Here is a 144,179-nt window from a genome sequence, read left to right on the forward strand (position 1 = left end):
TCCCTCTTGCTTTGTGTTAGAGGAAGTTGAAGCTGCGCCACTCTTGAAGTTTCGAAAGGGCCAAAAACTAGACTGTTTGGTCCTTAATTTGTTGGACCTGTCTTGAGGAAGGGCGTGACTTTTTCCTCCAGTGATGTCAGAAATGATCTCCTTCAGTCCAGGCCCGAATAGGGTCTGTCCTTTGAAGAGAATGTTGAGAAGTTTAGACTTTGAAGTCACGTCAGCTGACCAGGATTTAAGCCATAGCGCCCTACGCGCCTGAATAGCAAAACCTGAATTTTTAGCCGTTAGTTTGGTTAAATGAACAACGGCGTCAGAAACAAATGAATTGGCTAGCTTAAGGGCCCTAAGCTTGTCAATAATATCTTCCAACGGGGTTTCAACCTGTAGAGCCTCCTCTAGAGACTCAAACCAGAAAGCCGCAGCAGCAGTGACTGGGGCAATGCATGCAAGAGGCTGGAGAATAAAACCTTGTTGAATAAAAATTTTCTTAAGGTAACCCTCTAATTTTTTATCCATTAGATCTAGAAAAGCACAACTGTCTTCGACAGGGATAGTGGTACGCTTAGCTAGAGTAGAAACTGCTCCCTCCACCTTAGGGACCGTCTGCCACAAGTCCCGTGTAGCGGTGTCTATAGGAAACATCTTTTTAAAAACAGGAGGGGGAGAGAACAGTACACCTGGTCTATCCCATTCCTTAGTAATAATTTCAGAAAACCTCTTAGGGATTGGAAAAACATCAGTGTAAGTAAGTACTGCCTATAACAACAATAGAAAATTATCCCAGGCGAAACAAACACACTCTAGTGGATATCTGAACTTCGGTTTAAAATGTCACTTTAAGGCAATGTTCCGTGAAAAACAGGCATATAGGCTTAACATACACACCCCCCAAGGAAGCTTCAACAACCTCAATCCTCCAAGGCATCCACTGATGCGGAATAGGGTGAAAGTAAAAGACTCACCCTTCTGCCATAGGAGGTTTCTTGTCGGCCCAAAAGAAACTTAGTGGCGAACTCCTCAGAGGTATAATCCTAAATGGGGACAATCTGCGGCTAAAGCCGCCGGTTCACCTATAGGAATTAGCTCCTCTCCGTACCGCTTCTAATTTCAAATGTCGGGCCTCCGCAGCTTGGCGTGTGACGTCATCGGGGTTGTGCATAGTTGGGGGTGTGCCGCCTTCAGCCTATCACCATCCAGGAGACACGGTGCTTGCACTGTATTGACTTCACAGTGGAAACCGAAGTTTGAGGATCTTCGAAGGGACAAACTGCCAAAGAACAGGGACTCCTTGTCATCCCAAAGTAAATAGATAGCAAAAGATGAGGCAGCAGTCGGTTCCTTGTATGCGTAAAAAACAATTCTTTATTCTTCTTGTTTAAAACATTACTTCACATCACAGCAAACAGGTAAAAGGAATGCAAGTGGTTGACTAGTTTCGGCAATGCCGTAATCATAAACCTGCAATCACTTAGAGAGTTCCATTATTACCTACACTGTTACCCTTTACATATTTATCCCATTGATTTGGACTGGTGCCCACTAGACCATGTTTGTAACAATCATAATAGTTGTAATATTTGTAATACTGCCAATCTTCCACCGTGACTGATCTGGCACTAGTTTCTTTTGAAAACAAAACACACACATATATTGTTGCAATATTGTGATTGACAAGCTGGTTTCTGCTCTATAGATTCAAACTCACGGACTGGCTATATATATAATATACATTACTATGGGCACTTCAATGTGTTTAAACATACTCAATAGTAACATACATGTGTTAGAAAATATTTAATGGCTACCATTATCAAATAGTTTTCCCATGTTTTTCCTAAATAATAGCTCTTATGGCAAATTAATTTGTTGGTGTTATCAATCACCACACATCTGTCAAAATATTTTAAGGTTTACAGCAATATTTGTTTATCATGAGAATGGTCCTATTATTATTGATGGCATCTACGTTTTCTAAACTAGGCGTAAAATTTAAGATGGCCCTTACTAGCTTAGTAACCATATATATATATATATTTTTGTATATCGTTGGAAATATATTCATTAACAGCCTATTGAGTGTTGAATAATTAACTATTGCTATTTCTGACATGATTTTGATACACCATAGCTCTAAATGAAAGGTTCTACATCTATTAGTAAAGGTTTTCTCCGCTCATTGCATAGGGCTCTAACCTGCAGGTCAGCTTTCAAGATAACTAGATCATTGCATTTTATAAATTTATAAATTGTATTTTGTATTAAACAAGCGATTTAATTGATGTTCTATAGCCATAGTTGGAATATTTTCATGTTAAATGCTGCATTTAGATGCAACAAGTAATTTACTAGTAAGAGGTTAATATGTAAGGGAGGGGTTGTAACCTCCCATTAACATTGACCAATCACTGTGTTAAGCAATCCCTTTAAATATGTTCACCTCTTAAGTGATTGCAGGTTTACGATTACGGCATTGCCGAAACTAGTCAACCACCTGCATTCCTTTTACCTGTTTGCTGTGATGTGAAGTAATGTTTTAAACAAGAAGAATAAAGAATTGTTTTTTACGCATACAAGGAACCGACTGCTGCCTCATCTTTTGCTATCTAGGTACTGCCTAGTATTTATCCAATCTACATAATTTCTCTGGGACTACAATAGTGTCACAGTCGTCCAGAGTTGCTAAGACCTCCCTGAGCAATATGCGTTGGTGCTCAAGCTTAAATTTAAATGTAGACATATCAGAATCAGGTTGAAGTATCTTCCCTGAATCAGAAAAATCACCCACAGATTGAAGCTCCCCTGCTTCAGCTTCAGTACATTGTGAGGGTGTATCAGAGATAGCCACTAAAGCGTCAGAGAGCTCTGTATTTATTCTAGTCCCAGAGCTGTCTCGCTTTCCTTGCAATTCTGGCAGTTTAGATAATACCTCTGTAAGGGTATGATTCATAACTGCCGCCATGTCTTGCAAGGTATACGCAATGGGCGCGCTAGATGTACTTGGCGTCCCCTGAGCGGGATTTATAGGTTCTGACACGTGGGGAGAGTTAGACGGCATAACTTCCTCCTTGTCAATTTCTTCTGGTGATACATTTTTTAAAGCCAGAATATGGTCTTTGTAATCTATAGTAAAATCAGTGCATTTGGTACACATTCTAAGAGGGGGTTCCACAATGGCTTCTAAACATAATGAACAATGAGTTTCCTCTATGTCAGACATGTTTAAACAGACTAGTAATGAGACCAGCAAGCTTGGAAAACACTTTAATAACTGTGAACAAGCAAAAAATAAAAACGGTACTGTGCCTTTAAGAGAAAAAAACAATCACGGAAACTGCAAAACAGTGAAAAAAGCAGTAAATTTTGCGAAATTTTTACAGTGTGCATAATAGACTGAAATAGCATTGCACCCACTTGCAAATGGATGATTAACCCCTTAGTTTCAAAACCGGATCAAAAAAACGATAAACGTTTTTAAACAGTCACAACCAACTGCCACAGCTCTACTGTGGCTCCTACCTGCCCATACGACGACTTTGGAAGGCACAAAAACCCTTTAGAGAGGTCCTATATGTTCAGGGGACTCCTTCAGGGAAGCTGGATGTCTCAAGCTGCAAAAACTACTGCGCAATTTAGGCGCGAAAATAGGCCCCTCCCAACCTGTACTCACAGTGAGAGGGCCTTAAAAGACTATACCTAGGCAAAATCTAGTCAGCCATGTGGAAAAACTGGGCCCCAGAATAAAGTTTTATCACCAATTTGTAATAAACGTTTATATACCTCATGCAAACGTTATATCTATTCAGTAATGAGAGTAAATAACAAAAATATTACCCTTTACAGCAAGCATGATACCAGTCGTTATTAAATCACTGTAATCAGGCTTACCTTAAATAAATCCGGTATTGTCAGCATTTTCTAGCTTATTATCTCTCTAGAAAAATTTAAAACTGCACATACCTCAGAGCAGGAGACCCTGCACGCTATTCCCCAAGCTGAAGTTACCCATCTCTTCAGTTATGTGTGAGAACAGCAGTGGATCTTAGTTACAAACCGCTAAGATCATCAAAAAACTTCAGGCAGACTCTTCTTCAACTTTCTGCCTGAGGCTAAAATAGTACAACTCCGGTACCATTTGAAAATAATAAACTTTTGATTGAAGATAAACTACACTAATTCACCACATCTCTCTAGCTACTTCCCTTGTCGAGAGCTGCAAGAGAATGACTGGGGGTGGCAGATAGGGGAGGAGCTATATAGACAGCTCTGCTGTGGGTGATCCTCTTGCAGCTTCATGTTGGGAAGGAGAATATCCCACAAGTAATGGATGAATCCGTGGACTGGATACACCTTACAAGAGAAACACACTGCTTTGTGCACTTTTTATTTTGAGATTTTTTTCTGGAAAGGCAATTTATTTGGGATGCAAGTGAGATTTGCAATAGGGAAATGGATAGGTAGGTGCACACACAACAATCTCTATCTACAAAGGAGGCCTCCAGTCTTGATTACTACATATTATTGGTACAATGTACATAGATCCCATTATCAACCTGCCCAGACGTGTCGTACTCCTCAGGGTCTGGTGCAGCAGGGTGTTGTGCATTGATTGCTGGACAATATTGGTTTATGGGTATCGCTTGTATGAATTCTCATTTTTTTTTCTATTATGCTCTGTTATGCTTATTTTATATTATGCTGAAGATGAAGAAAACGTATGTTTAGAATCCTCAATAAATCAATAAACTTATTAAAACATAACTATTTTTGTGTGAATAAAAACAAAGAGAAACATAAAAAAATATTTAATAAACAGAAATTTCTACACAGGGTAAGATTATAAATCGCTGTGACATTGCATTAGGAAGAAATCAAATAATTTAACTGACCCTCTTGCAAACATTCAAGTGATTACACCAAGCATTCAATTTAACAACTTCTTGGCATCGGGCTGCAGCTGATCGCTAACGCATTCTGACAGTGGCTACATCTAGTATCGAGAGGGATAAAAAAAACTATTTGTTTTGCTCTCGAAAAAGGTTTGATATGTATTCTTTAGAACTTGATTATATTTAGCATAAGTTTGTTATTTGATTCTAAATCAATTGCACAGATTTTGAAAATCCAGTTTTTAATAAGCGCGTGATTCCATGTCCCATGTGGGGCAGCAAATATAAATACTGAACCAGTTCTTTATCTTTTAAATCTCTTATGAAGTCACTTTGCTCGTACACTGTGGATCTGTGCTGCAGGATCGTCACACTGTGTTGAGAATATCAGACAAGATGGCTGTTGCCATGACAAACATGGCTGTCACTTTTAGTAGTCAGTTCCTTGGGGGCTTTTGAGTTATAACCCCATGTGCTTCTCTGGAGCTTGTTTGTGTGCGAGATACAAGAAGAGAATGCTCGATAGGGCACTGACCAAAAATATCACATCAAACCAGCGATGATAGAAGTTGAACTGGAGCTCACCTAACACCTCAGTAATAATTGTACGGTACTCCAGCGGCATGCTCATCCGAATAAGCAGTACAGAAGAAACAAAGTACATGCCCTGCAAGGAAAGTAAATGGGTATTTATATCCAATTATATAAGAAATTACATAAATATACCAAAGATTTCCCCAACTATCTGAAATATATCATTTATAAATAAAATAAAACAACATGTATGTACCATTGAAGAAATTCTTACAGTTCCTTAGTCAAACTGGTATTAAAAATCTCTTGCTGAGGGTTGACAAGTACAAGATGACAAAAGTGTATAGCAGTCTTGGCCTAAATTTATAAACTTTTAGATTGCAGGAAAGATTCATTAGAAAACCTCAAATCTATCATTGCTTAAATGTAAGATCAGATTTAAGTTGTAGCAATAATGGTTTAAAAGTCCCCCTCTGAATTTAAAACAAAGTAACCTCTGACTTGTCAGTCATCATTTACCGTACATTCAGTTTACATCTTTACAACTTTCTTTATGAAAGCGAATATAAAGAGTCTGGGGGATGTCACCACAAACCTTGTGAATTCTGCAAGATTTAATACATGACTTATGCAACCTATTACTTTATAGACTTCCCAATGACACCTGCACCTCTCCTGAGTATCAGGGAAACTTTACAGATCACTAGTAAGGCCTCATCTTGAGTATTGTGTGCAGTTATGCGGGCAATACCTCCAGAGGGATATAAATAAACGAGAATCTGTGAAAATGAACGCTACTAAATCAGTACAGGCTATCCTACATACTAACTAATGCCTAAGATAAGCATAAGGATATCCTACAAACTAACTAATGCCTGACATAAGCATAAGGCTATCCTACATACTAATTAATGCCTGGGATAAGCATAAGGCTATCCTACATACTAATGCCTGGGATATGCATAAGGCTACTCTACATACTAACTAATGCCTGGGATAAGTATAAGGCTATCCTACATACTAACTAATGCCTGGGATATGCATAAGGCTATCCTACATACTAACTAATGCATGGGATATGCATAAAGCTACTCTACATACTAACTAATGCCTGGGATAAGCATAAGGCTATCCTACATACTAACTAAAGCCCGGGATAAGCATAAGGCTATCCTACATACTAACTAATGCCTGGGATAAGTATAAAGCTATCCTACTTACTAACTAATGCCTGGAAGAAGCATAAAGCTATCCTACAACTAATGCCTGGTGTATGCATAAGGCTATCATACATACTAACTAATGCCTGGGATAAGCATAAGGCTATCCTACATACTAACTAATGCCTGGGATATGCATAAGGCTACTCTACATACTAACTAATGCCTGGGATAAGCATAAGGCTATCCTACATACTAACTAATGCCCGGGATAAGCATAAGGCTATTCTACATACTAACTAATGCCTGGTGTATGCATAAGGCTATCCTACAGACTAACTAATGCCTGGGATAAGCATAAGGCTATCCCTACAGACTAACTAATGCCCGGGATAAGCATAAGGCTATCCTACATACTAACTAATGCCCGGGATAAGCATAAGGCTATCCTACATACTAACTAATGCCTGGGATAAGCATAAGGCTACCCTACAAACTAAATAATGCCTGGGATAAGCATAAGGCTATCCTACATACTAACTAATGCCTGACATAAGCATAAGGCTATCCTACATACTAACTAATGCCTGACAAAAGCATAAGGCTATCCTACATACTAACTAATGCCTGACAAAAGCATAAGGCTATCCTACAGGCTAACTAATGCCTGGGATAAGCATAAGGCTATCCTACATACTAAAAGGCTATCCTACAGACTAAGTAATGCCTGGGATAAGCATAAGGCTATTCTACATACTAACTAATGCCTGGTATAAACATAGGCTATCCTACATACTAACTAATGCCTGGGATAAGAATAAGGCTATCCTACATACTAACTAATCCTTGAGATAAGCATAAGGCTATCCTACATACTAACTAATGCCTAGTGTAAGCATAAGGCTATCCTACATACTAACTAATGCCTGTAATAAGCATAAGGCTATCCTACATACTAACTAATGCCTGGGATAAGCATAAGGCTATCCTACATACTGACTAATGCCTGGGATAAACATAAGGCTATCCTACATACTAACTAATGCCTGGGATAAGCATAAGGCTATCCTACATGCTATAAATGTCTGGTATTAGCTTAAGGCTATCCTACATACTAATTAATGCCTGGGATAAGCATAAGGTTATCCTACATACTAACTAATGCCTGGGATAAGCATAAGGCTATCCTACATACTAATGTCTAGCATAAGCATACGGCTATCCTACATACTAACTAAAGACCGAGATAAGCATAAGGCTATCCTACTTACTAACTAATGCCTGGGATAAACATAATGCTATCCTACTTACTAACTACTGCCTGGGATAAGAACCAGACTATCCTACTTACTAACTACTGCCTGGGATAAGAACAAGACTATCCTACATACAAACTAATGCCTGAGATAAGCATAAGGTTATCCTACATACTAACTAATGCCTGGGATAACCATAAGGCTATCTTAGATACTAACTAAGGCCTGGGATAAGCATAAGGCTATCCTACATACTAACGAATGCCTGGGATAAGGATAAGGCTATCCTACATACTAACTAATGCCTGGGATAAGCATAAGGCTATCCTAGATACTAACTAATGCCTGGGATAAGCATAAGGCTATCCTACATACTAACTAATGCCTGGGATAAGCATAAGACTATCCTACATACTAACTAATTCCTGGGATAAGCATAAGGCTATCCTACATGCTATAAATGTCTGGTATTAGCTTAAGGCTATCCTACATACTAATTAATGCCTGGGATAAGCATAAGGTTATCCTACATACTAACTAATGCCTGGGATAAGCATAAGGCTATCCTACATACTAACCAATGCCTGGGATAAGTATAAAGATATCCTACTTACTAACTAATGCCTGGGATAAGCATAAGGCTATTCTACATACTAACTAATGCCTGGTGTATGCATAAGGCTATCCTACATACTAACTAATGCCTGGGATAAGCATAAGGCTATCCAACAAACTAACTAATGCCAGGGATAAGCATAAGGCTATCCTACATACTAACTAATGACTGGGATAAGCATAAGGCTACCCTATAAACTAAATAATGCCTGGGATAAGCATAAGGCTATCCTACATACTAACTAATGCCTGAGATAAGCATAAGGCTATCCTACATACTAACTAATGCCTGACATAAGCATAAGGCTATCCTACATACTAACTAATGCCTGACAAAAGCATAAGGCTATCCTACAGGCTAACTAATGCCTGGGATAAGCATAAGGCTATCCTACATACTAAAAGGCTATCCTACAGACTAACTAATGCCTGGTAGAAGCATAAGGCTATCCTACATACTAATTAATGCCTGGGATAAGCATAAGGCTATCCTACATACTAACTAATGCATGAGAAAAGTATAAGGCTATTCTACATACTAACTAATGCCAGGTATAACCATAGGCTATCCTACATACTAACTAATGTCTGGGATAAGCATAAGGCTATCCTACATTCTAACTAATGTCTGGGATAAGAATAAGGCTATCCTACATACTAACTAATGCCTGGGATAAGCATAAGGCTACCCTACATACTAACTAATCCTTGAGAAAAGCATAAGGCTATCCTACATACTAACTAATGCCTGGGATAAGCATAAGGCTATCCTACATACTGACTAATGCCTGGGATAAACATAAGGCTATTCTACATACTAACTAATGCCTGGGATAAGCATAAGGCTACCCTACATACTAACTAATCCTTGAGATAAGCATAAGGCTATCCTACATACTAACTAATGCCTAGTGTAATCATAAGGCTATTCTACATACTAACTAATGCCTGTAATAAGCATAAGGCTATCCTACATACTAACTAATGCCTGGGATAAGCATAAGGCTATCCTAAATACTGACTAATGCCTGGGATAAACATAAGGCTATCCTACATACTAACTAATGCCTGGGATAAGCATAAGGCTATCCTACATGCTAACTAATGTCTGGTATTAGCTTAAGGCTATCCTACATACTAATTAATGCCTGGGATAAGCATAAGGTTATCCTACATACTAACTAATGCCTGGGATAAGTATAAAGATATCCTACTTACTAACTAATGCCTGGGATAAGCATAAGGCTATCCTACATAATAACTAATGCCTGGGATAAGGATAAGGCTATCCTACATACTAACTAATGCCTGGGATAAGCATAAGGTTACCCTACATACTAACTAATGCCTGGGATAAGCATAAGGCTATCCTACATACTAACTAATGCCTGGGATAAGTATAAAGATATCCTACTTACTAACTAATGCCTGGGATAAGCATAAGGCTATCCTACATACTAACTAATGCCTGGGATAAGCATAAGGCTACCCTACATACTAACTAATGCCTGGGATAAGCATAAGGCTATCCTACATACTAACTAATGCCTGGGATAAGTATAAAGATATCCTACTTACTAACTAATGCCTGGGATAAGCATAAGGCTATCCTACATACTAACTAATGCCTGGGATAAGCATAAGGCTATCCTACATACCAACTAATGCCTGGGATAAACATAAGGCTATCCTACATACTAACTAATGCCTGGGATAAGAATAAGGCTATCCAACATACTAACTAATACCTGGGATAAGCATAAGGCTATCCTACATACTATCTAATGCCTGGAATAAGCATAAGGCTATCCTACATACTAACTAAAGCCCGGGATAAGCATAAGGCTATCCTACATACTAACTAATGCCTGGGATAAGTATAAAGCTATCCTACTTACTAACTAATGCCTGGAAGAAGCATAAAGCTATCCTACATACGAACTAATGCCAGCCAGGAATAGGCATACGGCTATTCTACATACTAATGCCAGCCAGGAATAGGCATAAGGCTATCCTACATACTAACTAATGTCTGGGATAAGCATAAGGCTATCCTACATGCTAACTAATGTCTGGTATTAGCTTAAGGCTATCCTACATACTAACTAATGCCTGGGATAAGTATAAAGATATCCTACTTACTAACTAATGCCTGGGATAAGCATAAGGCTATCCTACATACTAACTAATGCCTGGGATAAGCATAAGGCTATCCTACATACTAACTAATGCCTGGGATAAACATAAGGCTATCCTACATACTAACTAATGCCTGGGATAAGAATAAGGCTATCCAACATACTAACTAATACCTGGGATAAGCATAAGGCTATCCTACATACTAACTAATGCCTGGAATAAGCATAAGGCTATCCTACATACTAACTAAAGCCCGGGATAAGCATAAGGCTATCCTACATACTAACTAATGCCTGGGATAAGTATAAAGCTATCCTACTTACTAACTAATGCCTGGAAGAAGCATAAAGCTATCCTACATACAAACTAATGCCAGCCAGGAATAGGCATACGGCTATTCTACATACTAATGCCAGCCAGGAATAGGCATAAGGCTATCCTACATACTAACTAATGTCTGGGATAAGCATAAGGCTATCCTACATACTAACTAATGCCTGGGATAAGCATAAGGCTATGCTACATACTAACTAATGCCTGGGATAAGCATAAGGCTATCCTACAAACTAACTAATGCCTGGGATAAGCATTAAGGCTATCCTACATACTAACTAATGCCTGGGATAAGCATAAAGCTATCCTACATACTAACTAATGCCAGGAACAAGCATAAGGCTATCCTACTTACTAACTAATGCCTGGTATAAGCATAAGGATATCCTACATACTAACTAATGCCCAGGATAAGCATAAGGCTATCTACATACTAATGCCTGGGATAAGCATAAGGCTATCCTACATACTAACTAATGCCTGGGATAAGCATAAAGCTATCCTACATACTAACTAATGCCTGGAATAAGCATAAGACTATCTTACATACTAACTAATGCCTGGGATAAGCATAAGGCTATCCTACATACTAACGAATGCCTGGGATAAGCATAAGGCTATCCTACATACTAACTAATGCCTGGCATAAGCATAAGGCTATCCTACATACTAACTAAAGCCCGGGATAAGCATAAGGCTATCCTACTTACTAACTAATGCCTGGCATAAGCATAAGGCTATCCTACATACTAACTAAAGCCCGGGATAAGCATAAGGCTATCCTACAAAGGCAACCAGTATTTGGGGTCCCAGTCTAATTATAGAACAGCTAGTATAGCATTAGATCTGGAAAACATTTTTCCATTGGAACAGGTCTCAGAAGGAGTGGGCACGAAAACACCAAATATGTCAGTCACACAACCAGTTCAATCAACACAAGAGAGATACCAGCTCAGGGGCAGTCGCCTGATGAGCAAGTACAAATGAAAAATGTAATAAACTTGTCTAGTACAGATCTTACACTTGACCAAGAGCAATTGTTAAGTTTAGGATTAGGGTTTGCACCCACTACTGATTTTGATATATTTCAAACCTTACTTGACTTAAATCGCCTTGTTAGGAATTTAACTCTCAAAAAGCATTTTAATCATACAAAGTAGGGGAAATGTTTTGGAAACCTTCCATAGAAGGGTAGAAAGAGGGTAGAAATAGATCTTTTGTCATTGAAGGCTTCTAATAAACATACCAAAAACAACTTGTCCGTATTCAAAGAGAAGCTTCGAAATCCTTGGAAAGCAACAAAACTTTGGTTATACGCCAGGCAGACAAGGGCGGGTCTGTCGTGGTTATGGACAAGAGTCAATATATATCTGAAGCCCTTAGACAACTTTCGAATCCTGATGACTATGAGGTACTACCTAGGGATCCTACGTGTAAGTACAAAAGGGAACTTGTGGATATTTTGGATGATGGTGTTGAGCATGGTTTTTTGGATCAAAAAACAGCAGAATATTTGGATGTGAAATTCCCAATGATACCATGGTTCCACCATCTTCCAAAAATCCACAAGTCCCTTACTAATGTCCAAGGCAGACCAGTAGTTAGTGGAGTTTATTCACTACTTGAACATGCTTCACAGTGGTTAGATTCAATCCTACAGCCTCTGGTAAACTCCCTAGCTTCTTTTGTACAGGATACTAAACATATTTTGAATTTAATCAGTCAAGTTACATGGGATAGAGAGTATATTTGGTTGACCATTGATGCTGTTGCACTTTATTCCTCTATTCCACACTCTGAAGGTATAAAGGCAATTAAGTACTTTTTGCACAATAATACCAATTATACGGTTGATTTTCAAGCATATGTTGTCAGGATGGTTACATTTCTTCTTACCCACAATTTCTTCAGATTCGAGGACCGTTTCTATCTCCAGAGATGTGGCACAGCCATGGGGGCAAAATTTGCCCCCTCTTACACCAATTTGTTTTTGGGCTGGTGGGAGCTGGTGCACATCTTTGGAGATAGAAACCCGTACAAATCTAACATACATTTTTACAAACGGTTTATAGACGACCTGTTGCTGATTTGGACCGGGCCCCCGGATCTGATACCTGATTTTGTAGACTATCTAAATAATAATGAAATTGGTTTAAAATTTACCTATGAATTTAATCCAAACAAGATCAATTACCTAGATCTTGTACTCATAGGAGATTTGAATGGTAAAATTAACACTGGGGTCTATAGAAAGCCCATCTCTGGGAATATGTTGTTGCATGGTTCAAGTTGCCACCCTAGACATATATATTTTGCGGTGGCCAAGGGACAATATACTAGAATCAAGAGAAACTTTAGTGAGCAAACTGATTTTGAAGCGGAGGCCAACATCTTGGAGCGTAGACTTAAAGATAGGGCTATACGTCTAAAGATATCAAAAGGGCTAGAAAGTGTGTTCAGATCAAATCTAGAGAGTCCTGTCTGAAAGATATGAAAAATGGTAGACGGGATGGATTCGAGGGTACTAACTTTGTGACGACATATAGTGCTCAGTATTTTGACATCTGTAATATTGTAAAAAAACATTTTTCTATCTTAGCTGCAGATGATGCGTTGCAAACAACTTTCTCTAGGGGCATGAGGTGCTCTTATAGAAAATGTCGTACCCTGGCTTCCATACTTTCACCCACTCAATTGAGACAGACCACTGTAGCTTCGAGCTCGTGGCTACGTCACCTAGGCATGTTCAAATGTGGACATCGAAAGTGCAAACCCTGTGATTGTGTACAGGTAACCACTAGTTTCAAATCGGAAGTTACTGGTGATGTGTTTGACATTAAATCTTGTCTTAATTGTACAGCTACAAGTGTCATCTACCTTATCACGTGCATATCATGCAAGGTACAATATGTAGGTCTCACTAGTAGAGATATTAATTCCCGTATTAGGGAGCATTTCTCTACCATTTCAATTGACAAGTCCAGTACCCCACTTGTACAACACTTTGCTGTTTATCACAACAGTACACTTAATACTTTCAGATGGTGTGCTATTGAGAAAGTGAAGACTCCTATTAGAGGGGGTGATTTAGATAATTTACTAGCAAAAAGAGAAATGTATTGGATTTTTCGTTTGGGGACTAGGATACCCTCAGGTTTAAACTCTAGGTATGATCTCATAAACTTTTGGGAGTGATTCCCTATGTATTTATTGTGTATATATTGTGCATAATGTTCTTCCTTTCTACTTCATATATATTCTATGAGCTTTGTTTCCTAAATTCAATAGGAACTATCAGTGTATATCTATCTGTATTTAGAACTATTTGGGTTGTAATGTGTATTGTATTATTTACACCATTTCTCCAGCATGGCGGTTTCAATCATTATGTATATAATGTATTCTTACTCAATATATCTGGGTGAGCTATGTTAACATACAATAGTTCACTATGTTTCAATTGCACAGTATGATGTGTTAGAATTCATAGCTTTTAAATGCTATATCGAGGCTCTATATTTTCTATTGTCTAAGGGCACCCTGTGCTCGTTTAGCAGTGTCTATTTTCTTTTTTTCACCTATATCGCCAGATCACCTGAGTTTCTTATATTGCATTATATGTATTTTTTGAAATTGCAATTTAACAGTAATACTCTATCCTTGTACTTAAAGTGTGACATCTTGTTACCATAGCTATACCTGTGTAATGGGCTTATTTTCTTTGTTATGGTTTGTCTTTTAACCAATAGTAACTAGTCAATCACTTTTTAAGCTGTGTATTCAGTGTAGCACCTTATGGCTATGATTACGGCGTCCAGCCAAAACGCGTAAGCCTGTGGTGCTACACTCATTTCACTTTTCTTTCCTCCTGGAATATATTTTAATTTGCATGAATAAAGAACTTATACTTGGAGCGAACCGTCCTTTTTCATTCTTTCTACCGCCTATACCAGTATGCTTGCTCCCAGCACTTTGGATTACTGCTGCAGATTGTGTTACTGCATTAAGCTCCGTTGAGCGTGACAGTCCAGCCCCCAATCGGTGACGTCATCCGGATACACTTGTGAGGATTGCCTGCCATAGAGGGTGAGAGACGCCGACGGGCTTGGTGTGGAGATCCAAGGATCCTAAATAGAAGTCTCTGCACCCTGGTAAGGCTACTTGGATGTATCAATTGATGGCAATGAATACATAGCATTTTGTAAGGGACTGTGACTTTGAATGTTGTGCAACGTAGGAGCATTGCAACTTTGCAGCAGTTTGATACACAGCATTATTATTGACATATGCTTAACCAGGAACTCTAAGGCCCATTCTATTTTTACTTGTTTTCTATCCTACAAACTAGCTTAGATTTTTAGGACATTTGGGGCAGACTTGTTGAGCCTACGGTTCTCATCTGACCTCAAACTCTGTTTCTTTGATACCTCTGCTAGACTCATTCATCTAAATAAACGATCACCATCAGCACTGCCTCCCCATAGGCATACCATAACATAAAACACTCCATAAATATTTACACACTCATCCTTTGTCAACCGCCCTCCTTGGTCTAACAAGGGCACATATCCATCCTCTGTCATCATTACCTTCTCCCCATCCTTTACATAGAAACTTACCACCAACAGTTCCTCATCACCAAACTATACGAATATATCCTCACAGCTGCCGCTTTCTAGTTCACATGCATTATTCTATTCTGCATAGTACATCAGTAAGTCATTTTTTTCCACTCCCTCCTCACATCTTGTCTCTGATTGGCCTCAGTAAAGGAGACTAGGTAAATATATTCAAGAGGCATTCATTTGCAAACCCACTAAGCCTAACGTAATAACAATTTTAAATGTTTAAAGACATTTATTTTGTGTATTTGTGCAATGTCATGGTTATCTGTTGATACATTCTGTAGTATAAAAAAATACTTAATGCCCTTTAAAATTCAAACAAAAACATTAAAGGTTAGCAACGTGTGCATAGCACCACTAAGCAGCCACTAGAGAGAACTGTGTAGCAATACTCACCATGATCTGAGCCAACAGCAGAACAATTACATTGGAGGATTTGCTGCTAGAAATGGCATAAAAAAACTGAAAGGGAAGATATTAAGGCATTATTATTAGATTTTTTTCTAATTAACTGTGCACTGAAGTTTGAAAAGTAAATGATGAAGATAAGAACAATTACAAATTTAAATCAAGAGGTCATGCAGCAAGAGAAAGTAGTTAATATATGAAGGAAATCATGACCATGAACATGAGTTTGTATGTGCGGTACTTTTCGTAGAACTTTCATATGTATTTAGTGTTAATACTGATGACGACTATAGCTTCGCATTTTGTTTCATCAGTAGAGTATCAGAAATGAGAATTCTAGATATCATGGGATAGAGATATCATTGGTGGGATGTGGCATTTTATGGAACATATTATAATAAATAGCAGGTTAAATGAATGATCTTGTCTTTATTGTAAAATCCACTAACATTTCTAATACCAGTAAAAGCACATTCGCCAATATGTTTTACCGCCAGGTTTCATACCTTGGTGAGCGTGATAAGTAGGCCTCTGATGGATGTCACAATGATGATACCAACCAAGATGAAGGAGATGTGCTGGGACCAGAACTTGACCTGGGCAGAAAGTAAAACCCAGATATATATTAGTGAACTTTATGTCCGTCCCACACCTCATAGCAAGTACAAGATTCAAGCAGCTGATCAAACCAGGGTACAACTCTTAACTAATGATACAGAACAAGAATACAAATAATGCATGTACAACTTATACACATGAACACTAAGTGCACTTTATACAATCCAGCAGACAGGTATAGGGAATGGGTAGACCTTAATGTTTATGAAGGTTAATGTATTAATGGTAATATTGTTACCCATATACAGTATGCTGTGAATACTGCAATTATAAAAACGATACTGGAATTGGAACTTTAGATGCATATAATAGTCCAAAATAACAAACCTGGGTAGATAAAGATACTAGATTTATTATATGTTCAAGTCAGACGGTTTCTTAACTTGTATTTAGAACACTAAAAGAGTTACAAGTGAAAAAAACAATATTACAACTATATTTGTGTGTGTGATATATTTTTAACATCACACAAGTTAAGACTTGCTAACCTATGTGATGTTAATTATTATAAATAGCAGAAACCCTGGCAGTTGAGTTTGCATTGTGTGGCTGTAGGTTAGGGAACCAGTGAAGAAGAGACCTTGACGTGGTTCTGGGCATATCACCATTTAGCCATATGGTGTAACTAATTCTTCAATTTTGGTTTTAATCTAGCTGTGTGCTTGCAAGAGAGTGCCAGACTTTCTATGTGTTGTGTTAATAATTTTGTTTTGTCATTTTCAATATGGGTTTTGCACCCAGGCTTGTTTGGGGTTAACTGCCTGTGTCACTGAGAGCTGTGTGTCGGTGAGCATTTAGGGCTGTGAGTTTTAATGGGGAATGGGATGTGTAACCAGTCCGGTTTAAGAGTGCAGTCCATTTCCCTGTTTTATATGTGTCTAAGGAAATTAAAAATAGGGCCTGTGTCATCCTTGTTTGTATCTCAGTGTGTTTGTTTGAAAGCAGCATTGTATGGCTGTGAGTTGGGGACCAGTAAAGAAGAGGCTTTGACGTGGTCGTGGACACACATATATATATATATATATATATATATACATAAATAGAACTACACAATGTTATTCTATTTTAGAAACATTTCTAAATATGTTCACTTTACAAGTTGATACAATAAGGTATATTTGTTATTAAAAAATTAAAGTCCTTACATCAAACTGTATGCCCAGATAATTCACAGTAATCTCTATTCCTCTTGTGACTGGATCATTTTTGCCAACTCGGTCAAACACAATATTAATAGTTGCCTGCAAGAGAATGACAAGGGAGCAGGTGAACTCAGCTACATAGTGTACTGTCAGACAGCAGATCTCATGCAGGTGCCAGTGTAAATGTCTATTTAATTTCTCATGCAGGTGCCAGTGTAAATGTCTGTTTAATTCATTTACCATCCGTTAGTTGTCATTGGTTTTATGCAGAGTTTCAAGCTGTGATTATCTCTACTGGGAAGCTGTATAAACAATCTATCACTTTCCTTGCACAATGTTGTAATAGAATACTATCGCCTATTCTGCCCACTTTTCCCTATAATTTAAAAGTACATTAAAGAAAGGGACATGAAATCCATTTTTTTCTTTTATGATTCAGAAAGAAAATACAAATTTAAACAACTTTTTACTTCTATTATCAAATTTGTTATTCTCTTGGTATCCTTTGTTAAAGAAGCAGCAGTTTACTACTGGGGAGCTTGCTGAACTCATCTGGTGAGCCAATGGCAAGAGGCATATACGTTCAGCCACTAATCAAACAATTAGCTCCAGTAGTGCGCATTGCTGCTCCTGAGCCTACCTAGGTATGCTTTTCAACAAAGTATACAGAGAGAAGAAAGCAAATTAGATAATAGAAGTAAATTGGAACATTGTTTAAAATTATAAGCTCTATCTGAATCACAAGAGTTTAATTTTGACTTTACTGTCTCTTTAAACACAAAACACACCTTAATGCATAGTATTGATGTTATGCCCCGCCTCCCTCTAGTCATGGGTGCGCCATGTGTCACTGCACTCCAGCGCTGAAGGGTTTGCACATGCGCAGTAACTCTCCTTCAGATACCTGCAGTGCAACCTAGGTTCCAAAATAGCAGCACTCATAATTAGAGGGAGCTGCATGATTTGTATTTAGTGTTTAATATACAGTATTTAGGTCTCTTTATAACGGGCCCTACAACCTCCCCATGTGTAGCTTTAAACTGACATAAAACAGGCAAACCTATTCATATCACCCAGAGCTAGGGCTGTATCACTGAAAGACAAGCAGAAGGGCAACAACTCTCACCATGAAAATCTTCCAGACACAGTAGATGGAGAAGAAATAGCCTAAAAAGTTGAAGTATTTGCCTTGGAAAGTTTTTGAATATTCAATTCGCTCCTAAAAATAAAATAAATATAATTAATGCACAGGTCAAATGTCATTCAGAATTCTACATGTGATTATTTTACAGATTAAGCCACAAACTGTGTGAGATTTATTTCTGCAATTTATTATTATTATTATTTATTTTAGGAATTTCTGGTTTACTAGATGGTAACACTCCCCATACAAAAACCTTATCATCCTTGAAGGGACATGATAGGAAACAACCCTGTTTATAGAACTACAAAATTGTGTAGCCCAGTGATTTTGTGCATTGGAAAATAAAACACGCAGGGCTTACTCTTGCAAAAAAGAAAAATGTACACATTGTACAGAATTACTCATGGTCCTTTTATATATATCTCCTGACGCTCTGCATCTGCTGCACCTCTCTGCAAGTCCCTTTAACTGGCTCTCCATTCACAGCAGAATTAAATTCAAAATTCTCACCCTGACCTACAAAGACCCCACCCTACTTGTCCTCACTCATAAACAAATATACTCCAGCCCGCCCCCTAAGTTCCAACAATGACCTGCTCCTTGCATCCTCTACCATCACCTCCTCCGATGCTAGACTACAGGACTTCTCTCGTGCGGCACCAACCCTCTGGAACGCACTTACTCGAGCTGTCAGACTTTCCCCTAACCTCTCCTCCTTTAAACACTCCCTAAAGACCTTTTTGTTCAGGGAAGCTTATCACGTAACTCAGTAGCTAATGAATTTCACTAACTCCTCACTAATATCATTCTCACCTTTGCAGTGGCATTAGACGGTCTATTGGTCTTGCAATCCCTTATTACTAATCGTAATAAACGTAATGCACAGCACCAAAATTTCCAATGCGTCACATATCAGAGACTTACTTTCAACTTCTAACTTTCCGGCCTGTTCTGTGTACAAACAAAACCCTGGTCATGTTTTTATCTGTCACCTAAATATCATCCCTGGCTTTACAGAATTGTTTTGTAGAAGGAACAAGACAGACTTAGTTTTATCATAAAACATTCCCTTTACACTTATTTAGTTTCATCTTGAGAAAGACTAGGCTAGACCAGGGAGGCAAACACAGCATTTTTGTATTACAGACCCTAAATGGGTAAAGTCCTTCTTCAGTGCCACAAGCATTGCAGCTGGTGATAGACAGGTTGTGCCTGACTGGCTGACCAAAGACTGCAATGCTAGTGGCTCTCACGTGGGATTTTACCTATGCGTTTAGCCCCTTTGTGGGGATTAACAAAGTTATCTATGGTTAGTAATGTAAAAATGATTTTTGCTAAAGAATTAGAGCATGTAATGTTTATGTTAGAGTGTTTCTTTAAAGGTTACCATAGCTGAGAATAAAATGACACTGTCACTAAATAACCCACCTGTGTTCCAGAAGAGACGCATTTAAAGGGACATTAACTATTAAATACATTTTATAAGCATAGTATTGAGGTTATTCCCGCCTCTCTCTAGTCAATGGGTGACACCATGTTGAGATGTAGCTTTCCACAAGTGTAGCAACTCTCCTTCACATACCTGCAGTGTATTCTAGGTTCCAGTATAGTGGCACCCATAGTTAAAGGGAGGTGCATGAAATTAGTTAAGTGGTTAATGCCCCGTTAAATTGTAACAGGTTACTGACAATTGAATGCTCACATTTCTACCACTGTCTGGATTAAAAAACGATGGTCCTCTTTGGGTAGATGGTTAACACTCAGTTATCAAATAATCTTAAATCATCCTAGGATAAGTGTCTGCTATGGTAAAGGGACATTTGTCTTTAGTGATTCAGACAGAGCGTGCAATTTTAAACGACTTTCTAATTTACTTCCTGTATTGGGTGCAATCTTTTCAGTTAGTGTGAAAAGCTGCTGAAAGGATGAGAATGTGAAACCAATTAAATTCAGACTATTTATTAATAATTCAGAGCATTAAGTTTAAAGAAATATGAAACCCTACTTTTTTTTAGTGATTCAGACAGAGCATGTCATATTAAACAACTTTTTTAATTTACTTCTATTTTCAATTTCTTCATTCTCTTGGTATCTTTTGTTGAAAAGCATGGACATAAGCTCAGGAGTGTGCACGTGTCTGGAGCACTATATGACTGCCATTTTGCAAGGATGTTATCCATTTGCAAGAACACTAAATGGCAACATTATTTCCTGCAATGTGGAGCTCCAGACACCGACCTAGGTATTTCTTCAACATACAATAATATGAGAATGAAGCAAATTTGTTAATAGAAGTAAATTAGTAACTTTAAAAAAAACAAAAAAACAGAATTTATGTTTACCTGATAAATTTCTTTCTCCTACGGTGTGTCCGGTCCACGGCTTCATCCTTACTTGTGGGATATTCTCATTCCCTACAGGAAATGGCAAAGAGAGCACACAGCAAAGCTGTCCATATAGCCCTCCCCTCTGGCTCCGCCCCCCAGTCATTCGACCGATGGTTAGGAGAAAAAGGAGAAACCATAAGGTGCCGTGGTGACTGTAGTGTACAAAAAACTAAAATTTTAAACCTGACTAAAAGCCAGGGCGGGCCGTGGACCGGACACACCGTAGGAGAAAGAAATTTATCAGGTAAACATAAATTCTGTTTTCTCCTACATTGGTGTGTCCGGTCCACGGCTTCATCCTTACTTGTGGGAACCAATACCAAAGCTTTAGGACATGGATGAAGGGAGGGACCAAGTCAGGTAACCTAAACGGAAGGCACCACTGCTTGCAAAACCTTTCTCCCAAAAATAGCCTCCGAAGAAGCATAAGTATCGAATTTGTAAAATTTGGCAAATTTATGCAGAGAAGACCAAGTCGCTGCCTTACAGATCTGTTCAACAGAAGCCTCATTCTTGAAGGCCCATGTGGAAGCCACAGCCCTAGTAGAGTGAGCTGTAATTCGTTCAGGAGGCTGCCGTCCGGCAGTCTCATAAGCTAATTGGATGATGCTTTTTAGCCAAAAGGAAAGAAAGGTAGCAGTAGCTTTCTGACTTCTCCTCTTACCAGAATAGACAAAGAAGATGTCTGTCTGAAATCCTTTGTTGCTTCTAAATAGAATTTTAAAGCACGAACCACATCTAGGTTATGTAACAAACGTTCCTTCTTCGAAACTGGATTCGGACACAGAGAAGGAACAACTATTTCCTGGTTAATATTCCTATTGGAAACCACCTTTGGAAGAAAACCAGGCTTGGTACGTAAAACTACCTTATCTGTATGAAAAACCAGATAGGGTGAAGTACACTGCAAAGCAGACAATTCAGAAACTCTTCTAGCAGAAGAAATAGCAACCAAAAACAGAACTTTCCAAGATAGTAACTTAATATCTATGGAATGTAAAGGTTCAAACGGAACCCCTTGAAGAACTGAAAGAACTAAGTTTAGACTCCATGGAGGAGTCATAGGTCTGTAGACAGGCTTGATTCTGACTAACGCCTGTACAAACGCTTGTACATCTGGCACGGCTGCCAGACGTTTGTGCAACAAGACAGACAGAGCAGATATCTGTCCTTTTAGAGAACTAGCTGACAGACCTTTCTCCAAACCCTCTTGGAGAAAGGAAAGTATCCTTGGAATCCTAATTTTACTCCATGAGTAACCCTTGGATTCGCACCAACAGATATATTTTTGCCATATCTTATGGTAAACGTTCCTGGTCACAGGTTTTCTGGCCTGAACCAGAGTATCTATAACAGATTCCGAAAACCCACGCTTAGATAGAATCAAGCGTTCAATTTCCAAGCAGTCAGTTGCAGAGAAACTAGATTTGGATGTTCGAATGGACCTTGTACTAGAAGGTCCTGTCTCAAAGGTAGCTTCCATGGTGGAGCCGATGACATATTCACCAGGTCTGCATACCAAGTCCTGCGTGGCCATGCAGGAGCTATTAGAATCACCAAAGCCTTTGGGAAGGAGAGGAAACGGTGGAAACACATAAGCTAGATTGAACGACTAAGGCGCCACTAATGCATCTACTTGTGTCGCCTTGGGATCTCTGGATCTGGACCCGTAGCGTGGAACCTTGGAGTTCTGACGAGACGCCATCAGATCCATGTCTGGAATGCCCCATAGTTGAGTTAACTGGGCAAAAACCTCCGGGTGAAGTTCCCACTCCCCCGGATGGAAAGTCTGACGACTCAAATAATCCGCCTCCCAGTTGTCTACTCCTGGGATGTGAATTGCAGATAGATGGCAGGAGTGATCCTCCGCCCATTTGATGATCCTGGATACCTCTCTCATCGCCAGGGAACTCTTTGTCCCTCCCTGATGATTGATGTATGCTACAGTCGTCATGTTGTCCGATTGAAATCTTATGAATTTGGCCTTCGCTAGTTGAGGCCAAGCCAGGAGCGCATTGAATATCGCTCTCAGTTCCAAAATGTTTATCGGGAGGAGAGACTCTTCCCGAGACCATAGACCCTGAGCTTTCAGGGAGTCCCAGACCGCGCCCCAGCCTAAGAGACTGGCGTCGGTCGTGACAATGATCCACTCTGGCCTGCGGAAACTCATTCCCTGAGACAGGTGATCCTGAGACAACCACCAGAGGAGTGAGTCTCTGGTTTTCTTTTTAAACAAAACCGTTACTGTCTCTTTAAATAATAAAAAGGGCACACTTTATTTCTGAATGATAGAAAAACCTCAAAGAAATATCCGATCTTTATGACATTTATACCCCAGTGTCTTAATGCTTTGAAAGTATTGCACACCAATTTTCAAGCCACTTAACCCCTAAATGTCCAAACCGGAGCTAAAATAACAATTAACCGGTTTAAACACACTACAGTCCCTGCCACAGTCTTTGCTGCGGCGTTTACCTTCCTTAGGGGTTATTCACAACAGTAATAAGCCTCTCTGAAGTCCTTTTCTAAGCCTCTGGACCTTCCACATGAAGCTGCATGAACTGCCTAGTGAAAAGTAACTGTGCAACTGAGGCGCGAAAATGAGGCCTCCTCCCTCTGCATTCCAGAGTGAAGGGGCCTTTCTGACAAGATTAGGTGTCTAAACGGCTGCCAGGCACAAATAAAGTTCCCCAAAAGTGTTTCAAAGTTTGCAAAACACTCCAAATGTCACCTAAACATGATAAAAACCAAGCGACTTAGCCCATAATAGTGTCAACCAGCATAGAGCCCAAGTTATAAGCCTTAATTCTGTTACTGAGTCTAAGAAAATGGCTTACCTATCCCAGAAGGGAAAACTGACAGTCTTTACTAGGTCTTGTTAGAAAAGTGACTGATCATACCTGAAGCAGATAAGCCTGCAAACTGTTCCCCCCAACTGAAGTTCTCTGGTTTCAACAGTCCTGCATGGGAACAGCAATGGATTTTAGTTACTGGTGCTAAAATCATACTCCTCTTTTAACAGAAATCTTCATCACTTTCTGTTGTAGAGTAAATAGTACAAACTGGCACTATTTTAAAATAACAAACTCTTGATAGAAGAAATAAAACTACAACTAACACCACATACTCTTTACCATCCCCGTGGAGATGCTACTTGTACAGAGCGGCAAAGAGAATGACTGGGGGGGCGGAGCCAGAGGGGGGGCTATATGGACAGCTTTGCTGTGTGCTCTCTTTGCCATTTCCTGTAGGGAATGAGAATATCCCACAAGTAAGGATGAAGCCGTGGACCGGACACACCAATGTAGGAGAAAATATGTTCTGTCTGAATCCCAAAATAAATGATTGGGTTTCATATCCCTTTAAGAAAGGTTACATCATAGGGATTGTTACCTAGATTATGACCTTCTGTAATGATCTACATATCAAGCCTCTTCAGCACAGACCCCTCCCACTCCCTGCATCGTACCTTTGTTGCATGAAGATCGGCCGTCTCCAAGAAAAGCTGCCGGCTCAACTCTTCCAATGCATCCACCTCCTGCTGTATCTGGGATAGATCTGAGAGTGGGGTGAGACGTGAAGGAAGGTATTGCAGAAAGGATGCGGATGTATCTCCTTTCTAAAAGCTGCCCTGGTGCAATCTGTCACCACCTTAGTTTATGTGACAACACTTTATACATGAACTTTTATTGAGCTTGAATTTATAGCGCACAGAGGGAACAATTAACAAAAGATAATCTAAACATACGTAGACAACTAATATACTGCAGCTGCAAAAGTAAAACATAAGGAACTCAGGGTGGGGGAAAGCAGTAGGTGTGACCCAATAATGCTATAGAAGAGGAAAAGCTTTATCTTTCGTCCGCAAAATAATGTGCTGCGCTCAGCATTTGAGAAATGACTTATTTTATGTGATGTTCCTTATGACAATGTGACACTGGAGTGTGCAACAACAGTAAAATCTCTATGCTGTGCACTCACATAGGTAAAGGCTGTAATAGCACTAAGTATGGACAATATTGGGTGAAAGAAGAAACAAACACAGATAATTAAAAGTATATGAAAACAAAAAATGCATGCTCTATCATCTAATCATGAAATGTGAGTTTCATGTCCCTTTAAACACCCACAGTACCCAGCATCTAGAGAGCAGCAAGCAGCAAGCAAATAAACATGCTGTCTAAAAGTGAATGAAATAACCTGCTTGCTTGATAGTCAGTGATTTAAGAAAGAGGAAACGGTCACACACCAGAGCCTGGGAGTCCAAAAATATTTGTATTAGGAGGGAAGCCATAAATAACAATAAATCCTCCTAGTAAGTGGAATTCCAACAACAAAGTGAAAGAACAAAGAAATGTGTCAATGCTGCAGGAAGCAAGTGTGCTTTTTTTATAGTATTGTATTATAGGTTTACCCATATGTGAGTCAATCAATGGGGAGAGTCCTTCAGTCAAAAACAGCAGGAACTTAAAGGGACAGTCTACACCAGAATTGTTATTGTTTTAAAAGATAGATAATCCCTTTTTTACCCATTCCCCAGTTTTGCATAACCAACACAGTTATATTTATATATTTTTTACATCTGTGATTATCTTGTATCTAAGCCTCTGCAGACTGCCCCTTTATTACAGTTCTTTTGACAGACTTGCGGTTTAGCCAATCAGTGATGGCTCCCAGGTAACTTCACGTGCACAAGCACAGTGTTATCTATATGAAAAACATGAACTAACAACCTCTAGTGGTGAAAAATCTGTTAAAATGCATTCTTAAGAGGCAGCCTTCAAGGTCTAAGAAATTAGCATATGAACCTCCTAAGTTAAGCTTTCTACCAAGAGAACAAAGAAAATTTGGTGATAAAAGTAAATTGGAATATTTAAAATTACATGCCCTATCTGAATCATGAAGTTTTTTTTGGACTAGATAGACTGTCCCTTTAAAGGAATATAAAAGTGCAACAAAAAAAATGCTCTATGTTATATGCAAGAAATAGTGCAATAATAAAATGCTCTCTGTGTAAAACGCATACAAACTAATTAAACACACAGTTAAATTTAGCTCTAAGAGAATAAAGTCAACTTGATAATGGAAGTGCATTTTCCAGAGTCTATATCTGAAACATGCAACTTTGAGACTTTCCCATCCCTTTTATTTATAATTGCATGTTATAAGCAGCCAATTTGAATAATACCTGATACACTTAGCACTAGAAATACAGCAAATGTAGTTTTACTAATGATGTTGACCTACAAATAAATTAAATGTCACAATAGAGCTGGCTACTGAGAGAAATGCATTTAGTGCAATATATATTGATTGTGTTTGCCCTGAACACTGGAAGAGTTTCCTGGGTTGCACCTTTGCAGTTTGTCATCCACTAGAAGTTACAGTCCCCTCCATTTCTGGTACAAAGGAAAAAGGAGGTGATTTTAATATACACACACAAGAATATGCAAGGAAAAAAAGGAGGTGATTTTAATATACACACACAGGAATGTGCAAGGAAAAAAAGGAGGTGATTTTAATTACACACACAGGAATGTGCAAGGAAAAAAAGGAGGTGATTTTAATATACACACACAGGAATGTGCAAGGAAAAAAAGGAGGTGATTTTAATTACACACACAGGAATGTGCAAGGAAAAAAAGGAGGTGATTTTAATTACACACACAGGAATGTGCAAGGAAAAAAAGGAGGTGGTTTTAAAAAATACAGAGGAATGTGCAAGAGAAAAAGGAGGTGTTGTTGCCGAATCCCCCAAAAAACAGCCACGTGTGCATTTAACTCTGTACTTGCATACAATAAACAAAGCTAAAGGACTATTGCTGGATGGGCTGGGACCTCCATATTACCCCTATTCTGAGAGCTTTTTCACAGTACCCATAAACGAGTAAATTAAAAAAAGTGTTAAGTTGATCACTAACTTTGAAATAACATCGTTCACATTTAAAACCATTAAAACCCTCAGTTTGTTCTTGGAGCATAAAGGATACTTTCGCTGACAGGTGCTGATGAAGTTACGCTCTTTATCATGCCCCAGAATCCACTGGGCTTGCTGTGTACTTCTCCTCTCTGAAACATATTTCTCCTGACCATTGCTATCCTTTAAAAAGTAAAAAAAATAAAAAAAAATATATGTTAGAAGACAAAGAACAAATACAACTGTAACATTGTCTTTTGGAGCCGGCTAACATAGCTATTAACCTTTTAACGCTGTTACAACGTTGTATTCCGTCTGAATTTTGCTGGGCTTTAGTGCCGATGGACGGAATACAACATCCTAACAGCTTGGCTTTCCTGAAGCCACTGGCGCTTCCCTGATGGGATTGAGGTCTGGAGAGTGTGCCTAGCATCATAGGGACGCCCCCTGACGCGATCCCATCATTGAAATTTCGTGATCACGTGCACGATCGCGAGATTTCAAATTGTTGACATCTGAACAGTTGTTCCGATGTAGACATGTTAACCCCGGCATGAAAGGGTTAATATAGCTGCACTATAACTAGAGTTACTTGTGAAACAGAGAAGCTACATATACTCTAGGAGATGTATAGAGACAAACTCATGTTCTGATACTATGATGCGTGCAGGCCAGGTAAGAATGTGCTGACAGCTGTAAGTAGCACGAGGACACAGATAAGGAATGAGACAGACTTTAGCAAATTATTTAACTGATCTCTATGTATCAAAGTCTCTTGGCTGCAATGTTTTTTTCCTATTCTACCTCTTTTTTGTACTATGGACAGTGGTATAAAAACTGCTTTGTATTTCCAGTAGTAGAGCGATTACCTTTAGATTGTAAGGATGCATCAACTAATTACTGCTGTTCAAGGCCAGGCTCCTTTGCTCCTTTTGCTTAAAGGGACACTCAAGTCAAAATAAACTTTTATGATTCAGATAGAGCATGCGGTTTTAAGACACTTTCCAATTTATTTCAATTATCAAAGTTTGCACAGTCTTTTTATATTCACACTTTCTGGGGAACAAGATCCTACTGAGCATGTGCACAAGCTCACAGAGTATACATATATTAGTCTGTGATTGGCTGATGTCTGTCACATGATACAGGGGGCCGGAAAATGGGAGAAAAAATAAATGTCAGAAAAAAATCTACTGCTTATTTGAAATAGTCAGTGTTAATTCATTGTCTTTTTATTATGTACTTGAGTGGTCCTTTAAAAAGGGGTCATAAAACACCTTTTCTGTAGTCTTATAATAAATTAACATGCTAGTCAAGTGTAAAAAGTGTCTGAGCACATTAACACATTGCAACTACTTTTCAGGCTTGTTTACAGAACCTACTAAAGCAGACATAGCAACAGTTGCAATGCTTTGCAGCACCTTGTAAAAGTCTGTTATTCTGCAGATGCACATTAGGAGCAGCTATAGCTGAGTTTTTATAGTGATAAAACAATGAGTGGCACGTGAAGTCACATGAAAGGGGGAAAATGAAAAAATATGGAAGTGTGATTTTAAACATTTTAAAGAACAATGTCAGTGTTCCTCTTACCTTTACAGGGACAATAGATACATTATACATAGCATAAGTCAGTGATTTTTAACCTTTTTTTTGCCGTGGCACACTTTTTTACATTAAAAAATCCTGTGGCACACCACCATCCCAAAATTTTAAAAAAATCACACATTGTAGCCTAATACAGCATATATATATACACACAAGCACACAATGTATGTAATGTGCTGTTATGCCATACCTCCTACAAACTACCCCTGCACTGGGAGTAAAAAACAAGCAAAGTTTAAAAAATATGTCACACTGTTGTCAGTCTGCCGTGGCACACCTGAGGATCTCTCACGGCACACTAGTGTGCCACGGCACACTGGTTGAAAAACACTGGCATAAGTATAGTATTGAGGTTATTCCCCACATGTGCAACAACTCTCCTTCAGATACCTACAGTGTCCCAAAATAGTGGCATCCATAATCAGAGGGAGATGCATGAAATGTCCCTTTAAGTGCATTTGCATGTAATGTTCTAGTCCTGTATATATACTGTATCGTTATAGAGCTAAATAGTTCTACTTTATAAATACAAGATAATAATACAGGTATACCTCACTTTACAGCGCTTCACTTTACAGCGCTTCACTAATACAGCGCTTCACGAATACAGCGCTTTGTGGAGCTGAAGTTCAACCTCCGAGGATTTTAAAACAGTGCTGTACTCATTGTGAGATTGCGAGAAAAGTGACTGACACCATTTTGTTATGCTTAGTTCACTCTGTTTACAGCATTACAGTGCCATCTGTGTCTCAGTGCTATAGCCTGCAAATTGTACTACAGTAATTGTCACTATTTTACAGGTACAGTACAATCGGCTGCTAGCAGAGGGTGTCAATCAACCTGATTGTATGGGTTGATTTCCGGCGAGGTCTGCCCGCCGCCTCAGAGCAGGCAGACAGGTTATGGAGCAGCGGTCTTTAGACTCGCCAGAAACACGGGGCATCAAGCTCCGTACAGAGCTTGATAAATATGCCCCTCTGTCTTCTAGTGACAAAGATAGCTCAGAACATAAATATAGAAGGTTAAACGCTTATCACAAAGATAAATACAAGAGCTCGCTCTTCATTTACCTGCAGAACATTTTCTTTAAATGCCAAGAATGGCTATTCATAGGCGTATTAATTAAACCAATATGAAACCCAAACATTTTCTTTTGTGATCCAAACAGAGCATACACTTTTATAAGTTCACAATTACTTCTGTTATACAGTTAGCTTCATTCCCTGATACCTAGGTAGCTGTCTGGGGCACTACATGGTATGAAATAGCGCTGCCATCTAATGCTCTGGCAAATGGATAACTTTCTTGCAAAACTGCTGCCATATATTGCTCTAAACACGTGCACACTCCTGAGCTTACACGCCTGCCTCACCAAGAGAACAAGGAACATTTAAAAATAGAAGTAAATAAAAAAGTTGTCTAATATTGCACGTGCCATCTGAATCATGAAAGATTTTGTTTTCATATTTCTTTTAACCTAATGCTCTGAATGATAAATAAACAGTGTGGATTGAATCGCTTTAACATTCTCATCCTATTCTCACACTAACTAATACATGAAGCAGTTAAAAGGGACACTCAAGTCACAATTAAACTTGTATGATTCAGATAAAGCAGCAATTTTAAACAACTTTTCAATTTACTTCCACTAACAAAATGTGCACAGTATTTTTATATTTACACTTTTTGAGTCACAAGCTCCTACTGAGCATGTGCAAGAATTAACAGACTATACGTATATGCATTTGTGATTGGCTGATGGCTGTCACATGATACAGGAGGAGTGGAAATAGACAACTTATCTCTTTATCACACATCTGTTGATTATGCAAATGTACTGTATTTATTGGTCCTTTAAGTTAAAATTAAACTTTTGCAATACAAAAATAGAGCTTGCAATTCTAAACAACTATCCAATTTACCTCTACTCAAATGTGCTTAGGTGTGATGATATCCCTTGTTAAGGAGTAAACCTAGGTAGGCTCATAGGAGTGTGCACATGTTTTAGCACTCTACGACAGCAGTGTTTGTTATAAATGTATAACACTGCTACAAACATTTTTGCAAACACTGCTGCCATAGAGTGCCTACCGAAGGTATACTCTTCAACAAAAGGATACCAAGAAAATGAAGCCAACCTGAAAACAGAAAAATGGACGTTCTGTCTGAATCAGACTTTACTGTCTCATTAAACAATGTCCCCCACATCAGCAGGCCACTTATTTATATGGAATGAACTGCACAAAAAGTCCAACAAGAGGTTCCACTACAGATCAGTTGCATTAAAGGGAAATTAAGTCCAACATTTTTCTTTCATGATTCAGATAGAGCATGTGATTTTAAACAACTTTCTTATTTACATTTAGCCATCAATAAACAAGCGCTACCGAGGTGCTGAATAAAAAACAGAATTTATGCTTACCTGATAAATTACTTTCTCCAACGGTGTGTCCGGTCCACGGCGTCATCCTTACTTGTGGGATATCTCTTCCCCAACAGGAAATGGCAAAGAGTCCCAGCAAAGCTGGCCATATAGTCCCTCCTAGGCTCCGCCCACCCCAGTCATTCGACCAACGGACAGGAGGAAATATATATAGGAGAAACCATATGGTACCGTGTTGACTGTAGTTAGAGAAAATAATTCATCAGACCTGATTAAAAAACCAGGGCGGGCCGTGGACCGGACACACCGTTGGAGAAAGTAATTTATCAGGTAAGCATAAATTCTGTTTTCTCCAACATTGGTGTGTCCGGTCCACGGCGTCATCCTTACTTGTGGGAACCAATACCAAAGCTTTAGGACACGGATGAAGGGAGGGAGCAAATCAGGTTACCTAAACGGCAGGCACCACAGCTTGCAAAACCTTTCTCCCAAAAATAGCCTCCGAAGAAGCAAAAGTATAAAATTTGTAAAATTTGGCAAAAGTGTGCAGTGAAGACCAAGTCACTGCCTTACATATCTGGTCAACAGAAGCCTCGTTCTTGAAGGCCCATGTGGAAGCCACAGCCCTAGTGGAGTGAGCTGTGATTCTTTCAGGAGGCTGCCGTCCGGCAGTCTCATAAGCCAATCGGATGATGCTTTTAAGCCAAAAGGAAAGAGAGGTAGAAGTCGCTTTTTGACCTCTCCTTTTACCAGAATAAACAACAAACAAGGAAGATGTTTGTCTGAAATCTTTTGTAGCCTCTAAATAGAATTTTAGAGCACGGACTACGTCCAAATTGTGTAACAAACGTTCCTTCTTTGAAACTGGATTCGGACATAAAGAAGGTACAACTATCTCCTGGTTAATATTTTTGTTAGAAACAACCTTAGGAAGAAAACCAGGCTTAGTACGCAAAACCACCTTATCTGCATGGAACACCAGATAGGGCGGAGAACACTGCAGAGCAGATAACTCTGAAACTCTTCTTGCAGAAGAAATTGCAACCAAAAACAAAACTTTCCAAGATAGTAACTTAATATCTATGGAATGTAAAGGTTCAAACGGAACCCCTTGAAGAACTGAAAGAACTAGATTTAGACTCCATGGAGGAGTCAAAGGTCTGTAAACAGGCTTGATCCTAACCAGAGCCTGAACAAATGCTTGAACATCTGGCACAGCTGCCAGTCTTTTGTGTAGTAAGACAGATAAAGCAGAGATCTGTCCCTTTAGAGAACTTGCAGATAATCCTTTCTCCAAACCTTCTTGTAGAAAGGAGAGAATCTTAGGAATTTTTATCTTATTCCATGGGAATCCTTTGGATTCACACCAACAGATATATCTTTTCCATATTTTATGGTAAATCTTTCTAGTTACCGGTTTTCTGGCCTGAACCAGAGTATCTATCACAGAATCTGAAAACCCACGCTTCGATAAAATCAAGCGTTCAATCTCCAAGCCGTCAGCTGGAGGGAGACCAGATTTGGATGTTCGAATGGACCCTGAACAAGAAGGTCCTGTCTCAAAGGTAGCTTCCATGGTGGAACCGATGACATATTCACCAGGTCTGCATACCAAGTCCTGCGTGGCCACGCAGGAGCTATCAAGATCACCGAGGCCCTCTCCTGATTGATCCTGGCTACCAGCCTGGGAATGAGAGGAAACGGTGGAAATACATAAGCTAGGTTGAAGGTCCAAGGTGCTACTAGTGCATCTACTAGAGTCGCCTTGGGATCCCTGGATCTGGACCCGTAGCAAGGAACCTTGAAGTTCTGACGAGACGCCATCAGATCCATGTCTGGAATGCCCCATAATTGAGTTATTTGGGCAAAGATCTCCGGATGGAATTCCCACTCCCCCGGATGGAATGTCTGACGACTCAGAAAATCCGCCTCCCAGTTTTCCACACCTGGGATGTGGATCGCAGACAGGTGGCAGGAGTGATCCTCCGCCCATTGAATTATTTTGGTCACTTCTTTCATCGCCAGGGAACTCCTTGTTCCCCCCTGATGATTGATATACGCAACGGTCGTCATGTTGTCTGATTGGAACCTTATGAATCTGGCCTTTGCTAGTTGAGGCCAAGCCCTGAGAGCATTGAATATCGCTCTCAGTTCCAGAATGTTTATCGGGAGAAGAGACTCTTCCCGAGACCATAGACCCTGAGCTTTCAGGGATTCCCAGACCGCGCCCCAGCCCACTAGACTGGCGTCGGTCGTGACAATGACCCACTCTGGTCTGCGGAAGCTCATTCCCTGGGACAGATGGTCCAGTGTCAGACACCAACGGAGTGAATCTCTGGTCTTCTGATCTACTTGAATCATTGGAGACAAGTCTGTATAGTCCCCATTCCACTGTTTGAGCATGCACAGTTGTAATGGTCTTAGATGAATTTGTGCAAAAGGAACTATGTCCATTGCTGCAACCATCAACCCTACTACTTCCATGCACTGCGCTATGGAAGGACGAGGAACAGAATAAAGAACTTGACAAGTGCTTAGAAGTTTTGACTTTCTGACCTCTGTCAGAAAAATCCTCATTTCTAAGGAATCTATTATTGTTCCCAAGAAGGGAACTCTTGTCGACGGAGACAGAGAACTTTTTTCTATGTTCACCTTCCATCCGTGTGATCTGAGAAAGGCCAGAACGATGTCTGTATGAGCCTTTGCCTTTGACAGGGACGACGCTTGTATTAGAATGTCGTCCAAGTAAGGTACTACTGCAATGCCCCTCGGTCTTAAAACCGCTAGAAGGGACCCTAGTACCTTTGTGAAAATCCTTGGAGCAGTGGCTAACCCGAATGGGAGGGCCACAAACTGGTAATGCTTGTCCAGAAAAGCGAACCTTAGGAACTGATGATGTTCTTTGTGGATAGGAATATGTAGGTACGCATCCTTTAGATCCACGGTAGTCATAAATTGACTTTCCTGGATAGTGGGTAGAATCGTTCGAATGGTTTCCATCTTGAACGATGGTACCCTGAGAAATTTGTTTAGGATCTTCAAATCCAAAATTGGTCTGAAAGTTCCCTCTTTTTTGGGAACTACGAACAGATTGGAATAAAATCCCATTCCTTGTTCCTTTATTGGAACTGGGTGTATCACTCCCATCTTTAACAGGTCTTCTACACAATGTAAGAACGCCTGTCTCTTTATTTGGTTTGAGGATAAGTGAGACATGTGGAACCTTCCCCTTGGGGGTAGTTCCCTGAATTCCAGGAGATAACCCTGAGAAACTATTTCTAGCGCCCAGGGATCCTGAACATCTCTTGCCCAAGCCTGAGCAAAGAGAGAGAGTCTGCCCCCCACTAGATCCGGTCCCGGATCGGGGGCTACTCCTTCATGCTGTTTTGTTAGCAGCGGCAGGCTTCTTGGCCTGCTTACCCTTGTTCCAGCCTTGCATCGGTTTCCAGGCTGGTTTGGGTTGTGAGGCATTACCCTCTTGCTTAGAGGATGCAGAATTAGAGGCCGGTCCGTTCCTGAAATTGCGAAAGGAACGAAAATTAGACTTATTTTTGGCCTTGAAAGGCCTATCTTGTGGATGGGCGTGGCCCTTTCCCCCAGTGATGTCTGAGATAATCTCTTTCAATTCTGGTCCAAATAGAGTTTTACCTTTGAAAGGGATGTTAAGAAATTTTGTATTGGATGACACATCCGCTGACCAAGACTTTAGCCAAAGCGCTCTGCGCGCCACGATAGCAAACCCTGAATTTTTCGCCGCTAATCTAGCTAATTGCAAAGCGGCATCTAAAATAAAAGAGTTAGCCAACTTAAGTGCGTGAACTCTGTCCATAACCTCCTCATATGGAGTCTCTCTACTAAGCGAGTTTTCTAGTTCCTCGAACCAGAACCACGCTGCTGTAGTGACAGGAACAATGCACGAAATGGGTTGTAGAAGGTAACCTTGCTGTACAAAAATCTTTTTAAGCAAACCCTCCAATTTTTTATCCATAGGATCTTTGAAAGCACAACTATCCTCGATAGGAATAGTAGTGCGTTTGTTTAGAGTAGAAACTGCCCCCTCGACCTTAGGGACTGTCTGCCATAAGTCCTTTCTGGGGTCGACCATAGGAAATAATTTCTTAAATATAGGGGGGGGAACAAAAGGTATGCCGGGCTTTTCCCACTCCTTATTTACTATGTCCGCCACCCGCTTGGGTATAGGAAAAGCGTCGGGGTGCACCGGAACCTCTAGGAACTTGTCCATCTTGCATAATTTCTCTGGAATGACCAAGTTGTCACAATCATCCAGAGTAGATAACACCTCCTTAAGCAGTGCGCGGAGATGTTCTAATTTAAATTTAAATGTCACAACATCAGGTTTAGCTTGTTGAGAAATTTTTCCTGAATCTGAAATTTCCCCATCTGACAAAACCTCCCTCATGGCCCCTTCAGATTGGTGTGAGGGTATGACAGAACAATTATCATCAGCGCCCTCCTGCTCTTCAGTGTTTAAAACAGAGCAATCGCGCTTTCTCTGATAAGTAGGCATTTTGGATAAAATATTTGCTATGGAGTTATCCATTACAGCCGTTAATTGTTGCATGGTAATAAGCATTGGCGCACTAGATGTACTAGGGGCCTCCTGTGTGGGCAAAACTGGTGTAGACACAGTAGGAGATGATGTAGTATCATGTTTACTCCCCTCATCTGAGGAATCATCTTGGGCAATTTCATTATCTGTGGCAGTACTGTCCTTACTTTGTTTGGACGCTATGGCACAATTATCACATAAATTTAAATGGGGAGACACATTGGCTTTCATACATATAGAACATAGCTTATCCGAAGGCACAGACATGTTAAACAGGCTTAAACTTGTCAACAAAGCACAAAAAACGTTTTAAAACAAAACCGTTACTGTCTCTTTAAATTTTAAACAGAAAACACTTTATTACTGAATATGTGAAAAAGTATGAATGAATTGTTCAAAAATTACCAAAATTTCACCACAGTGTCTTAAAGCATTAAGAGTATTGCACAATTTCAGAGCTTTAACCCTTAAAATAACGGAACCGGAGCCGTTTACAAATTTAACCCCTATACAGTCCCAGCTATAGCCTTTGCTGAGACCTAACCAAGCCCAGAGGGGAATACGATACCAATTGACGCCTTCTAGAAGCTTTTCCAGCAAATTTCAGATCCTCACACATGCATCTGCATGCCCTGCTCTCAAAAAACAAACTGCGCAGTAATGGCGCGAAAATGAGGCTCAGTCTACAACTAGGAAGGCCCCTGACTGGAAAAGGTGTCTAACATAGTGCCTGCCGTTTAATAAACGTTCCCCAAGTTTATAAATGCTAATTGTCAGCATAAATATGAATAAAATGCCCCAATAAAGCAATCGATTTAGCCCATAAAAATGTCTACCAGTTTTTTAGCCCATATTAAGCCCTTTATTCTGTTTGTTTGACTAAGAAAATGGCTTACCGGTCCCCATGAGGGGAAATGACAGCCTTCCAGCATTACATGGTCTTGTTAGAAATATGGCTAGTCATACCTTAAGCAGAAAAGTCTGCTAACTGTTTCCCCCAACTGAAGTTACTTCATCTCAACAGTCCTATGTGGAAACAGCAATCGATTTTAGTTACTGTCTGCTAAAATCATCTTCCTCTCACAAACAGAAATCTTCATCCTTTTCTGTTTCAGAGTAAATAGTACATACCAGCACTATTTTAAAATAACAAACACTTGATAGAAGAATAAAAACTACATTTAAACACCAAAAAACTCTTAACCATCTCCGTGGAGATGTTGCCTGTGCAACGGCAAAGAGAATGACTGGGGTGGGCGGAGCCTAGGAGGGACTATATGGCCAGCTTTGCTGGGACTCTTTGCCATTTCCTGTTGGGGAAGAGATATCCCACAAGTAAGGATGACGCCGTGGACCGGACACACCAATGTTGGAGAAAATGGGCTTACATTCCTGATTTTCAAATAAAGATACCAAGAGAACAAAGGAACATTGATGATAGGAGTAAATTAGAAAGTTGCATGCTCTATCTTAATCATGAAAGAAAATAATTTGGGTTTCCTATCCCTTTAACATATGTATGTTAATGCACCCCCTGCAATCTGCTATACGCTGCTGGCATGAACTGTCCTCCTCACTCTCACCTCTTTTTCTTGCTGATGATCATATCCATTGTTTGAAGAAGCCTCCTCTCCAGAGCCACTATATCCGCTTCTGTAACATTCCTGATTAAAGAAACATTTTACTATATTTTTGCAGAAAGAATTTATAAAAAAATTGTACAAAGCCCCAAAAAAACAAACTGAGCCCTAAAAGGCAGAGTGTATATTAGGACAGTAGAAACGAGCTGGGGGTTAAACTGATATAAACTTTGGATCCAGCCGCACATTTCTAGCAGCCAGACAAGGATGTTTACACAATGGTTATGTACAGAAATACAACAACACAAAACAATGTGCGACAGTGTTGTCTAAAATGGACAGATGTACTATATAAAAAGTGGCATTTTAAGAATAGTGACATATATGATGGGGAATAAGGTAGAAAAAGAACAATAAATCATATTAGCGGGGAAGCAGGAGAAGGGCTGGATCGTCAGTGGGTGGATCGTACAAGTTCTCAGATGTGCTGCACAAACATATAGGCCTAGATTACAAGTGGAGCTGAGCACTTACTGCACTCAAGGTAAATCATTTGCACTTCTATGTTTGCGCTGGTATTGCAAGTTCAAAGTAAAAAATTGAAAGACTCAGGAGAGCTAACATCTGCCGGTCGGATACGACCGCGCTAACTTCCTTTCCCCATAGACATCTATAGGGAACGCTAAAAAGCCTTTTAATTTTTTCGCTCAATCGCTTGCCCGAAGGTGCGCCAGGCTAACTGCGCTAAAGCCAAAGGTGTGTTAGGAATACTTTAAATAAGAAGAATATTTTTTATACATATATTATAGCTATATATCTATATGATTATATATAGCTATTGAAATAAATATATATATATATATATATATATATATATATATATATATATATATATATATATAAAAAAGTAAAAAGAACATTTTCTTCTAAGTGAAGAACATAGGAATTGGAAATATTTCTAAAAACAAAAACATTAAAATTGTTTACAAATTATATTGCATATTTCAAGATATTTGGCTAAGAACGAAGGGCTCAAATGTGCTTTTAACCCACGTGTTATCAATATTAAACTTATATTTTTATAAAAAAATGTCTATATATGAGTGTAACACTTTATTTTAACATGTGTTTTGATAAACTATTATTCTAGCCCTAACACATGACTCCAGGTCTCAAGTCGTGCTAAGTTTTCTAGCGCTTACAACTTGTAACGTGAGCTATGTTAAGCGTGGTCGCGGTATCCACTGAAAGTATAGGTCCCACTAAACCTTCTTTGGTAAATCTGTTTTACCATGGACTTGTAATACCAATTTGCGCACTAATTTTAGCGCGGTACGGCGATATTGATATTGCACCCTGCGCTATCTTTAGAGCTTCACCTGGACCAGAGGTTGTATCGCGCCATAAAATTGTCATTTTGATTCAGACCAGAAGAGAACCGAACTTGACATTAAATTTAAGGTCTCTGATATCTCCATATTATTTTATTTTCTGAAATTCTCCTTAAAGGAACAATAAAGTCAAAATTACATTTTCATGATTCAGACAGAGCATGCAATTTTTAAGCAACTTTACTTCCATTATTTGCTTTGTTCACTAAGTATCCTTTGTTGAAGAGTATACCTAGGAAGGCTCAGGAGCAGCAATGCACTACTGATAGCTAGCTGCTGATTGGTGGCTGCACATATGTGTCTTGTCACTGGCTCACTCAATGTACTCAGCTAGCTACCAGTAGTGAATTAATTCTCACTCAACAAAGGATACCAAGAGAATAAAGCAATTTTGACAATAAAGTGAAAAGTTGGTTAAACTTTAATGCACTATCTTTAAAGGGACACTGAACCCAATTTTTTTCTTTTGTGATTCATATAGAGTATGAAATTTTAAGCAACTTTCTAACTTACTCCTATTATCAAATTTTCTTCATTCTCTTAATATCTTTATTTGAAATGCAAGAATGTCGGCCCATTTTTGGTGAACAACCTGGGTTGTCCTTGCTGATTGGTGGATAAATTCATCCACTAATAAAAAAGTGCAGTCAAGAGTTCTGAACCAAAAAAAACAAAAAACTTAGATGCCTTCTTTTTCAAATAAAGATAGCAAGAGAATGAAGAACATTGATAATAGGAGTAAATTAGAAAGTTGCTTAAAATTGCACGCTCTATCTGAATCACGAAATAAAGAAAATTGTGTTCAGTGTCCCTTTAAGTACTGCAATGTGTCTGCACGGCTGCAGTTTGTTTTACCAAGTTAAATGTATAGAATGGCAAATTAATGGTCATCATTTAACAAATACAATTACATACTGAATATTTTAAAGGGACATGAAACCAATTGCTAACTTGATTCAGACTAAACATATTATTTTTCTTTGTTGAAGAGATACCTAGGTAGGTAGCGTGCACTTGTCTGGAGTACTATATGGCAGGAAAAAGTGCTGCCATATAGTGCTCTTGCAAATGTTTAACAGTCTTGCAAATCTGCTGCCAGTTATTTCTGCAGACACGTGCACTCTTCAGCGCTTACCTTACTGCTTTTCAAAAAAGGATACCAAGTGAACCAATAAAATGTGTCTAATTGAATCATGAAAGAAACATTAAGTAGGTTTTGGGAAGAAAATTGTGAAGATATCTAAAGCTGGCATCTTTCTGGTCTAAATCAGCTCACACATAAATAATCTCCAGTTGCTCTGCTAAAAATACATAATAGACAACAAATATGATGTCACCTTAAACAATACCTAGTATAAGGATAGTGTCCCCCACAGATTATTTTGCCAGCTGGGCTGCCTTATGAAGTAGCCGGCTACGGGCTGTGTAATACTTTACAATATTATAACATGTTCTGTTATTTATAAATGTTACTTACAGTGAATGCAAAGCTTCTTTTTTATAAATCCCTTTCTTTATGGAAAACAGACCGGCGATCCTCCACCTGCAGCTCCTGCTGTAGTTAGCATATCGATGACGAATCCAGCTTCCTCCAATCGTTGTGTGCCTCACGAGCTGGACGCCAAAGGGGGCATGCAATGATTGGAGGAAGCCGAATTCATCATCAATCTGCTAACTACAGCAGGAGCTGCGGGTGGAGGAGCGCCGGTCTGCTTTCCATAAAACAAAGGTAAGTATTTTTAAACAGAAGCTTCATTGTAAAGTTTAATGAATGAAGGTGCCCTTGTTTTTAAAAAACTGGCACTTATTCATTAAACGTTACATTCACTTAAGTACATATTAATTGCATAATTTAACATAAATTGATGTGATGATATTTAACTTTAGGTTAAAGACACATTACAGCCAAAATTGGAATCCACGTGGATGCATTTCAGTTTTTAATAGAAGCAGTTTTGTAATATACATGTACTAGCAAAAATGCTTCTAATAAAAGCTATAGCTGTTTCAAAAGTGTATTTAAGTATGCACCGTGCACCAGCATTTTAAACACAGCAATTGCTAAGAGAGCCTATGGTGCTTGTACCATCTGGTAATGACTCAATTTGTTTATTGCTGACATAATACAAGCCCCACTGGTGCTATGAGCAGCTGCAGTATGTAAAATGCTGGTGCACTGACAATATCTAACTTTGCTTCACATGCACCTGCAGAGAGAAATGTTATCACTAAAATAGTGATAACTTTTACTAGAAGCATTTTAGCCAATACTTGTAAATTGCAAATATGTTTCTATCCAAAGATGTAATTCCTCTATGTGCATTTAAATGTTGACCGGAATGTCCCTTTAATGCTGGCTTACATTTTAGCCAAGTGGTCAGTAAAGTCAGCTGAGTGATGTGCCCATTCTATAGGTCCTGGGGAGAACACTGGAAGGAGACAGAACCGGCTATTATAAGGGAGCTTACCTTAAGAAGTATGACATGTAGGTGTAGGGACAATTCACAGCACCAAATCCAGACAGCAGGGCCATGAGAGTCACTCCAATTACACCCACCCTGCTGATCAGCTGCTCTATGGACAGTATGCCTGAAAGCAAACACCATGTCATGCTGCTTTGTAAGATACCAAATAGTGTGTGCAATTATTACATCAGATACAGTATAAGAGGTGTCAACGTGTCACAAAATATAAACAGATCTAGCACGTTACACACTGAACATCATGAACTGAAACACTGATGGTCTTCTAAAGCAGACTTTACCACTCTCTCATGTAAATGAGACACGTGAAGGATTATTTGTCAGTAATGTGCATCCCAGGTCCCTAGCTCAATAGAACAGATCCCCCTTACATCACTTCATACGGATCCAATATATATGATTATCCTAAAGCTCACTCGATTCCACCTTATTCTCCCTCACTTTTTCCAGGAAAAAACTGACCCTTCTGATAAAGACAAATTAAGATTTTTCTAACAAAGGGCCAGATTACGAGTGGAGCGCAAACAGTTACGCGCAACAATAAGGGGTTTATAAGTGGTATTTGTGCTCATCTGGTTTACCGCTGGTATTACAAGTTAAAAGAAAATGCAATCACATGAGCACAATCGCGATTTACGCTAGAATGATTACCGCATCTTGGTTATTTCTGCTTGCTATGTTTAGGCTCAGCTAGGTACCCTCATTCCAAGGAGCAATAAGGAATCTCATTGGGTGAAGCGCTGTGAGATATATTATTTTTATTAATGATTACCGCATCCTCAGAGCTCTGGTTAACTGTTTTGCAAAACAAAAAAGTGTCACAAATACAGCAAAAATGCAGTTACAGTTACACTCACAATAACACCATCTAATAAAAATTATTCCCATTTTAGGCAAAGGGCTTTAACATAGAGATACATACATATACCTGTCTAAAGATGTATATGTTTGTGTGTGTACATATGTATTTATGTATGTATTTACAGACATATATACACATATGAATACATATATAGACATATATAACTGCACTGGAGCCCTTTGCAGTTAAGTAGATGAAAACATGTAAAATGATATTTATTTTATTCATGTTTACTAAAGTGTTATAGTGTGTATTTACTACAAATATTTCATATTGCAATGTTCTGCACATAGCACAATATGTTCTAAGTATGTATAAATAGATATTCCTATATATATATATATATATATATATATATATATATATATATATATATATATATATATATATATATATATACACACACACACACACCTTTATATAAGCATATATATATAAATATATATATATATATATATATATACACGGTATATATAGGTACAGATATATAATTGTACCAAAATACTATCATATATATATAGAAATATGTATTTATGAATAAATAGAAGATATTTTCATGTCAAGTTAGCGCACATGAAAATATGCGATCTAGTTTTTTTTTGGGGGGGGGGGTTTACACTTTTTTGTTCCATTGACTTCTATGGGGGGAATACGTGAAGTCACACGCGATATTCTAAGTTCGTTGTTTGTATTTGCCTAGTTACCGCACAAGCGAAAACAGTTTACTTTCAATTCATAATACGAGCGCAAGCGCAAAAAGCTTAGTACAGTTAACGCTCAAGCGGGAGAGTTGCATAGAACTCCCCTTGTAATCTGGCCCAAAACAAGCTGCCCTGATACGATTCTTTAATTGCAACTGTATCCTGATTTTACATCCGGTTCTTCATCATTGTTCTAGGAAATAGCTCTGGACAGGTCTCCTGGAGCAGAGTTTCAGACTGATAACTAATGAGATGTAGCATAAAAACACTCACAACTATGCATTGAAATATCACTCAACAGAGCAAATTCAGTACCATAAATAGTTAATATTCTAACTCTGGACAGGACCTGCAATGACAACTCATTTATATAGTTTGGATAAGATGCTGAATCTGACATCTCCAGCACTAACATTACTACGATAAGGCAACCTTTGGGGTTTTACAAGAGCAGTGATGTACAATAGGTGGTCCCAAAGCTATGATTAGAGGCTTCTCCTGTAGTCTATGCCTTTAAAGCAGGAAAAAAAGAATCCTATTGTCTGTCTCAATAAAACACTTGCTCTATATTCATTCCTCAGCTAACCTACTCTATGTACAGTGTACAGTCATTTTAAAGTTACATGGAAGACAAAATGAAAGTGATACAGAAACAGTGTGCAATTAAAAAACAACATTCCAATACAATTTTATCAAATTTACATAATTCCCTAGGCCTCCTTTGCCGAAACTTCCTTTCCATGAGAGCATACCTAGGTAGGCTTATGAGTGAGCATGTACCTTGCGCACTATATGGCAGCAATATTATACATTGCTGCTAAAACTGCTACCATATAGTACTAAAACCACGTGCATGCTCCAAAGTCTCCCTAGGTATTCTGTAGTTAAAGAGACAGTCTAGAACCAATACATATTCTTAATTACTTATTGTTACAAATCAGACAAGCATCTTGCAGCGGGTTCCACATCTATAAGCTTGTAAGAAGCACATTAAATAATCATTGTTTGTTAGCAGCTGAAAATGGCCACCAAGTACTGCCCACAGCTTTCTTCTTGTCCAGTTAGCGGTTTTCGTGTTTGAAAGTTTAGCAGTGCACGTTTAATATTTTTCAATTAGCTATTTCAAATTGCACATGCACAAATCAGAATGTGCAAGTAGGAAAAATCATTTAAGAGTTACTTGTGATTGGAGAAACTTAACATATCAAAATATAAATGCAATAGGTGGGTGGTGCTTGGCGGCCATTTTCGGCTCCTAACAAATGATGAATATTTAAAGGTTTCATGTACTTCTTACAAGCTTATAGATGTGGGACCAGCTGCAGTATGCTTCTCTGGTGTGTAACAAAAAGTAATCAAAATTTTGTATTGGGTCTAGACTGTCCCTTTAAAAGAACCTGATTTTCAACAAAGATTACCAAGAGAAAGAAGTAAATTGGAAAGTTTTAAAGCATATCCCCTTAAAACAGTTAAATATTTGTCCAACACAGAAGGCCAAGAAGGGATGATTGCCTTTCAAAAGTACCTGCAAACATAGAATTGGTAACACATTTTAGCCAAGAAATAAAGAATGCTTAGAACGATAAAGCTCATTTTACCAACTCCAAAGCCTGATGTCATTTAATATGATAAAGACAAGGTGGCAGCGAGCCAGCCTCCAAATGTTATGCTCCAGTAGATGCAAAGAGGAAACAAGCACAGAACAAAAGCAATGTTACAAGAGCATCACATGAACTGGCCAGCAGAATGACATCTAATCCTATTGCATTTCCTATATATCTCACTGTAGCCGGATACACAAAAACACAGTATTCCCAGTGTATACAAACATACCATGCTTGGGACTCAGTATAGGAAACGGATCTCCAATTTTCCAAAAGAAATACATAAATGTCAGCCAGACGGCACAGGAGAAAATCACCCGTTGGCGATGCACTGGAAATAAACATACAGATAGTTATCAAATAGACAATTACATACAAATCAGAAACAAAACAGACTAACCACTACTTAAAAAGGAGTCCTGCATTTGTTTTCTTATACTACAGGATACAGGATATTCCTGGCTCACTGACAGAAACTTCATGAGTGAATCACAACTATAAAAAATGTAAGTGGGCAGCCAGGACAGATACAATAAAGAGACAATGCAGTCAGTAAAATGCTACCACCCTACATATGAGAGAACTGCATGTAAACACCTTCAAAATATCTGTTGTCCTAAAATTTGTAAGTAAATGTATACAGCAATAATAGCTATGTACTTCCTACGTATGGTCACTGGCTGATAAGGGCACCTCCCACAAATCTATTGGAGTGGGACATGCCTCTAAGTATGGCAAGAAACATTAGTTAATTCAGGAAAGGAATTTTTTCTTTCATGATTCAGATAGAGCATGCAATTTTAAGCAATTTTCTAGTTAACTCCTATTATGAATTTGTCTTTGATCTCTTGGTATCTTTATTTGAAAAAGCAGGAATGTAAGCTTATGAGCAGGCCCACTTTTGGTTTAGCACCTGGGTAGCTCGTGCTCATTGGTGGTTACATTTACCAATCAGCAAGCCCTACCCAGGTGCTGAACCAAAAATGGGCCGTCTCCTAAGCTTACATTCCTGCTTTTAAAATAAAAATACCAAGAAAACGAAGAAACATCGATAATAGGAGTAAATTAGAAAGTTACATAAAATTGCATGCTCTATCTGAATCACAACAATTTAAATGTATTTATTATTTTTGAAATCTCATAAACAATAGAACATAAAGGCAGGGTATTAAGGGAAGATTATTAACCATAAATGTTAAATTAGCAAGCACACATTAAAGGGACATGAAACCCATTTTTTTCCTTTCATGATTCATACAGAGCATACAATTTATCCAATGTACTTTTATTATCTAATTTGTTTTGTTCTCTTGGTATTCTTTGTTGAAAAGAATACATAGCTAGGCTCAGGAGCAACAATGTGCTACTGAGATCTAGCTGCCGATTGGCGGCTGCACATTTATACCTCTTGTCATTGGTTCATCCGGTGTGTTCAGCTAGCTCCCAGTAGTACATTTCTGCTTCTTAAAGGATATCAAGAGAATGAAGCAAGATTGCTTTATCTAAATCATAAAGAACATTTTAGGTTTCATGTCCCTTTAAGTTATACAAGGATGCTCATCTTGCTCACTGTATGTTGAAAAGGAATAAGAATCTTTCCGTGACTTAAGTGCAGGCTAAATTATACAGAAAGTACCACAAAATAAGTAATCACTGACTAATGTGACTAACGTGATACAATACAGCACAGTATGAAATATCCTGCATCTAGTTTCTTCCAGCACATATAGTTATTAAGTGTTAGACTTGCTTATTCCTATCCCCTTTGTACATGAATAAAGCTTTACCTTTATACAAGGTGACATCCTATATGTATCCGTGATGTTTAATAAATATCATTTTATTCACGTTACAAAATGGACATCAGTTAAAATGGACACTCAAAAATACCGTCCCCAAAAAAAGTTTACTTAGGAAGAATAAAATAGCATTGCAATATACACTAATTATATACAGTATTTTTCCTACATTAACTTTAAAATGCTTAAAGGGATGTGAAACCCAAAATGTTTATTTCATGATTCAGATAGTGAACAAAATTATTAACCACTTTCCTATTTACTTCTAATATCTAATTTGCTTTATTCTATTGGTATCCTTTGTTGAAGAACAAGCAATGCACTACAAGGAGCTAGCGGAATGCACTGTGAGCCAATAAGATAATGAATAAATGTGCAGCCACCAATCAGGAGTCTACCTAGGTATCTTTTTCAACAAAGGATATCAGGAGAACACAACTAATTAGATAATAGAAGTATATTGGAAAGTTGTTTAAATTGCATGGTCTCTATCTAAATTGTGAAAGAAAAAATGTGGGTTTCATGTCCCTTTAAAGAAACACTAAAGTCAAAACTAAACATTCGTGATTCTACAATTTTAAACTCTCCAATTTTCTTCCATTTTTAAACTGTCCTCAAGTCCTTTTAAATTCACAATTTGAGGCACCAGCACCTAATAAACATGTGCAAGAGTTCACATTTGTGTGATTGGCTGACTACTGTCACATGATACAGGAGGCAGGAAATGAAAGCACATTTTTAGATTTGTAAGGAAAAAAAAAATCTACTGCTGATTTGTCTTGTTCATATGCATTTGTTGATTATGAAATTCCCCCTGTATCATGTGACAGTGATCAGCCAATCACAGACTCATGTACATATACACTGAACTTTTGCACATGCCCCAGAAAGTGTGCATAAAAGTAAATTGGAAAGTCTCTTAAAACTGCTGCTCTATCTGAATCATGAAAGTTTCATTTTTACGTTAGTGTCCCTTTAATGCTTCTTTAAACCCTCATTGTGTGCAAATAAAGCCTCAAACTATGCCCTTTGGCAATGCACTTATCTGGTACATGGTCATAAAACAATATATATGAGCATGAGACAATGCAGAAGCTCATGTTGTATTCTGAAGGGTCTTGGAAAGTAAATGAAGGGATCAACATGCCATTAAATCATACTATCTAATCATGGTGGGGACACCAAACATCTCTGAATTGATTCAGTAACACACAGTGATGTAGCCATTATCTGAAACAGGCTTGTAGTTTTCTAAATATGCTACAAATTGCACGTGCACGCCATCTCAAGGCTGCCAGAAATAGGTTTGTACTCACACAGTCGGATATTGCTCACCACAAAGTAGCCAATGTAAAAAGGCACGACAAACACGAGGACCAGCAATATCACAAACAGATTCAGCTTCCAGTGAAAGTAGCGAGAGCTAGAAAACAAAATATATAAATTCAAGTAGATTAATATTAATATAAAGTAAATGTTCTGCTTTGTTCCCATGATAACAATGCATTAGCCTTAGAATGTGCTGTATATGCTTGTTACCATAGAAGAAGAGCATTCTCTGCCATAGGACTCTCAAAGACCTGATAACTTGTTGTATGGCTAATCCACACCCCAGAACCAGCATCTTTTAGGTAAAAATGTGCATTTCACAGTAAAACGTTCCTGCTATACATCAGCCTCTTTTTACCTAAAAAAAAGAGATACTCCAGACCCAAAATACCAGTCAGTCCCTCTAAAAATGACATGGTTATCCCAGATGTATATTTCAGCTTAAAGTGATGGTAAAGTTACCTTACCCTCTATTCAGTATAGCATCAATTGTGTAAAATCAATATAAGTTTCATTCATCAGTTCTTATATATGTGAGTAGAAATAAAGTTATCAGCCTTACAAGTGCAATTTATTAACAACCGATAATTCAACCTGTATAAAAAAAAAAAAAAAATCTCATATTGATCACGTTGTTAGGTGAACCAATTAAAATTCTGTCCGTTAGTCGGCTGTCCCTTAACGTCACCCGCCCCTCAAATCATCTGTGCATGCGCCATTTGTTTTACTTGTTCTAGAGAACAGCGCACGCTCCCGTTTCGCGCATGCGTCCTGATTACTTGGGGGAATCACCAGTTATGTCATAGGCTTCTTACTGACAACCGCATCATTATACGATTATCGCATGCGCTGTGGAAAGCAGCATAGGCAATTTGCGCATGCGTAGTAAGATTCGCAGTTACTTCAGAATCGGGAACAAGCTTTTGAGCAAGGTAGAGAGCAGAACACGGAAGTAGGGGTAGGGAGGAGTCGGGTGAGAAACGGTAGGGAATTTGAAATATATATATTTTTAAAACAAAAGCAGTAATATTAAAAAAACACTTAGTGACTACATAAATAAATAGATGATTTGGTGTCTTCAATACCGGTTACATTTACCTTCACTTTAAAGATCATTATTTAAATATATATGACAGAATTAATGCCCAACGGTGGCTAGTCTCCCTAAGGGTGATGCGGCAACCAGGCGTAGAGACCCTTGCCCTGTGTTATAAAAGAAAACCGCTACACCTCACTGACAAGTCCCAAAGAAAGCTGAAATGTATATAAAGTGGCTGCCATAGCTCTCATGTAAAGACACATTGCACCAAAAGTAAACAGTGATTGCCACACTCCATTAAAAACACAAAAATACATTATTCAATGCTGCATTAAAAACATACGGAGGACAGCAGCCATATCATATGCGTTTTACGCCCACATACTTTGCTTACTCATAAATAATACAATTGACTGCTGGCCTCTTTTTGAATACAGGAACTTATTTTAAAGACACATTGCCTAGTATTTTCAGTGATGGAATTTTTTTTCCCCAGTGTTACCAGACTGATATACTGCAGGAGATTTCTTCTATGTGAATGGTACATTTTGGGTTAAAGGGACACTCAATCAAAATTAAACTTTCATTATTCAGATAGAGCAGCCATTTTAAACAACTTTCCAATTTATTCCATTAACAAAATGTGCACAGCCTTTTTATATTTCAACTTTTTGAGTCACCAGCTCCTACTGAGCATGTGCAAGAATAAGTGTGTATGCATTTGTGAATGGCTGATGGCTGTCACATGGTACGTGTATGCACATACTTCTAATTCCATAATTAATGTAGCAAGCAGTTTCACTAAAGCATGCAGAAGCTCTCCAAATTTTAGTAAATATGTTGATAGAATAACAGTAACTTTTATGCCTAATGAAAACTCTTCCAAACTCTTATCAATGAAGGCAGCTGACAGACTGTTAATGAATGTTGTAGTGTATAATGACTGCAGTTTACATAATAAACAAACACAAATCATTCTATCAAATAAAGTTATGTTTAATAAATACAAATCGTACTCTCCTGGTCATATGCAAAGAATATAAACCAAAATCAGACCCTACAATTCACAGATCTCGCTACATTAGGCAACAAAGGTTAAAGGGATAGTAGAGTCCAAAATATACTTTCATGATTCAGATAGGGCATGCAATTTTAAATAACTTTCTAATTTACTTTTATCATCAAATTTGCTTTGTTCTCTTGTTATTCTTAGTTGAAAGCTAAACCTAGGTAGGCTATTATGCTAATTTCTATGCCCTTGAAGGCCGCCTCTCATCTGAATGCATTTGACAGTTTTTCACAACTAGAGGGCATAAGTTCATGTGTTTCATATAGATAACATTGAGCTCACACACGTGAAGTTACCTAGGAGTTAGCACTGATTGGCTAAAATGCAAGTCTGTCAAAAGGACTGAAATAAGGAGGCAGTCTGTAGAAGATTAGATACAAGGGAATCACAGAGGTAAAAAGTATATTTCTATAACAGTGTTGATTATGCAAAACTGGGGAATGGTTAATAAAGAGATTATTTATCTTTTTAAACAATAACATTTTTGGTGTTTACTGTCCCTTTAACATCACACAACCAACAGCAAAAACAAAAAGATCATAGAGATTCTCTACCTATGTCCATGACTATAATGCCACATACCTGCTGTTTAATAGTCCAAGAATCTCAAAGATGATTAGCTCAAACATGGTACAGGAGAAGGCAAACGTCACTGAAAAGACGACCTGCACAACGTATTGGCGGACCTGAGAGAGAAAGATACTAAAATGATATCAGTCCATTGGCTGAATATATGGTCGCCACAGTATGAACTGTTAATTACTTACCTCATAGTCCTTAAATAGCTGACGCATGAAAAACAGCCACCCAAATGCAAAAAACAGGAGCTGTGGAGGGAGTAAATATTGTGATAAATTATAGATGCAGATGTACAGAAATAGTGCTGGAATTTTACGTTAAATACACTCACTCAACAAACAAAACTACTTCAAAAGAGAATTCAAGGGCCATCATAGTCAAATAATGATATGCTCTAATCCGTTGGAGAATGCAATTTTAAGTCTATCGACCCTAGACTACTGTGTGCTTAACCCACAAAAAAGGGCTAAATACATATTAAAAATACCACTCGGGACCCGCAGAGCCCTGCTTGCCACGAGAGGAAAACACCACTGATCCAATCAGCAGCTTTAGCGGCACATCTGAGTTGTGCAACTTATGCTGCTGATTAGATAAGCTCTGTTTTCCGCTGAAAACCTGCAATGCACTGCATATCCCAAGCGGTATTTTTAATGTGTGTTTAACCCCTTTGCGTAAGTTAAACACACAGTAGTTTAGGGTTGATTTCTATGGTATGTTTAATCCCCCTGGGTTCAATTAGAGATGACAATTATTTTTTCCCTATTATGGCCCTTTAAAGTATGTATTGTACATAGCAGTAATAAAATATTGCATTGCATAAAGATATGCATGCAAAATACATGTTTTAAAAGCATATAGAACTGTCATTTTGTTATTCTACACTGTTTTGAAATCCTGGGGCATACCCATTGAAAAGCTTTCTGTCTTTTGTTTATCCTATCTCTTTTGCTATGAACAATTACATACAAATATAAGTAGTCCTGCAAAATCCACTCCAGCCTCATTTTCTTATTATTCTTTGTTATTTTACAAAATTACAGTTCTATATGCTTTTAAAACATGTATTTTGCATGCATATCTTTATGCAATGCAATATTTTTTTTAAAAATACTCTTGTTCATTAGAGCATGTAATTTTATCACTAGCAACCCTGCAACTCTCGGACCAAGAACACTGCTCTCGAGCGGAAACTGCTGATGATCCAATCAAAAGCACTAGTCACACAACCCAACTGTTTCCGCTCAGACCAGTAATGCTCTGGACTTCAAAACAATGCAATTTTATTTATTGTTTATTTGTATTGATGTTAGAACCATCACAGATAAATACAAATATAACATACAAAAATAATATATTTCCTTGAAGAAACAACATATTATAGAACACTTGTCATGGTATCACAAGAGGATCCTATTGCCCACATACTCCTGTAATGGTTCACATTCCCATTGATTCTCTCTGGGCCTGTCTTTAATTGCTGTCCAGGAGTTCCAACCCCTATCCTCATTCCCCATCCCAATAACCTATTTGATAACCTAGAAAAGGAAGCAAGACGGGGGGCTCCCAATGCTTTTTTGCAACTCAGCAGATGAAGGAGACCCAACCTCAACCCATAGAAGCAATTTTTTTTTTTTTTTTTTTACATAAAACATTTTTAAATGTCAGATTTTGCCAATGCCCTGCTTAAATGCTGATGAATAAAATGTATATATGAAAAAGGGAGTTTGGTGTCGTTAACAAATGTGTGCCATAAATGCACCTGTTATAGATTCCTTACCTGCGAGATGACCATAAATATTGAGTCGACAAGGAAGCTCATGATGGTTAATTTGATTCAGGTGAAGCACCAATGGAATGGAGTCTGCTCAGTGTTCTGCTTTTAGAAAGTTCTCATGAAATAAATATTTAAACTGAATTTATATCATTTGATAACACAATACACAGTGCTAGAGTCTCATAAGCTTTATGTATATTCAACACTGCACTACACGATGCTTTCTGTACAGATACATCCTACATATGTGACACATTTTGGGCTTTATTACTGAAGATAACTTTGGTATTTTATTATTTCCTCTAAGAGCCTAGATAGTCACTGTGCTTACTTGTCTGAAATCATTCAGGTGAACAGTTGTATATTTAACTCAAATAGCTATAAAACAAAGTAAAATGTTTTTTTTTAAGAATTCCTTACTCGTGTATTACCCCCCTTTCACAGCTTATTTGTGTTGTTTTACCCCCAACAGCCATTTGTTTACACAAAAATTGTAATACTGTCCTAAATGTTTTTTTCTTTATCCCTAGTAATAATTTAGTTATTTTCCCCTTCTGCCCCGTTACTACTACAGTAGTGCGTCTGCATGACAGCTTTCTACTGCCAACCTCATATAGCAGTCGCAGAATGGATACGTCATACCAAAGCGCTGAGCGTTGATTGGCTCTTTCCCGTGAAAGGGAGCCGGAGTGCAGATCTGGAACTATCCGACCAATCAGACTGAAAAGGGCTGTTCTTATTTCTAAAACGAGGCTTGGAACGCTGTGTGGTGTCCTGGTGTGTATAAAGTCAAGTAAATGGGTGTCTGGTTATAGTGAGGGTTACCGAGGTCTGGGGAAATTGTGGCTGTGGTAGTAAATAATTATTATTGTGATGACATTGTGTCTTAGATGACAGCTGGGTGCTTAATTCAATATTCAGTTGATAAAGAAATGATAGACATAGGCGATTAAACTGTAGCTCACAGAGAAGTGCTGACTATTATATATAGCTGAGAGACCCCCAGGCGGATCCCTTACCTCAGAATACATAAAGCATTAGTAGGAATATTGGATCCCGAACGATGTATATGTAATTATGTATAGTTATAATGTATTCTCTTTAATCTCATAAAGTTATTGATCTGTGTTGTTGTGTCCCAATAATTCTGTCAATGCTGTAAAGGGGGTACAATAAAAGACAAGATAAGGGAAAACAGACTAACAAAATATTTAGATACGTCCCAATAAACAGTACAAATATTGACTTTTTGGCATCACCTTCAACACATTCACATACTATTTTCAGAGGCAGGTCTCATTTTGTGACTGTGAATGGTGTCAAATGAGTAACTGAGGAAAGTATGGAAAATCAGGGTCACAAAGACTTTGTAATGCTTAATCGGTTTTTTTTGTGTTTAGTTTTTTTCTCCAAGGCTTTAGCTGCTAGAGAAGACTGAAAAGAATGCCAAAATTCTAGTTCTAGGTTCTAACTTTGATATTAGTCTCCACATGCATATATCAGTGAGTATTTTTTCACCTGGGCTGGCCCCTAAAATATGTGAAACTGGCCCATCCATATTCAGAGGCAGTTTTAATTAAATTATTATTTAATTAAATATTTTGGGAGGGTGTTTTATTTAAATTTGTCAACCCAGTAAAAAAGGTTCTTTGTAATACCGGGCAGCAGCCCAGATGCTTTAGCATTTGAACAGAATATATTTAATTGAAGCATGGTATTGTGTTATTCTGAGAATTGGGCATGCGAGGGACTTCACTGCAGCTTCTGCATACAGAGACATGCACTCTGCACATTTTTCATTGGGTATGGTCCAGCTATTTACCAATTCAAGTGTTCAGAAAACCCTACTAAATTGTGGAATTTGAAAACAATTTCTGGGACAAAATTGATGCTTATATTTTCTGATAGAAGAAAGGAAAAGCTAAAAAAAAATGTCAGTGGAGGTGGGGTTATACTAGATATGACCTTCAGCAGATGACAGCAAAACCTATAGTAATAATATATATGTGAAGTATACCAGTATTAATGCATATTAATTTGTTGATGCATGTCTGCAGCTAGATAGGAGTAATAAAGAAAAAGGGCTTTAATTTTCCAAGAGGAAAATGAAAATAAACCAATAACTATTAGTTTGTTATAAAAACTCAGGGACATATTTCCTTTAAATTTCACACTCAGTCATAAAACATGTTGGTATCTTTGTTGTGCAGCTATTGGTGCTCTTAAACTATATTGAAATAATGTTGCAAACAAACATATTGTAGTTCATTGTTTTAAATAAAAAGATATTCATGTGATAAATCAACTTCTTGTCTTATGGGAAATCTACCTGTCAGCCAGTGAACAATAGATACCTAAGTATCAGTTGCATGTTCTGTTAATTTTAGTTTAAACAGCAACAGCTGTTTAACTGCTACCCTTATACAGCTGTCATGTCTAATAAAGGCCAGGTCTGTGTTTTTCTGCTTCGTAGAAGGAACCTTACATGTGGAATTACAGCAGCCAATCAGATTGTTCCCATAGGCTGTTGACATCTGGGCAGCAGTGTGAATGCAGCTGTGTAAGACTTCAGTCTTATGCAATGCATCATGCAGATGCCATACATAATACTAATATGGGAATACTATAAGCAATATTAGGTCTTTATTTATATGATATAGCATATGAGGAGAAAATAAATTAGAACATTATGAAACAAGAATGCTTGTTCACAAACTGAACACATGAAAAATACATACTGTGTGTATGGCTTGCAGCACTGGTTTTCATGTAATCAGTTTATAATTTGGATATTTCTTTTTCTTTTTCAGGCTCAATAAACATGATCAGTGGCCAGTATCTGGGGACTGTGTTAAGGACTAGTCTTCTGTATAATGGTTACCTGCCAATATGTAAGGCATGCAGAAAAGCTGCCACCTACGCATCTTTCCAAAACGTTGCCAAACTCCAGGACAATAAGTTAAACAAACTTGTCTTTCCCTTAAAGGATCTGGAGAGGTTTCTGAGTCCCAGCATTGACAGAACCAACTTTAATCTTTTTGATCCCAGTCTGGAGCAGATTGCTAAATCAGAAGGACTTTTCAGGCCTTTTGGAAAACATGTGATAGATTATTTCACGTCAGCGGTTAGAATGGATCATGTTCCTCTGATTACGCAACCTGAGGTTGGGCTTTTTCCACTTGAGGTTATATCAATGATAAAAATACACGTGAAAGAGCACTATTTAAACATGTTAACAATATTGCATGGAAAAAAAAGATTAGAGCGATTATAAAAGTGTAAAAAAAATGTAAAAAACTAAATGCTGTAATGTTTTAGGACATTTTAGTATTCTACAAATTCCCCTGAAAATGGTTTAAACACATACAGTCTGGTTCCGAACAACAATGCTCTACTGGGATTTGTCTGATTATATCTGGTGAACCAATGACAAGAAGCATATGTGTGTAGCCACCAATAAGCAGATGGCTCCTATGAGTGAGTGCATTGCTGATCTGAACATATCTATACATTTTTCAACAAAGGATACCAAGATAAAAAAGTCAATTTAGAAATAGGTGAAAATTCAAGTCTAAAACTGCATGCTCTGAACAATGAAAGGTTAATTTTGACTTTCACGTCCCTTTAAATGAACAAGTCAAACATTGTTGTATTTACTAGTTTTGTTAAAGGGACAGTATACACCAATTTTCATTTAACTGCATAACTGCTGTAATAGACACTACTATAGAGAATAATATGCACAGATATCCAGTATAAAACCATTTAAAAACTTACTTAGGAGATCCCAGTTTAGCTCTGTTAAAAAGATTAGCTGGAACACCCACTAAAAGTGGTTCTATAGCAAAAAAGCCTACCCTCCCACTTCCTCTGCATATGAAAAGACCATTTACACAAACAGGAGCAAGCTGGAGTAGGTATACATCAGTATTCTCCTAAAACTTTGGGGCTTGGTTAGGAGTCTGAAAATCAGCGCAATGTTATTTAAAAATAAGCAAAGCTATACTTTTTTTTTTTTCTTCAAAAAAAGCTGTATAGGCTATATAAATGGATAATCTACAAAACATTTATGCAAAGAAAAATCTAGTGTATAATGTCCCTTTAATGAAGGAATAAAGGAAAAAATGCACATCTAGAGTTTACAGGACCAGTGGTACGGTATGGTTGTGGTATTGTACTGTCCACCTGCTCCTTTGTGATAATGAACAAAAAAAACAAAAAACTGCTGGATTTAAAGGGACAGTAAAGTCAAAATTAAACAAATAGATTGGATAGACCATGGCATCTTAAACAACTTTGAAATTTACTTCTATTATCAATTGAGCTCAGTAGCATGCACATGTCTTAAAGCAACAGTCTACTCCAGAATTTTTATTGTTTAAAAATATAGATAATTCCTTTATTACACATTCCCCCGTTTTGCATAACCAACACAGTTATATTAAAGGGACAGTCTACACCAGAATTGTTATTGTTTAAAAAGATAGATAATCCCTTTATTAACCATTCCCTAGTTTTGCATAACCAACACAGTTATATAAATACACTTTTTACCTCTGTGAATATCTTGTATCTAAGTCTCTGCAGACTGCCTCCTTAACTGAGTTCTTTTGACAGACTTGCATTTTAGCCAATCAGTTCTAACTCTTAAATAAATAGTGAGCACAATGTTATCTATATGACACACATGAACTAGTACTGTCTAACTGTCAAGATGCACTGAGATAAGAGGCAGTTAAACAGCTTAGAAATTAGCATATGCGTCTACCTAGGTTTAGCTTTCAACAAAGAATACCAAGAGAGAAAAGCAAATTTGATGATAAAAGTAAATTGGAAAGTTGTTTAAAATTGCATGTCCTATCTGAATCATAAAATTTTAATTTTGACTAGACTGTCCCTTTAAGCCATCTGGCAGCAATGTTATACATAGTTACATACACTGCTGCCATAGTCTGCTATAGACACATGCATGCCCATAAGCGCCTATCAGCCTACCTAGGTTTAGTCTTAAACCAAGGATACCAAGACAACAAAGCAAATTTGATAATAGAAGTAAATTGTAACGTTAAATATTTTTTTGCATAACTTGACATGTTCCAGGAGCTATGGCATCTAGAATTTTACTTTTGTCTTCTAACTTTTCCTCAAATTTGTCTACATTTATCTATTGACAAATACCCCTGTCTGGCTGAGTCCTCAATGCTGAAACAAGTTATTCATCCATTTCTATTGATTGTTTCAATGTTTGTATAAACAATTATATTTAAATTGTGTGATCTCAAAGTTACAACATTTCAGCACTAGTAATATTTATATGTGAACAGACTGCCCAGATTCTCACATGTCCCCTAAAAAGTGGGAGCTACAATATTTTGTTATCGTCACAATTGAATGTGTATTCCCCATATGGATTGTAGCTTTTGAAACCCATAAAAGACTTGTGCTGACTCTGGGTTTATAATGGTTTTTCCTTTTAGGTTTGTTTCATCGGAAGGAGCAATGTTGGCAAATCGTCATTAATAAAAGCAATTTTTTCTCTAGTCCCAGATATTGAAGTCAGAGTCTCAAAAAATCCTGTAAGTTGTTGTTCATTTTTTTTATATTGTTATGTAATTTTATTCATAAAGGAGTGAAAAGTATGAACCGCCATCTCACAGGGAAACCTAAATCTTTTTTACAGAAATTCACTAAAAACAGTTATTTATGACTGCACAACAAATCAACGTGGATCACAATATGCATTGCTTTTGCAAACGTAATACCGGAGGCAGCATCATTGTACATCTGCAGTAGCACTGACAGCATTATCATTCTATGCAAATAACAGTTCTAGAGTTAGCAATAAACCTGTGGATGACTAAGGGGGCTGTATTGCATTTCAAAGCATTAAAGGGACACTGTACTATAGATTTTGTTTTCTCTTAATGTGTTCCAAATGTCATGTTATACCTACAGCAGAGTCTTTATATATATATATATATATATATATATATATATATATTAGCCGGCAGCCGAGGTGTTGTAACCACCAGGGTGCTATCCTTTAATACGAATTTATCTAATTCTTCTCATGGGAGGGCACTCACAGGGTTTTAAATTCAATTTAAGTTTTTATTTCCAATACATAGAGTGAAAAGAACAATTGTCAACGTTACTGCCCTTCATTGGGCCTTTCTCAAGACAAAAATGTTAAGATGCCATCAAGGATTGAGGCTTCACAGCAGCATTTCAGTCGTTCTCCCGAAGAGCAGGCCTTGTCAGCCAGAGCTTTGAGAGAACGACTGAAATGCCACTGTGAAGCCTCAATCCTTGATGGCATCTTAACATTTTTGTCTTGAGAAAAGCCCAATGAGGGGCAGTAACGTTAACAATTGATCTTTTAACTATATGTATTGGAAATAAAGACTGCATTTTAAACCCTGTGAGTGCCCTCCCATAAGAAGGTTTTTATATAGATTCTCTGTGTAGCTTTGTGTCACTACCACACTCACCATATATATATTTTTTTTACCCAACTCCCCATAGACCCCTGGTTTTCAAACCTGTCCTCAGACCTCCCTAACAGGCCACATTTTGAGGTTATCTGAACTGGAGCACAGGTGAAATAATCAGCTGATTAGTAAACCTAGTTATTTTATCTGCTCTCATCCAAGGTAATCCAGAAAACCTGGACAATTGGGGAGGCTTGAGGACAGGTTTGAAAACCAGTGCCATAGACTGACCAAACAACCCATAGACTGTCTTTGTTTGTGTTGGAGATGGCCAAGAGTTACACAGCCACTGAGTTTATTGCATTAACTGAAATCTGTTATGGAATTTCCCAAAATAACTGAAGTAAGCAAATGCCGACCCAAGTGCTTCTGAACTTATCCTTCCATATGCCTTCAAAAAGATAAATGCTATGGTGGTGGGTATTATAAAGTATATTATTGTTGTCATTTATAAGCGATCATACATTGTGAGCCACAGAGTATTCATTCTAGCCCAATTTTGTGGGCCAAACATAGTCATTTTAAGCAGCAATCATTGAATGTCATCAGCCAACTCTCTGGAAACAAAACTTACGGCATCTTGATTAAATATAAAAATGCTCAGCTGCACTTTTTTTCTAAAAAAAAGAAGTAACACTAATAAAAATAATTTAGCAAATGGTCTTAGTGTGTCATTGTTTGGAGAGAATATGAAATATGCACGTTTGGCTGTATTATTGAGAGAGAAAGCTATTGTATTATTTACACCGTGATATGAATTTTTAAGAATGTTATTAGTGATTAGCTCTGTTGTTTTTTTAATCTGCTTTGTTTAAATTGATGGACAGTAACTGTACTGTTTGTTTTTTCTTGCAGGGTCACACCAGGAAACTGAATTTTTTCAAAGTAGGCAAAGCGTTTACCTTGGTGGATATGCCAGGCTACGGGTACAGAGCTCCAAAGGATTTCAGTGACATGGTGGAGACGTATCTTCAAGGTAGACAGAAGTAAGGAGAAATTAATGGTATATGTTTGTAATTATTGTCTCTAGCCACACACACGTGTAGACATATAATTCTGTTAAAGGAAAACTGATATAACAATTATAAGTGGGTAAAAAGTTATGATCAATAAAGTACATTTTCCCTAGCAAGAGAAATCGTTATGTTCCGTATGAAAGTAGTAATTAAAGGGAACATCTTTATAATTTGAGTATTAACAAAACATTATTGCTACAAAGACAGGTGCTTGCAGGCTGTGCCCACCTGCTGAAGAACATAACTTGTCTTATTTCACTCTTCCTTTTTGCAGTAGTATATATTTTTTTTATTTTTTTTTTATTGAGGTTGTGCGAAAACAATACAACTTATATGGAACACCATTCCATCAAAACAAACATAAATGGTACATTTCAATTCAATTCAACAATTTCTGTATAGATAGAAAGATAAAATTCTCCGCATGAATAATCTTATAGGAAAACTGGAACCTCTTTTTCTATTTTATTTTTGTTATGAACTGAGATTAGCAATGTGAGTGGTCTCTTCAGGACCTGTAAGTTTCGAGTAGTTTAGCAATTGGAATTGTTTATAATAGTAGGAGTGAAAATATAATTTCGCTGTGTATATAATATAGTAAGATATGTAGGTATAAATTGGTAGGTTACGGCATAGGCAAGATGAGCCGTGTATTTAACCCTCCTATATTAGGAGGTCTATTATGGGGGTGGGGGGAGGCGGTAGGTTGAATATGATGAGTAATACATGTAGCTTAGGAGGCTTTCCCCCCCCCCCCAGAAAGTAGAAGGAACATATTAGCACTTAAATGTTACAGCCATGATATGTGCATACTAAAAGGTACAGACCTTAAAACTTTCCATGACATGTTTAAAGCTATAATAAATGGAAGGGAGAGGAGCCCCAAGTGTAATGCGTATGCCAGGGCAATGGTGATATAGAAGATGCAAATAAGGTCATTCCTATAAATAAGTTCATGGGGGGAGAGATATATGTGAAGTGATGACTCCTGAAATGTGGACAACCTTACATGTAACAGTCAACTATAAAAGTTAGCTAGTGTTGAATAAGCTCACCCTATACAATCTCGGTCTATTAGAAACCTGGGTTATCAGAGAACATACAGGAATGAGCTAGGTGGGAGATGGGTCAATGCTATACCCTGCATGAGAGAGCTTAGATGTTTAAGGCATTAAACCTAGTGCTGGTTAATTGACTCGGTTATAATTGTATGATTTTATAAGTTTATGAAGAGAGAGACTATATAGAATAGCCCCAGTGTAGGTCCAGCCCCCACTAGGGCTAGTTTTTTTTTACAATCTGAATTAGAGAGTTTGGGAGATTAATGCCTGGTTACATAAGTGGGAATATAAGATATAGATCTGCCACAGGTCACGGGCCCTATGCCCTGCAGCCTCAAACAAAAAATTCCATTAGTCAGCACAGATGCAAAATCCCCATCATCTAGTGAAGTCATACCCAATTCAGTCTAAATTTGTCCTATCTTTTCTATTACTCGGCTATATTGTTTATATGGAGGACCCAGTACCAGCAGTTAAAGTCAGGGATAGGGATTCATCATCCACACACATACAATTGTCACTTACATAATGCATAAGATTTCAGCAGGGTAACGTTTTTGGCAATATTATGTCTGGGTCGTGAGTATTGTAAATGGTATGTGTACCGAGCCTAGGCCCATATTGAGTGTGATAGATACGTTCTAAGCATATATATCAGTTCCCCATGGAGGCACCACATCATGTAGTAGGAGTGAGTGTAAGATTCTAACTCTAAGGTCTTGGCAGGAATTAGGTCTCATGCAAGACGTTATAAAACAGGAAAATAATGCTTAAACATTTGCAAATTTTAAACTATACAAAGCACACAGCAACAAACAGAGATAACACAGAAAGCATAATTCTTTCATTGTCAGCATGAAGGTTGCGTCCATATTAGCCAATGCCTCCACGGAGGCCACAAGGAACATACTGCACTGTCCCTAGTTGACTATCCAGCGCACTGAATACCACACACTTATCAGTAATGTCCCAACGTGGCTGAAGGGACTCCAGGGAACGGTAAGTGCTGGGAGATAAATAAAATTTAGAAGCACATGTTGTTTGTGGCCTTGTTTCCTCTTGACTCACCGACTCCTCGGTATACATGGCACCCAGATCCGTATTGTCCCAGCCAAATTTATTGTGTATGGTTCCTGCCTGTAGCGCACTCCCTTTTGCATAGGTAATCGTAGCAACTCCTTTACCGTTGTACAGTGTGGGGCAGTGTGCCAATCCTACCGGCTCTTGAACCGGTTTTCTATTGGGGTGCACGACATGCAGGGACTGTCCAAACTCTATGATTCTGCTGGAGCTAGGCGATGGCGCACCACAGGCAGGGAAGGTCAAAGGCAGAATAGGTAAAAGAATGTCCATCTTCTCTAAAGCTGACCGCTGTGTTTTCCGTGGGAGTTCAAAGGTATAGTCCTCCCAACTGATGTCTAGGCATTGCGGTGGGGTTGAGAAGGGGGTGCGCACCTGTAGAGTTGAGGAACTAGCTATCGCTAGCGGGTCGGGTGCACAATGGCAATCAGGGTTCGGCATAGGGGACTGTTCTTTGTGCCACTCACGGGCAGTTGTAGAAGGCGTCGGGAGTAAGCGCAGCACAGACCTAAGGTCGCTTTCTAACAGGAGGAACTGCTGCGTAGTTAGCCGCAGAATAGCTGACTCCCATGCTGCGATCGCTTCCATGTTGTGTGGCTATGAAACACTGTTTTTCCAACAGTCTGGTTCCAAAATGTTCCTGTGTCAGCTGAGAAGGCAATATATCTCTGTACAGCACCCAGTCCTCACACTCAAGTCCCCTCCAGATAAGGTTGCTGCAGTAGGGTAGGTCTAAATTAAAAATTGGTCACTCTCGAGGAGACTAGATTGTAGGCCGTTTTTCAAGATGAATAGGATCCGTTTATCTTAAATATTTTCTGCTCCTCTACTCCAAGCATTGTGAACTCCAGAGTCTCTAGGTCACCAATATTATTAAAGTTTAGGGATCTGAACGGTCAAAAAAGGTATTTTCCAAAAGATATAGCCGGAGCTAATATGATATGCGACCATTCAGCTCTGTAGTTGGCTCCGCCCCCGCAGTAGTATATATTTTAAATAATACTGCATCTTTAAATGATGCTATTAGCCCTGCACTATTCTAGTGTAACTATAAAGTATCTAGAAAGGAACATGAAGACGCCACATTGTGCATTCAAGATAGACAGGAAACAATCCAATCCATAATAAACATATTTACAATTTGAGCAGCTGTTGTGCTATTAAATATGGTAATCAACTCACTGGGGCTGTGGTAGCAGGATCTGGAACCAACTCTCTCAAACTAAGCAAGCGAGATTTGTCTCTTTGGCAAGTACTCCCAGAATGTGCAAAATGTTTATATATGTACATGTAACATGAAATGCGCTCTAGAGAACAGTTTTCATTTCAAAGACCTAGGACCATCCTGAGCTGAGATATTGAGGTTTCCATAAACATCTGTATAACCGAAATGTGTTGTGCACCATGAAACAAAGATGGGCACTGTGGTTAAAAACCAAGTAAAATAAAAATTAAACACTGGTGGTTTTGTGATACCAATGCATAGAGGACCAATTGAGACGGATTATTAATCCTTTAAAAAAATAAATATATATATGATTTTTTTTTCCAAACAGTAAGTCACAATCTAGTCTATATTTATATAAAACAACAACTATTACCTGTCTGGTTACAGTACTGTACTATCGTTCTGAAGGTACTATCTATACAAAAGTTTTAAAAATGATATAAAACTATCTTTAGGAGCATGTGTAAGCTGTATTATGACATGAAGATATTGTCTACATGACATAAGATATTGTTGTATACACTTCCTTGGAGTTCCATCTCCTCTCAAAACCCATTCCAAAATCCAAACCTTTTCCCGTCTCTAGCAGTTTGGGTAAAGGGGGTTGTACCTGCATTTTAAAATTAATATAAGAAAATAATTGTTTTCTTGGTATTGTGTTAGCCAGTTAATTTAAAGTGAATGTAAATTTAACGTAATGCGGTAAAGTCAAGCAATAGAATTTACAAGAGAGTTTCATTCATGAAATCTTTACTATATACTTATCTTCAGAGATATTTTAATAGAAACGCTCTACGGATAAGAACTGAAGTTCCTGTCGCTATATTCAACAATTAATTAACAGATTACTCATCTGCAATCAGCTAATCGTTGTTTCCCCCTGGGCAGTGATGTTTGAGTAAAGGGGCTGAACGCCCCGGGGGGGGGGGGGGGAAACTATGATTAGTGGATTGCTGATGAGTAATCTGTAAATCAATTGCTGATTATGCTGGGTTGAGGATCGACTCTTATCCGTAGAGCATTTCTATTGAAATATCTCTGAAGATAAGTATATAGTAAAGATTTCATGAATTCAACTCTCATTCATTTTGAAACTTCTATCGTTTGACTTTACCGCTTTACGTTAACTTTACATTCACTTTAAATGAAAAATAAAATAACAAATTAGATAAGGGATACCGTTATTGGGTAACAATAAAGGATTTATTTTTTTACAAGCTTTCAGAGCACTACGACTCTCTCATCATGCCTGACTAAGAAGCTGTAGTGCTCTGAAAGCTTGTAAAAAAAAGTCATTTTTTGTTAGCCAATAAAGGTACAAATATAATTTGTTTATTTTAAATTAAAATCAAATTTTCACTACTACTTTCCACTAGATGCATTTCTGTACCTACCCTCCCTGAGTAGAATAAACAAGTATGTTGCATTTAAAGGGACATTAAACCTACACTTTTTCTTTCATTAATCAGATAGAGAATACAATTTTAAACACTTTTCCAATTTACTTCTATTAAATAATTTGGTATTCTTTATTTAAAAAAGCAGCAATGCATTACTGGGAGCTATTTAAAGTTATTGGGTGAGTCCATAACATGAGGCATATATGTGCAGCCACCAATCAGCAGCTTCTTAGCCTAACTATGTATCCTTTTCAACAAAGGATACCAAGAGAACAAAACAAATTAGATAATAGAAGTTCATTGGGAAGTTGTTTAAAATTACGTGCTCTATCTGAATTATGATAGAAAAAATGGTTTCATGTCCCTTTGAATTGGCTTACTAGACATATACTTCTCAAAAGAGCCAATACATTGCATGACTTTAACTCTTTGCAGGATTAAACATAGTGAAGAATTTAAAAAAAAAAAAAAAACATTTTTTAATTGCCTAGTGCAGCACAAACCTACATATGTCACTGTGTCGCACACACCTGTGCCTAGTGCAGCACAAACCTACATATGTCACTGTCTGACACACCTGTGCCTAGTGCAGCACAAACCTACATATGTCACTGTCTGACACACCTGTGCCTAGTGCAGCACAAACCTACATATGTCACTGTCACACACACCTGTGCCTAGTGCAGCACAAACCTACATATGTCACTGTCTGACACACACCTGTGCCTAGTGCAGCACAAACCTACATATGTCACTGTCTGACACACACCTGTGCCTAGTGCAGCACAAACCTACATATGTCACTGTCTGACACACCTGTGCCTAGTGCAGCACAAACCTACATATGTCACTGTGTCACACACCTGTGCCTAGCGCAGCACAAACCTACATATGTCACTGTGTCACACACACCTGTGCCTAGTGCAGCACAAACCTACATATGTCACTGTCTGACACACACCTGTGCCTAGTGCAGCACAAACCTACATATGTCACTGTCTGACACACCTGTGCCTAGTGCAGCACAAACCTACATATGTCACTGTGTCACACACACCTGTGCCTAATGCAGCACAAACCTACATATGTCACTGTGTCACACACCTGTGCCTAGCGCAGCACAAACCTACATATGTCACTGTGTCACACACACCTGTGCCTAGTGCAGCACAAACCTACATATGTCACTGTCTGACACACACCTGTGCCTAGTGCAGCACAAACCTACATATGTCACTGTCTGACACACCTGTGCCTAGTGCAGCACAAACCTACATATGTCACTGTGTCACACACACCTGTGCCTAGTGCAGCACAAACCTACATATGTCACTGTGTCACACACCTGTGCCTAGTGCAGCAGAAACCTACATATGTCACTGTGTCGCACACCTGTGCCTAGTGCAGCACAAACCTACATATGTCACTGTCTGACACACCTGTGCCTAGTGCAGCACAAACCTACATATGTCACTGTCTGACACACATGTGCCTAGTGCAGCACAAACCTACATATGTCACTGTGTCACACACCTGTGCCTAGTGCAGCACAAACCTACATATGTCACTGTGTCACACACCTGTGCCTAGTGCAGCACAAACCTACATATGTCACTGTGTCACACACCTGTGCCTAGTGCAGCACAAACCTACATATGTCACTGTCTGACACACCTGTGCCTAGTGCAGCACAAACCTACATATGTCACTGTGTCACACACCTGTGCCTAGCGCAGCACAAACCTACATATGTCACTGTGTCACACACACCTGTGCCTAGTGCAGCACAAACCTACATATGTCACTGTCTGACACACACCTGTGCCTAGTGCAGCACAAACCTACATATGTCACTGTCTGACACACACCTGTGCCTAGTGCAGCACAAACCTACATATGTCACTGACACACCTGTGCCTAGTGCAGCACAAACCTACATATGTCACTGTGTCACACACCTGTGCCTAGCGCAGCACAAACCTACATATGTCACTGTGTCACACACACCTGTGCCTAGCGCAGCACAAACCTACATATGTCACTGTCTGACACACACCTGTGCCTAGTGCAGCACAAACCTACATATGTCACTGTCTGACACACACCTGTGCCTAGTGCAGCACAAACCTACATATGTCACTGTCTGACACACACCTGTGCCTAGTGCAGCACAAACCTACATATGTCACTGTCTGACACACACCTGTGCCTAGTGCAGCACAAACCTACATATGTTACTGTCTGACACACACCTGTGCCTAGTGCAGCACAAACCTACATATGTCACTGTGTCACACACACCTGTGCCTAGTGCAGCACAAACCTACATATGTCACTGTCTGACACACCTGTGCCTAGTGCAGCACAAACCTACATATGTCACTGTCACACACACCTGTGCCTAGTGCAGCACAAACCTACATATGTCACTGTCTGACACACACCTGTGCCTAGTGCAGCACAAACCTACATATGTCACTGTCTGACACACACCTGTGCCTAGTGCAGCACAAACCTACATATGTCACTGTCTGACACACCTGTGCCTAGTGCAGCACAAACCTACATATGTCACTGTGTCACACACCTGTGCCTAGCGCAGCACAAACCTACATATGTCACTGTGTCACACACACCTGTGCCTAGTGCAGCACAAACCTACATATGTCACTGTCTGACACACACCTGTGCCTAGTGCAGCACAAACCTACATATGTCACTGTCTGACACACCTGTGCCTAGTGCAGCACAAACCTACATATGTCACTGTGTCACACACACCTGTGCCTAATGCAGCACAAACCTACATATGTCACTGTGTCACACACCTGTGCCTAGCGCAGCACAAACCTACATATGTCACTGTGTCACACACACCTGTGCCTAGTGCAGCACAAACCTACATATGTCACTGTCTGACACACACCTGTGCCTAGTGCAGCACAAACCTACATATGTCACTGTCTGACACACCTGTGCCTAGTGCAGCACAAACCTACATATGTCACTGTGTCACACACACCTGTGCCTAGTGCAGCACAAACCTACATATGTCACTGTGTCACACACCTGTGCCTAGTGCAGCAGAAACCTACATATGTCACTGTGTCGCACACCTGTGCCTAGTGCAGCACAAACCTACATATGTCACTGTCTGACACACCTGTGCCTAGTGCAGCACAAACCTACATATGTCACTGTCTGACACACATGTGCCTAGTGCAGCACAAACCTACATATGTCACTGTGTCACACACCTGTGCCTAGTGCAGCAGAAACCTACATATGTCACTGTGTCACACACCTGTGCCTAGTGCAGCACAAACCTACATATGTCACTGTGTCACACACCTGTGCCTAGTGCAGCACAAACCTACATATGTCACTGTCTGACACACCTGTGCCTAGTGCAGCACAAACCTACATATGTCACTGTGTCACACACCTGTGCCTAGCGCAGCACAAACCTACATATGTCACTGTGTCACACACACCTGTGCCTAGTGCAGCACAAACCTACATATGTCACTGTCTGACACACACCTGTGCCTAGTGCAGCACAAACCTACATATGTCACTGTCTGACACACACCTGTGCCTAGTGCAGCACAAACCTACATATGTCACTGACACACCTGTGCCTAGTGCAGCACAAACCTACATATGTCACTGTGTCACACACCTGTGCCTAGCGCAGCACAAACCTACATATGTCACTGTGTCACACACACCTGTGCCTAGCGCAGCACAAACCTACATATGTCACTGTCTGACACACACCTGTGCCTAGTGCAGCACAAACCTACATATGTCACTGTCTGACACACACCTGTGCCTAGTGCAGCACAAACCTACATATGTCACTGTCTGACACACACCTGTGCCTAGTGCAGCACAAACCTACATATGTCACTGTCTGACACACACCTGTGCCTAGTGCAGCACAAACCTACATATGTCACTGTCTGACACACACCTGTGCCTAGTGCAGCACAAACCTACATATGTCACTGTGTCACACACACCTGTGCCTAGTGCAGCACAAACCTACATATGTCACTGTCTGACACACCTGTGCCTAGTGCAGCACAAACCTACATATGTCACTGTCACACACACCTGTGCCTAGTGCAGCACAAACCTACATATGTCACTGTCTGACACACACCTGTGCCTAGTGCAGCACAAACCTACATATGTCACTGTCTGACACACACCTGTGCCTAGTGCAGCACAAACCTACATATGTCACTGTCTGACACACCTGTGCCTAGTGCAGCACAAACCTACATATGTCACTGTGTCACACACCTGTGCCTAGCGCAGCACAAACCTACATATGTCACTGTGTCACACACACCTGTGCCTAGTGCAGCACAAACCTACATATGTCACTGTCTGACACACACCTGTGCCTAGTGCAGCACAAACCTACATATGTCACTGTCTGACACACCTGTGCCTAGTGCAGCACAAACCTACATATGTCACTGTGTCACACACACCTGTGCCTAGTGCAGCACAAACCTACATATGTCACTGTGTCACACACCTGTGCCTAGTGCAGCACAAACCTACATATGTCACTGTCTGACACACACCTGTGCCTAGTGCAGCACAAACCTACATATGTCACTGTCTGACACACACCTGTGCCTAGTGCAGCACAAACCTACATATGTCACTGTCTGACACACCTGTGCCTAGTGCAGCACAAACCTACATATGTCACTGTCTGACACACCTGTGCCTAGTGCAGCACAAACCTACATATGTCACTGTCTGACACACCTGTGCCTAGTGCAGCACAAACCTACATATGTCACTGTGTCTGACACACCTGTGCCTAGTGCAGCACAAACCTACATATGTCACTGTCTGACACACCTGTGCCTAGTGCAGCACAAACCTACATATGTCACTGTCTGACACACCCTGTGCCTAGTGCAGCACAAACCTACATATGTCACTGTGTCACACACCTGTGCCTAGTGCAGCACAAACCTACATATGTCACTGTCACACACCTGTGCCTAGTGCAGCACAAACCTACATATGTCACTGTGTCACACACCTGTGCCTAGTGCAGCACAAACCTACATATGTCACTGTCTGACACACCTGTGCCTAGTGCAGCACAAACCTACATATGTCACTGTCGTCACACACCTGTGCCTAGTGCAGCACAAACCTACATATGTCACTGTCTGACACACCTGTGCCTAGTGCAGCACAAACCTACATATGTCACTGTCTGACACACACTGTGCCTAGTGCAGCACAAACCTACATATGTCACTGTCTGACACACACCTGTGCCTAGTGCAGCACAAACCTACATATGTCACTGACACACCTGTGCCTAGTGCAGCACAAACCTACATATGTCACTGTGTCACACACCTGTGCCTAGCGCAGCACAAACCTACATATGTCACTGTGTCACACACACCTGTGCCTAGCGCAGCACAAACCTACATATGTCACTGTCTGACACACACCTGTGCCTAGTGCAGCACAAACCTACATATGTCACTGTCTGACACACACCTGTGCCTAGTGCAGCACAAACCTACATATGTCACTGTCTGACACACACCTGTGCCTAGTGCAGCACAAACCTACATATGTCACTGTCTGACACACCTGTGCCTAGTGCAGCACAAACCTACATATGTCACTGTCTGACACACTGTGCCTAGTGCAGCAACTCTGTGCCTAGTGCAGCACAACCTACATATGTCACTGTCTGACACACACCTGTGCCTAGTGCAGCACAAACCTACATATGTCACTGTGTCACACACCTGTGCCTAGTGCAGCACAAACCTACATATGTCACTGTCTGACACACCTGTGCCTAGTGCAGCACAAACCTACATATGTCACTGTCTGACACACATGTGCCTAGTGCAGCACAAACCTACATATGTCACTGTCTGACACACCTGTGCCTAGTGCAGCACAAACCTACATATGTCACTGTCTGACACACCTGTGCCTAGTGCAGCACAAACCTACATATGTCACTGTGTCACACACCTGTGCCTAGTGCAGCACAAACCTACATATGTCACTGTCTGACACACACCTGTGCCTAGTGCAGCACAAACCTACATATGTCACTGTCTGACACACACCTGTGCCTAGTGCAGCACAAACCTACATATGTCACTGTCTGACACACCTGTGCCCTAGTGCAGCACAAACCTACATATGTCACTGTCTGACACACCTGTGCCTAGTGCAGCACAAACCTACATATGTCACTGTCTAACACACCTGTGCCTAGTGCAGCACAAACCTACATATGTCACTGTCTGACACACCTGTGCCTAGTGCAGCACAAACCTACATATGTCACTGTCTGACACACCTGTGCCTAGTGCAGCACAAACCTACATATGTCACTGTCTGACACACCTGTGCCTAGTGCAGCACAAACCTACATATGTCACTGTCTGACACACCTGTGCCTATTGCAGCACAAACCTACATATGTCACTGTCTGACACACACCTGTGCCTAGTGCAGCACAAACCTACATATGTCACTGTCTGACACACCTGTGCCTAGTGCAGCACAAACCTACATATGTCACTGTCTGACACACACCTGTGCCTAGTGCAGCACAAACCTACATATGTCACTGTCTGACACACCTGTGCCTAGTGCAGCACAAACCTACATATGTCACTGTGACACACACCTGTGCCTAGTGCAGCACAAACCTACATATGTCACTGTCTGACACACCTGTGCCTAGTGCAGCACAAACCTACATATGTCACTGTCTGACACACACCTGTGCCTAGTGCAGCACAAACCTACATATGTCACTGTCTGACACACACCTGTGCCTAGTGCAGCACAAACCTACATATGTCACTGTCTGACACACCTGTGCCTAGTGCAGCACAAACCTACATATGTCACTGTGTCACACACCTGTGCCTAGTGCAGCACAAACCTACATATGTCACTGTCTGACACACCTGTGCCTAGTGCAGCACAAACCTACATATGTCACTGTCTGACACACACCTGTGCCTAGTGCAGCACAAACCTACATATCTGTGTCGACACACCTGTGCCTCGTGCAGCAACAAACCTACATATGTCACTGTCACACACACCTGTGCCTAGTGCAGCACAAACCTACATATGTCACTGTCTGACACACCTGTGCCTAGAGCAGCCACAAACCTACATATGTCACTGTCTGACACACCCTGTGCCTAGTGCAGCACAAACCTACATATGTCACTGTCTGACTCACCTGTGCCTAGTGCAGCACAAACCTACATATGTCACTGTGTCACCACACCTGTGCCTAGTGCAGCACAAACCTACATATGTCACTGTCCTGACACACCTGTGCCTAGTGCAGCACAAACCTACATATGTACACTGTCTGACCCACACCTGTGCCTAGTGCAGCACAAACCTACATATGTCACTGTCTGACACAAACCTGTGCCTAGTGCAGCACAAACCTACATATGTCACTGTCTGACACACTCCTGTGCCTAGTGGCAGCACAAACCTACATATGTCACTGTCTGACACACCTTGCCTAGGTGCAGCACAAACCTACATATGTCCACTGTCTGACACACCTGTGCCTAGTGCAGCACAAACCTACAGTATGTCACTGTCTGACACACACCCGACCCCTGTGCCTAGTGCAGCACAAAACCTACATATGTCACTGTCTGACACACCTGTGCCTAGTGCAGCACAAACCTACATATGTCACTGTCTTACACACCTGTGCCTAGTGCAGCACAAACCTACATATGTCACTGTCTGACACACCTGTGCCTAGTGCAGCACAAACCTACATATGTCACTGTCTGACTCACCTGTGCCTAGTGCAGGCACAAACCTACATATGTCACTGTCTGACACACCTGTGCCTAGTGCAGCACCAAAGATACATATGTCAGCTGTGGTCACACACACCTGTGCCTAGTGCAGCACAAACCTACATATGTCACTGTCTGACACACCTGTGCCTAGTGCAGCACAAACCTACATATGTCACTGTCTGACACACCTGTGCCTAGTGCAGCACAAACCTACAAATGTCACTGTCTTACACACCTGTGCCTAGTGCAGCACAAACCTACATATGTCACTGTCTGACACACCTGTGCCTAGTGCAGCACAAACCTACATATGTCACTGTCTGACACACCTGTGCCTAGTGCAGCACAAACCTACATATGTCACTGTCTGACACACATGTGCCTAGTGCAGCACAAACCTACATATGTCACTGTCACACACCTGTGCCTAGTGCAGCACAAACCTACATATGTCACTGTCTGACACACACCTGTGCCTAGTGCAGTACAAACCTACATATGTCACTGTCTGACACACACCTGTGCCTAGTGCAGTACAAACCTACATATGTCACTGTCTGACACACACCTGTGCCTAGTGCAGCACAAACCTACATATGTCACTGTCTGACACACACATGTGCCTAGTGCAGCACAAACCTACATATGTCACTGTCTGACACACCTGTGCCTAGTGCAGCACAAACCTACATATGTCACTGTGTCACACACCTGTGCCTAGTGCAGCACAAACCTACATATGTCACTGTCTGACACACCTGTGCCTAGTGCAGCACAAACCTACATATGTCACTGTCTGACACACCTGTGCCTAGTGCAGCACAAACCTACATATGTCACTGTCTGACACACCTGTGCCTAGTGCAGCACAAACCTACATATGTCACTGTGTCACACACCTGTGCCTAGTGCAGCACAAACCTACATATGTCACTGTGTCACACACCTGTGCCTAGTGCAGCACAAACCTACATATGTCACTGTGACACACACCTGTGCCTAGTGCAGCACAAACCTACATATGTCACTGTCTGACACACCTGTGCCTAGTGCAGCACAAACCTACATATGTCACTGTCTGACACACACCTGTGCCTAGTGCAGCACAAACCTACATATGTCACTGTCTGACACACATGTGCCTAGTGCAGCACAAACCTACATATGTCACTGTCACACACCTGTGCCTAGTGCAGCACAAACCTACATATGTCACTGTGTCACACACCTGTGCCTTGTGCAGCACAAACCTACATATGTCACTGTCTGACACACACCTGTGCCTAGTGCAGCACAAACCTACATATGTCACTGTCTGACACACACCTGTGCCTAGTGCAGCACAAAGATACATATGTCACTGTCTGACACACCTGTGCCTAGTGCAGCACAAACCTACATATGTCACTGTCTGACACACCTGTGCCTAGTGCAGCACAAACCTACATATGTCACTGTCTGACACACCTGTGCCTAGTGCAGCACAAACCTACATATGTCACTGTCTGACACACCTGTGCCTAGTGCAGCACAAACCTACATATGTCACTGTCTGACACACCTGTGCCTAGTGCAGCACAAACCTACATATGTCACTGTGTCACACACCTGTGCCTAGTGCAGCACAAACCTACATATGTCACTGTGTCACACACCTGTGCCTAGTGCAGCACAAACCTACTTATGTCACTGTCACACACCTGTGCCTAGTGCAGCACAAACCTACATATGTCACTGTGTCACACACACCTGTGCCTAGCGCAGCACAAACCTACATATGTCACTGTCTGACACACCTGTGCCTAGTGCAGCACAAACCTACATATGTCACTGTCTGACACACCTGTGCCTAGTGCAGAACAAACCTACATATGTCACTGTGTCACACAACTGTGCCTAGTGCAGCACAAACCTACATATGTCACTGTCTGACACACAAGTGCCTAGTGCAGCACAAACCTACATATGTCACTGTGTCACACACCTGTGCCTAGTGCAGCACAAACCTACATATGTCACTGTCTGACACACCTGTGCCTAGTGCAGCACAAACCTACATATGTCACTGTCTGACACACATGTGCCTAGTGCAGCACAAACCTACATATGTCACTGTCACACACCTGTGCCTAGTGCAGCACAAACCTACATATGTCACTGTGTCACACACCTGTGCCTTGTGCAGCACAAACCTACATATGTCACTGTCTGACACACACCTGTGCCTAGTGCAGCACAAACCTACATATGTCACTGTCTGACACACCTGTGCCTAGTGCAGCACAAAGATACATATGTCACTGTCTGACACACCTGTGCCTAGTGCAGCACAAACCTACATATGTCACTGTCTGACACACATGTGCCTAGTGCAGCACAAACCTACATATGTCACTGTCTGACACACATGTGCCTAGTGCAGCACAAACCTACATATGTCACTGTCTGACACACCTGTGCCTAGTGCAGCACAAACCTACATATGTCACTGTCTGACACACCTGTGCCTAGTGCAGCACAAACCTACATATGTCACTGTGTCACACACCTGTGCCTAGTGCAGCACAAACCTACATATGTCACTGTGTGACACACCTGTGCCTAGTGCAGCACAAACCTACTTATGTCACTGTCACACACCTGTGCCTAGTGCAGCACAAACCTACATATGTCACTGTGTCACACACACCTGTGCCTAGCGCAGCACAAACCTACATATGTCACTGTCTGACACACCTGTGCCTAGTGCAGCACAAACCTACATATGTCACTGTCTGACACACCTGTGCCTAGTGCAGAACAAACCTACATATGTCACTGTGTCACACAACTGTGCCTAGTGCAGCACAAACCTACATATGTCACTGTCTGACACACAAGTGCCTAGTGCAGCACAAACCTACATATGTCACTGTGTCACACACCTGTGCCTAGTGCAGCACAAACCTACATATGTCACTGTCTGACACACACCTGTGCCTAGTGCAGCACTAACCTACATATGTCACTGTCTGACACACCTGTGCCTAGTGCAGCACAAACCTACATATGTCACTGTGTCACACACCTGTGCCTAGTGCAGCACAAACCTACATATGTCACTGTCACACACCTGTGCCTAGTGCAGCACAAACCTACATATGTCACTGTCTGACACACCTGTGCCTAGTGCAGCACAAACCTACATATGTCACTGTCTGACACACACCTGTGCCTAGTGCAGCACAAACCTACATATGTCACTGTCTGACACACATGTGCCTAGTGCAGCACAAACCTACATATGTCACTGTCTGACACACACCTGTGCCTAGTGCAGCACAAACCTACATATGTCACTGTCTGACACACCTGTGCCTAGTGCAGCACAAACCTACATATGTCACTGTGTCACACACCTGTGCCTAGCGCAGCACAAACCTACATATGTCACTGTCTTACACACCTGTGCCTAGTGCAGCACAAACCTACATATGTCACTGTCTGACACACCTGTGCCTAGTGCAGCACAAACCTACATATGTCACTGTCTGACACACCTGTGCCTAGTGCAGCACAAACCTACATATGTCACTGTCTGACACACCTGTGCCTAGTGCAGCACAAACCTACATATGTCACTGTCTTGACACACACAGTGCCTAGTGCAGCACAAACCTACATATGTCACTGTCGACATCACCTGTGCCTAGTGCAGCACAAACCTACATATGTCACTGTGTCACACACCTGTGCCTAGTGCAGCACAAACCTACATATGTCACTGTCTGACACACCTGTGCCTAGTGCAGCACAAACCTACATTTGTCACTGTCTGACACACCTGTGCCTAGTGCAGCACAAACCACATATGTCACTGTGTCACACACCCTGTGCCTAGCGCAGCACAAAACCTACATATGTCACTGTCTGACACACACCTGTGCCTAGTCGCAGCACAAACCTACATATGTCACTGTCTGACACACATGTGCCTAGTGCAGCACAAACCTACATATGTCACTGTCTGACACACACCTGTGCCTAGTGCAGCACAAACCTACATATGTCACTGTCTGACACACATGTGCCTAGTGCAGCACAAACCTACATATGTCACTGTCTGACACACACCTGTGCCTAGTGCAGCACAAACCTACATATGTCACTGTCTCACACACCTGTGCCTAGTGCAGCACAAACCTACATATGTCACTGTCTGACACACCTGTGCCTAGTGCAGCACAAACCTACATATGTCACTGTCTGACACACCTGTGCCTAGTGCAGCACAAACCTACATATGTCACTGTCTGACACCACCTGTGCCTAGTGCAGCACAAACCTACATATGTCACTGTCTGACACACATGTGCCTAGTGCAGCACAAACCTACAAATGTCACTGTCTGACACACATGTGCCTAGTGCAGCACAAACCTACATATGTCACTGTGTCACACACCTGTGCCTAGTGCAGCACAAACCTACATATGTCACTGTGTCACCACACCTGTGCCTAGTGCAGCACAAACCTACATATGTCACTGTTTACACACCTGTGCCTAGTGCAGCACAAACCTACATATGTCACTGTCTGACACACCTGTGCCTAGTGCAGCACAAACCTACATATGTCACTGTCTGACACACCTGTGCCTAGTGCAGCACAAACCTACATATGTCACTGTCTGTCACACACCTGTGCCTAGTGCAGCACAAACCTACATATGTCACTGTCTGACACACACCTGTGCCTAGCGCAGCACAAACCTACATATGTCACTGTCTGACACACCTGTGCCTAGTGCAGCACAAACCTACATATGTCACTGTCTGACACACCTGTGCCTAGTGCAGCACAAACCTACATATGTCACTGTCTGACACACCTGTGCCTAGTGCAGCACAAACCTACATATTTCACTGTCTGACACACACCTGTGCCTAGTGCAGCACAAACCTACAAATGTCACTGTCTGACACACATGTGCCTAGTGCAGCACAAACCTACATATGTCACTGTCTGACACACCTGTGCCTAGTGCAGCACAAACCTACATATGTCACTGTCTGACACACCTGTGCCTAGTGCAGCACAAACCTACATATGTCACTGTCTGACACACCTGTGCCTAGTGCAGCACAAACCTACATATGTCACTGTGTCACACACACCTGTGCCTAGTGCAGCACAAACCTACATATGTCACTGTCTGACACACCTGTGCCTAGTGCAGCACAAACCTACATATGTCACTGTGTCACACACACCTGTGCCTAGTGCAGCACAAACCTACAAATGTCACTGTCTGACACACATGTGCCTAGTGCAGCACAAACCTACATATGTCACTGTCTGACACACCTGTGCCTAGTGCAGCACAAACCTACATATGTCACTGTCTGACACACCTGTGCCTAGTGCAGCACAAACCTACATATGTCACTGTCTGACACACCTGTGCCTAGTGCAGCACAAACCTACATATGTCACTGTGTCACACACACCTGTGCCTAGTGCAGCACAAACCTACATATGTCACTGTCTGACACACCTGTGCCTAGTGCAGCACAAACCTACATATGTCACTGTGTCACACACACCTGTGCCTAGTGCAGCACAAACCTACATATGTCACTGTCTGACACACCTGTGCCTAGTGCAGCACAAACCTACATATGTCACTGTCTGACACACCTGTGCCTAGTGCAGCACAAAGATACATATGTCACTGTCTGACACACACCTGTGCCTAGTGCAGCACAAACCTACATATGTCACTGTCTGACACACCTGTGCCTAGTGCAGCACAAACCTACATATGTCACTGTCTGACACACCTGTGCCTAGTGCAGCACAAACCTACATATTTCACTGTCTGACACACACCTGTGCCTAGTGCAGCACAAACCTACATATGTCACTGTCTGACACACATGTGCCTAGTGCAGCACAAACCTACATATGTCACTGTGTCACACACCTGTGCCTAGTGCAGCACAAACCTACATATGTCACTGTGTCACACACCTGTGCCTAGTGCAGCACAAACCTACATATGTCACTGTCTTACACACCTGTGCCTATTGCAGCACAAACCTACATATGTCACTGTCTGACACACCTGTGCCTAGTGCAGCACAAACCTGCATATGTCACTGTCTGACACACCTGTGCCTAGTGCAGCACAAACCTACATATGTCACTGTCTGACACACCTGTGCCTAGTGCAGCACAAACCTACAAATGTCACTGTCTGACACACACCTGTGCCTAGTGCAGCACAAACCTACATATGTCACTGTCTGACACACCTGTGCCTAGTGCAGCACAAACCTACATATGTCACTGTGTCACACACACCTGTGCCTAGTGCAGCACAAACCTACATATGTCACTGTCTGACACACACCCTTGCCTAGTGCAGCACAAACCTACATATGTCACTTTGTCACACACACCTGTGCCTAGTGCAGCACAAACCTACATATGTCACTGTCTGACACACCTGTGCCTAGTGCAGTACAAACCTACATATGTCACTGTGTCACACACACCTGTGCCTAGTGCAGCACAAACCTACATATGTCACTGTCTGACACACACCTGTGCCTAGTGCAGCACAAACCTACAAATGTCACTGTCTGACACACCTGTGCCTAGTGCAGCACAAACCTACATATGTCACTGTCTGACACACCTGTGCCTAGTGCAGCACAAACCTACATATGTCACTGTGTCACACACCTGTGCCTAGTGCAGCACAAACCTACATATGTCACTGCCTGACACACATGTGCCTAGTGCAGCACAAACCTACATATGTCACTGTCTGACACACCTGTGCCTAGTGCAGCACAAACCTACATATGTCACTGTCTGACACACATGTGCCTAGTGCAGCACAAACCTACATATGTCACTGTCTGACACACACCTGTGCCTAGTGCAGCACAAACCTACAAATGTCACTGTCTGACACACCTGTGCCTAGTGCAGCACAAACCTACATATGTCACTGTCTGACACACCTGTGCCTAGTGCAGCACAAACCTACATATGTCACTGTCTGACACACATGTGCCTAGTGCAGCACAAACCTACATATGTCACTGTCTGACACACCTGTGCCTAGTGCAGCACAAACCTACATATGTTACTGTCTGACACACACCTGTGCCTAGTGCAGCACAAACCTACATATGTCACTGTCTGACACACACATGTGCCTAGTGCAGCACAAACCTACATATGTCACTGTCTGACACACCTGTGCCTAGTGCAGCACAAACCTACAAATGTCACTGTCTGACACACCTGTGCCTAGTGCAGCACAAACCTACATATGTCACTGTCTGACACACATGTGCCTAGTGCAGCACAAACCTACATATGTCACTGTCTGACACACATGTGCCTAGTGCAGCACAAACCTACATATGTCACTGTCACACACCTGTGCCTAGTGCAGCACAAACCTACATATGTCACTGTGTCACACACCTGTGCCTAGTGCAGCACAAACCTACATATGTCACTGTGTCACACACCTGTGCCTAGTGCAGCACAAACCTACATATGTCACTGTCTGACACACCTGTGCCTAGTGCAGCACAAACCTACATTTGTCACTGTCTGACACACCTGTGCCTAGCGCAGCACAAACCTACATATGTCACTGTCTGACACACACCTGTGCCTAGCGCAGCACAAACCTACATATGTCACTGTCTGACACACACCTGTGCCTAGTGCAGCACAAACCTACATATGTCACTGTCTGACACACACCTGTGCCTAGTGCAGCACAAACCTACATATGTCACTGTCTGACACACCTGTGCCTAGTGCAGCACAAACCTACATATGTCACTGTCTGACACACCTGTGCCTAGTGCAGCACAAACCTACATATGTCACTGTCTGACACACCTGTGCCTAGTGCAGCACAAACCTACATATGTCACTGTCTGACACACATGTGCCTAGTGCAGCACAAACCTACAAATGTCACTGTCTGACACACATGTGCCTAGTGCAGCACAAAGATACATATGTCACTGTGTCACACACCTGTGCCTAGTGCAGCACAAACCTACATATGTCACTGTCACACACACCTGTGCCTAGTGCAGCACAAACCTACATATATCACTGTCTGACACACCTGTGCCTAGTGCAGCACAAACCTACATATGTCACTGTCTGACACACACCTGTGCCTAGTGCAGCACAAACCTACATATGTCACTGTCTGACACACCTGTGCCTAGCGCAGCACAAACCTACATATGTCACTGTGTCACACACCTGTGCCTAGCGCAGCACAAACCTACATATGTCACTGTGTCACACACACCTGTGCCTAGTGCAGCACAAACCTACATATGTCACTGTCTGACACACACCTGTGCCTAGTGCAGCACAAACCTACATATGTCACTGTCTGACACACACCTGTGCCTAGTGCAGCACAAACCTACATATGTCACTGTCTGACACACACCTGTGCCTAGTGCAGCACAAACCTACATATGTCACTGTGTCACACACCTGTGCCTAGTGCAGCACAAACCTACATATGTCACTGTCTGACACACCTGTGCCTAGTGCAGCACAAACCTACATATGTCACTGTCTGACACACCTGTGCCTAGTGCAGCACAAACCTACATATTTCACTGTCTGACACACACCTGTGCCTAGTGCAGCACAAACCTACATATGTCACTGTCTGACACACATGTGCCTAGTGCAGTACAAACCTACATATGTCACTGTGTCACACACCTGTGCCTAGTGCAGCACAAACCTACATATGTCACTGTGTCACACACCTGTGCCTAGTGCAGCACAAACCTACATATGTCACTGTCTTACACACCTGTGCCTATTGCAGCACAAACCTACATATGTCACTGTCTGACACACCTGTGCCTAGTGCAGCACAAACCTACATATGTCACTGTCTGACACACCTGTGCCTAGCGCAGCACAAACCTATATATGTCACTGTCTGACACACCTGTGCCTAGTGCAGCACAAACCTACATATGTCACTGTCTGACACACCTGTGCCTAGTGCAGCACAAACCTACATATGTCACTGTCTGACACACCTGTGCCTAGTGCAGCACAAACCTACATATTTCACTGTCTGACACACACCTGTGCCTAGTGCAGCACAAACCTACATATGTCACTGTCTGACACACATGTGCCTAGTGCAGCACAAACCTACATATGTCACTGTGTCACACACCTGTGCCTAGTGCAGCACAAACCTACATATGTCACTGTGTCACACACCTGTGCCTAGTGCAGCACAAACCTACATATGTCACTGTCTTACACACCTGTGCCTATTGCAGCACAAACCTACATATGTCACTGTCTGACACACCTGTGCCTAGTGCAGCACAAACCTACATATGTCACTGTCTGACACACCTGTGCCTAGTGCAGCACAAACCTACAAATGTCACTGTCTGACACACACCTGTGCCTAGTGCAGCACAAACCTACATATGTCACTGTCTGACACACCTGTGCCTAGTGCAGCACAAACCTACATATGTCACTGTGTCACACACACCTGTGCCTAGTGCAGCACAAACCTACATATGTCACTGTCTGACACACCTGTGCCTAGTGCAGCACAAACCTACATATGTCACTGTCTGACACACACCCTTGCCTAGTGCAGCACAAACCTACATATGTCACTGTGTCACACACACCTGTGCCTAGTGCAGCACAAACCTACATATGTCACTGTCTGACACACATGTGCCTAGTGCAGCACAAACCTACATATGTCACTGTCTGACACACATGTGCCTAGTGCAGCACAAACCTACATATGTCACTGTCTGACACACCTGTGCCTAGTGCAGCACTAACCTACATATGTCACTGTCTGACACACCTGTGCCTAGTGCAGCACAAACCTACATATGTCACTGTGTCACACACCTGTGCCTAGTGCAGCACAAACCTACATATGTCACTGTCTGACACACATGTGCCTAGTGCAGCACAAACCTACATCTGTCACTGTCTGACACACCTGTGCCTAGTGCAGCACAAACCTACATATGTCACTGTCTGACACACCTGTGCCTAGTGCAGCACAAACCTACATATGTCACTGTGTCACACACCTGTGCCTAGTGCAGCACAAACCTACATATGTCACTGACACATGTGCTTTCTCACTAAGCATAGAGACTATTTCTCCCTCAGAATCAAGCCAATTTGAATGAGAAGTATGTTCTGCTTTATTGTTCTCTAATGTGTTAAACTGTTTGTCTTCTCTCATATCAGTTTGAAAAGGACATTTATCTTGTTGGATAGTTCAATTGGATTTCAAAAAGCAGATTTAATTGCTGTGGAGATGTGCGAGGAATTCGGGATCCCTTATGTTGTAAGTAAAAAAAATTATTTCAAGTTTTCATCCTTTATTTTTACCATGTATTACTATTAATATTAATAATAATAATGCATAGTTATATTAAGTTTTTGTATAGAATGTAATACAGAGAAAGCAGCTCATGTGACTGTAAACATTTCTTTCTTTCCTATGGCATGTAAAGTCCACGATTCATTCCAATAACTACTGGGATATTCAACTCCTGGCCAGCAGGAGGAGGCAAAGAGCACCCCAGCAGAGCTGTTAAGTGTCACTTCCCTTACCTATAATCTCCAGTCATTCTCTTTGCCTCTGTCAAGGGAGGATGTGCGAAGATGGTGTTTGAAAAGTGTTAATCTTTTTATGGATACTTTTCCCTGCAAGAAAGAATTGGGGTCAAGCTGTGTCCATGCCAATCTCTTTAGTGAGTAATGGTGGCTTATAGCAGTTAGAAGGCTGCAAGGTGGTCTTTGCTTAACTGCTAACATTATTTCTACCCCTATATAGAAAACCAGGGTTGGTTACTCTGTTTTTTTCTTGTAACTCCAGGTCCCTGTCAGCGACCAGATGAGGCTGACACAATTGGTGCTGCAGTGACTGCTCCACAGCAGAAGACCCTGGAGGGTAAGTTCTTTAATATTGATTTCTATAAGACAAAATAACAATGAATAGGAGATAATCCGGGACCTGGTGGGACCTGCTATCCTCACGAAGGGTCACTTTTTTTCCATACATATCTTATAGTTAAGATATGTTGTGGCTGAGCAGCTCACTGGTCTAATGCCGGTGTGAGGGATATTATGCCGCTGTTTGTGCCTGTTAAGGGGTCAGTTTTCATAGTAAAACCCAGGCTGTATGGTGATTGTGTAACTTAATGAGTTATGGTCATAAGGCTCTTTTTCTATCCCTACATGATCCGATTTTATTCAGGAACACAAAAATATAAGGGTATTATTTGGGGCGGACCAGAGAAAATGTAAAATAATCTTTTATTTTATCCTCAGTAGCGTTGGGACTATTATGGTAGTAATGAGGTATAACAGAGCATCTACACTCTAGCTCCTTTTATCTATCATGTTCCTCACTTATGGAGGCGATCGCAATGCACACCTTTTTTGTCTCACTCTGCGGCGGTTTTTCAGATAATATAAGGATACCGCTGACTGGTTTAGTGAGTCTTGATTTCTGTGCATTTGTAGGCAATCGCAATTCGCGCCATTATCACAGATCAGTTAGTGCGTTCTCTTTTTAGTAGCAGCGACTCCTCAGCTAGAGAAGACGCAACTGCTAGCTATCTATCCTTCCCATGTAGGAAGTTCATATTCATTAAAGGTTGTGGCGTTTTCTTTGCCAGTATTGAGTGAGCTTTCTTGGCAGTATTAATAATTCGTGCCATTAGCTCTGACCGTTTTTTATTGTTTTGCGCCGCTATTTTTAATCTGCGCACTTCACTTCAAGCTACAGCTAAGGAGTTTCTTTTATGGAAGCTCTGGTGGGTGCTCTCATGAGAATTTAAGGTTGTAGTGTTGCTTTTGGCACTTAGATTCTGTATAATGTAGTGTTGTTCTAGATCATAGCGCTGAATACTGAGTTTATTTTTATTCAGATTCTGTGTTTTTTCTAAAACCATGTTTCTCTGTGTAGGTGTATTAGCCTGCATGATTCTCTGTAAATAAATGTGTGAGAGCTTGCAGTTTTTATTTTGCCTGGTAGGCAGTCAAATGTTTATGCACTTGTAGGCGTACCATTTAGCTTCTCAACTTTTAAGAAGTGTTTCGTTATTATCAGGGATTTCCTATTAACTGCCATCTTGTGGCTGCTTATGTTAATTTATCTGCTGCAGATATTTTTTATTTATTTTATTGAAAACAATGTCATTTAGTTATCCCTTCAGTTTATTTTGGGCCTAGCCAGATTGCATGTTTGTCATTATAGCTCAGGAATGGGAGAAACTGGGAATCCCTTTTCCCCGTCCTCTGTTTTTTGTTTTAAAAATACAAAAAAAAAAAAAAAAAAAAAGATTCCTGTTGCTGACTCGTGCGTGATTTGTGGTGCAACGTGCTTAAGGCAGAGGGCTCTATATCCTCTATAGTTAAGAGAACCTCTATCCCCCTTGAGGATAGTTCTTTTTCAAGGACTCTATGGATAAGGAATCCTACTTAACCCTTTGAGTGCTAATGACGGCTCTGAGCCATCACATAGTTTCTCACTCGTGCTAATGACGGCTCAGAGCCGTCATCAGCACTCTCCCACCTTGAGGGATTTCTGGGGGCTCCTTGCTGCTCCTACCCCGGCGATCGTGCCTGTAGAATGACAGGCATCGCCGGGGCTTCACATGATGCGCGGTGACGTCACGCGCAATTACGTGATGATGTCACCGCGCAACTTTATTTATACTTAACAATGTTAAGTATAGGAGGAGGGGGCATGCTGCTTTGAAGCCTGTATCTTAGGCATCTAAGCAGCTACAGACCCCCAAGACCCATTGTTAGAAAGGTAATCGTCTAACCTTTCCAACAGTGTAAGTCTTGGGGGTCTGTAAAAAAAAAAAAAAAAAGGTTTCAAAAATTGCAAAAATAATAATAAATTAAAAAAAATACCGTAGAGGAGATCCAGGATAGGATCAGGTCTCTCAAACTGGCTAATATTTTTATCTGTGATGTCAGCATACTGGTTGTTTGGCTGAATCTATATCAGCTTGAAGGGGCCTTCCCTATCCAGTCCTGAATCAAGTAAGAGTATACATTCTTACTGGTGGAAAGTGAATCTGGGAAAGAGATCCCTTGTACCAGTTATTCCTGTGAACAATTGTAGATTCCTTATTCATGAGGATTTTTCTGATGGATAGCAGAAAATCCATACTTTTTGCCTTTCTCTTCAGGCTTCTACCCATCCCACAGTGATCCCCTAACAAGAGACTCTCTCTCGTGGTGGATTTCTCAGGACTATCTGTATTGGGGTACATGTTTTCTGAGACTTTCCTTGGTGATTGTGACCACGGACGCCAGCCTGTTAGGTTGGCGAGCAGTTTGGGGCTCTTTAAAAGCTCAAAACCTTTAGACTCAAGAGGAGTTCGCTCTGCCAATAAACATCTTAGAGTTGAGAGCAATCTTCAATGCCTTGACAGCTTGGCCTCAACTGGTTTTGGTCCGGTTTATTATTTTCCAACCGGAATATCTTCTCAGGGGATAACATTAACCACGATGGAGGTATTTGGAGATTGTAAGCAATGAAGGAGGTGTCCCGCATTCTTCAGTGGGCGGAATCTCACGATTGTCTTCTATCTGCCATCCACTTTCCAGGGATAGACATCTGGGAAGCGGATTTTCTGTGCAGGAAGACCTTTCTTCCCGGGGAGTGGGCTCTCCATCCGAAAGGTGATCTCAAAAAATAACCCTCCTTGGAGTCTTAATCTTGTTTTTCTGTTTGAGCCGACGCATTCCGTTGATATTAAATTGCTAACTTGGAAGGTTTTGTTTCTTGTTGCTTTTTCTTCTGCTCGCAGAGTTTCAGAACTTTCGGATCTGCAGTGTGATTTCGCTTACCTTATTTGTCATGCGGATAAGGCGGTCCTTCATACCAAGCTAGGATTTCGTCCTAAGGTAGTGTCGGATCACAATATTAATAGGATATTGTTGTTCCTTCTTTTTGTCCCAATACTTCTCCTCAGAAGCTACGTCTTTTGCATAATCTAAATGTTGTGTGTGCCCAAATATTTTATCTTCAAGCTTCTAAAGATTTTAGGCAATCATCTGCCTTGTTGGTTGTTTTTTCTGGCAAGCCTAAGGATCATAAGGCCATTTCTACTTCCCTTTCTCTCTCTGGTGGAGAAGTGTTATATGGTAGCTAATGATTCAGCTGGACAACAGCCTCCTGAGAGAATTACATTTTTTAACACTAGGGCTGTCTCTTCTTCTTGGGTTTTCAAAAATAAAGCATCTGTGGAGCAAATCTCATTGCATACTTTTTCCAAATACTACAAATTTGATACTTTTGCCTCAGCTGAGGCTTCCCTTGGGGGAAAAGTTCTTCAAGAGGTGGTGCCTTCTGTTTTAGGCCCGCCTGTCTTGTTCTCCCTCCCTTTTATTCTGTGTCCTCTAGCTTGGGTATTGGTTCCCACTAGTAATTGGAATGATTCATGGATTCTCCGTGCCATAGAAAAGAAAACAAAATGTATGCTTACCTGATACATTTCTTTCTTTCCGGGCATGGAGAGTCCATGACCCGCCCTTATTTAATTTAAGACAGCAATTTTTGGTATAAACCTCAGGCACCGCTATACCCTTGTGTTCTCTTTTTTTCCCTTCGGCCGAATGACTGGGGATTATGGGTAAGGGAAGTGACACTTAACAACTCTGCTGGGGTGCTCTTTGCCTCCTCCTGCTGGCCAGTAGTTGAAAACCCCACTAGTAATTTTAATGAATTGTGGATTCTCCATGCCCGGAAAGAAAGACATTTATCAGGTAAGCATAGATTTTGTTATTTTACATTTTATATTGAAGGGAGATTAAATAATTGAATGTACATTTAAAGTATCTGTAGAATAATGTAACCATTAACCAAATCGCTTTAGAACTTACAACACTTTGCATGTTTTGTTAACATAAGGGCAGTAATAAAGTAGTTAAAACCATGGTAATCATACTTTTCTCCCTTGACTGGGGTAAATTAAGGCTATATCTGTAAATGAGTTTGTACATTGCTTTAGGCAATTGCTATAGAATGTGCATTTTCCATAATCTTGCAGCATACTTAAGTTAATGGGTGTCAGTGTTTTCTCCCTGTTGTGTTTGCCATGTGCTGCTGGCAGCCATTTTACTCACCTCTCTTCCTGACTATGGTGCATTGTGGGGGATGCTGCTCATGTCTGCACTTCCCTTTATGGCCTGACTGGTGTGCATCATCCATGTGAGACAGGATGCAGTCTCAGAATTGTGATGTCATCACTTATTATTTAAAGGGCCTCTGTTCAGTATGCTTTGCCTTTACGTTGTCTCAGACCTGTTTGTGAGAGTTCCTGTGTATTACCTGGCTGCCTGACATCCTTCCTGGTTCCTGATCCCTGGCTTGTTCCTGACTCTGCTGTTTTCCTTGTTCCTGATTCTGGCTCGTCTGACTATTCGCTTTGGCTCCTGACTCGGCTCGTCTGACTACCAATTCTGGTTTTGACTTCTGGATTGTTTTTTGACTTGTGGACTTTTTATTATTTTTTGCTATTAATAAAGGTGTGATTATTTTTGCACTTCTCGTCTCAGTCTGATTCCTGGCACCCTGACTACGCAAAGGCCATGAATCCTGATGGTGCAAATAATCCACCTTTACCTGCCATCATTTCCAGGATGGATGAACAGGATCACCGCTTGGATCAATTTGCACTAGCCCTGCAAACCCTGCTGACTCGCACTACATATTTGGACCAAAGTGTCCCGCAAGTTATGGCTGCTCCTGTTTCCGCTGCTGCACCTAGTCCTACCAGGAGCACGTCCGGTTCTGCACCTCTACCTCAGTGATATGGAGACGATCCTATTCAGTGCAGAGGGTTTTTGAACCAGGTGGGCTGTTTTCCTTGTTCCTGATTCCGGCTCATCTGACTATTCGCTTTTGACTTGTGGACTTTTTATTATTTTTTGCTATTTATAAAGGTGTGATTATTTTTGCACTTCTCGTCTCAGTCTGATTCCTGGCACCCTGACAATGGGACAATGCTTTCATGCAAACCGTTGGTAAGTAAACATTGCATTGAAAGCAGATGCAGGAAAACCCTTTCAAATGGACTAAAGTCGGACTCCCTTGGGCCCCCAGATATTTTGGAACTACAATTCCCATGATTCTCAGACAGCCTAAAGAGTGTCTGAACATCATGGGAAATGTAGTTCCAAAACATCTGGAGGCCCAAGGTTGATGACCCATGGACTAGACTATCTCACTCCTCCATATGCATTGGAAAGTTGATAGCTGCTGTTGTCTCTTGTTTACATAGCTTTTCTATAAATTTGACATTTTCAGTAGGGATGTGCATTTTGGGGTTTTGTGAGGAAAAAAGGCCGAAGATGGCAGCCACCTTCTAGCTATTTTCATAACCAGATTTCTTGTTAAACTGCAACACACTATGATCTGGATTTGAACATATTTTAGTGTTTTGCACTTTCACACGAAGAAATCCAACTCCAAAAATAGCCACATTTTCTTCTGTTATGTGTGATCAGTCCACGGGTCATCATTACTTCTGGGATATTATCTGCTCCCCTACAGGAAGTGCAAGAGGATTCACCCAGCAGAGTTGCTATATAGCTCCTCCCCTCTACGTCACCTCCAGTCATTCTCTTGCACCCAAAGACTAGATAGGAGGTGTGAGAGGACTATGGTGATTATACTTAGTTTTTATAACTTCAATCAAAAGTTTGTTGTTTTACAATAGCACCGGAGCGTGTTATTACTTCTCTGGCAGAGTTTGAAGAAGAATCTACCAGAGTTTTTTCTTATGATTTTAACCGGAGTAGTTAAGATCATATTGCTGTTTCTCGGCCATCTGAGGGAGGTAAAAGCTTCAGATCAGGGGACAGCGGGCAGTTGAATCTGCATTGAGGTATGTAGCAGTTTTTATTTTCTGAATGGAATTGATGAGAAAATCCTGCCATACCGTTATAATGACATGTATGTATACTCTACACTTCAGTATTCTGGGGATGGTATTTCACCGGAATTACTCTGTAAAAGTACATTAAACCTTTTAATAGGTATTTAATTCATGTTAAACGTTTTTGCTGGAATGTAGAATCGTTTGCATTTCTGAGGTACTGAGTGAATAAATATTTGGGCATTATTTTTCCACTTGGCAGTTTGCTTGTTTTGATTATGACAGTTTCGTTTCTCTCTCACTGCTGTGTGTGAGGGGGAGGGGCCGTTTTTGGCGCTCTTTGCTACGCATCAAAAATTTCCAGTCAGTTACTCTTGTATTTTCTGCATGATCCGGTTCATCTCTAACAGAACTCAGGGGTCTTCAAACTTCTTTGAAGGGAGGTAGATTCTCTCAGCAGAGCTGTGAGACTTATGTAGTGACTGTGTTTTAAAACGTTGCTCTGTGATTTTTATGTTTAAAATTTAATTAGTGTTACTTTACTAATGGGAACAAACCTTTGCTAACAAGTTGTGTTGTTTTTAAAGAGTGATGCTATAACTGTTTTTCAGTTCATTATTTCAACTGTCATTTAATCGTTTAGTGCTTCTTCGAGGCACAGTACGTTTTTGTTAAATAAGATTGTAACCAAGTTGCATGTTTATTGCTAGTGTGTTAAACATGTCTGATTCAGAGGAAGATACCTGTGTCATTTGTTCCAATGCCAAGGTGGAGCCCAATAGAAATTTATGTACTAACTGTATTGATGCTACTTTAAATAAAAGCCAATCTGTACAAATTGAACAAATTTCACCAAACAGCGAGGGGAGAGTTATGCCGTCTAACTCGCCTCACGTGTCAGTACCTGCGTCTCCCGCCCGGGAGGTGCGTGATATTATGGCGCCTAGTACATCTGGGCAGCCATTACAGATAACATTACAAGATATGGCTACTGTTATGACTGAAGTTTTGGCTAAGTTACCAGAACTAAGAGGCAAGCGTGATCACTCTGGGGTGAGAACAGAGTGCGCTGATAATTCTAGGGCCATGTCTGATACTGCGTCACAGCTTGCAGAGCATGAGGACGGAGAGCTTCATTCTGTAGGTGACGGTTCTGATCCAAGCAGATTGGATTCAGATATTTCAAATTTTAAATTTAAATTGGAAAACCTCCGTGTATTACTAGGGGAGGTCTTAGCGGCTCTTAACGATTGTAACACTGTTGCAATACCAGAGAAAATGTGTAGGTTGGATAAATACTTTGCGGTACCGGCGAGTACTGACGTTTTTCCTATACCTAAGAGATTAACTGAAATTGTTACTAAGGAGTGGGATAGACCCGGTGTGCCGTTCTCACCCCCTCCAATATTTAGAAAGATGTTTCCAATAGACGCCACCACACGGGACTTATGGCAAACGGTCCCTAAGGTGGAGGGAGCAGTCTCTACTTTAGCTAAGCGCACCACTATCCCGGTGGAGGATAGCTGTGCTTTTTCAGATCCTATGGATAAAAAATTAGAGGGTTACCTTAAGAAAATGTTTGTTCAACAAGGTTTTATATTGCAACCCCTTGCATGCATCGCGCCGATTACGGCTGCGGCAGCATTTTGGATTGAGTCTCTGGAAGAGAACCTTAGTTCCGCTACGCTGGACGACATTACGGACAGGCTTAGAGTCCTTAGACTAGCTAATTCATTCATTTCGGAGGCCGTAGTACATTTAACCAAACTTACGGCTAAGAATTCAGGATTCGCCATTCAGGCACGTAGGGCGCTGTGGCTAAAATCCTGGTCGGCTGATGTAACTTCTAAGTCCAAATTACTTAATATACCTTTCAAGGGGCAAACTTTATTTGGGCCCGGTTTGAAAGAAATTATCGCTGACATTACAGGAGGTAAGGGCCACGCTCTACCTCAAGACAAAGCCAAAGCTAAGGCTAGACAGTCTAATTTTCGTCCCTTTCGGAATTTCAAAGCAGGTGCAGCATCAACTTCCACTGCACCAAAACAGGAAGGAGCTGTTGCTCGTTACAGACAAGGCTGGAAACCTAACCAGTCCTGGAATAAGGGCAAGCAGGCCAGAAAACCTGCTGCTGCCCCTAAGACAGCATGAACCGAGGGCCCCCGATCCGGGACCGGATCTAGTGGGGGGCAGACTCTCTCTCTTCGCCCAGGCTTGGGCAAGAGATGTCCAGGATCCCTGGGCGCTAGAGATCATATCTCAGGGATACCTTCTAGACTTCAAATTATCTCCCCCAAGAGGGAGATTTCATCTGTCAAGGTTGTCAACAAGCCAAATAAAGAAAGACGCGTTTCTACGCTGTGTACAAGATCTATTATTAATGGGAGTGATCCATCCGGTTCCGCGGTCGGAACAAGGACAAGGGTTTTACTCAAACCTGTTTGTGGTCCCCAAAAAAGAGGGAACTTTCAGGCCAATCTTGGATTTAAAGATCCTAAACAAATTCCTAAGAGTTCCATCGTTCAAAATGGAAACTATTCGGACAATCTTACCCATGATCCAAAAGGGTCAGTACATGACCACAGTGGATTTAAAGGATGCTTACCTTCACATACCGATTCACAAAGATCATTACCGGTATCTAAGGTTTGCCTTCTTAGACAGGCATTACCAGTTTGTAGCCCTTCCATTCGGATTGGCTACGGCTCCAAGAATCTTCACAAAGGTTCTGGGTGCCCTTCTAGCGGTTCTGAGACCGCGAGGAATTTCGGTAGCTCCGTACCTAGACGACATTCTGATACAAGCTTCAAGCTTTCAAACTGCCAAGTCTCATACAGAGTTAGTTCTGGCATTTCTAAGGTCGCATGGATGGAAAGTGAACGAAAAGAAGAGTTCTCTCTTGCCTCTCACAAGAGTTCCATTCTTGGGGACTCTTATAGATTCTGTAGAAATGAAGATTTATCTGACAGAAGACAGATTAACAAAGCTTCTAAATACATGCCGTGTCCTTCATTCCATTCAACTCCCGTCAGTAGCTCAATGCATGGAGGTGATCGGCTTAATGGTAGCAGCAATGGACATAGTACCCTTTGCACGCCTACATCTCAGACCGCTGCAATTGTGCATGCTGAGTCAGTGGAATGGGGATTACTCAGATTTGTCCCCCACTCTGAATCTGGATCAAGAGACCAGAAACTCTCTTCTATGGTGGCTTTCTCGGCCACATCTGTCCAGGGGGATGCCGTTCAGCAGGCCGGACTGGACAATTGTAACAACAGACGCCAGCCTTCTAGGTTGGGGCGCTGTCTGGAATTCTCTGAAGGCTCAGGGACAATGGAGTCAGGAGGAAAGTCTCCTGCCAATAAACATTCTGGAATTGAGAGCAGTTCTCAATGCCCTTCTAGCTTGGCCCCAGTTAAAGACTCGGGGGTTCATCAGGTTTCAGTCGGACAACATCACGACTGTAGCTTACATCAACCATCAGGGAGGGACAAGAAGCTCCCTAGCAATGATAGAAGTATCAAAGATAATTCGCTGGGCAGAGTCTCACTCTTGCCACCTATCAGCAATCCACATCCCGGGAGTGGAGAACTGGGAGGCGGATTTCTTGAGTCGCCAGACTCTTCATCCGGGGGAGTGGGAACTTCATCCGGAGGTCTTTGCCCAAATACTTCGACGTTGGGGCAAACCAGAGATAGATCTCATGGCGTCTCGCCAGAACGCCAAACTTCCTCGTTACGGATCCAGATCCAGGGATCCGGGAGCGGTTCTGATAGATGCTTTGACAGCACCTTGGAACTTCAGGATGGCTTATGTGTTTCCACCCTTCCCGCTGCTTCCTCGATTGATTGCCAAAATCAAACAGGAGAGAGCATCAGTGATTCTAATAGCGCCTGCATGGCCGCGCAGGACTTGGTATGCAGATCTAGTGGACATGTCATCCTGTCCGCCTTGGTCTCTACCTCTAAGACAGGACCTTCTGATTCAGGGTCCATTCAAACATCAAAGTCTAACTTCTCTGAAGCTGACTGCTTGGAAATTGAACGCTTGATTTTATCAAAACGTGGTTTTTCTGAGTCGGTTATTGATACCCTGATACAGGCTAGGAAGCCTGTTACCAGAAAGATTTACCATAAAATATGGCGTAAATACCTATACTGGTGTGAATCCAAAGATTACTCCTGGAGTAAGGTTAGGATTCCTAGGATATTGTCTTTTCTACAAGAAGGTTTAGAAAAGGGTTTATCGGCTAGCTCATTAAGGGGACAGATCTCAGCTCTGTCCATCTTGTTGCACAGGCGTCTGTCAGAAAATTCAGACATCCAGGCCTTTTGTCAGGCTTTAGCTAGGATCAAGCCTGTGTTTAAAACTGTTGCTCCGCCATGGAGTTTAAACTTAGTTCTTAACGTTTTACAGGGTGTTCCGTTTGAACCCCTTCATTCCATTGATATAAAATTGTTATCTTGGAAAGTTCTATTTTTAATGGCTATTTCCTCGGCTCGAAGAGTCTCTGAGTTATCAGCCCTACATTGTGATTCTCCTTATCTGATCTTTCACTCAGACAAGGTAGTTCTGCGTACTAAACCTGGGTTCTTACCTAAGGTTGTCTCTAATAGGAATATCAATCAAGAGATTGTTGTTCCATCCTTGTGTCCAAATCCTTCTTCAAAGAAGGAACGTCTTCTACACAATCTGGATGTAGTTCGTGCCCTCAAGTTCTACTTGCAGGCAACTAAAGATTTTCGCCAAACTTCTTCCCTGTTTGTCGTTTATTCTGGACAGAGGAGAGGTCAAAAAGCTTCTGCTACCTCTCTCTCTTTTTGGCTTCGTAGCATAATACGTTTAGCCTATGAGACTGCTGGACAGCAGCCTCCTGAAAGAATTACAGCTCATTCCACTAGAGCTGTGGCTTCCACTTGGGCCTTTAAGAATGAGGCCTCTGTTGAACAGATTTGCAAGGCTGCAACTTGGTCTTCGCTTCATACTTTTTCCAAATTTTACAAATTTGACACTTTTGCTTCTTCGGAGGCTATTTTTGGGAGAAAGGTTCTTCAGGCAGTGGTTCCTTCTGTATAATGAGCCTGCCTATCCCTCCCGTCATCCGTGTACTTTTGCTTTGGTATTGGTATCCCAGAAGTAATGATGACCCGTGGACTGATCACACATAACAGAAGAAAACATAATTTATGCTTACCTGATAAATTCCTTTCTTCTGTTGTGTGATCAGTCCACGGCCCGCCCTGTTTTTTACGGCAGGTACATATTTTTTAAATTATAATTCAGTCACCACTACACCCTTGGCTTCTCCTTTCTCGTTGGTCTTTGGTCGAATGACTGGAGGTGACGTAGAGGGGAGGAGCTATATAGCAACTCTGCTGGGTGAATCCTCTTGCACTTCCTGTAGGGGAGCAGATAATATCCCAGAAGTAATGATGACCCGTGGACTGATCACACAACAGAAGAAAGGAATTTATCAGGTAAGCATAAATTATGTTTTGCTGGTTGCCACCATCTATGGCATGCGATTCCTCGCGAAACCCCCAATTTTTTTTTAGTATAAGTGGTCGTTTCAACAGGCAAAAGGAGCTGTATTTAGTGCTATCATATATTACAGATATAATATCAATCATAGAAGTGAAACAACATTTAGGTAACATTGATCGTAACATGGTCAAATTTGAGATCACTTTCCATTAGTGTTACAAGCACTAAATTATACAGCATAAATTGGGACAAATTATTCTCAGATAATCACATGGAGGATAAATGGAGAACATTTAAAACTTTGTTAAATAAATATACAGATCAACACATACCACATGGTTATAAAAGTAAACAAAATAAATCCAAAGCCAATGTGGATAATTACAAATGTGTTAAAGAGAAATTCGGAAAACACGTAGATCATTTAAATTATTCATAGAAAATAGTACAAACTCAACATATCAGGTATAAATGGAATGTAACAGAGTATGCAAACAAGCAATCAAATTAACCAAAATTGAAAATGAAAGAGTAATTGCAAAGGGTTCTCAGACATACCTAAAAGTTTTTTTGAAGTATATAAATGGCAAAAAATCTAAGAAGGAAACTATAGGTACATTAAAATGTGAAAATAGTTGCATGATTAACAGTGACTGGGTGAAGGCAGAGGTGCGAAACCATTTATTTTCTTCAGTATTTTACGAGAGAGGAACCAATAGGGGAGACATTGAAACAAACTAGAACATGCAAGCCCATACCAAAACTGGGGTTTCTCTAGATGATATCAGGAATAAAACTGGATAATATCAGGGTAATTATAACTCCAGGTCCAGATGGAATACACCCAACCTCACTAAGACACAGTACCCCAGGACTGGTGTAAAGCTGATGTGGGGCCACTTTTTAAATAGGATTGCAGGACTGATCCCTAGACCAGTAAGCCTGATGTCAGTAGTGGGGAAGATAATGGAAGGGAAAGCAAGATTAGGAATAATATATCATGTCAAACTAATCTAATTAGATTCTATTATGAAGTAAAAATTTAGATAAAAGGGAATCAGTTCATGTGATATACTTGGATATTGCAAAGGCGTTTGATACAGTGCCACATGAGAGATTAATGTACAACATTAAGGGACTGGGGATAGCTGAAAACGCTAGTTAATGGATAAATAACTGGATAAAAGACAGCGAGCAACGTGTTGTAGTAAACGGATCATACTCAGATTGGATAAAAGTAATTAGTGGGATCCCCCAGGGGACCGATACTGGTCCCTGCTCTTTTTAATATTTTTATAAGTGACTTAGAGGAAGGATTAAATAGCAGCCTCTCTATTTTTGCAGATGATAAAAGTTGTGTAAGGTGGTTAGGTCAGAGCAGGATGTAATTGCTTTGCTAGATGATTTACAAAAATTGGAGGAATGAACTTGTAAATAGTAAATTAAATTTAAAGGGGCATGAAACCCAAAATTACATGCTCTCTCTGAATCATGCAAGTTTGATTTCACTTTCCTATCCCTTTTAATAATAGTAAATGGAAGGTTCTACATTTTGGAAGTAAAAATATGTAGGCGACCTATTATTTAATTGGGATTAGATTTAGCAAAACAGAGGAATAAAAGGATTTAGGCGTACTTATAGCTAACTAGCTAAAAATATATGTGCAATGCAAGGCAGTGGCTTCTAAGGCTAATAAGATACTAGCATGTATTAAAAGAGGCATAGATGCAAGGGAGGAAAGCATAATTTTGTGACTATATAAATCCCTGGTAAAACCTCACCTTGAGTATGGAGTGCAGTTCTAGGACGAATTTTAAAAAGGCACATTGCAGAATTTGAAAAAGTTTAGAGAAGGGCCACAAAACTAATAAGGGTAATGGAGGATTTAAACAAAGAAGAGATGTTAGCCAAACTGGGGCTGTTTACTCTAGGTAAAAAAAGGTGCTTGAGCGGTGATATGATTATTTTGTATAAATATATTCAAGGCCAATATACAGAGTTGGCGGATGCTCTGTTTATTCCAAGGCAATTGTTTGTGACAAGTGTTCACAATTTAATGGAGGAAAGGAGATTTAAAGGGGCAGTCTACACCAGAATTTTTGTTTTAAAAAAAGATAATCCCTTTATTACCCATTCCCTAGTTTTGCTTAACCAACACAGTTATATAAATACACTTTTTACCTCTGTGATTACCTTGTATCTAAGCCTCTGCAAACTGCCCCTTATTTCAGTTCTTGTGACGGACTTGCATTTTAGCCAATCAGTGTTGGCTCCTAGAAACTCCACGTGAGCACAGTGTTATCTTCTATATGAAACACATGAACTAACATATCAACCTCCTAGATTTAGCTTTAAATTAAGAATACCAAGAGAACAAAGCAAAATTGGTGATAGAAGTAAACTGGAAAATTGTTTAAAATTACATTCTCTATCTGAATAATGAAAGTTTGTTTTGGACTACACTGTCCCTTTAATCTCCAGCAACGTAAAGGTTTTTTCACTATAAGAGCAATGAAATTGTGGAACTCATTGCCTAAGGAAGTAGTAAATGCCAGTACTTTTAGATACATTTAAAAATGGTTTAGATACATTATGAAACAGAATTCAGGGATATGATTGCTTGTGTTAAATGTGTCACCTTTTTAATGGAATTAATGTAAGTTCAGTTGTTAGCTTCTTTATTGTAAATAAGGCAGTCTCTGTATAGCTTGAACTCGATGGATTTCTGTCTTCTTTCAACCTCATCTTTTATGTTACTATTTCAAATGACAAAATAAAGGTAAATAAGCTAGTTGTAGACAGTTTAATGCACTCCAGCAGCTAAAGGGGATCTCTGGGAGAAAGGAGAAATAATTTTAAAGTACAAAGTCCCTTTAAAGAATTTGAACTCTACTCTCTCTAGGAAGCATGGAACAAACAACATTTTCAGAACAAAACAAAAAGCAAGTAAAAATAAATGCACTCCAGACTGTTTTATTTTCAGTAATCTTATTGTGGAGGTTTACATTTTGAGTTAATTTCCATTTAAATGTAATTCACATGTAATGTTTTTTTAAAGGAACACAATACAACCGTGCATTACGCTCAGAATGTGCAATCCAATCCTGAGCTGATGCTTCAGTAACGCAAGGGAGTGTGCATTTAGTTATGTTTTTTTTAAAGGGGCGTGTACTGTATATGTTCCCCTTGTGTTTTTAGTGATGCCAGCTGCATTGTATTAACTAGAAGTTGTTCTTACGAGTGTATTCTTGCAATTTAAATAGCTGGTTTTGCTCATTGAAACCACCGCATATAATTAAATTTTTCTGTACCTAAGTATTGGGTTTATGCATAAACAGCGTGAGATAAGATAAGCAGGTCTGCTGTTCCTGTAAGCCTTGCTTTTCTCCACCAAATGCACGCTTGTGTATCACCTCTGCAATTAGTCGAAAGCAGATACTCGGGTAATGCACTATGAGAACTACTTAGTTTTAAAACTTTTACTTTTTTAATATTTATATGCAGCAAAGTTTGGTATTTGTTAAAAAGTAAACTGTCATTTTTTTTTAGCAAAATGTTAATTGTTTTGTAGTCCAGGGACATACCCCCCCCCCCTTTAAGTAGTCTTTATCTTATTTCCTCTGCTGAGAGTTTTGTCTATAGTGTAGCAGATTTAGCTATCTGAAGTCTACAGTGAGCTCTTCAATCTCTTATGAGAGTTGACAAAAAAAACTGTTTACAAAGTTAAATACCAGGCAAAGGGGGCAACATAAATCCTGAAAGCACTACAATTTAATGTATTTATTCTCTCAATATATGATTTTTTTTTTTTAAATATCCCTGCCCCTGGAGTACCCGGATTTTCTTCTTCTTACTGCAATTTATTACTACTATGCATATTATGTTTCCTTAATGCTCTGTACCCAAAACTGTGTAATTTACCTGTTTTACAAGAACCCTTGTGTATTATGAATTATGATTTTTTTTTTAAATGATTATTATTATACTTTATTTATAAAGCGCCAACATAGCGCTGTCCTTGAGTACACTTCATTTAAATAAAGCAGATACAAAACTTGTAAGAGATGAGACAAAATTTGACAAACAAGTACAGGAGGAATTGAGGTTCCTATTCCTGTGGGAACTTTACAATCTAGAAGGGAAGGTGGTTGAGAAATAGGAGGTGAGGACTGCAAGGATGAGACTGATGTTAATACAGAGTTAGATCAGGGCAATTATTAGGTAGGTGGAATTAATTTGTTACTGAGTTGGGTGATTGGTTGGCTTCTGTGAACAAAAATGTCTTTAGGGAGTGTTTAAAATAAGGCAGATTTTTGAAAAGTCTGACAGTGTGAGGGAGAGCATTCCAGTGGGTAGGAGCTGCACTACAGAAGTCCTGCGAAATAGCATGGGAAGAGGTGATAATCGAAGATGCAAGTAGCAGGTCATTGTTGGATCTTAGTGGGTGGGCTGGAGTATATTTGTTGATTAGTGATGACAGGTAGTAGGGAACGGCGTTAGTAAAGGCTTTGTAGGTCAGGGACTCGCAGAGAGGTGCAGCAGATTCAGAGCGACGGGAAAGGTGTATTAGCCTGGCAAAGACATTTAGGATGGATTGAAGGGGAGAGAGGCAGGAGAGAGAGGAAAGCCAATGAGTAAATTATTGCAGTAGTCAAGACGGGAAATTACAAAGGAGTCCATTGTTTGCTTTGTGATGTTAGCACTCAGAAATGGGCAAGTTTTGGAAATATTGCGTAGGTAGTTGCAGCAGGATGAAAAGAGCTATTGGATGTGGGGGATGAAGGACAGGTTGGAGTCAAGTGTAACTCTGAGGCAGCAGACTTGGGGTGATGGGGAGATAGTGATTCCATCAGCGAGGAAAGTCAGAAATCGAAGTAGATTTATAGGGGGGATTAGAAGGAGCTCAGTCTTCAACATGTTAATCTTTAGGTGGTGAGAGGTCATCCAGGAAGAAATGCCAGATCAGCAATCACTGGCATGAGAAAAGACAGAGGGAGAGAGAGCAGGGATGGAGAAGTAACTCTGAGTGTCATCAGCATAGAGGTAATATTTGAAGCCATTGCTGTTGACCCAGCAAATGACTCAGAAGAAGACCTGTGACAAAGATGAGAGTGGATTCAAGAGAGAGCAGTGTCAAAAAGACCAAGAGAGCTGTCGGTGGAGGGAGTTGTCATTGTGTCGAAGACAGCTAAGAAGTCAAGTAAGATAAAGAAGATTGTTACTAACCATGGTAAGGGAAGTTTCAGTTGAGTGCTGCGGGCAGAAGCCAGATTGCAGGGCATAAAGGAAGGAGTTGGAGGACAAGTATTGGATTCGGCGGTTGTAAACTAGTTTTTCCAGAAGGTTTGATGTTTTTGGATGCAGTAATATGAATGTTTGAAAGTAGATGGGAATGAACCGGTAGAGAGGGAAAGGTAGAAGATGTGAGTAAGCAGGAGAGAGGGTGGTAGACGGAGAAGGCATTAGCTAGGAAGGAATGGGGTCAAGCAGGCAGGTAGTGAGGGGTGAGGAAGATAGTAAGGAACAAACCTCATTTTTGCAGAGAGTGGCAAAGGGGGTGACTGGGGTGGAGTTGGAATATTGCAGATTAGTGTTAAGATGTTGCTTTGGATAGTATGTTTAAAAAGTAGTCTGCTAGGTCTGGAGTACTAAAGACAGATGGAGGGGGTGGTGCAGGTGGGGAGAGAGTTTAAAGTAGAGAACAGTCGTTTAGGGTTTGAGGAAAGAGTAGATAGAGAGAAGTAGATGTGTATGAACAAAGAATGAACTTATAGTGGATGAAATAAGGTTCAGGTCTAGATTTCCCCCAGACTTCTTCAGCAGTGCCGGGAGCATTTTTGTAAGTGGTGCTTTTGTTGAGAGTCCAAAAGTTTACAGGAACAATGTTTCGAACCTACAAAAGGCTCTTAGTCATGTACATGGCTAAGAGCCTATTGTAGGTTCGAAACGTTGTTCCTGTAAACTTTTGGACCCAACTAAATGAGAATAAAGGTCTTTTAAACAAAGATTTCTTCTTGTGGCTGAAGTGCTTGGATGTGTGATCACTTGGATTGAAAAGACTTACTTCGTGCCCCACAAACAGGTGTGCTGTTCTCCTTCCTCCTTGATTCCCCGCTTTTGTTGAGAGTGCCAGAGCTGTAACTGACGACGCGTGGTTTTGTGCAGTTGGGGGAGGAGCAAGAGTGTCTAGTGTTGAGGAGAGAGTTTTGTTATAGTGGACTGTAGCAAGATCAGGACAGGTTATAGTGGAGGTTTGAGGAAGGAGATGTTGAATAAGTTTGTAAAATTGAAGTGGATAAGCAGCATTCAGCATAACTTGTCCCACACTGCCAGAGGTCCTTCTTCTCCTCCAGGAATCTGTGGGAACAAACTGGGTCTTAGATAAAATCTGCTAAGACCATATTCAGCAGGGCAGCACACAGTCTGGGAGTCACAGAGAAAACGTATTTGAATCTGTACAGATCCCATTGCTTTACCCTTGAGTAAAATAGTACACACTGGCACCATTTAAAAATAATAAACTCTTGATTGAAGAAACTAACACCTCACTTTAACTCTTCCTATCACCAACACAGGCAAAGAGAATGACTGGAGTGGGAGGGAAGGGATGAGCTATATATACAGCTCTGCTGTGGTGCTCTTTGCCTCCTCCTGCTGACCAGGAGGCATAATCCCATAAGTAAGGATGAAATCCGTGGACTCGTCATATCGTAAAAGAAACAAATTTATCAGGTAAACATAAATTTCCTTTTTAAACAAAGATAAGAACCATATGCCCAACAAGTCTGCCCACAGTTTCCAACAAGTATAAGCTTAAGTAGTATGTAGGATAGCCTTATGTTTATCCTATGCATTCTTGAACACTCCCACAGTGATTGCCATTATCACCTCTTGTTAAAGTTTATTCCATGAATTAATCACCCTTTCTGTAAAGAAGTGCTTGCTCAAATTACTCCTGAATCTACTACCCTTCAGCTTGAGATCATAACCCCTTGTTCTGGAATTGCTCCATTTGTAAAAAATAAATTCTGCCTTAATTGTATTATGCCCCTTACTTGAAAGTTCCTATCATGTCGCCTCTTTTGATTCTCTCCTCTAAGCTATACATATTTAAGTCATTGAGCCTTTCCTAATAAGTTCTATTTCTTAGACCATGCACCATTTTAGTAGCCTTCCTTTGAACGGATTGCAATTTATTTATATCCTTCTGGAGATCTGTCCTCCAGAACTGCGATGAGGCCTAACTAATGATCTAATAAAGTGGCATAAGAACCTTACTATTTCTGCTGCAAATACATCTACCTGTACAACCAAGCATTCTACTGTGTTATTTCCATTTTAGTAGCTTCCCTTAATGGGACATGAAACCCCAAAATTTTCTTTCCTGATATAGATAGAGCATGTCACTTTAAATTGCTTTACAGTTTACTTCAATTATCAATTTTGTTTCATTCACTTGGTATCCTTTATTGAAGGTGCACCAACAGACTACCCCTAAGGCAGAACATACAGTGATCTGAGATGTCATCACAGAAAATGCAGCATGTCTGCAGAATGAACAGGACACATGCAGGAACTGTTAGTACTTTAACTTTGCAGCACTGCTTCACATCAGACTGATCTCTTCAAACAGTGCTGTGCTCTGGCTGCACTGTGTAAGTTTTCCTTAACACAGCGCATCCACAGCAAAGTGCTGTTTAAAGTGAACAGTCAAATATGCAGTAGAGCTGCAAAGCAGCAGCCCATTGATTGTTGCCTGGCTCTCAGATTGTTTTCAATCCCAGCCTTTAGCCTTTCCCACTCTGCTGTTTTTTCTGAATATAAGCCATTCTTATAAGCAATGCATCTTTTTTATAATTGCATTTCTATGTTAGACCAAGAGAAAAGGAAACAAATGTATTCAAGAGACTTTTTACAATGTATTTTTTTGTCTGCTGAAATATATTATAAAACTTTAAAAAATTTAATTATTCTTCAGTTAAAGGGACAGTAAAGTAAAAAAAAAAATCTTTCATGTAATTATAAACAACTTTCCAATTTACTTGTATTACCAATTTTGCTTTGTTCTCTTGGTATTCTTAGTTGAAAGCTAAATCTAGGAGGTTCATGTGCTAATTTCTTAGACCTTGAAGACTGCCTCTAATTTGAAAGCATTTTGACAGTTTTTCACCAATAGAGGGAGTTAGTTCATGTGTTTCATATAGATAACATTGAGCTCAGGCACGTGAAGTCTGTCAAAAGAACTGAAATAAGGGGGCAGTTTGCAGAGGCATAGATACAAGGTAATCACAGGAGGCAAAAAGTATATTATTATAACTGTGATGGTTATGCAAAATTGGGGAATGGGTAATAAAGGGATTATCTACCTTTTTAAACAACAAAAAATCTGGTGTTTACTGTTCCTTTAACAAACACATTGCATTTGAACTGGTGCTTTAATGTAACTGCCAAATTTAAAATTGATTTTTATTTAAAAATAACGTGCGGAAAATCTCATTGCGGAAAGTGAAAAAGAGTTCTGCCTCTGGGCGCACTACTAGGAAATAGCTGAAAACACTGGTAAACCAATGACAAGAGACATATATACGCAGCCACTAATCAGCAGCTAGCTTCCTGCTCCTAAGCCAACCTAGGTATCCTTTTTAACAAAGGATACTAAGAAAACAAAGCAAATTAGATAATAGAGCATACAATTTTAAATAACTTTCCAATGTACTTCTGTTTGAATAATGAAAGAAAATGTTTGGGTTTCCTGTCCCTTTAATGTAGTCATTCTAGATTCATATTCTGTTGCAAAGACAGAACAGTAGTAATCATCGAGAGTCTGCATTTTGCTTATCCCCAGTGCCATGATACCACATACCTTTGCGACCCTATTTTTATGCTTGGTCTGAACATTTCTAAAGTAATATACAACAAGATAGCTGCAATTTTTGGTAAAGGGACTAGAATGTGTGCATACTTTATCCCTGATTGTAGTCAAACTTGAAAGTGTTGTAAAAGTCAATAACACACACCACATACACTCTTATACAAAACTCACACACCACACACGCTCTCATACAACACACACACCACACACTCTCTCATACAACACACACACACGCACTTACAACAGACACGTCACGACCCAGTAAACATGGTGTACAACCCAGTAAACATGGTGTGTGACCCAGTAATGGGTCCCGACCCTTGGTTTGAAGAACCATGCTTTACACCATTCCAGTTGACACTTGGCATTGCTATAGTTAATGTGAGGTTTCTGTACAGCTGATTAGCTATTAAAACCCATTTCATGAAGCTCCCGACGAACAGTTCTTATGCCGATATTGCTTCCAGAAGCAGTTTGGAACTCTGGAGTGAGTGATGCTACAGATGATTGGTAATTTTTATAAGCTTCAGCACTCAGCCTCTCAGACTCTATTGGCTGGGCTGTTGTTGCTCCTAGACCCTTCCACTTCACAATAGTAGAACATACAGTTGACCAGGGCAGATCTAGGGCAGAAATGTAATGAACTGACGACAAAGGTGGCTTCCTATGACAGTACCATGTTTAAAGTGATTGTAAACTTTAACTAATTAAAGCCCAGTATCAAATAATCTTAAAAACAGGGGCACTTTCATCCATTAAAGTTTATAAAGACGCAAAGGTAAGTATTTTAAAAAATAAGCATCTTTGTAAACTTTAATGAATTAAAGGGCTACTAATTTTAAGATTATTATTTGATACTGGGCTTTAATTTTAAAGTTTACAATCACTTTAAAGTCACTAAGCTCTTCAGTATGAGCCAGTATACTGCCAATGTTTGTCTATCGATATTTCATGGCTAGGTACTGGATTTGGCGTACCTGAAAGCAATGGATGTGGCTTAAACACTTGAACTCGATAATTAATAGAGTTGTCCTTATAATTTTGGCCATATAGTGTATGTGTGTGTATATATCTATGTAAATCTGTCTAGAGCTATCTATCATTTATCAATAGATTTAGTATGTTGTCCCTTATGCTTTATAACTTGTTTCTCATTACCATGCAGATTATCATGACCAAGATTGACAGAGCCCCAACGGGAGTGTTGCTGACACAATTTCTAGAAATTAAAGACTTCATAGAGAAACAAACCCAAGGATGCTTCCCTCAGCCCTTCCTGGTCAGGTAAATCAAACCAAAGAACAATATGGTGAACTGAACAGACATTTCATTCAAACTTCTTTCCTTCTTATGAGTCACCTAAGGTTGTTTCATCTTGATTCACTCTCCGTAAAGGTCATTGCGCTTAAACAAGGATGTCCAAACGTTTCCAATTGAGGGGCCACATTGTCTAATATTTACTTGAATATGTGGAGTCAAATATTTTTCTAATTTCAAACCTTGTTTAATGCTTTCATTTTTACATCATAACACCCATAGTGCTACAAAAAAGAAGTGGAACAAACAAGTGCTTATTACACAAAATGGCAGAAAACATAAAGCCATTTGTACATAAAAAAAGAAAATTGTAAACGGATGTTCTAGACTTTGCCATGTCTATATTTTTCCTGTTTTCTTTATAAAACACTTCACTATTCTGAGCTCTTAAAATAACAAAGGTACAACTAAGGAATATAATATTCTCTACATTGTAAAATACCTTGTAAAAACATCTTCACTACATTTGGGTATGGAGCTAATTTGTTCTGCTAGTTCGGTTTTTATTATCTTGAAGTAGTGAATGCCTAGATGGAGCCACAACCTCAAGTTTGTGTTATTTTCTGCAGATAAAATAAGGTGTGACCACCCTGAGTATTTGTCAGGGACACTCTCATGAGGTTTTTTCACTGTTTTTTATGGATTGTGGTTGACTGTCAAAGGATACCCCTTGCCAAGTTTATGTAGTTATGTAGAGCCATCAGGCAGAATACCGACAGGAGCCTTCCAGCTTGCAGGTATTCTAAGCTGTTTGTCTTATCTATTGTATGCAGTGCGTATCCAAATACTCTAGTCTTACTCTAGGGTACACTTTGGGAATTAGTTTATATTAGTTTATTAGTGTAGAATGTTATTAGATAACAAATGTTTCTTTTTATGTGGTTATTAGTGTTTGCCTAGGTTAAAGGATTACAAAACATTGTCATTTTGTATCCCAAAAAAACATACCGACCCATTAATACAGCATTATGCAATGCACCCTACCTTTATTTAGATGAAAATGAAACCTTAGTGTAGTTTAAAATTAAATTAAAAATTAAATTATTTTTACCAGCTATGATGTCACTAAAGACTTCCCATCAGTTCTCCATATCATTATCGGAGTTCAATGTTATCATGCGCATGCCCACTAGTCCATTTTCTTAACGCATGCACACTTTGACTAGTTGACTACGATGCTGCCCTCAAAGCATTCTAGGATTAAAACATGCACACTTTACTATGTTTGCAACGCAGCGCGGCTCTCTTTAAGGCCCCAATATTTTTACTGAAAAAAAAGTGTGTGGCCGAGCAGGGCTGGCGAGCAGAAATGTCTTTCTAATAGAAGTCAATGGGAGTGTGACATCACCACCCACATTGCCAACATCGTCGCTCGTCAGAATTGGAATGTGGCCGGGGGGCCCTATTTTATGTGGGTCTACACGGCGCAGACAGTGCGCTCGCTGAAACTAAAAATAGTTTCAGTGTAGACACACTCCAAATATTTCCTGTGGTACCAAATTTTTTTTTACACCTACTCTACCTCAGGCGATGTAGTCTTGCCACCTAATAGCTGGAGAGACAAACATGGTCGCTACCTTCCTCGCAACCTGCACTTCGTTGATATGAACATATCGATCTGGTGTCTGTGTCCGAATAAAAGTGCAGCCTACTCCCACTAGCACTCCCCCTGAACTCCTATAACTTAGTACATCTCACCTACTCTCCCCCTGCTTCACCTCGCTACCTCCCACCAACCCCCTACACTTATGTTAGAGCTAACCTACACTCCCTCTGCACCAGCACCACTAACTCACCCTGACTGCCTACGTCACGCCTAACCTACACACCCTTAGAACGCCCAGCTAAGTCCCTAATACCGCCTACACTTACGTAATGTCTAACCTACACTCCCCTGGAACACGCCAGCTAACTCCCACATGCTGCCTACTGTCAGAAAAATACCTCCCTATAATAAACTATACTAAATAGTAAACCTTCCCATTATAACTATGAAGCTATGTCGCTAAAATGATGAACATTGTTTAAATGATGTGTCACAGAGATGCGCTAAAATGCCGGTGGCCAACCGCTGGAGGGCTGGCAAAACCTAGCTGGGCTCCTGGAACTTAACGCCGTACCGTAATTGTTTGAAATGGATTATCCCTTTGTTCTTCATTCTATTAACAGAAAGGGCTAAAGAACCCTCACAATGTTTCTAAAATACATTAACCCTATCAGCTTCTGAGGAAAAAAATCTGGTTTATTTTAAAGTGAATGTAAATTTTTTATGTTTGTCTAATATAGTTTGGTCTAGAATCATCCGATTAAGCATACCGCTACAAGAACTTTTTAATAAAATGTTTATTTTCTTTTTAGGTTATATATTGAATATCGCTCATTCACTTACCCGCTCCTCCCACTCACTGTTTCCTTATTTTCCTCCATATGACGTAAACAGCGGTCCCACCCGCTGTTTATGTATAGGCACTGCGCGCTCCCGTGTCTATTTTACATTGCGCATGCGTTACTCCTGTTTACGCTAAACATAGTTGTCACATAGATAAGACAAATAAAAAGATCTAACCTATATACAGAGCCCTTTCAGATCCACTAATCCAAGCTTGACAATACAGAGGAAATGACTGGACTCTGTATAATAATCTGTTGCTACGCCGTGTTTACTTCTATTGCGCATGCGCGAAATGTGCACAAGCTTACAATAGATTAGCTCTGCACCGAGGACGAACGCATGCGCAATAAGGACGTATTACATAAGAGGGTGGGTCCCGTCCCCCGTCCCCCCGTGGTTAGAGCCGTTATTGGCTATTAAGACGTCCATCAAAAAGGACAGCAACGGAGCGCGAATGCCAGGAGGAGGATGATTTAGCCGCAAATTGATAGAAAATAATGAAAATCCATTTGAAATCTTTAAATTTGATGAATGAAACTCTAGTTTTTTCATGATAACTGTTACAGAGCTGTTTAGACCGAAGGCTGACTTTACATTCACTTTAAGCTCCATACTTATTCTGGCAAGGGGTAGATTTTTGCCTTTACAATCATGAAGTTTCTGTTAAAGAATTGTGCTTTGCTTTCATTTGGGTGTATTTGCATATTTTCATGAAGCTCTAATAATTTGATATTTGCTTGTATATAAAAAAAAAAAAAAAAAAGACTAAGCCCCTGATGATACAAAGCTCACCACTCTGGTGAGATCTATATAGTCTTGTCTGCACTGTAAGGTTCTTCCTTACATTATAATTCTATATACCAGTGAGTCAGGCCCTAAGAGACTTACACCTAGCAGGGAATGTCTCTCCCTTCTGTCTCTCTTTCCTCTCAGTATGTAGTATCACAATAAGGGGGATACGAGAGGGGATTTAACCATCACTAATGAATATTACAGATTTAAAAGCATATTTATAAATTGGGTGGAGCCCATTGTAAATACTGTTTTTGTCCTTTCTTCCTCAGTTCCTTGCATTATTCTGGTATCCATCTTCTCAGGTGCTTCATTGCTCACATAACAGGAAATCTTCCCAACAGCGAGTGACCACAGCTCTGACTTGGATCTCTGCAGGTTTGGACTTGCGGCTATGCAAACAGAGGCATTGTATACCGAAGTTATAAGAGACTTGATACAGAGAACATCAAATGTGGAGAAAAGCAACATGGAATGTTGTAAACCAATGAACTGAGAAAATAAACAAACAGATGGGAAAAACCAACATAAAATACTGGAAACAATTTTATGAAACCCCCTACACAGAAAAAAAAATGATGATACTGTGTCACAGAGAATCTGTAGTTGTTTTCATCTTATTCCACATTTTAATTTGCAACATAAACTGATGACTCCCATATTCCCAATGTAAAGCCCTCTCTCCTGTTGTAGAAGATCAGAAAAACAGCCTGTGGCTGATGATGGTAAATTCAGATTGTACCTGCCTTGCTGCTGACTTACATTAAGCCTCAAATCACTGAAACATTATAATAGAATAAAGTGAAGGTATATTTTGTACAATTTGAACATTGTTGTGTGCTTGTTTTTCTGTGCGTATTTTATTTTATCTATATAAATTATTTTGCTTTAAAGGGACATAAAACCCAAATGATTTATTTTGTGGTTTAGATAGAGCATTTGGTTTTAAACAATGTTCCAATTTAATTCTTTTATCTAATTTGATTTGTTCCCTTGGTATCCTTTGTTGAAAAAGATACCTAGGTAGGCTCAGGAGCTGTTGAATGGAGGCTGCACATGTATGATTAGTGTTATTGGGTCACCCAATGCATCCAGCTAGCTCGCAGTGGTAAATTGCTGCTTCTTTAGCAAAGGATGCCCGAAGAATAAAGCAAATTTTATAATATAAGTAAAATGAAAATTAGTTTAAAATTTGTATTCTTTCTAAATCATGAAAAATAAAATTGAGATTTTATGTCCTTTTTAATACTTTTTGAAATGTAAAATGTGAGATTCAGATCTAAAAAGATGATTACATACAAATGTAGTAGCACTTATACTGAAATACTAGTTTTATAGCTCAGGTAGTTTACACGTTAAAATTGAGCTTCACCCCCTTCACTGGTAAGCTATTTCAAACCCATGTGACTAAAGCTGTTTCTTTTACAAGATATGACGAGTCCACGGATTTCATCCTTACTTATGGGATATCGCCTCCTGGTCAGCAGGAGGAGGCAAAGAGCACCACAGCAGAGCTGTATATATAGCTCCTCCTTTCCCTCCCACTCTAGTCATTCTCTTTGCCTGTGTTAGTGATAGGAAGAGGTAAAGTGAGGTGTTCGTCTAGATTCTTCAATCAAGAGTTTATTATTTTTTAAATGGTACCAGTGTGTGCTATTTTCTTTCATGTAATTAGCAAGAGTCCATGAGCTAGTGACGTATGGGATATACATTCCTACCAGGAGGGGCAAAGTTTCCCAAACCTCAAAATGCCTATAAATACACCCCTCACCACACCCACAATTCAGTTTTACAAACTTTGCCTCCCATAGAGGTGGTAAGTTTGTGCTAGATTCTTCGTTGATATGCGCTTCGCAGCAGGCTGGAGCCCGATTTTCCTCTCAGAGTGAAGTGAATGTCAGAGGGATGTGAAGAGAGTATTGCCTATTTGAATACCATGGTCTCCTTCTATGGGATCTATTTCATAGGTTCTCTGTTATCGGTCGTAGAGATTCATCTCTTACCTCCCTTTTCAGATCGACAATATACTCTTATATACCATTACCTCTACTGATTCTCGTTTCAGTACTGGTTTGGCTGTCTACTATATGTAGATGAGTGTCTTAGGGTAAGTAAGTCTTATTTTTTATGACACTCTAAGCTATGGTTGGGCACTTTATATGTAAAGTTCTAAATATGTGAATATATTAAACTTATATTTGCCTTGATTCAGGATAATCAGTATTCCTTATTTCAGACAGTCAGTTTCATTATTTGGGATAATGCATATGAAATATTTTTTCTTACCTTAAAATAATTTTTTCAATTGACTTTTTTTCCCTGTGGGCTGTTAGGCTCGCGGGGGCTGAAAATGTTTCAATTTATTGCGTCATTTTTGCGCTGACTTTTTTGGCGCAAAAAATTTTGTCATTTCCGGCGCCCTAATTGACGCCGGAAGTTTGCGTATGGTTGCGTCATATTTGACGTTCAGACTTTTTTTGCGCCAAAATTGTGGGCGTCGTTTTTTTCGGCGTCACAGGATGTGGCATCATTCTTGGCACCAAAAAATATGGGCGTTGTACTTTGCGCCAATAATGTGGGCGTCATTTTTGGTGCCAAAAAATGTGGGCGTCATTCTTGTCTCCACCTTTTTTTCACATTATTTCAGTCTCATTTTTCATTGCTTCTGGTTGCTAGAGGCTTGTTCATTTGGCATTTTTTCCCATTCCTGAAACTGTCATTTTAGGAATTTGATATTTTTGCTTTATATGTTGTTTTTTCTATTACATATTGCAAGATGTCTCAACATGACCCTGGATCAGAATTTACTTCTGGAAAGACGCTGCCTGATGCTGGTTCTACCAAAGTTAAGTGCATCTGTTGTAAACTTTTGGTAACTGTTCCTCCGGCTGTTGTTTGTGATAACTGTCATGATAAACTTTCTAATGCAGATTGTATTTCCATTAGTAATAATCCATTACCTGTTGTTGCTCCTTCAACATCTAATGTTCAGGATGTCCCTGTTAATGTAAAAGAATTTGTTTCTAAATCTATTAGGAAGGCCCTGTCTGTTATTCCTCCTTCCAGTAAGCGTAAAAGGTCTTTTAAAACTTCTCATATTTCAGATGAATTTTTAAGTGACCGTCATCATTCTAACTTATCTGTTTCTGATGAGGATCTATCTGGTTCAGAAGATTCTGCCTCAGATATTGACACTGATAAATCTTCATATTTATTTAAGATGGAGTTTATTCGTTCTTTACTTAAAGAAGTGTTAGTTGCATTAGATATGGAGGAGTCTAGTCCTCTTGATACTAAATCTACTAAGCGTTTAAATTCGTTTTTCAAACCTCATGTAGTTATTCCTGAAGGTTTTCCAGTTCCTGATGCTATTTCAGAAGTAATTTCTAGGGAATGGAATAGTCTGGGTACTTCATTTACTCCTTCTCAAAGGTTTAAGAAATTGTACCCTGTGCCATCTGATAGATTAGAATTTTGGGATAAAATCCCTAAAGTTGATGGGGCTATTTCTACTCTTGCTAAACGTACTACTTTTCCTACGGCGGATAGTACTTCCTTTAAGGATCCTTTAGACAGGAAGATTGAATCCTTTCTAAGGAGAGCTTATTTATGTTCAGATAATCTTCTTAGACCTGCTATTTCTTTGGCTGATGTTGCTGCAGCTTCCACTTTCTGGTTGGAGGCTTTAGCGCAACAAGGGTCAGACCATAATGCTTATAGCATTGTTAAACTTCTTCAACATGCTAATAACTTTATCTGTGATGCCATTTTTGATATCATTAGAATTGATGTCAGATATATGTCTTTAGCTATCTTAGCTAGAAGAGCTTTATGGCTTAAATCTTGGAATGCAGATATGACTTCTAAGTCAACTTTGCTTTCTCTTTCTTTCCAAGGTAATACATTATTTGGTTCACAGTTGGATTCTATTATTTCAACTGTTACTGGGGGGAAAGGAACCTTTTTGCCTCAGGACAAAAAATCAAAAGGTAAATACAGGGCTGCTAATCGTTTTGATTCCTTTAGTCAGAATAAAGAATAGAAGCCTGACCCTTCCCCTAAAGGAACGGTTTCCGTTTGGAAACCTTCTCCAGTCTGGAACAAATCCAAGCCTTTTAGAAAGTCAAAACCAGCTCCTAAATCCGCATGAAGGTGCGGCCCTCATTCCAGCACAGCTGGTAGGGGGCAGGTTACGATTTTTCAAAGATATTTGGATCAATTCGATTCACAGTCTTTGGATTCAGAACATTGTTTCTCAAGGATACAGAATAGGTTTCAAGATAAGACCTCCTGTGAGCAGATTTTCTCTCTCTCGCATTCTAGTAAACCCAGTGAAGGCTCAGGCATTTCTGAAATGTGTTTCAGATCTAGAGTTGGCTGGGGTAATTGTACCAGTTCCAGTTCTGGAACGAGGTCTGGGGTTTTACTCAAATCTATTCATTGTACCAAAGAAGGAGAATTCCTTCAGACCAGTTCTGGATCTAAAAATATTGAATCGTTATGTAAGAATACCAACATTCAAAATGGTGACTATTCTGCCTTTTGTTCAGCAAGGGCACTATATGTCCACAATAGATTTACAGGATGCATATCTTCATATTCCAATTCATCTAGATCACTATCAGTTTCTGAGATTCTCTTTTCTAGACAAGCATTACCAGTTTGCTGCCCTTCCATTTGGCCTAGCAACAGCTCCAAGGATCTTTTCAAAGGTTCTCTGTGCCCTTCTCTCTGTCATCAGAGAACAGGGTATTGCGGTATTTCCTTATTTGGACGATATCTTGGTACTTGCTCAGTCTTTACATTCTGCAGAATCTCATACGAATCAACTTGTGTTGTTTCTTCAAAAACATGGTTGGAGGATCAATTTACCAAAGAGTTCTTTGATTCCTCAGACAAAGATAACCTTTTTGGGCTTTCAAATAGATTCAGTGTCCATGACTTTGTCTCTAACAGAAAAGAGACGTCTGAAGTTGGTTTCAGCTTGTCAAGAGTAGACCTTCAGTCTCAGTCATTCCCTTCGGTAGCTTTTTGCATGGAAATTCTAGGTCTCATGACTGCTGCATCGGACGCGGATTTGCTTGTTTTCACATGAGACCTCTTCAGCTTTGTATGCTGAACCAGTGGTGCAGGGATTATACAAGGATATCTCAAATAATATCCTTAAATCCCACTGTTCGATCTTCTCTGACTTGGTGGTTGGATCACCATCGTTTAATTCAAGGGGCCTCTTTTGTTCGTCCAACCTGGACTGTGATCTCAACAGATGCGAGTCTTTCAGGTTGGGGAGCTGTATGGGGATCTCTGACAGCGCAGGGGGTTTGGGAATCTCAGGAGGCGAGATTACCAATCAACATTTTGGAACTCCGTGCGATTTTCAGAGCTCTTCAGTTCTGGCCTCTTCTGAAGAGGGAATCGTTTATTTGTTTTCAGACGGACAATGTCACAACCGTGGCGTATGTCAATCATCAAGGTGGGACTCACAGTCTTCAAGCTATGAAAGAAGTATCTCGGATACTTGTATGGGCGGAATCCAGCTCTTGTCTAATTTCTGCGGTTCACATCCCAGGTGTAGACAATTGGGAAGCGGATTATCTCAGTCGCCAGACGTTACATCCGGGCGAATGGTCTCTTCACCCAGAGGTATTTCTTCAGATTGTTCAAATCTGGGGACTTCCAGAAATAGATCTGATGGCCTCTCATCTAAATAAGAAACTTCCCAGGTATCTGTCCAGATACAGGGATCCTCAGGCGGAAGCAGTGGATGCATTGTCGCTTCCTTGGAATTATCATCTTGCCTATATCTTTCCGCCTCTAGTTCTTCTTCCAAGAGTGATTTCCAAAATTCTAATGGAACGTTCGTTTGTACTGCTGGTGGCTCCAGCATGGCCTCACAGGTTTTGGTATGCGGATCTCATTCGGATGGCCAGTTGCCAACCTTGGACACTTCCGTTAAGACCAGACCTTCTATCTCAAGGCCAATTTTTCCATCAGGATCTCAAATCATTAAATTTGAAGGTATGGAAATTGAACGCTTGATTCTTAGTTATAGAGGTTTCTCTGACTCAGTAATTAATACTATGTTACAGGCTTATAAATCTGTGTCTAGGAAGATTTATTATTGAGTCTGGAAGACTTACATTTCCTGGTGTTCTTCTCATAAGTTCTCCTGGCATTCTTTTAGAATTCCTAGAATTTTACAGTTTCTTCAGGATGGTTTGGATAAAGGTTTATCTGCAAGTTCTCTGAAAGGACAGATCTCTGCTCTTTCTGTTCTTTTTCACAGAAAGATTGCTAATCTTCCTGATATTCATTGTTTTGTACAGGCTTTGGTTCGCCTGTCATTAAGTCAATCTCTCCTCCTTGGAGTCTTAATTTGGTTCTGAGGGCTTTACAGGCTCCTCCGTTTGAACCTATGCATTCTCTGGATATTAAATTACTTTCTTGGAAAGTTTTGTTCCTTTTGGCCATCTCTTCTGCTAGAAGAGTTTCTGAGTTATCTGCTCTTTCTTGTGAATCTCCTTTTCTGATTTTTCATCAGGATAAGGCGGTGTTGCGGACTTCATTTCAATTTTTACCTAAAGGGACATGAAACCCACATTTTTTCTTTCATGATTTAGAAAGAGAATGCAATTTTAAACATCTTTCTAATTTACTTCTATTATCTAATTTGTTTAATTCACTTGATATTCTTTGCTGAAAAGCATATCTAGATATGCTCAGTATCTGCTAATTGGTTGCTGCACATTGAAGCCTCGTGTGATTGGCTCACCCATGTGCATTGCTTTTTCTTCAACTAAGGATATCTAAAAGCAAAATAAATAATATAAGTAAATTGTAATGTTGTTTAAATTTGTATTCTCTATCTGAATCATGAAAGAAAGATTTTGGGTTTAGTGGTCCTTTAAGGTTGTGAATTCTAACAACATTAGTAGGGAAATTGTTGTCCCTTCATTGTGCCCTGATCCTAAGAATTCGAAGGAGAGATCTTTACATTCTTTGGATGTAGTAAGAGCTTTGAAATATTATGTTGAAGCTACTAAAGATTTTAGAAAGACTTCTAGTCTATTTGTTATCTTTCAGAAAGCTTCTGCCATTTCTTTGGCGTCTTGGTTAAAGTTTTTGATTCATCATGCTTATGTGGAGTCGGGTAAGTCCCCGCCTCAAAGGATTACGGCTCATTCTACTAGGTCAGTTTCTACTTCCTGGGCTTTTAGGAATGAAGCCTCTGTTGATCAGATTTGCAAAGCAGCAACTTGGTCTTCTTTGCATACTTTTACTAAATTCTACCATTTAGTAAAATGCAGTTTTTGGTAGAAAAGTACTTCAGGCAGCTGTTTCAGTTTGATTCTTCTGCTTATAATTTCAGTTTTTTTCATTATTAAGATTAAAACTTTTGATTTGGGTTGTGGATTATTTTTTCAGCGGAATTGGCTGTCTTTATTTTATCCCTCCCTCTCTAGTGACTCTTGCGTGGAAGTTCCACATCTTGGGTATCTGCTATCCCATACGTCACTAGCTCATGGACTCTTGCTAATTACATGAAAGAAAACATAATTTATGTAAGAACTTACCTGATAAATTCATTTCTTTCATATTAGCAAGAGTCCATGAGACCCACCCTTTTTGTGGTGGTTATGATTTTTTTGTATAAAGCACAATTATTCCAAATTCCTTATTTTTGATGCTTTCGCTCCTTTCTTATCACCCCACTTCTTGGCTATTCGTTAAACTGAATTGTGGGTGTGGTGAGGGGTGTATTTTTAGGCATTTTGAGGTTTGGGAAACTTTGCCCCTCCTGGTAGGAATGTATATCCCATACGTCACTAGCTCATGGACTCTTGCTAATATGAAAGAAATGAATTTATCTGGTAAGTTCTTACATAAATTATGTTTTTCTCAGGGCTAGAGCTGCAGGCTTTTCAGCAATGAAGACTGGGGAGATTTTTCACTCTTTCTGCGACTCCCATATCGTTTTCTGCCCTGCTGATGGTCTTAGCAGATATTATCTAAGACCCTCTTTGTCCCCACAGATGTGCTGGAGGTGTGTAAAAGAACATTTTCATTGTGTGGGACAAGTTCATGCTGTTATCAGCATTGAGGTATGTAAAGTCGTTTTACTTCTGGGAGAGAATGAGTAGCTCAGAACAGACTGGCACTTATTCCCTATACCGGGAAGGGGGTATCAGTTTGCACAAGATAATTATGTGCATGGGTCTACCCTGTTTATTCAACAAACTAGGCTATACTATACAGTGGCAGGAGTTTTATATAAGGCCTCATGAGTATTGGCCGGCGGATACACATGGCTGACGCTAGGAGATTGTGGCTGATAACTGTTAATGAATTCATTGCAGGACAGGGTTGTGTTGTCTGCTCGAGGGGGCAGATTGGTGGTCACGGTTCACTTTATTTATGTTGTGGGAGTTAATTTAATTACCAACATGTTTATTCCCATGCGGTCTCTTTTCTGTTCCGGAGTTAGTTTTCCGCCCACGATGGGCGGGGCTTAGTGCGCAGTTTATATCCAGATTCTGTTGATGCAGCAGCTTGTTTAGAGACTCTGGTGTGGCCTAAGTCAGCTTGTGTTTGTGATCTCACAAGCGGTCTTAGACACGCTGTTCACGGGGTGCTGTTGAGGTGCAAGTGATAAATTGTGTCCCTAAGACGTTATACACTGTTAGAGTGTACTCTTTTTGGGGGGATTTGGTGAAAGTCTCTATAGGGATTCCCTATTGTTATATTGTTTCAATGTTTATTGCGGAGCAGTAAAAACAATACAGTTTAAGTTTCAAAGACACAGTACACTCGTTTTTAAAAAATCTTTACCAAAGTATCCTATAGCTGACACCGTCCGAGATTCTTTGCAGACGGTCCCTAAGGTGGAGGGAGCTATCTCTACCCTGGCTAAGCGTACGACTATCCCTATTGAGGACAGTTGTGCTTTCAAAGACCCCATGGATAAGAAGCTGGAGGGTCTTCTCAAAAAACTCTATGTTCATCAAGGGTTCTTATTGCAACCAGTGCCCTGCATTGTAACAGTCACGACTGCGGCTGCTTTTTGGTTTGACGCTCTAGAAGAGTCTCTTAGGACTGAGACTATTCTTTTATTACGGATGCTCCCTTTCAGATCACCAAATTGGCAGCTAAGAGTTCGGGATTCTTCATCTTAGCACGAAGAGCCTTATGGTTAAAATCTTGGTCTGCGGATGTGTCCTCTAAATCCAAGCTTTTAGCTATTCCTTTCAAGGGAAAGACCCTATTCGGGCCTGACTTGAAAGAAATCATTTCTGACATCATGGGAGGTAAGGGTCACCTTCTCCCTCAAGATAAAACATCTAAGCAAAGGGGACGACAGAGCAATTTTCGTTCCTTTCAAAATTTCAAGGGAGTTCCCTCATCCTCTTCCACTAAACAGGACGGGAATTATTCACAAGCCAAACCCACCTGGAGACCCAACCAAGCTTTGAACAAGGATAAACAACCCAAGAAGCCCGCTGCTGCTACCAAGACGGCATGAAGGTGCGGCCCCCGATCCGGGACCGAATCTAGTAGGGGGCAGACTTTCTCTTTTTATCCAGGCTTGGATAAGAGACGTTCAGGATCCCTGGACGCTAGAAATTGTGTCTTAAGGGTATCAGAGTTCAAAAATTCCTTCCCCAGAGGAAGGTTTCTTCTTTCACGATTGTCTGTAGACCAGATAAAAAGAGAGGCGTTCTTACATTGTGTAAAAGACCTCTCCTCCATGGGAGTAATTTTTCCTGTTCCAATACAGGAACAGGGGCAGGGATTTTACTCAAATCCTTTTGTTGTTCCCAAAAAAGAGAGAATGTTCCGACCCATTTTAGATCTCAAGAGTCTGAACAAGTTTCTCAGAATTCCATCCTTCAAGATGGAGACTATTCGGACAATTCTTCCATTGATCCAGGAGGGTCAATATATGACTACCGTGGACTTAAAGGATGCATACCTTCATATTCCTATCCACAGAGATCATCACAAGTTACTGAGGTTCGCCTTTCTGGACAAACATTTTCAGTTCGTGGCCCTTCCTTTCGGTCTGGCCACGGCACCCAGAATTTTCACAAAGGTTCTAGGGTCTCTGCTAGCAGTTCTCAGGCCACGGGGCATTGCAGTGGCGCCTTATCTGGACGATATTCTGATCCAGGCGTCGTCTTATCAGCTGACAAAGTCTCATACCGACATTGTTCTGTCCTTTCTAAGGACTCACGGGTGGAAGGTGAATCTAGAAAAGAGTTCACTAATTCCACAGACAAGGGTTCCTTTCCTGGGAACTCTAATCGACTCTCTATCCATGAAAATCTTTTTGACGGAAGTCAGAAAGTTAAAGATTCTGAATACATGCCGATCACTTCAGTCCAATCCTCGGCCATCAGTGGCTCAGTGCATGGAGGCAATTGGATTGATAGTAGCTGCAATGGACATCATTCCGTTTGCTCGTTTTCATCTCAGACCTCTACAACTGAGCATGCTAAGTCAATGGAATGGAGATTATGCAAATCTGTCTCCTCAAATAGATCTGGATCAGGAGACAAGGGACTCTCTTCGTTGGTGGTTGTCGCCGGATCATCTGTCCCAAGGGACATGCTTCCGCAGACCCTCATGGGTGATAGTGACAACGGACTCCAGCCTAATAGGATGAGGTGCAGTCTGGAATTCCCTGAAGGCTCAGGGTGTGTGAACTCGGTTGGAGTCTCTTCTTCCCATCAATATTCTGGAATTGAGAGCAATATTCAATGCGCTTCAGGCTTGGCTTTAGTTGGCTTTGGCCAAATTCATCAGATTGCAGTCGGACAACATCACGACTGTGGCTTACATCAATCATCAGGGAGGAACAAGGAGTTCTTTAGCAATGATCCAAGATAATTCAGTGGGCGGAAACTCACTCTTGTTATCTGTCAGCAATCTACATCCCAGGAGTGGACAACTGGGAAGCGGATTTTTTGAGCAGACAGACGTTTCATCCGGGGGAATGGGAACTCCATCCGGAGGTATTTGCCAACCTGATTCTCAGATGGGGCAGGCCGGAGCTGGACCTTATGGCGTCTCGTCAGAATGCCAAGCTTCCGAGATACGGATCCAGATCCAGGGATCCTCAGGCCAAACTGATAGATGCCTTGGCCATTCAACCTAGCTTATGTGTTCCCGCCGTTTGCTCTCCTTCCCCGGGTGATTGCTCGAGTCAAACAGGAGAGGGCTTTGGTGATCCTCATCGCTCCTGCGTGGCCTCGCAGGACTTGGTATGCCGATCTGGTGGACATGTCCTCTCTGCCACCGTGGAAGCTTCCATTGAGGCAGGACCTTCTCATTCAGGGACCCTTCCCTCATTCAAATCTAATTTCTCTGCAGCTGACTGCTTGGAGATTGAACGCTTGATTTTATCAAAGCGAGGGTTCTCTGATTCGGTCATTGATACCTTGATTCAGGCACGTAAGCCTGTTACTAGAAAGATTTACCATAAGATATGGCGTAAATATCTTTATTGGTGCGAATCCAAGGGCTACTACTCATGGAGTAAGATTAGGATTCCTAGGATTTTATCTTTTCTCCAAGAAGGATTGGAGAAAGGGTTATCAGCAAGTTCCTTAAAGGGACAGATTTCTGCTCTATCTATTTTGCTACACAAACGTCTGGCAGATGTTCCGGATGTTCAATCTCTTTGTCAGGCTCTGACTAGAATCAGGCCTGTGTTTAGACCAATTGCTCCTCCTTGGAGTTTGAATTTAGTTCTTAATGTTCTTCAAGTGGTTCCGTTTGAACCTATGCATTCCATAGATATTAATATCTTGGAAAGATGTTAAGTTGTTATCTTGGAAAGTTTTATTTTTTGTTGCTATTTCTTCTGTTCGCAGAGTTTCTGAGCTCTCGGCATTACAATGTGATTCTCCTTACCTTATTTTTCATTCCGTTAAGGTAGTGTTACGTATCAAACCTGGTTTTCTTCCTAAGGTTGTTTCCAACAAAAATATTAATCAGGAAATTATTGTTCCTTCATTGTGTCGTAATCCTTCTTCTAAGAAGGAACGTCGGTTACATAATTTGGACGTAGTCCGTGCCCTGAAGTTTTACTTGCAGGGGACTAAGGAATTGCGTCAATCATCTTCATTATTTGTTGTCTTTTCTGGGAAACGTAGAGGTCAGAAAGCTATGGCTACCTCTCTTTCTTTTTGGCTGAAGAGTATCATCCGTTTTGCATATGAGACTGCTGGACAGCAGCCTCCTGAACGAATTACGGCTCATTCCACTAGGGCTGTGGCTTCCTCATGGGAATTTAAAAAACAGAATTTATGTTTACCTGATAAATTTCTTTCTCCAACGGTGTGTCCGGTCCACGGCGTCATCCTTACTTGTGGGATATTCTCTTCCCCAACAGGAAATGGCAAAGAGCCCAGCAAAGCTGGTCACATGATCCCTCCTAGGCTCCGCCTACCCCAGTCATTCGACCGACGTTAAGGAGGAATATTTGCATAGGAGAAACCATATGGTACCGTGGTGACTGTAGTTAAAGAAAATAAATTATCAGACCTGATTAAAAAACCAGGGCGGGCCGTGGACCGGACACACCGTTGGAGAAAGAAATTTATCAGGTAAACATAAATTCTGTTTTCTCCAACATAGGTGTGTCCGGTCCACGGCGTCATCCTTACTTGTGGGAACCAATACCAAAGCTTTAGGACACGGATGAAGGGAGGGAGCAAATCAGGTCACCTAAACGGAAGGCACCACGGCTTGCAAAACCTTTCTCCCAAAAATAGCCTCAGAAGAAGCAAAAGTATCAAACTTGTAAAATTTGGTAAAAGTGTGCAGTGAAGACCAAGTCGCTGCCCTACATATCTGATCAACAGAAGCCTCGTTCTTGAAGGCCCATGTGGAAGCCACAGCCCTAGTGGAATGAGCTGTGATTCTTTCGGGAGGCTGCCGTCCGGCAGTCTCGTAAGCCAATCTGATGATGCTTTTAATCCAAAAAGAGAGAGAGGTAGAAGTTGCTTTTTGACCTCTCCTTTTACCTGAATAAACAACAAACAAGGAAGATGTTTGTCTAAAATCCTTTGTAGCATCTAAATAGAATTTTAGAGCGCGAACAACATCCAAATTGTGCAACAAACGTTCCTTCTTTGAAACTGGTTTCGGACACAGAGAAGGTACGATAATCTCCTGGTTAATGTTTTTGTTAGAAACAACTTTTGGAAGAAAACCAGGTTTAGTACGTAAAACCACCTTATCTGCATGGAACACCAGATAAGGAGGAGAACACTGCAGAGCAGATAATTCTGAAACTCTTCTAGCAGAAGAAATTGCAACTAAAAACAAAACTTTCCAAGATAATAACTTAATATCAACGGAATGTAAGGGTTCAAACGGAACCCCCTGAAGAACTGAAAGAACTAAATTGAGACTCCAAGGAGGAGTCAAAGGTTTGTAAACAGGCTTGATTCTAACCAGAGCCTGAACAAAGGCTTGAACATCTGGCACAGCTGCCAGCTTTTTGTGAAGTAACACCGACAAGGCAGAAATCTGTCCTTTCAGGGAACTTGCCGATAATCCTTTTTCCAATCCTTCTTGAAGGAAGGATAGAATCCTAGGAATCTTAACCTTGTCCCAAGGGAATCCTTTAGATTCACACCAACAGATATATTTTTTCCAAATTTTGTGGTAAATCTTTCTAGTTACAGGCTTTCTGGCCTGAACAAGAGTATCGATAACAGAATCTGAGAAACCTCGCTTCGATAAAATCAAGCGTTCAATCTCCAAGCAGTCAGCTGGAGTGAAACCAGATTCGGATGTTCGAACGGACCCTGAACAAGAAGGTCTCGTCTCAAAGGTAGCTTCCAAGGTGGAGCCGATGACATATTCACCAGATCTGCACACCAAGTCCTGCGTGGCCACGCAGGAGCTATCAAGATCACCGACGCCCTCTCCTGATTGATCCTGGCTACCAGCCTGGGGATGAGAGGAAACGGCGGGAACACATAAGCTAGTTTGAAGGTCCAAGGTGCTACTAGTGCATCCACTAGAGCCGCCTTGGGATCCCTGGATCTGGACCCGTAGGAGGGAACTTTGAAGTTCTGACGAGAGGCCATTAGATCCATGTCTGGAATGCCCCACAGCTGAGTGACTTGGGCAAAGATTTCCGGATGGAGTTCCCACTCCCCCGGATGCAATGTCTGACGACTCAGAAAATCCGCTTCCCAATTTTCCACTCCCGGGATGTGGATAGCAGACAGGTGGCAGGAGTGAGACTCCGCCCATAGAATAATCTTGGTCACTTCTTCCATCGCTAGGGAACTCCTTGTTCCCCCCTGATGGTTGATGTACGCAACAGTCGTCATGTTGTCTGATTGAAACCGTATGAACTTGGTCCTCGCTAGCTGAGGCCAAGCCTTGAGAGCATTGAATATCGCTCTCAGTTCCAGAATATTTATCGGTAGAAGAGATTCTTCCCGAGACCAAAGACCCTGAGCTTTCAGGGATCCCCAGACCGCGCCCCAGCCCATCAGACTGGCGTCGGTCGTGACAATGACCCACTCTGGTCTGCGGAATGTCATCCCTTGTGACAGGTTGTCCAGGGACAGCCACCAACGGAGTGAGTCTCTGGTCCTCTGATTTACTTGTATCTTTGGAGACAAGTCTGTATAGTCCCCATTCCACTGACTGAGCATGCACAGTTGTAATGGTCTTAGATGAATGCGCGCAAAAGGAACTATGTCCATTGCCGCTACCATCAACCCGATCACTTCCATGCACTGAGCTACGGAAGGAAGAGGAACGGAATGAAGTATCCGACAAGAGTCCAGAAGTTTTGTTTTTCTGGCCTCTGTTAGAAAAATCCTCATTTCTGAGGAGTCTATAATTGTTCCCAAGAAGGGAACCCTTGTTGACGGGGATAGTGAACTCTTTTCCACGTTCACTTTCCAGCCGTGAGATCTGAGAAAGGCCAGGACGATGTCCGTGTGAGCCTTTGCTCGAGGGAGGGACGACGCTTGAATCAGAATGTCGTCCAGGTAAGGTACTACTGCAATGCCCCTTGGTCTTAGCACCGCTAGAAGGGACCCTAGTACCTTTGTGAAAATCCTTGGAGCAGTGGCTAATCCGAAAGGAAGCGCCACAAACTGGTAATGTTTGTCCAGGAATGCAAACCTTAGGAACCGATGATGTTCCTTGTGGATAGGAATATGTAGATACGCATCCTTTAAATCCACCGTGGTCATGAATTGACCTTCCTGGATGGAAGGAAGGATAGTTCGAATGGTTTCCATCTTGAACGATGGGACCTTGAGAAATTTGTTTAAGATCTTGAGATCTAAGATTGGTCTGAACGTTCCCTCTTTTTTGGGAACTATGAACAGATTGGAGTAGAACCCCATCCCTTGTTCTCTTAATGGAACAGGATGAATCACTCCCATTTTTAACAGGTCTTCTACACAATGTAAGAACGCCTGTCTTTTTATGTGGTCTGAAGACAACTGAGACCTGTGGAACCTTCCCCTTGGGGGAAGTCCCTTGAATTCCAGAAGATAACCCTGGGAGACTATTTCTAGCGCCCAAGGATCCAGAACATCTCTTGCCCAAGCCTGAGCGAAGAGAGAGAGTCTGCCCCCCACCAGATCCGGTCCCGGATCGGGGGCCAATATTTCATGCTGTCTTGGTAGCAGTGGCAGGTTTCTTGGCCTGCTTTCCCTTGTTCCAGCCTTGCATTGGTCTCCAAGCTGGCTTGGCTTGAGAAGTATTACCCTCTTGCTTAGAGGACGTAGCACTTTGGGCTGGTCCGTTTTTACGAAAGGGACGAAAATTAGGTCTATTTTTTGCCTTGAAAGGCCGATCCTGAGGAAGGGCGTGGCCCTTACCCCCAGTGATATCAGAGATAATCTCTTTCAAGTCAGGGCCAAACAGCGTTTTCCCCTTGAAAGGAATGTTTAGTAGCTTGTTCTTGGAAGACGCATCAGCCGACCAAGATTTCAACCAAAGCGCTCTGCGCGCCACAATAGCAAACCCAGAATTCTTAGCCGCTAACCTAGCCAATTGCAAAGTGGCGTCTAGGGTGAAAGAATTAGCCAATTTGAGAGCATTGATTCTGTCCATAATCTCCTCATAAGGAGGAGAATCACTATCGAGCACCTTTATCAGTTCATCAAACCAGAAATATGCGGCTGTAGTGACAGGGACAATGCATGAAATGGGTTGTAGAAGGTAACCCTGCTGAACAAACATCTTTTTAAGCAAACCTTCTAATTTTTTATCCATAGGATCTTTGAAAGCACAACTATCCTCTATGGGTATAGTGGTGCGTTTGTTTAAAGTAGAAACCGCTCCCTCGACCTTGGGGACTGACTGCCATAAGTCCTTTCTGGGGTCGACCATAGGAAACAATATTGCAATTGCGAAAAAACATGAAGGAATTGTTCAAAATTCACCAAATTTTCACCACAGTGTCTTAAAGCCTTAAAAATATTGCACACCAAATTTGGAAGCTTTAACCCTTAAAATAACGGAACCGGAGCCGTTTTAAGCTTTAACCCCTTTACAGTCCCTGGTATCTGCTTTGCTGAGACCCAACCAAACCCAAAGGGGAATACGATACCAATGACGCCTTCAGAAAGTCTTTTCTAAGTATCAGAGCTCCTCTCACATGCGACTGCATGCCATGCCTCTCAAAAACAAGTGCGCCACACCGGCGCGAAAATGAGACTCTGCTTATGCTTTGGGAAAGCCCCTAAGAAATAAGGTGTCTAATACAGTGCCTGCCGATATTATTATATCAAAATACCCAGATAAAATGATTCCTCAAGGCTAAATATGTGTTAATAATGAATCGATTTAGCCCAGAAAAGTCTACAGTCTAAATAAGCCCTTGTGAAGCCCTTATTTACGATTGTAATAAACATGGCTTACCGGATCCCATAGGGAAAATGACAGCTTCCAGCATTACATCGTCTTGTTAGAATGTGTCATACCTCAAGCAGCAAGAGACTGCACACTGTTCCCCCAACTGAAGTTAATTGCTCTCAACAGTCCTGTGTGGAACAGCCATGGATTTTAGTTACGGTTGCTAAAATCATTTTCCTCATACAAACAGAAATCTTCATCTCTTTTCTGTTTCTGAGTAAATAGTACATACCAGCACTATTTCAAAATAACAAACTCTTGATTGAATAATAAAAAAACTACAGTTAAACACTAAAAAACTCTAAGCCATCTCCGTGGAGATGTTGCCTGTACAACGGCAAAGAGAATGACTGGGGTAGGCGGAGCCTAGGAGGGATCATGTGACCAGCTTTGCTGGGCTCTTTGCCATTTCCTGTTGGGGAAGAGAATATCCCACAAGTAAGGATGACGCCGTGGACCGGACACACCTATGTTGGAGAAATGATGCTTCTGTTGAACAGATTTGCAAGGCTGCAACTTGGTCGTCTCTTCACACTTTTTCCAAATTTTACAAATTTGATACTTTTGCCTCGTCCGAGGCTGTTTTTGGGAGAAAGGTTCTTCAAGCAGTGGTGCATTCTGTTTAAGTTCCTGTCTTGTCCCTCCTTTTCATCCGTGTCCTATAGCTTTGGTATTGTATCCCATAAGTAAGGATGAAATCCGTGGACTCGTCCTATCTTGTAAAAGAAAAGGACATTTATGCTTACCTGATAAATTTATTTCTTTTACGATATGACGAGTCCACGGCCCACCCTGTCGTTTTCTAAGACAGGTCTTTATTTTTGTTAAACTTCAGTCACCTCTGCACCTTGGCTTTTCCTTTCTCTTCCTAACTTCGGTCAAATGACTGGAGTGGGAGGAGCTATATATATATATATATATATATATATATATACAGCTCTGCTGTGGTGCTCTTTGCCTCCTCCTGTTGACCAGGAGGCGATATCCCATAAGTAAGGATGAAATCCGTGGACTCGTCATTTCGTAAAAGAAATACATTTATCAGGTAAGCATAAATTTCCTTTTTTAGCCATCTGCTACTTGCATTTACCCCAATAGCAGTGTTTATTGCAATGTACACAGAAAAATTATTCAAAAAAATGCTAAAACTTTTTTTTTAAAATAGCATGCGATAAAACACACACACGGCACTGGCCTTGGGTAGCTGTGGTCTTACGCGTTTTGGTTAATCATAGACCAAGGCGATTAGCCGAAACGCATAAGACCAGTTACCCGATGCTATGTGTATGATTTATCGCATTCTATTTCAATAAAAGTTATGTTTTAGCCTTTTTCCAAGTCTCTTGCCACCCTTTTTTGGAACTTTTGCATTTGAGGGATACAGGATCCTGATAGAGGTTTGCAGACTGATGTACTTCACTGAGGAGGCAGTATTAGAACACACAGCAGCGTCTTCTTTACAAAGTGGAAGCCGACACCTTTAGGAGGAGAAGCGACCGTGAAACCACGCAGTAAGTGTAGAGGTGTTGCGGAAGGGAAGCGGTCTGCAGTGGCCAACGGAAGGCGCCTGTTGAGCTTCTGTGCAGTGATTGATATGTAACCAGTGTTCTGTCGAAAATTACAATCTGAAGTCACTTCCGGTATTTCCGTACATCTGATTGGCCATGTCCAGTGAGTCACAGGATTCACAACCAATCAGATAGGCCCTGTAATCGCCTATCTCCACTATCTATTTTGCCTCCGCCTGGGGGGTTTGCCCCCTTGTAAACCTCATTCCCCAAAGTTTACTTGGGGTGTATGCCAAAGGGTCTGCACTGCGGTGGCCCCCCCAGACAGAGGCAAAACAGATATGAAAATAAAATAGCTACCGGAAGTGATGTCAGATTGGAGTTTTTGAGGAATTGGAGTTCTCGACAGAACACCGGCGTGGTTTTTGCCCTTCTATAATGTTCTTCACAAATAGGACTGCCGCTTTTGTTAGTGGATGTCCAATTATACAAAAACTGACTTGGTATTTTGAGAACGGGAGAGGGGTTTGTTTCTTTTCTTTGTTTTTCACAGACAAATGATGATACCTTCTATTTTCAGCAGACTTTATTTTTTTAAGTAGCTTAGTTTGGAGAAAAACAGATATGGGGGAAAACCACCATGTGAAATGCAAAATAATTAATGGTAAACAACAGTATGGGAATCATTGTTAATAAATATTTCAAGCGCTTATTTTGTGCTTCTTTATTGGTTCCCAAAACATCACAATTTTTAATATACAGGGAGAGAACCCCTTATTATCCAAACTGCTTGGGACCGGTAAAGGTTTTGATATTGGAATATTTGCATCTTTAAAATGGGACAGTGCTGGCAGAAGTGACAGAGGATATATGCATAATGTATAGACATACAGGATGGGATAATATATGTAACTTACTTTTTGATTAAAATATTCTTCAATAAAAATATTTCAACATAAAAGGGGACAATTTTGAGAAGGAATGGAACCAAAATTTCTTATGTTATTTCGGCATTATTTCCATCTCATAATACAGTTTATACAAGCTAAAAGTAGTTTTCAAAGACTTTTTATTAAGAATCCATGATACAATGAAATCAACATAAGATAATGCAATAATAACAGTTACAAAGTGAATCTTGCATAAAGAAATACATATTAATTACCATGCTTCATAGACCCTTGTTTTAACTTTTTTCATAAAATAATACAAAAACGACAGTAACAAAATAAGGATGTCACAATGCTTATCTCTTTCCTGTGTGAATGTCTACCCAAAAATCTTACTCAGAGGCTGCGCTTATGTCTGGACATGGTCTACTCTTTAACCGGCCAGAAGGCCTCTATACAATGTCGAGCGGGATAGGTTGGGGCTCAATGGATTTAATGTAATTTACCCATGTTAATTGTAATTCTATAAATTGTTCTCTTTTATCATGTAAGAAGGAGCCACATGGCCAGCGAAGGAATCTCTGATGATCTCCAGTTTTGTGCTATCAGGACTTTCAAGCTATTTGTCATTATTTTTAGCAGAGGTTTGAAGTGTGGCCGGGGCAACTTAAATGATTTATTTAATAACCATACGAGGGGATCTAATGGGATGCTGACTTGAAAAATATGTTCTATTTCTATTATTATTGTTCGCCATAATGAATTTATCTGGGAGCACCACCACCACATATGACTCATGCCACTACCAACATGTCCACACGTCCAGCAACGATTACTGGTCTGTGAGAAGAGCCTATGGAGTCTCTTAGGGGTCAGATACCAACCGTGTAATATTTTGTAATTAAGCTCTTTAATGGCTGCAGACATTGAAACTGACTTGGTGTTATGAAAGATATTTGTCGCTGTCTGAGGTGTGATGATGACTCCGAGTTCCCTCTCCCACATCTCTATAGAGCGTGGCAGATTGCCTGGTGGTAGTTGGGTAATAATGCTATTGATATATGTAAGACTATGCTTAACTGGCGGTGTTGAAGTGAATAATTTCTCAATGTTGGACAGTGGTCGGAGCATGTTTAGGTGTTGTTGATGTGTTGTAATATAGTGGTGTACCCTCCTATACGTGAACCAATTATTGGCCCATTTATGGCCTGCTTCAGTTAGTTGCCTTGGGGATAGCAACTGGTCATTAGCAGTTAAAGTCAGAAGTTGAACGTCAGAGTCATGATATTGTATCTCTAAACCCCCAGTCAGAGTGAGCAGGGAAAACTCAGAATTGTGGACAAGTGATGTCAAGGGGGCCTGGGCAGGAGGAGACATATGGGTTCGTCCTGTTGGTCGATTCCCAGGTTCTCAGTGTTTCTTGGGTAATTGGGTTATTAATTTGATTAAAGAGTACCCGAAAACCCGGGTTCCAACACACAGAAGGAAGATTAATACTGGGACTAAGTGCCTCTTCCAGAGAGACCCATCGTTTGTGGTCTCTATGGATCCTCCAATCAAGGATTCTTTGAAGAAATATGGACCTACGATACGAATCAATGTCCGGAACTCCCAGGCCCCCTTGGGATGTGGGGCGGAACATTGTGGGTTTATTTATCCTAGCGGGGCGCCTATTTCAAATGAACGAGCTAAACAGCTGCTGCATCTGTGGTATGTATGTGCTAGGGAGTTGTATAGGGAGGGTCTGCATGATGTAGAGCAGTCTGGGAAAGTGTTGCTGTTATTTTGATTTGGCTGCTTTAAGGGCAATGATTTCGCCCCTAAGAACGCACTTGTGGGCGTTCCAGATGTGCTGCTGGCACACATCTGGGGTATTATTTATCTCAAAGTAGTCTTCGATGGCCTTGGTTAGGTGAATCCGTGTCAATGGGTCCTTTAAAAGGGATTCATCTAGTCTCCAAGATCGTGATTGTCTGACGTCTATAGGGAGGCTAAACATGCAGCTGACCATGGCATGGTCAGACCATGTTATGGGGTGTATCTCTGAATGGCTCGCATGCGCTAAATTATTCACATCTGTTAATATGTAGTCTATTCTGGAATAGTTTTGGTGTGGGTGTGAGTAAAAGGTGAAATCCCTTTCATGTGGGTGATGGATTCTCCAGACATCGTGTATAGCCAATGTGGTTAATTTAGACCTAATTAGTTTCAGGGTCTTAGCGGGGATGGCTGATTTGCCTGCTGAACAATCTAATATTGGATCTAGGGCAATATTGAGGTCCCCTCCGACTATCAAGTTTCCTCTTGAGGATTCTAAAAGTTTATTACAGAGCTGGTGATAGAATTTAGTGGCTTCTAGACTGGGTGCATATATGTTGGCTAAAGTTAGAGGCTTACTGTTCAGCAACCCAGAAATAGTCAAATATCTTCCTTGTTTGTCCTTATCTATAGAGGTTACCTGGAAGGGAAAATTTTTATTAATCATTGTACATACCCCGTTGTGTTTTGAGTTATTGGTAGAGAAGTAGGCTGTCCCAAATTTCTTAAAGGAAGCTCGGGGCTCCCAGCCCTTTTTAAAGTGGGCCTGTGGGCAGGGGAAGGGAATGGGACGAGGATATAGAGGGGGAGGATATAGAGGGGGAGGATATAGTGAGGGATGGAAGAGAAGAAATAGAAAGGGGAGGAAAGGAAAGGTGAAGACTGTAAGATGCAATATTACATCATCATTAATGTCTAATAATATCAGTATCCAGATTTAGCACAGAGAACGTTACACATAATAATCTTTAAGTTATCTAATGTTCCTGATAATGGGCCAATTATCCATGAGAGGAGGCTGTAGGTGAGAGGATAAAAAGCAGGTAACAACATACAACAGGGTCATTACAGTGAAAGACTCAGAGACAGATTCAAAATTATTTTGGTTACATTTAAGGCCTTACCCCACTACCAACGACCAGGAACAGTCCAGGTGGATGTATGTCAGGGAAGATTCCCGGACACATTCAACTATCACTAGTAGTAGGGGATATGTAGTTAGATAATTATTACCAGTTAGCAAAGTTATTAAGTGTCCTGAGAACTTGTCGAGTTTGGGGGAACATTGTCCATCTTCCTTCTCTTGGATTGGACTTTGTTCCATTGGGAGCACTGCTCTTTGGGTGGGTCCTTAGTTTTATCCATGGATCTTGTGGAAGTCTCAAGGACATCTTCATCTGGAGGTTCAATGTTGATGTTCAGTTTCTTGGACACGTCGTCTAGGTCTTGGAAAGTTCTATAGATGATTTGTGAACCATTATGATTAATAATCAAACTGAATGGGAATCCCCATCGATATCTAATGTTATGGTCTTGCAGGGCTTTAGTGAGAAACCTGATCTCTCTTCTCCTCTGTATGGTTTGAGGGCAAAGGTCCTGAAAGATTTGTAAAGTGTGATCTTTGAAATTTATTGATCTTCTGGATCTTGCCGCCTGCCATACATCCTCTTTGGTAGCATATCTCAAGAACCTGAGAATCACATCTCTTGGTGGAGCAGGGGGTTTAGATGGAGGTCTCAGCGCTCTATGAATTCGTTCAATTTCGTCATTAAGTAGTGGGGGTGATCTGGGGTTTAGAAAGTGGAACAGATCTGTAACATAAGATTTCAATTGTTCTGATGAGACCTCCTCAGGAATTCCTCTGATCCTGAGATTATTTCTCCTCCCACGATTATCAAGGTCTTCAAGTTTTTCCTGTAAGGTATGGATCATTGAGTCCTGTATGGAGAGTTGTTGGGAGTTGGTACTGACCATGGAGTTGAGGGCCTCCTGACCTTCCTCCATATAATCAAGTTTGGAGCTCATGTCGTTCAAGTCCTTTTTCAGGTCTTTCATTTCGCCTTTAATAAAGGATTTCAATGACTCGAAATCTGATTTGGAGGGAAGGCCTGCAATTTGTGATGGTAAAGACAATAGTGATTTATATTGCATAGGGGTATATTCTGTCTGCATCTCTGTAGAAGGTTGTTCTTGTGAATTAGAGAGTTCTGCTGGACTGGGATCTGATGGTTGAAAAAATGTAGACACTGAAGGCGTGGTTGCTGCCATTTTGCTGCCTTTATCTGTTTTAGGTCCTTTGCGCTGTGACATTCTTTCCCTCTTGAAATATTCCAAACAGGGCTTTAAAAGTTCAGCACACCCCAAAAAGAAATTAAGAAAGTTCTATTTAGGTCAGTAATGGGCCTGAACCATTTAGGTCTGAATTATCTCTATGTAGAAAAACGTGGTTTCTCTGTTCATAAGCCGTCTGAGTTCACCAGGCCTCTGTCATGCAGCAAGTTGAATGGCTGCTGCTGGGAAATACGGCAGCTTGTTATAAATATAAGGTGTGATGACCACTGCAGTTATAATGACAGATTGTGGCTTTGTTGGTTATAGTTGTAGAGGTTAATAGTTAGTTTAGAAAGCTGTGTATGGAGCATCAGGCTGTTATAGAATTGCCCCCTGTGTGCAGCCCAACAGGAACAGACCACATAAAAAAAGGGAGAGAGATTAAATTTTGGTCTCAATTGGGCCCAGGCCCAGCAAAGTCGATGCCCCCCTGTATAAGGATATATTTCTCTGTTTTATAAAGTGTCAGGGTCTATCAGGCCTCTGTGTAACGGGCAGAGTTGTTAATCTAAAAGGCTACACACAGGGTATTTGTGGTATCTTTCTCTTAACTCCCTTTATAATAAGGTGCCAGCAGATGTAGATGAGTACGTTACCCGTGGTCTGAGTGGATTTGTAGTCGGAGCCCTCACTGCAGCTGTCGGCCCGGAGCGTCTTGTGAGGAGTCGGTGCGCCACGTGGTTGCGGCGCGTTTGTTATGTAAGCGGGTGCCTGCAGCCTCCGGGAGGAGATTTGTGCTAGCCCTCAAATTCTGGCTGTCTGGATCGGAGATTGGAGCCAAATGTGAGTGCTCCGTGGGTTACGCTGGGTGATACTTAGCTGGAGGGAGCACCGGAGGCCAAGGGCAGATAGTGAGCCGGTCCAAAATGGCGACCGGGCTGTCCTGACACTCTGAAGCTTACTGTGTTCGGGTGAAGAGGGGAGGTGAGGGAGGATAGGTTGAAGGGTCAGGGTAGTCCCCTGGATGGTAGGAGTCGTTAGTGGTACATTTAGGTGTCAAAGCAGGTCCCCATCGTATCAGCTCCTGTTATATGAGCAGCAACAGCTTCGGAGCTTCACAGGAAAGCAGCCATGTCCCAGCAAGGCTTGGCTCCGCCCCCAAGCTAAAAGTAGTTTTATATAATTTCTACTTTTGTATGCATAGTGCCCTCAAAAAGATAGCAAAGTATTGTAAGCAGAAAGGTGATATATGTTATTTTTAAATAAATATAATTATTTGCAATTTAGAACACAAAAAAGAGACAAGATTGTAAATTATTTGCAAGTAAAAATAGCAATTTTTGATCATTTAAAATATTTATATATTTTTAAAATTTAAAAGTTTGGATTTCAGAATATGTTTGGATTTTGGAATTTGTACCTGTATAGGGTTTAGCCAGATAACTAAAAGTTTATAACAGAGGGACAAAGTATCTAAATGATACAACTGATAACCAGTCCAGGAGTATTGCATTATGCAAGAAATCAACATATTGAAAGTGAACTGAGCATGAATTCCATAATCTGATTAATGGCAGCAAGAGGTGGCTCAGCCTAGGGTGAAAAGACTTGAAACTTGAGTAATAGTCTGACTCTTCCTAGAATAAATAAACATTCCAAAACGTAAGAAACCATTAAAGGGACACTGAACCCAATTATTATTTTTTTTGTGATTCAGAGAGCATGCAATTTTAAGCAAAGTTCTAATTTACTCCTATTAATTTTTCTTCATTCTCTTGCTATCTTTATTTGAAAAAGAAGGCATCTAGGCTTCTCTGGACAACAATTTTATTGGTGGATGAATTTATCCACCAATCAGCAAGAACAACCCAGGTTTTTCACCAAAAATGGGCCGGCATCTAAACTTACATTCTTGTATTTCAAATAAAGATACCAAGAGAATGAAGAAAATTTGATAATAGGAGTGAATTAGAAAGTTGCTTAAAATGTCATGCTCTATCTGAATCACGAAAGAAAAACATTGGGTTCAGTGTCCCTTGAATATTGTAAAGAGGGGGAATCCATATACAATTGTAGAAAGCAAAAATATTTAAAGGAATACTCTAGTCAAAATTAAACTCTCATGATTCAGATAGAAAGTTGCTTAAAATTTTCTATTGTTCTTTGTTCTCTTGGTATCTTTATTTGAAAAGACTGGAATGTAAGCTTAGGAGCAAGCTCATTTTTTGGTTCAGCACCTGGGTAGCGCTTGCTGATTGGTGGCTACATTTAGTCACCAATTAGCAAGCGTTACCCAGGTGCTGAACCAAAAATGCACCGGCTCCTAAGCTTACATTCTTGCTTTTTTTAATAAAGATACAAAGAACAAAGAAAAATTGTATAGGAGTAAATTAGAAAGTTGTTTAACCCCTTAACGACCAAGGGACGTACCAGGTACGTTCTACAAGAGACGGTCGTTAACGAACAAGGACATGCCTGGTACGTCCTCAGGGGCTTCAAGCAGTGGAAGTGATCGTGATCGTTTCCAGGGTATTGAGGCATCCTGCAATGCCCTCTGGTAAGCAATCAATTCAGAGAGGGCAACGTTGTGGCCCTCTCTGCATCAGCCAGCAATAGTACCGATTGTTGGTGGTGTGGGAGGGATAGGAGGGAGGCAGGTGGGCGGCCCATCGCTGGAGGTGGTCTGAGTGTTGCTTGTAAGCAGGTGGGACCGCTACTCTACAACACAAGATGAGTGGGAAGGGGGGAGAGGTTAAATACATGTTGGGAAATAGATCTGGGAGGGGGGGTAGGGCAGCTACACTACAGAAAAAAATGTATTTTTTTTATTATTATTTTTTTTAAATCCAACTAATTTCTAGCAATCAGCTGCCAGTACCCAAGATGGCCACAAATAGGTAGAGGGGGGAGGGTTAGAGAGCTGTTTTTTTTTTTTGGGGGGGGGGGGAATACTACCCTGCACAAAAAATATTTCTATATATATTTATTAATATTAAAAATAAAAACCCACCTTTTATACTGGCAGACTTTCTGCTATTACTTAAAGGGACACTGAACCCAAAAATTTTGTTTTGTAATTCAGAAAGAGCATGCAATTTTAAGCAACTTTCTAATTTACTCCTATTATCTTTATTTGAAAAAGAAGGCATCTATGCTTTTTTTGGGGTTCAGTACTCTGGACAGCAATTTTTTATTGGTGGATGAATTTATCCACCAATCAGCAAGGACAACCCAGGTTGTTCCCCAAAAATGGGCCGGCATCTAAACTTACATTCTTGCATTTTAAATAAAGATACCAAGAGAATGAAGAAAATATAATAGGAGTAAATTAGAAAGTTGCTTAAAATTTCATGCTCAATCTGAATCATGAAAGAAAAATTTTGGGTACAATGTCCCTTTAAGATGGGTGACCTTTGGGGGGGTGGGGGAGGGAATAGAGTGGTCAGGGGGTGGGATGTGGGAGGCTGATCTCTACACTAAAGCTAAAATTAACCTTACAAGCTACCTAATTAGCCCCTTCACTGCTGGGCATAATACAAGTGTGGTGTGCAACGGCCTTCTAATTACCAAAAAGCAATGCCAAAGCCATATATGTCTGCTATTTCTGAACAAAGAAGCATTTACAACCATTTGTGTCAGAAATGCAAGCTTTTTTTGTAAATAATTTCAGTGAGAAACCTAAAGTTTGTGAAAAAGTTAACTTTTTTTATTATTTAATCACATTTGTCGGTAAAATGGTGGCATGAAATATACCAAAATGGGCCTAGATCAATACTTTGGTTTGTCTACTAAAAAAAAAAAAATATATATATTATTTATATACACACTCATGAAGGGCTATTCAGGGATTCCTGATAAATTATTATTATACTTTATTTATTAAGCGCCAACATATTCCGCAGCGCTGTCCATGGATACAATTCATTTAGATAAAACAATACAAGACTTGTAAGATACAGGACAAAATTTACAATCACATACAGGAGGGATTGAGGGCCCTATTCCCATGGGAATTTACAATCTAGAAGGGTAGGAGGTTGAGAAACAGGAGGTGAAGACTGCAAAATTGAGAAGGATGTTAATACAGAGTTAGATGAGGGAAATGTTTAGGAAGGTGAAATTAATTTATTATTGAGTTGGGTGGTAGGCTTCCCTGAACAGAAAAGTCTTCAGGGAGCATTTAAAGGAAGAAATATTAGGGCAAAGCCTGACAGCACGAGGGAGAGTGTTCCAGAGGGTAGGTGCTGCATGACAGAAGTCCTGCAGTCTCGCATGAGAGGAGGTGATAGTTGCGGATGCAAGGAGCAGGTCATTGCTGGATCTTAGTGGACGGGCTGGAGTATACTTGTGTATTAGAGAGGATAGGTAGAGGGGAGCGGAGTTGGTGAGAGTTTTGTATGTAAGGGTTAGAATTTTGAATTTAATTCTGCTGTGAATGGGGAGCCATTGAAGGGACTCACAGAGAGGTGCAGCAGATACAGATCGACGGGAAAGGGGGATCAGCCTGGCAGAGGCATTTAGGATGGATTGAAGGGGGGAAGAGGCGGGAAAGAGGAAGGCCAGCGAGTAGGTTATTGCAGTAGTCAAGTCGGGAGATAACAAGGGAGTGGATAATTTGCTTTGTGGTGTCAGCGCTCAGAAAAGGGCGAATTTTGGAAATATTGCGTAGATGATTGCGGCAGGATGTAGAAAGCGATTGGATATGGGGGACGAAGGATAGGTTTGAGTCAAGTGTGACTCCAAAGCAGCGGATTTGGGGCGATGGGGAAATGGTGATGCCGTCAACAGGGATAGAGAAGTCAGAGTAGAGCTTGAGGGGGGGGATAAGAAGGAGCTCAGTCTTGGACATGTTAATCTTTAGGTGGTGAGAGGCCATCCAGGAAGAAATACCAGATAAGCAGTTGCTGACATGAGAGAGGACAGAGGGAGAGAGAGCAGGGGTGGAGAGGTAGATCTGGGTGTCATCAGCATAGAGGTGATATTTGAAGCCATAACTGTTGATAAGTTTACCCAGCGAAGAAGTATAGATGGAGAAGAGTAGAGGACCCAGAACAGATCCTTGAGGTACTCCAACAGACAGAGGCGTAGGAGAGGAGTCGTTGCCGGGAAATGACACAGAAAAAGACCAGTGAGAAAGATAGGAGTGAATCCAGGAAAAAGCAGTGTCACAGAGGCCAAAAGAGCTAAGGGTCTGTAGGAGGAGGGGGTGGTCAACTGTGTCGAAGGCAGGCGAGAGGTCAAGTAAGATGAGTATAGAGTAGTGGCCAATATTTTTAGCAGAGAGTAAAATCGTTTGTGACCTTGGTAAGGCCAGTCTCAGTTGAGTGTTTTGGGCGGAATCCAGATTGCAGTGGGTCAAGCAAGGAGTTAGCAGACAGGAAGTGGGTTAGGCGATTGTAAACTAGTTTCTCAAGGAGTTTTGATGTTAGTGGAAGCAGTGATATGGGGCGGTAGCTTTCAGGAGAATCAGGGTCGAGGGAGGGTTTTTTGAGTATGGGAGTGACTTTTGCGTGTTTGAAAGAAGATGGGAATGAGCCAGTAGAGAGAGATAGGTTGAAGATGTGGGTAAGAGCAGGAGTGAGGGTGGAAGATAGGGACGGTATTAGATGGGAAGGGATAGGGTCGAGTGGGCAGGTAGTGAGGCATATAGTAAGGAAGAAACTTAATTCTCAGTGGTTGGATGGAAGTTACAAAGGGTGGCAGAGGGAGTAATTGGGCCTGTTGTTGGAGTATTGCAGGTTGGTGTTGGGATGTTGCTTTGGATAGTATGGGTTTTGTTTAAAAAGTAGTCTGCCAGGTCTTGAGCACTAAAGACAGGCGGGGGAGGTGGAGCAGGTGGGTAGAGGAGAGCGTTAAAGGTGGACAAGAGTCATTTAGGGTTTGAGGAAAGTGTAGATATGAGAGAAGAGAAGTAAGTTTGCTTGGCTAAGTGAAGGGCGGAAGTGTATGAATGAAGAATAAACTTATAGTGTATGAAATCGGGATGAAATAAATATCAGTGTTCCAATGTATTGCTAATTTTGAAAAAACATTTTTGGAAATAGCAAAGCGCTACTTGTACTTATTGAAAAAAACGAATACATAAAAATCAGTGCGCCAAAAACCTATATAAAAAATATATACATATAGTGCATAAAAATAATAAAACACCTATAAGTATATAAATAAAAATTGCATATATGAAATAATGACAAGTATAGTCAAAAACCCAATCAAACCAGACCACTGAGGAAAGTGATGGGAATGAAAAAATGGACAGTTCAACTAGTCCAAAATCCAAATCCTGAATCTGGAACGGATGGCACGCTGCTTCTTCGAATTTCTTGTTGGTGTCCCAAGATGTTGAACTCTGCAGAAGTGAATAATAAAAAAAGAAGGCGCCACCATAGTGCACAATCAGATGTATAAAACACGCCAATAAAACAAGTAAGACCGTACTTACAAGATGTAAGACACTTGAGAAGTGTCACAACCGCCTTCTGGACTGTTATAATGTCGTCCAGCTAACTCCCACTGGTTGATCTCTGAAATCCTCTTGGATGTGAGAGCGGCGATGACAAAGGAAACCTGTATCCACTGTGTCACACTGAAGTTTAGCTGTGTGAGGTCAGCAATATTGGATATTACAGGACGAGCCGGCTCTGTGAAACTGTTGCTGGATACAGGTTTCCTTTGTCATCTCCGCTCTCACATCCAAGAGGATTTCAGAGATCAACCAGTGGGAGTTAGCTGGACGACTCTATAACAGTCCAGAAGGCGGTTGTGACACTTCTCAAGTGTCTTACATCTTGTAAGTACGGTCTTACTTGTTTTATTGGCGTGTTTTATACATCTGATTGTGCACTATGGTGGCGCCTTCTTTTTTTATTATTCACTTGTACTTATTGCCCTTTAACTTGCCAAAAATCAAAACATTGGGTATTTCTAAATTCAGGACACTAGAAAGAAACTATTTAGCATGGGAGTTTTTTGGTGGTTGTAGATGTGTAACAAATTTTTGGGGTCAAAGTTAGAAAAAGTGTGCGTTTTTAATTTTTTCCAACATATTTTATCATTTTTTATAGTAAATTTAGACATGTGCGGTTTGTTTCGGATTAATTCGGAAATTCGGTAAATTCTGTAAATTCGGAGATTCGGATCGATTCGGATTTCCGAATTAAAATACTTCCGAATCTACCGAATGAATCCGAAATAGCTGCCGTATCTCCGAATAAATCCGAATTAGCTCGTTAAAATTCGGCATTTCCCCATAGGAAACAATGGGAGTTTCGGCTGAAAAAAAACTAACACCGCAGCCCCATTGTTTCCTATGGGGAAACACTAAGTCTGCACCTAACACCCTAACATGTACCCCGAGTCTCTAAACACCCCTAATCTAACACTTATTAACCCCTAATCTGCCACCCCCGCTATCGCTGACACCTGCATTATTTTATTAACCCCTAATCTGCTGACCGAATATCGCCGCCACCTACATTATAGCTATGAACCCCTAATCTGCTGTCCCTAACATCGCCGACCCCTACATTATAGTTATTAACCCCTAATCTGCCCCCCCCAACGTCGCCGCAATCTAACTACAAGTATTAACCCCTAATCTGCCGACCCGATATCGCCGCCACCTACATTATAACTATTAACCCCTAATCTGCTGTCCCTAACACCGCCGACCCCTACATTATAGTTATTAACCCCTAATCTGCCCCCCCCAACGTCGCCGCAATCTAACTACAAGTATTAACCCCTAATCTGCCGACCCGATATCGCCGCCACCTACATTATAACTATTAACCTCTAATCTGCTGTCCCTAACACCGCCGACCCCTACATTATAGTTATTAACCCCTAATCTGCCTCCCCCAACGTCGCCGCAATCTAACTACAAGTATTAACCCCTAATCTGCCGACCGAATATCGCCGCCGCCTACATTATAGCTATTAACCCCTAATCTGCTGTCCCTAACACCGCCGACCCCTACATTATAGTTATTAACCCCTAATCTGCCCCCCCAACGTCGCCACAATCTAACTACAAGTATTAACCCCTAATCTGCCGACCGCAAATCGCCGCAACTATAATAAATGTATTAACCCCTAAACCGCCGCACTCCCGCCTCGCAAACACTATAATACATTTTATTAACCCCTAATCTGCCCTCCCTAACATCGCCGCCACCTACCTACAATTATTAACCCCTAATCTCCCGCCCCCAACGTCGCCGCTACTATAATAAGGTTATTAACCCCTAAACCTAAGTCTAACCCTAACACTAACACCCCCTAACTTAAATATAATTTAAATAAAACGAAATAAATTTACTATAGTTAAATAAATGAATCCTATTTAAAACTAAAGACTTACCTGTAAAATAAACCCTAAGATAGTGCAATATAACTAATAGTTACATTGTAGCTATTTTAGGATTTATTTTTATTTTACAGGCAACTTTGTATTTATTTTAACTAGGTACAATAGTTATTAAATAGTTAATAACTATTTAATAACTACCTAGCTAAAATAAATACAAATTTACCTGTAAAATAAATCCTAACCTAAGTTACAATTACACCTAACACTACACTATCATTTAATTAATTAAATAAATGAATCATATTTAAAACTAAATACTTACCTGTAAAATAAACCCTAATATAGCTGCAATATAACTAATAGTTACATTGTAGCTATTTTAGCATTTATATTTATTTTACAGGCAACTTTGTATTTATTTTAACTAGGTACAATAGCTATTAAATAGTTATTGACTAATTAATAGCTACCTAGTTAAAATAATTACAAAATTACCTGTAAAATAAATCCTAACCTAAGTTACAATAAAACCTAACACTACACTATCATTAAATAAATTAACTACAAGTACCTACAATTATCTACAATTAAATAAACTAAAGTACAAAACCCCCCCCACTAAATTACAAAAAATAAAAAACCACTAAATTACAAAAAATAAAAAAATATTACAAGAATTTTAAACTAATTACACCTAATCTAAGCCCCCTAATAAAATAACAAAGCCCCCCAAAATAAAAAAAATGCACTAACCTATACTAAATTACAAAAGTTAACAGCTCTATTACCTTAACAGGGCCCTTTGCGGGGCATGCCCCAAAGAAAACAGCTCTTTTGCCTGTAAAAAAAAACACAATCCCCCCCCCACATTACAACCCACCACCCACATACCCCTACTCTAACCCAAACCCCCCTTAAAAAAACCTAACACTACCCCCCTGAAGATCTCCCTACCTTGAGTCGTGTTCACCCAGCCGGGCCGAAGTCTTCATCCGATGGGGCAGAAGAGGACATCCAGACCGGCAGAAGTCTTCATCCAAGCGGGGCAAGAAGAGGTCTTCCATCCATCAGAAAAGTACAAAAAAACAAACAAACACTAAATTAGCAAAAATAATAAAATATTACAATAATTTTAAACTAATTACACCTAATCTAAGCCCCCTACTAGCTATTAATATAGCTACAATATAACTAATAGTTACATTGTAGCTATTTTAGGATTTATATTTATTTTACAGGCAACTTTGTATTTATTTTAACTAGGTACAATAGCAATTAAATAGTTAATAAATATTTAATAACTACCTAGCTAAAATAAATACAAATTTACCTGTAAAATAAACCCTAACCTAAGTTACAATTACACCTAACACTACACTGTCATTAAATTAACTAAATAAATTAATCCTATATAAAACTAAATACTTACCTGTAAAATAAACCCTAATATAGCTACAATATAACTAATAGTTACATTGTAGCTATTTTAGCATTTATATTTATTTTTCAGGCAACTTTGTATTTATTTTAACTAGGTACAATAGCTATTAAATAGATATTTACTGTTTAATAGCTACCTAGTTAAAATAATTACAAAATTACCTGTAAAATAAATCCTAACCTAAGTTACTATTAAACCTAACACTACACTATCATTAAATAAATTAACTACAAGTACCTACAATTATCTACAATTAAATAAACTAAACTAAAGTACAAAAAAAACAAACACTAAATTACAAAAAATAAAAAAAATTACAAGAATTTTAAACTAATTACACCTAATCTAAGCCCCCTAATAAAATAACAAAGCCCCCCAAAATAAAAAAAAATGCCCTACCCTATACTAAATTACAAAAGTAATCAGCTCTATTACCTTACCAGCCCTTAAAAGGGCCTTTTGCGGGGCATGCCCCAAAGAAAACAGCTCTTTTGCCTGTAAAAAAAAACACAATACCCCCCCACACACATTACAACCCACCACCCACATACCCCTACTCTAACCCAAACCCCCCTTAAATAAACCTAACACTACCCCCCTGAAGATTTCTCTACCGTGTCTTCACCCAGCGGGCCGAAGTCTTCATCCGATCGGGCAGAAGAGGACATCCAGACCGGCAGAAGTCTTCATCCAAGCGGGGCAAGAAGAGGTCTTCCATCCATCAGAAGTCTTGATCCAGGCGGCATCTTCTCTGTTCATCCATCGGGAGCGGAGCGGCAGCATCCTGAAGACATCCCACGCAGAGCATCCTCTTCTTTCTTGATCCGACGACTAGGTGACTGTACCTTTAAGTGACGTCATCCAAGATGGCGTCCCTTGAATTCCGATTGGCTGATAGGATTCTATCAGCCAATCGGAATTAAGGTAGGAAAAATCTGATTGGCTGATTCAATCAGCCAATCAGATTCAAGTTCAATCTGATTGGCTGATTGGATCAGCCAATCGGATTGAACTTGAATCTGATTGGCTGATTGAATCAGCCAGATTTTTCCTACCTTAATTCCGATTGGCTGATAGAATCCTATCAGCCAATCGGAATTCAAGGGACGCCATCTTGGATGACGTCACTTAAAGGTACAGTCACCTAGTCGTCGGATCAAGAAAGAAGAGGATGCTCTGCGTGGGATGTCTTCAGGATGCTGCCGCTCCGCTCCCGATGGATGAACAGAGAAGATGCCGCCTGGATCAAGACTTCTGATGGATGGAAGACCTCTTCTTGCCCCGCTTGGATGAAGACTTCTGCCGGTCTGGATGTCCTCTTCTGCCCGATCGGATGAAGACTTCGGCCCGCTGGGTGAAGACACGGTAGAGAGATCTTCAGGGGGGTAGTGTTAGGTTTATTTAAGGGGGGTTTGGGTTAGAGTAGGGGTATGTGGGTGGTGGGTTGTAATGTGGGGGGGGGGTATTGTGTTTTTTTTTTACAGGCAAAAGAGCTGTTTTCTTTGGGGCATGCCCCGCAAAAGGCCCTTTTAAGGGCTGGTAAGGTAATAGAGCTGATTACTTTTGTAATTTAGTATAGGGTAGGGCATTTTTTTTATTTTGGGGGGCTTTGTTATTTTATTAGGGGGCTTAGATTAGGTGTAATTAGTTTAAAATTCTTGTAATTTTTTTTATTTTTTGTAATTTAGTGTTTGTTTTTTTTGTACTTTAGTTTAGTTTATTTCATTGTATTTAATTGTAGGTACTTGTAGTTAATTTATTTAATGATAGTGTAGTGTTAGGTTTAATAGTAACTTAGGTTAGGATTTATTTTACAGGTAATTTTGTAATTATTTTAACTAGGTAGCTATTAAACAGTAAATATCTATTTAATAGCTATTGTACCTAGTTAAAATAAATACAAAGTTGCCTGTAAAATAAATATAAATGCTAAAATAGCTACAATGTAACTATTAGTTATATTGTAGCTATATTAATAGCTAGTAGGGGGCTTAGATTAGGTGTAATTAGTTTAAAATTATTGTAATATTTTATTATTCTTGCTAATTTAGTGTTTGTTTGTTTTTTTGTACTTTTCTGATGGATGGAAGACCTCTTCTTGCCCCGCTTGGATGAAGACTTCTGCCGGTCTGGATGTCCTCTTCTGCCCCATCGGATGAAGACTTTGGCCCGGCTGGGTGAACACGACTCAAGGTAGGGAGATCTTTAGGGGGGTAGTGTTAGGTTTATTTAAGGGGGGTTTGGGTTAGAGTAGGGGTATGTGGGTGGTGGGTTGTAATGTGGGGGGGGTATTGTGTTTTTTTTTTACAGGCAAAAGAGCTGTTTTCTTTGGGGCATGCCCCGCAAAAGGCCCTGTTCAGGGCTGGTAAGGTAATAGAGCTGTTAACTTTTGTAATTTAGTATAGGGTAGGGCATTTTTTTTTATTTTGGGGGGCTTTGTTATTTTATTAGGGGGCTTAGATTAGGTGTAATTAGTTTAAAATTCTTGTAATATTTTTTTATTTTTTGTAATTTAGTGTTTGTTTGTTTTTGTAATTTAGTGGGGGTTTTTTGTACTTTAGTTTATTTAATTGTAGATAATTGTAGGTACTTGTAGTTAATTTATTTAATGACAGTGTAGTGTTAGGTTTAATTGTAACTTAGGTTAGGATTTATTTTACAGGTAATTTTGTAATTATTTTAACTAGGTAGCTATTAATTAGTCAATAACTATTTAATAGCTTTTGTACCTAGTTAAAATAAATACAAAGTTGCCTGTAAAATAAATATAAATGCTAAAATAGCTACAATGTAACTATTAGTTATATTGCAGCTATCTTAGGGTTTATTTTACAGGTAAGTATTTTGTTTTAAATATGATTCATTTATTTAGTTAATTTAATGATAGTGTAGTGTTAGGTGTAATTGTAACTTAGGTTAGGATTTATTTTACAGGTAAATTTGTATTTATTTTAGCTAGGTAGTTATTAAATAGTTATTAACTATTTAATAACTATTGTACCTAGTTAAAATAAATACAAAGTTGCCTGTAAAATAAAAATAAATCCTAAAATAGCTACAATGTAACTATTAGTTATATTGTAGCTATATTAGGGTTTATTTTACAGGTAAGTCTTTAGTTT

At 40.4% G+C, this 144,179-nt stretch overlaps 2 protein-coding genes across 5 annotated transcripts; one reads left to right on the top strand and one right to left on the bottom strand.

Moving 5' to 3' along the window:
- Window positions 1-4,790: 4,790 nt before the first annotated feature.
- Window positions 4,791-52,552, bottom strand: GPR89B (G protein-coupled receptor 89B). 2 transcript variants are annotated; one of them, XM_053705884.1, is made up of 14 exons: window positions 51,942-52,552; window positions 50,350-50,409; window positions 50,165-50,268; window positions 47,462-47,568; window positions 44,576-44,677; window positions 41,165-41,285; window positions 37,309-37,389; window positions 27,241-27,350; window positions 24,720-24,808; window positions 18,846-18,938; window positions 17,723-17,818; window positions 16,466-16,555; window positions 15,948-16,013; window positions 4,791-5,556 (listed from the first exon to the last, which is right to left on the bottom strand). In XM_053705884.1, exons 1-14 carry the CDS (start codon window positions 51,981-51,983, stop codon window positions 5,350-5,352), a joined length of 1,368 nt encoding a protein of 455 aa, XP_053561859.1. In that variant the 5' UTR covers window positions 51,984-52,552; the 3' UTR covers window positions 4,791-5,349. The 2 variants fall into 2 exon arrangements, with proteins under 2 accessions (XP_053561859.1, XP_053561860.1); XM_053705885.1 differs by lacking the exons at window positions 50,165-50,268; window positions 50,350-50,409; window positions 51,942-52,552 and having other exon boundaries at window positions 47,481-47,512.
- A 76-nt stretch (window positions 52,553-52,628) lies between these two features.
- On the top strand, window positions 52,629-108,741 carry GTPBP8 (GTP binding protein 8 (putative)). Of its 3 annotated transcripts, none has more exons than XM_053705887.1 (7): window positions 52,629-52,715; window positions 54,749-55,101; window positions 57,416-57,514; window positions 59,285-59,415; window positions 82,394-82,493; window positions 104,578-104,696; window positions 108,186-108,741. In XM_053705887.1, exons 2-7 carry the CDS (start codon window positions 54,760-54,762, stop codon window positions 108,262-108,264), a joined length of 870 nt encoding a protein of 289 aa, XP_053561862.1. In that variant the 5' UTR covers window positions 52,629-52,715; window positions 54,749-54,759; the 3' UTR covers window positions 108,265-108,741. The 3 variants fall into 3 exon arrangements, with proteins under 3 accessions (XP_053561862.1, XP_053561863.1, XP_053561864.1); XM_053705888.1 differs by lacking the exon at window positions 52,629-52,715 and adding an exon at window positions 52,770-53,009; XM_053705889.1 differs by lacking the exon at window positions 52,629-52,715 and having other exon boundaries at window positions 54,749-54,829; window positions 54,925-55,101.
- Window positions 108,742-144,179: the final 35,438 nt, after the last annotated feature.

This window comes from Bombina bombina, chromosome 3 (assembly GCF_027579735.1).
Source record: "Bombina bombina isolate aBomBom1 chromosome 3, aBomBom1.pri, whole genome shotgun sequence".
NCBI lineage: Eukaryota > Metazoa > Chordata > Amphibia > Anura > Bombinatoridae > Bombina > Bombina bombina.

Bases quoted from the DNA above. Each gene is read 5' to 3' on its own strand.
- GTPBP8 (XM_053705887.1), top strand. From the start codon at position 54,760: ATGATCAGTGGCCAGTATCTGGGGACTGTGTTAAGGACTAGTCTTCTG. The intron at 55,102-57,415 runs GTTGGGCTTTTT...TTTTCCTTTTAG, and splicing joins CTCTGATTACGCAACCTGAG to GTTTGTTTCATCGGAAGGAG. The intron at 59,416-82,393 runs GTAAGGAGAAAT...CTCTCATATCAG, and splicing joins TATCTTCAAGGTAGACAGAA to TTTGAAAAGGACATTTATCT.
- GPR89B (XM_053705884.1), bottom strand. From the start codon at position 51,983: ATGAGCTTCCTTGTCGACTCAATATTTATGGTCATCTCGCAG. The intron at 50,410-51,941 runs GTAAGGAATCTA...CTCCCTCCACAG, and splicing joins TATTTATGGTCATCTCGCAG to CTCCTGTTTTTTGCATTTGG. The intron at 37,390-41,164 runs GTAAGCTCCCTT...TTCTTTAATCAG, and splicing joins TACATGTCATACTTCTTAAG to GAATGTTACAGAAGCGGATA.